This window comes from Leuciscus leuciscus (assembly GCF_965113295.1).
Source record: "Leuciscus leuciscus genome assembly, chromosome: 10".
NCBI lineage: Eukaryota > Metazoa > Chordata > Actinopteri > Cypriniformes > Leuciscidae > Leuciscus > Leuciscus leuciscus.
In genome coordinates this window covers 33932268-34054658 of record NC_138734.1, presented here as the reverse complement: position 1 = coordinate 34054658, position 122391 = coordinate 33932268, and the positions used below count along the sequence as shown (strand labels likewise).

Below are 122391 nucleotides of genomic sequence, written 5' to 3'. Positions count from 1 at the left end.
GAATTTTGAATGTATTTTTGTTAAGGTGGTTTTCCATTTAAATAAATGTATAATCATCGGGAGCATATAGACCACCCTCTTCACCAGTGGAGTCCTTTAATTGCCTGATATCTACCATTAATTCTGTTTTTGGTAGAAATGAATTAATCTTATAGGCGACTTCAATAAGAATTGGTTGGATAAGTCATATGATAAAGAGAAAAATGTATTTAATAGTTTAAATCTTACCCAATTAATTACTGAGCCTACTAGAATTACTTCTTGAACACAATCTCTTATTTATTGGATACTTGTTTCACACCCAAATAGATTTTTAAGGGCAGGTGTTATGTCTGATTGCTTTAGTTATCATTCTATTATATTTTGTGTATGGAAAATTAAAATACTTAAATTGCCACCAAGATTAATTAAAATCAGACAATATAAAAATTTAATTTAGATTTATTTATTCATGATCTGATTTCTATTAATTGGAATATATATCATTTAATTCCTAATATATTTTTTTTATACTGAGTTTATAAATGTTGTGGACAAGCATGCACCTTAGAAAACTGTTAGGGTTAAGGCAATCATCTTCCTTGGATTAATTCGGAACTTATTAGTCTCTTTTGGCAAAGGGACAAAGCATGGACAACATTTCGTCAGACAAGAAGTAATGCTGATTAGGAAGTCTATAGGCATTTGAGAAATTTGAGCAAGACAAAAACTCGAAATGCAAAGTCTAATTATTATAAAGAATGTCTTTATTTCATTATAAAAATCCTAAACAATTCTGGAATAAAATTAAAAACATTATTAGTAGCACATCAAATAAACATTCAATTAATCAAATTAGAGTTGATAATGACTCCCTATCTATTGCGCACGAATTTAATCAGCATTTTTCTTCAATCTGGTCTACTTTAGTATCTGCTTCTTACTTGAATACTGATACTTTTAATGAGACTGCATCTTGTAATAGTTCATTTTCATTTGAGAAGATTGCACCAATTGATATTCAGAATGCCATTGATGAATTAAAAGTGACTGTGCTGGATTATATGGAATTGAAAATAGGTAGCCTATCTTAAATTATCTTCTCATTTTCATATGTATCCACTTGCTGATTTATTTAATCTTTCTTTGTCTACATGTGAGTTGCCGGTGATCTGGAAATGTGCACGCATTACTCCACTTCATAAGGGAGGTGATGTACTTGATCTCAATAATTATAGACCAATATCTATCAGATGTTCTATATCTAAAGTTTTTGAAGAATTAATTTATAAACAACTTTCAAATTATTTATGTATTAATGATATTCTATCATCATCTCAATCTGGTTTTAGGTCTAATCATTCTACAACTACTGCATTACTTACAGTAAGTTTACTAATGATGTGTTTTCAGCTTTAGATAATGGTAAGCTCACGGGTGCTATTTTTCTTGATTTAACCAAAACTTTTGATTTGGTTGATCGTTTTTTGCTTTTAGATAAACTTCATGCTATTGGTTTTTCTAAAAATACAGTTTTGTGGTTTAATTCATATCTGCATAACAGAAAACAATGTGTTGTCCTAAATGGGAATAAATCTGATCTTCTGATTCATCAAAAAGGTGTGCCTCAAGGTTCAGTTTTGGGACCACTTCTTTTTTATATTTATGTAAATAATCTACCATTACTTCTCAAAAACTGTCAGGTTCAACTTTATGCGGATGATACTGTCATATATAAGTCTAATTCTGCTTCTATACAAATTCAATTATCTCTTCAATCGGATTTTAATACTTTAAAAGATTGGCCTTTGTCTAATAAATTAGTGCTTAATAAAACCAAGTCATATACTATGATCTTTAGTTCTAGACATAAACTTAATTCCAAAAACTGTTCTTGTGTTGTATCATGTAAAGACGGTACTCCTTTGCATAGAGTTGATACTATTAAATATCTTGGTGTATGGCTTGATTCTTAACTTTCTTTTAAACCACACATTAATCATGTTTTATGCAAAGTCAATGTTGGAATGAGTATTTTGCATCGATCTCGAAATTGCTTTTCTTATAGAGTTCGTAAGAAACTTGTTTCTCAGTTAATATTTCCGTCCTTTGATTACTGTGATGTGGTTTATCATACGGCATCAAAAGCTGATCTTGCCTCGCTTAATACAGCATATAATAGAATTTGCAGATTTGTTTTAGGATGTTCTTTTTACACTCATCACCGTACTACAATGTATGATGCACTTTGTCTGTGAGAAAGCAGATTCATTGGTTTCAATTTATATTTAAATGTATTTATTTTGATTATCCTAATTATCTACAACAATACTTTATACCCTTTTCTTCAAACCACCAAGTTAGGCATTCTGTCCAGACTTATTTTCTTGTTCTTCGTGCAAAAAAAAACAAAAAACAATTGGCAAAAGAGCATTTATGTTTAAAGCACCAATAGACTGGAATAATTTACCTGCAGACATTAGATCCATACATCATTTCGGTTGTTCAAACAATCTTTATTATCTTACTTTAAAGTGGACTGCACATGTTATATACTGTTAATTGTAATCTTGTTATGTTTTTTAAGTTGTAATTGTGTTACATTGTAAGGACCCCCTCGAAAACAAGATGATACATCTCAAGGGGTTAATCATAATAAATTCTATTATTGTCACATTTTAGTCAAAATCAAGTACATAGTAAAATAAATAACATTACTATAAAATTTTAAATCTATAAAGTATCACAAAACTTTGTAAAGAGATTTTTCAACATTATTTTACATGTGAATTTCAACTTCCAGACAAGTTTATAAAACTAAAAAGATAAAACGTGCTTATTTAATATATTAATTGATATTTTAATAATCATAAACAAAGTTTATTAATAGGATGCAGAGAACAAACAGTGGTTGATGGAAGGGTGAATGTGAAGTTCAAGCAGTTGCACTGTGACTTAGCTGGGTGGAATATGATGATCACAGGTGCAGGTGGTTGAAGGATGGTACAGACTGAACACACACAACGGCTCGGGATCAGAAGACAGAAGACAGAAGACAGACGGGAGTTGCAGCAAGAGATGAGTTTATACGTGGTTAGACAAGACCAGACAATGGTGTGCAGGCTGTGTGAGGTATATAGTGCAGGTTGATCAGGAGGTGCATGTGCATTGAATCAGTAATCCGGGGAGAGTGAACGAGTGGGTGGAGCGTGCTGATCTGGTGACGATGGGCTGACAGATGGTTGTGTCACCGTGACAGTATCACTGTATTAGAGTGCAAGTCTGTGTTTGTCCCTTTTCATGTATGTTTGTTCTTTAACTCTTTTTTCAAGACATAGTGACAGGAATGCTAATAGTTATGTAACACTGCTAATTTCAGTTGTTCTTAACTTTCATTTCAGGAAAAATGTGAATGCATCACACAGTATACGTGTCATATTAATACCGATGTTATTTGAGGACAATATCAAAAGTAAACAAAATGAACCTAGCCTAAATTTCCATTTAGAGAGTCTTGAGGCACTGCAAAGTTCATAAATTTACTTGAATCCTGAACATGAGAAGTATCAAGGAGGACACTATGTCATAATACATTGTCAAACTGTCTGGGTGGAAGTGCAAATCTGTGGAAGTATTTCAAGAGCAGCCGCAAGATTTTTGTACTACAGTAAATGTAGTTGCTGGTTATGCTACATGTTTGTCACTAAATTGCAGACTATCTTCTGCAGGACTTCGGTTCGCATACGGGTGGTTTCCAGGACCTCTTCATGATTAGCCCTTTCCTTGCTGTCATAGTCAGTCACTACCTTGTTGGTAATTAGGGAGAGTCCAAACACACGCATCCCACAGTGCCGAGCGATCACCACCTCTGGAACGGTACTCATACCTAATTACAGAGAAACACAACACTCACCAAGGCTGCATTTTTTTGACGAAAATACAGCAAAAATAGTAGAAATATTATTATAATTTAAACCATTATTTTCTATTTTAAATTGTAATTTATTACTGTGAATTTTCAGCATCATTACTCCAGTCTTCAGTGCCACATGATGCTTCAAAAATCATTCTAATATACTGATTTGGTGCTCAAGCAACATTACAATATCAATGTTGAAAAAAGTTGTGCTGCTTAATATTTTTGTGGAAACCATGATACATATTTGGAATAAAAAGAGATAGAATAGGAAGTTCAAAAGAAAAGCATTTATTTAAAATAGAAATCTTTTATAACATTAGAAATGTCTTTGCTGTCACTTTTGACCAATTTAACACATCCTTGCTGAAAAAATTCTTAGTGACCCTTTCATCTAGTTTATTTCATTTTAAAATTACTTTAAGGTCAAACAATAATTTGCAGCAGAAGAGGAATATAAAGAAAAATAATATATATATTTAAAGTAAAAACTACAATATATATATTATTCATTTTCAAGTAATTTATCATTTATAATAATTAATTCATTTATATAATATAATGAATATAATATATACAATTTATAATAATTAATAAATTACATGAGATGCAGGAAAAATATGTTTATCGTGGCCACAAATTAACAATTCATTCCAATGACTGACGACTTAAAACAAGGGAACTAATTAGTAAAACGTGCTGATGTAATACTTTACTAATTCGTTCTCTTGTTTTAAGTAAATTGTGTGCACGATTGAACAATTCATTCCCTTTTTTACTTCATTTACTAAATCATGGCCCTGTTGTACAAATTTGTTCCCTTAGTTAAATCAAAACGAGGGAACGAATTAGTTCAACGTGGCCATAATTTACTTATTTAAATTGAGAAAACTCATTAGAGAGAACGAATTAAGAAATGTATGGCCCCTATATATTTTTATCGGCCTGTCATCGGGGCTTCATTAATAAGTAATTTTTGTGAAAAACAATATAATAATAGGTTCCTGCTCTGTCCCTCAAAGGGGGTCCTTGCTCGAAATGATGATATATGGTTATGGTTTTCATCTTCAAGCGATAATACGTCTTGCCCACTCATGACATTTTTGATAAAAGTGATATGTACAGTACGTACCCACAGCATCCGCCCCAAGCAGCTGTAAAGCCCTGCATTCTGCAATTGTCTCATAGGACGGTCCAGCCAACATGCAGTAAACACCCTCCTGAAGGAAAGAGGCACAGCCCAATTCTTGGGCAGTTTTCCTGGCCAACTGTGCCAATTCTCTATCATAAGCATCAGACATGCAGGGAAAGCGCACTCCAAATCTACAGGGACGTAACACAAATGTCAGTGATCATTAGACTGGTTGCATAAATCCTTAGAGACATGCAAGTAAGATTATATTGCAAAGCCAATAGCAAAACCAAAGCTGAACTCTTAAAAACAAAGACAAAAAATAAATAAAAAAATATTGGTGTTAGGTAGAATTAGCCATCTTTAAACATAATTATAAAAAAGGATCTCAAATCGGTTTGTTTGTTTGAATAAAACGTATCTCAATTTAGTAAATAGCAATTCACCTTTCCTCATTGCGTCCACACAGGGGATTTTGGCCAGCAAATCCAGGCATATTGATATGGTCTCTGATAAGCATGATGTCACCCACTTTAAATTTAGAATTGAGCCCTCCAGCAGCATTGGTCACAATCAGAGTCTCAATCCCGAGAAGGAAAAACACTCTTACTGGATATGTGACCTAAAACAGAAGGAGAAAACCCTGAGATATAGAGCTGCTTTGACAAACTGTCCTCATCTTTATGAAACAGGAAATTAAAGACTGAAATCTGAATTGATATATGTGGTTAATATGCAGTTATCAAAACTATATAGTTTAACTGTCCCCCAGCTTTGTCTAAATTGTCCATTTTAAAATAAATATTTTCACTAAACAATTGTGATTTGAAACTACATTTTAATTGATTCCCTCATGTGCATTGAATTAAGAAATAAGAAACAAACATATGACTGCTTTTCTACAACCCAGGCAAGAATATTTACAACTATTTAATCACTTTTTTAATAAAAAAACATACCGAAGAATCATAAATCATAATGCCATACAGTATTTCACTTGGCTCCTGCAATAAAGAGTAAGCACTGTTTGATTTTGATTTTTTTTACTTGATCACAGATGTTGGAATGTTGTATGTTGTAAAAGTTTATAGGAGGCGATTGAGTCAGTTGTCAAATGTTAACTATTCTCTGTTATACTTAAATTGCTGATAGCAGCAATGAGAAGTCAATGGTTAAGTACAGAATAACCTCTGTGTTAGTGCTGTGGTATATTATTGCTAAAGGAAAATAAAAACTGAGATCACTCTTGACTTATGAGATGATTCTTTTAATTATCAACTAACAATGTGTTTTCATTCCAAACGCATGTGATTTTGCATGTGCTGGTTTTGTTTAATGCTCATACTTTTAAGATTTTAAAAATGAAACTTACCGTGGCAACGTTATAGCCCTCGTAGAAATGGAAACGGCCTTGCATGCAAACACACTGCTTCCCATTCAGCTCTCCGAACACCAGCTGACCTTTATGTCCTTGCACTGAAGAGACATGAGGGTGTGTATTTTTAATGTTTGTTAATGCAAATAATAATCAAATAATGACAGTGAGCGATAAACATCAGCACTTTCTTTTATATATTTTTTTTTTTTTTGCGTAGACAATTAATAGAATATGAAACAATACTCCCTGAATGGGTTATGAATGATACACCAAAGGTTTATGTGAATTTAGCAATCTGTCTCCTACCTGTGCTGTGGGGAAAGCGCGGGATTTTGTTGTAAGGAAACACATTCTTGTTGTCCAGCAGGTCAGCCAATCCACCGAGTCCTGAACCACAGATAATTGCCACTTTGGGTCTGATGTCTGTGTTAGCGAGCAGCCAGTCTGCTGTTTCTTTGTACTCCTCATAGCTGTAGCTAGATAGAAACAAAACATTGTTTTTTTTGCTTAATATTTTTTGGTGGGGCTGGCATGCATTCAAATCACACGTGTCCCAATAAAGTACTGTTGGATAACGTCTGACTAACCTACCTACGTTCCTACGCAACATAACTTGGTTATGAAATATGAAGGTGTAAGAAGTGCAATGACCCTGTCAAGTTGCTTTGAGAATGAGGACAGAGTGACAGAGCTGACAGCAGCATTCAGAATAGATAAAGAAAAGTACCCATATACTACAGTAAAAAAGTTTTTTTTTTTTATATTGTATTTATTTTATTGTATTTTTTATCCTTGTCATTTGTTATGCTATTGTGTTGAAGTATGTTGAATGATCTCTTCTCTTTGACAGTCATTTAGCTGAACAATCACTGTAGTAAATAGTCATGTTTCTTACCATATAAAGCTAATGGACGGTCAGTTGAGAGAAAATCCATTTCTGAGTTTTAACTATATGCAAATCAAATATATTCTCTGGTCTATGCTCATCATGTTTTTTTTTAGCTGGATACTTAACTATCAAAGCTGGCCATGGTATTTTTAATTGTAGCAAAATTATAAAGAGCATCTGTTAATGTTCAAGAATACTTAGGCCAAATAACTTAGTAGGCGGTTAAATATTCACTTGCTGTCTTTATGCAGTTACTCAATATGACAATGCAAGTTACTAAAGGAAGCAACCGCAGAATGCTTTCTGGTTCTCAAGAAGTGTCTGTCATTATTTAACTATACTTTCACTATAATCTGAATTATTTTATAGTCTTTTAAAACTGAAACAAACTGTACAAAAAAAAAAAGACAAACAGTAGGCCCATCCTTACTAAATTGCTTGCATGGTTGGACTGCCCACATTTATGATCAGAAAGCCTTTCATAGCTGTAGGGCACGTAACAAGAATCATATTGAGTAGGAACTAGGAAGAGCTGAATGGCCGAGCTGTAAGCATGCGCTGTCCGTGGTGCTGCAGGGCGTTGCGGGATCAGCACTTTCCATTCAGAGAGCTGAGTTTCAAACACAGGCTACGACTCAACGCTCAGTGAGAATGCACAATAGACCTCTTATTTTACAATCACAGCTCTGCCTTTTTTTTCTTTTCTTTTTTCTTTTTTGAAAAGGCCTGCCAACTGAACAGCCATGTCCTCATTTGGGACTGTTTCCATAGCTGTTTTTTTCTCAGGTTTAACAGCGCAGCCTGTCTCTTTAAGAGCCTGCGTATTATTCTGAGCGCATCCACCAAAGCTGAATAGGAGGATTCTGGTTACGTAACCATAATCACAAGTAGATGATTTTATAGATAGCTTATGTTATTTGAAATGCTGAATTTCATTCAAGCATCAAATCGACAACAAATTATTTATTTTTTACAGTGGAGGGCGCATAGTGGAAGAAATATGATAGGCTAAATAAACTATCGCCGTCCAAACAGTCAGGACAGAGACTGCCTGAATGTAAATCATGCAGGTTTATTTAAAATGATCTACCATTTACTTCAGGTTGATCTATGATATAAAGCCTTGTTTGATGGGATAGAAATTGAAAGCGACAGTTGTCATGGTGGCGACTTCTCACGAATGTAATAACATATTTTTCTTCTCACTAAGATTTCATAAAAGCATTCTGATATGATGTAGGAGATTAATTTGGCAGGTCTGGCGTTCATTCGTTTTTCCCCTTACCTGCATTCGCTGGATGTTGACATGTCCGCAGCGGTGTCGAGTTACTGAGCGGGATGTTGTTGGCACGAGCAATAATACAGAACAACCTGAGCGAGAGGTCAAACACCCGACGTTCTCGTGGGAAGGGTGGCGTGACGAAGGAGGAGTCGTTTCTTAAACAGGGCTAGTTGTACTAATCCAATTTTCTGTCAGAATGGGCCGCTCACTGACCCGCAGTTAAAGAGCCTTGAGAACTGTCATCCTGCCAGGACCAGCACAGCGGTGTAGCCTAGTGGTGCATCACAGCAGGGGAAATAACGTGCTTTGTAGTTTAACTTAAGTGTCCAGGGAAACGGTTAAAGTGCAGTTTGTCACGCGCAGAGATTATGCATGTAAAAAAGAGTTTGCCACAGCCTCATCTGCACATAAAAATAAAGGTTCTAATTCACAATGATGCCTTTAACATTCATTGAACATTCCAAGTTCTTCACTGGTTCTTTGAAGCCACTTAGGTTAAACAAATGTAATGGTTTTGAGTTGGTTATGGTTCTTTGGAGATTAGAAGAAGCTCTTGATGTTTTATTATACGTTCTTCAGATAAGTGTATTGGTTGCTAGGCTGTAGCGCTGTACACATTGATTGAGGGGACATTGATCGGTCAAATTAGCTATGACCAATTTGGGTGTTTCAGTGGTTAATTCTTGAATTGTTGCCCATCCAATTCAGAATATGTGATGCTTTAAAACTCTTTTTGGATTTGTTTTAAATAAGAGTGTATGTGGATTATAAAGCGGAGCTTCAGTCAAAATTAAAATAAATATAAAATAAAGAATATTTAAATTATAACATTCATGAAAAAGAGAAAGAAATGTAATAATTACTTTGCTTGTTCAGTCATGCATTATGCTATTGATCATATGATCAACACTTGATCAACACTTGAACTCTAGCAATGGGTGGACAAAGGCACAATGAATGGATAATGGGTGAGTGGGTAATGGGTAATGGGTAAAATTAGGTCCTGCATTTGATTTGGTAGGAATGAAAATGAGTGAATTGATTTTGAATGATAACTTATAAATCTTTAAAGACTGACCTTCTGTGAGCTACGAGATTGTTAATCGATGGTATTTGCTTCTGCTGATGCTGTCAGCCTGCATTATTTCAGCTTATTAAAAAAAAAAAATGGTTTAATAGTGGAATTCCTGGTGAAAAACTACATTACCCATGATGCTGTACAGAAAATTAAATGCTCTAAAATAGCTCTTTAAAATAGCCCACTCCCATTAATTACATGACGTAATCAAGTCCATCTCCCTACACTCTCAAAATTATGCAATGTTTGTATATACATATGCATATGTTGATTCACCTCATAGCTGATTGGCTTGGTTCATGGCTTATAACTCTTTAACAAAGACTTTTTTCTAAATCCCTATGGCAAAAATGAATGAAAGAAAAAGAAAGAAAAAAATCCGGAACCAGCGCCGCTGAAAAACTATTGCAGTCTATTGTGACTGAAATTCAAGTGATATTCGAACAAGAATAACAATGTTGATATTGATTATTGAGAATTTATTGGATGCTTGTGGTTTGCTATAGATAGATCTTATTCACAGCATCTTTTATTTTTAACGGGAATTAAAATCTCTTCAAGCGGGTTGAACTGTTATTTAATGTGCTTTTGGATTGTTCTGCTGACGAAACACTGCAAAAATATCTTTCAGAGAAATTTCAGTAGACAAAAACCCCCAGACAACTGTAGAAAATCATGAGTGATCTAGGAGCTTTTACAGTTTTTTACAGGGGATGCCAATCATGCCATTGAAAACATGATAAGTCTATCCCTCACAGCCTCGCTTTCATACATGTCATAATGCTGCTCTGAATGAGGAGACTATTTCTGCGATGTCATGTGAGTGACAAGTTGTCCCGCCCTCACACCAGTAAACACGTCATCAGAGAAGAGAAGTTGCTACAATATTCCATTAAAAACAAGAATTGTCCATTTTGATTTCATGGTGACTTTAATTTAGTAGAAATTACATGGGGACACGCCTGTTTGCCTAATGTTACACTGAACAGTCAGGAAAAATACTAAATACTACATGATTTTAGGCAGTTTTCATTCTTGATGTGGTGTATCTACTGCTGAGCACCTCAATATGAATGTAAGGTGTAAAATAAAATGTTGTTCAAGTAAGTTTGGCCTAAATTTTCTCTGCCATTGTTCCATGACATTCCATTATGCTGTCTCATACAGTCTACACTTTGCAGTTCTTTCAGATTTTAATCAAAATAAATACGAGCACAAGGGAAAGGTACACTTTGTTTGTGGTTTTGAAGTTGCTATGGTACAGATATATTCAGCTACTGCTGCTCGGGCCCAAAACTCACAGCGAATCCCAGGGCTTCTTTACACATGCGCACCAATCAGAGATCTGTTTACTGAGAACGTTCAGTACCCCGGTGCCATAGTAACCACCAAGCTCAAAGTGGAGAAGCTGGCGGAAGAGCCTTCACAAGAAATTACCTGGGATTTTAAATAATTTCTTTATAATTTAAACACTTAGTTTGTAATGTCGCTATGTTTTTATTTTACAAATATATTTTTTAAAACGTCCTGGACGTGTAATAACAGATAATAATAAACAGAACTTTACCAAATAATCGACCTAGCGTGCGAATGGCGTCTAGCCATCTGCTTCTCGGTTAAACATTTCTCGTATGTTTCGCTTGTCATCGACAATCAAGAAAGAAACCAGATATGTCTGCCATTAACATTTGATTTCAACTTTCTACATAAAGCGCGAGTAAGTTACGTTTGTTTCACAATGCCAGGCTCAAATGTCCAAGCATCTCAGTCAAACCTCCGCAGTTCACGCGAGAAGATGCCAGTGGGATTCAAAACAAAAGTAGTGGCTCCCCGAAATCCCAAGCTGGTAAAACGGGAGACGAATTCCGCAAAGGTGAGCACTTTAATATATCTTAATACTTTGTTTTTTTCACGTTGATTGTAAAGCATCAGGTCACCCTTATCATGCATTAAATCTCTGCCTCCAAACGGAGCACTAACTATTAGTACCTTAAACTATTTAAGCTTTTAAACTACTCACAAAACTTACATTAACATACTAGACTTGCGGTTCTTTTGCTAGGACACCTAAAAGGCTGTATGTTTTAAATAACAAAACTAGTTATTAAAAGTGAACCATATCCTACTCAACATTTTTGATGTAACGTTTGTGTAGGATGAGTAGCCTAAGTGCATTTTGATGTTCCTTTTTGATTGACAGATGGTTGACAAACACAAAAATGGAAGAATCTGTAAAACCTGTTCATTGTCACTGGCCACTTTATTAGGTCCACCTTGCTAGTATTGAGTTGGACCCCCTTTTGCCTTGACTTGATTCTTGGTTGTATAGATTCAACAAGGTGCTAGAAACATTCCTCAGAGATTTTGGTCCATATTGACATGATAGCATCACGCAGTTGCTACAGATTTGTCGGCTGCACATCCATAATGCAAATCTCCGATTCCACCACATCCCAAAGCTCTATTGCTCGTCTGGATTGAGATCTGGCGACTGTTGAGGCCATTTGAGTAAACTCATTGTCATGTTCAAGAAAATACTTTGAGATGATCTGAGCTTTGTGACAAGTAGCCATCAGAAGATGATACACTGTGTTCATAAAGGGATTGACATGGTCAGCAACAATACTCAGGTAGGCTGTGGCGTTTAAACGATGCTCAATTGGTACTAAGGGTCCCAGTGTGTGCCAGGAAAATATCCTCCACACCATTACACCACAAGCAGCCTGAACCGTTGATACAAGGCAGGATGGACTTATGATTTCATGTTGTTTACACCAAATTCTGACCCTACCATCTGAATTTCGCAGCAGAAGTCAATACTCATCAGACCAGGCTACGTTTTTCCAATCTTCTACGGTCCAATTTTGGTGAGCTCGTGTGAATTGTAGCCTCAGTTTCCTGTTCTTAGCTGACAGGATTGGTCACTACGAGTTACGTCAGTGATGACGAATGGGGTTTCGCTTAGAAAGCCTGTCATCTTCGAGTATATAAAACGAGGCAATGGCAATGAAATGCGATGGGTCTGCGGAATTTGCATAGCGTAACTCCGCCCCACCTCATGGGTATATAAGGAAGTACGCCGGCAACATGCAGATATGTTTTCGCTTCGGAGCCGAGTTATTCACTTCACTCCACAAGCCAATTCTGAGTATTATCTCTATCCACTTCGAGACGAGCCTCTCTCCAGGTGTTGGTGTGACAGCGAGTTCCAGCGAGTGCACTTTCCCTGCTTATCTGTGCAGTGATTTGCCAGTGTTTGTGTGTTCATCTCCCTGGTTGCTTCAACACTCTGCGGAGAAATCTCCTTTCACAAAAGAGCATTGCACGTGGCACGTCTTTTTAAAGATGCCTCGCCCGTGCACTTCTGGTTGCGGTCGTGTTATATCTGACTCTGATAGGCACAATCGCTGTCTTGCGTGTCTGGGCGTTGACCACGCTTAGGCAGCGTTTGTGGATGAGTCATGTTCTCATTGCTGGAACATGACCATTGCGCTGTTGCGTTCGAGACTCAATGACCTCGTTCGAGGGAGAGTCCCCTCATCCGCCCCCCGATCTACGAGCTCCGCGAGAGCTGGTACTGCGGCTGGCGGCCAGGGTGAACTGAGGGTGATGGTGTGGAACAAAGCGCCGACTATTCCACGCTCCACACCCCCCTCTTGCACAGCGCAACCCGAGAGCGTCCCGATTGAGCCCGCGGCATCATCTCTCGGCATGCCGCGGGTCTCTTTCGGTGCTCCAAAGGAAGATGTAATGTCAATCGCTGCATCACAAGGTGGGCAGGAGTCCTCGAAGATGAAGATTTCGTGCCAGCATTGCCCGAGTCTGATCCCGAGCTGACGGCCATGCTTTCCCGGGCAGCCGGGGCCATTGGGCTCGAGTGGTCCCTGCCACCCGGCCCTGTGCACTCGCGGCTGGACGATTGGTTTTTGGGTGCGGCCGCTGACGTGCATGAGGAGGTCACGAGGTCCTGGAAGGCACCCTTGTCTTCCTGTGATCGCTCGGCGACCTCCTCCGCCTTGCCTCCCCTCGATCAGGTGGCCGCCAAAGGGTACACTGGGGTTCCCCAGGTTGAACGCTCTGTTGCGATGCAACTGTGTCCGCAGAGTGCTTCTTCCCGCGGTGACCCAAAGCACCCCTCCAAGGCCTGTAGGTTCTCTTCCACCCTTGTGGCGAAGGCCTACAGAGCTGCGGGGCAGGCGGCCTCCTCACTGCATGCCATGGCCACTCTGCAGGTCTACCAGGCCCAGATGCTCAGGGACATGCACGAGGGGAGGTCTGACCCAGGGCTCTTTGATGAGCTGCGTGCCACCACCGACCTTGCTTTCCGAGCGACGAAGGTGACTGCATGCTCCCTGGGTCAGGTGATGTCCACGTGTGGTCCAGGGGCGACACCTGTGGCTAAACCTGGCCGATATGCGGGAGGCCGAGCGAACCCGTTTCCTCGACACCCCCATATCCCTGGCTGGCCTCTTCGGCGGAGCAGTCGAGGACTTTGCCCAGCAGTTCTCGACTGCCCAGAAGCAGACTGAGGCTCTCAAACATGTCCTGCCCCGACGGCCCGCTGCTGCCTCCACCCAGCCGTCGGCACAGGCGCTTCAGTCTGCTTGCCGCCGAGGGCGCCCTCCCGCGGCAGCCTTCACCCGGGCCTTCACCCGGGCCACGTCGTGGAGGAAGCCGCAGGAAGGCGCCACAGCCCTCTCCCGTCCTGCGCCCGCTAAACGCCAGGCTAAGCGGCGCTCCTGAGACGGGCTGCTCAGAGATAGCGATCAGTTCTTTTCAGGAGACGGTAGCAGGGCCGCTCCTTCCACCGGTGGAGGGCCGGGGGAGAATCCTTGGTTTTCCGAATCCCGCTGCTCGTCCCACGACGGCCAGCACCCTGTTTCGGTTAAAGAAAGAACTGGCACACTCATCTCTGAGCACACAGAGTTCTCGGATGACAGTGCGCGCCGCTCATGAGCCTCGCCACTCTCATCCCCCTCTGTCGCCAGACCCCTGCCAGAGCATGCCCCCGTGGGACGCTGGTCCTCCCCTGGCCTCCTCTGGCAGGACGCAGCTAATGACCATGCCCCCGCACCGGGCCGCTATGCCACCCACGCCTGGGCCGGTCATTTCGCCCCTACTTCATTGTACCGAAGAAATCCGGCGGGTTACGACCGATCCTGGACCTGCGCGTCTTGAACCGCTCCCTTCACAGGATGCCGTTCAAGATGCTCACGGCCAAACGCATTTTCGAATGTGTGCGGCCGCAGGTTTGGTTTGCAGCGATCGACCTGAAGGACGCCTACTTCCATGTCTCCATTCTTCCTCGACACAGACCGTTCCTACGGTTTGCTTTCGAGGGGCAGGCATACCAGTAGGCGGTTCTCCCTTTCGGGCTAGCCCTGTCTCCTCGCGTCTTCACGAAGGTCGTCGAGGCAGCCCTTGTTCCTCTACGGGAACACGGGGTTCGCATCCTGAACTATCTCGACGACTGGCTGATCCTAGCTCGCCCTCGAGACCAGGTTTGCGAACACAGGGACCTAGTGCTCCGGAACCTAGCTCCTGGGGCATCCGCAGCCGCAGTGACGCCACCCGGATTGCTTCATATGAGACCGCTTCAGCTTTAGCTTCGCGATCGAGTCCCGAGGTGGGCATGGCAACACGGCACGCTCCGAGTCCCAGTGACTCCGACCTTCACTCCGTGGACGATCCTCTGTTTTCTACGGGCCGGAGTGCCCTTAGAACGAGTTTCCAGGCATGTTGTTGTATCGACAGATGCCTCCACCATGGGCTGGGGCGCCATGTGCAATGGACATGCTGCCGCGGGCTCCTGGACAGGACCCCAGCGCCTTTGGCATGTCAATTGCCTCGAGTTGCTGCCTGTACATCTCGCCCTGCACTGCTTCCGTGCGTTGCTCAGGGGTCAGCATGTACTAGTCCAATCAAACAATACCGCGACAGTAGCGTACATCAACCGACAAGGTGGTCTGCGCTCCCGCCGTATGTCGCAACTCGCCCGCCACCTCCTCATATGGAGTCAGAAGCATCTGAGGTCGCTTCGAGCCATTTATATCCCGGGAGACCTGAACCATGCGGCCGACGAGCTGTCTCGGCTTCGGCCTCTCCCTGGAGAATGGAGACTCCATCCCCAGACGGTTCAGCTGATTTGGGATCAGTTCTGGGACGCACAGGTAGATCTGTTTGCCTCCCACGACTCGTACCACTGCGACCTGTTTTATTCCCTGACCGAGGGCACGCTCGTCACGGATGCACTGGCACACAGCTGGCTGCGGGGCCTCCGCAAATATGCGTTTCCCCCAGTGAGCCTTCTTGCGCAGACCTTGTGCAAGATCAGGGAGGACGAGGAGCAGGTCATTTTGGTTGCCCCGTATTGGCACAACTGCACCTGGTTGCCAGAACTAGTACTCCTCGCAACAGCACCTCCCTGGCCCATCCCTCTGAGGAAGGACCTGCTTTCTCAGGGACGGGGCACCCTATGGCACCCTCGTGGAACCCACCTCCATGTGTGGCTCCTGGACGGGACGAGGCAGGTTTGAGTACCCTACCACCAGCGGTGGTGGCTACCATCACTTCCGCTAGAGCATCGTCCACTCGACATGTCTATGCGTATCAGTGTCGTGTTTTCCTTCCTGCAAAAAGGGTTGAAGCGAAGGCTCTCTCCCTCCACCCTGAAAGTGTATATTGCCGACATTGCCGCACATCACAACGCAGTTGAAGGTAAGTCCGTTGGAAAGCACGACCTGATCATCAGGTTCCTGAGAGGAGCGATGAGACTGAATCCTCCTCGCCCTCCTCTCGTTCCCTCTTGGGACCTCTCAGTGGTACTAACTGCCCTGCAGAGTGCTCCCTTTGGGCCTCTGCAATCAGTGGAGCTTAACCCTCTGAGGTCTGAGCTGTTTTCTGGCCCTGGAGGTGTTCTGACATGCTCTGACATTTGTGCTTATTTCTGTTACTTGTGACATTGTCATGGCTAAAGTCTTATTACACTGTATTTAGCACAAACTCTGCTACAATAATATATCAGCAGCATGTATGTAAAAGTTTGTAGTTTTGAGATAATGACATTTATGCGTGGTTTGTGAAAATACCAAAAAAAATTGTCACTGAAATAAGGCCATGAAACCCATACTGATTATTTCTTCACAAGACTTTTGAAAATTGTATCACGTAGCCTAGAATATTTGCTCCAAAACTATGTGAAAATCACCCTGACTGCTCATTCAGATAAGACAATATATTGATTTAAAATTTCTAAGACGTGTTTTGTGTGAGATCGCGCTCCAAAATATGATACATTCAAACGGGATCGCGCTCCAAAATATGATACATTCAAACGCGATCGCGCTCCAAAATATGATACATGTCTTGTCTTCAAATCGCGTTCTTCTTCTTCTGAGTTAAATCCAATGTAAGCTCAGACGTGTCTTCCAAACTCGACGAAAAGCAGACTTGTGAAGTTTTTTGGTGTTTTGTGTTTGAGGTAACGAGGGCGTTCGCGTCCCATGTGGACGATTTGCATGTGAATCACTTTTGCGCGAGTGGGCGTGGTCGAATTAAAAGTAATTAGCAAGCGTTTGAGATACTGGACATCCTGTTGGTTTTATACAAATTACTTAAACAGAGAATATTTGTTTTCAGTTTGAATCCGATCATTTAAAAGTACACACTTAAATGTGTATAAAGGTATATGGCTCATAAATGTGTGACAAGTATTCGCTGAGTTTTGTTTCAGTTTATAGACGTGCTCAAGAAAAAAAAGTTCACCGCGACGGAGAGGCAGAATGCACACCGTGTTTATTTTCTTTATTTTACAAAAGCACAATGTTTTGATTTGATTGTAAGTGGACACATACAAAAGTAGAAATATCACAGATTCTTTTTTTATATATCTTTTTTCTGTATAACCATAAATGACGGAGTAATGTGAAGAACTACAATGTGAAGAAAATCCAGCAAAACGCGGGGGCGCGTTTGCCGACCTCAGAGGGTTAAGTTCCTGTCAATTAAGACAGCGCTCCTGGTTGCATTGGCCTCCATCAAGAGGGTAGGGGATCTGCAGGCATTTTCGGTTGACGAAGCATGCCTGGAATTCGGGCGGGCTAACTCTCACGTGATCCTGAGACCCCGGCCTGGATATGTGCCCAAGGTTCCCACCACACCCTTTCGAGACCAGGTGGTGAACCTGCAAGCGCTGCCCTCGGAGGAGGCAGATCCAGCCTTGGCACTGCTCTGTCCAGTACGCGCCCTCCGTGCTTACGTAGACAGAACGCAGTGTTTCAGGACCTCAGACCAGCTCTTTGTCTGTTATGGTGGGAAGCTGAAGGGAAAGGCTCTCTAAGCAAAGGTTGTCTCACTGGATAGTGGACGCCATTGCTTTGGCATACCAGCAGCAAGGTCGACAATACCCCCTTGGTGTGACGGCCCACTCCATCCGGAGTGTGGCATCCTCTTAGGCTCTAGCGCATGTCGCCTCGCTAACAGACATCTGCAGAGCTGCAGGCTGGGCGACACCTAACACATTCGCGAGATTCTACAATCTCTGAGTGGAGCCAGTTTCTTCTCATGTACTCGCTTCAACTAGCCGGTACTAGATTCTGCTCAGGTGTCTTCGCTTGCTCGCCATTCCTCTCCACGGACGGGATACGTACGATATTTTCCTCAGGTAAGCCTAATAAGCCCTGAGTTTCTTCCAGCACTGTTGACGTCAACGCCAGAGTTATGCCACCGGCAGCTTTCGCGCTTGGCTAGGTGCCTCCATGTGCATGGTTCCCCCTCTGGGCGACCCCCACATGTGTATTTCCATTGTAAGCCTCTCTGAGCATGTGTCTTTCCCTCGGCAAGCCACCTTGCCACCCCTGGGGTTGAAATATTCCACCTGCGGCCTGACACCCCAGTGATTCTCCATATGCAGCCCCTCGGGGTCATATGTGTATTCCAAGTCCCCCCCTTCGGGTTGGGCATGATTGCATATTTCCACTGAGATATGCTTCCCAGTGTACCTTGGTATTCCTGTGTTAAGTAGGAGTCCTTCGTCTGTGCCAGTCTCATGACAGGGAGCTCAGACTTACGCAGGGCACTGGAAGACAGCCGAGGTGGCGTGATTAGACTGGGAACCCCATTCGTCGTCACTGACGTAACTCGTAGTGACCACAAAAGGGAACGTCTCGGTTACGTACAGTACTGTGCAAAAAGTAATAGGCATGTTTTAAGTCAGTTATTTATATCTTTTGCTGTAGTGTGTCAGTAGGAAATATCAGTTTAAATTTCCAAATGTAATTAATTGTAATAATCCAGTGAGATTTCTGTATGCACAAGGAGTCTGACAACAGCCGGTATGATCTGATCTCACCATCATCGAGTCCGTCTGTGATTACATGAAGAAACAGAAAAAACTGAGACAGACTAAATCCAGAAGAACTGCGGGAACATCTCCAAGATGCTTGAAGAAACCTTCCTGCAAAGCTACCTGAAAAACTATGCGCAAGTGTACCTGGACAAAAGCCGTTTCAAACGCAAAGGGTCGTTACACCATATATTGATTTGAATTAGTTAATAGAAGTTAAATCATAAATAAATTAAATTTGTGATTTTATTTTTGAAAGCATTCTCACTTTACAGCATTTTAACACAAGTGCCAGTACTTTTCACAGTACTGTAGCTTTGCAGGAAGGTTTCTTCAAGCATCTTGGTGACGTTCCCGCAGTTCTTCTGGATTTAGTTTGTCTCAGTTTTTTTCTGTTTCTTCATGTAATCACAGACGGACTCGATGATGGTGAGATCAGATCATCCTGGCTGTTGTCAGATTCCCTGTGCATACAGAAATCTCACTGGATTATTACAATTAATGGCAAAAAGAATATTTGGAAATGTAAACTGATATTTCCTACTGACACACTACAGCAAAATATATAAATAACTGACTTAAAACCATTTTTTGTGTGTGTGTATGTGTGTGTGTGTGTGTGTGGGGGGGTGGGGGAATATGTCTTCCTCAGCGAAGACATATCTGCATGTTGCCGGCGTACTTCCTTATATACCCACGAGGTGGGGCGGAGTTACGCTATGCAAATTCCGCAGACCCATGGCATTTCATTGCCATTGGCTTGTTTTATATACTCGAAGATGACAGGCTTTCTAAGCGAAACCCCATTCGTCTTCACTGACATAACGAGGGTTACATACGTAACCGAGACATTCTTCTGCTGCTGTAGCGCATCTGTTTCAAGGTTCGATATGTTGTTGAGTTTAGAGACGCTCTTCTGCAGACCTCGGTTGTCTGTTGCCTTTCTATCAGCTCGAACCAGTCATTCTCTTCTGATCTCTGGCATTAATCAGGCATTTTTGCCCACAGAACTGCCGCTCACTGGATATTTTCTCTTTTTTCGGCCCATTCTCTGTAAACCCTAGAGATTGTTGTGCGTGAAAATCCTAGTAGATCTGCAGTTTCTGAAATACTCATTCAGTCCAGCCCAGGCACCAACAACCATGCCACATTCAAGGTCATTTAAATCACCTTTCTTCCCCATTCTGATGCCCAGTTTGAACTTCAGCAGATTATCTTGACCATGTCTATCTACATGTCTAAATGCATTGAGTTGCTGACGTGATTGGCTAATTAAATATTTGCGTTAATGAGCAGTCGAACAGATATATCTAATAAAGTACCCGGTGAGTGTATATCTGCTGTACCATGTATGTTTAATCACTTTTGGGGATTTTACTTATGTCTCTCTTTTATCTTTGTTTGTCACTTAGACCCTATCAGTGTATTTGTGAATAAAGTATGATATAATAATTTATACTACATGGACAATTGCTGCAGAATATAGGAAAATAAATAAAATACATAAAAAAATCCTATACAAACACACACAAACACACACACACACACACACACACACACACACACACACACACACACACACACACACACACACACACACACACACACACACACACACACACACACACACACACACACACACACACACACACACACACATATATATTTAAGTAGGAAATAATGCCATTGAATTCTCACTTGTTATTATCTATGAATTTAAAAACAGGGACAATAAATGTTTCTAAAAATTATTATTATATATATATATACAGTGTATATACAGTGAGGAAAATAAGTATTTGAACACCCTGCTATTTTGCAAGTTCTCCCACTTGGAAATCATGGAGGGGTCTGAAATTGTCATCGTAGGTGCATGTCCACTGTGAGAGACATAATCTAAAAAAAAAATCCAGAAATCAAAATATATGATTATGACTATTTATTTGTATGATACAGCTGCAAATAAGTATTTGAACACCTGTCTATCAGCTAGAATTCTGACCCTCAAAAACCTGTTAGTCTGCCTTTAAAATGTCCACCTCCACTCCATTTATTATCCTAAATTAGATGCACCTGTTTGAGGTCGTTAGCTGCATAAAGACACCTGTCCACCCCATACAATCAGTAAGAATCCAACTACTAACATGGCCAAGACCAAAGAGCTGTCCAAAGACACTAGAGACAAAATTGTACACCTTCACAAGGCTGGAAAGGGCTACGTGGAAATTGCCAAGCAGCTTGGTGAAAAAAGGTCCACTGTTGGAGCAATCATTAGAAAATAGAAGAAGCTAAACATTTACATTTACATTTAGTCATTTAGCAGACGCTTTTGTCCAAAGCGACTTACAAATTGGGACTAAATTAAGCAAGTCATCGTGAAGAGGCAAAAACAACGCAAGAAGTGCTCAAAATACGAAGTTCAGGCATTTTTCAGAGTAGCATGAGCCCGATAAGCGAGAATTTTTTTATTTTTTTTATGAGGTTAAGTGCTCACGGAAGAGAAGAGTTTTCAGCTCTTTTTTGAATGTTGTCATGGATTCTGCATTCCGGATGCGGGTGGGGAGATCATTCCATCAGCATGTAACTGTGAATGAGAATGTTCTGGAAAGTGATTTTTTGGCTCTCTGTGATGGAACCACGAGACGTCGCTCGTTGACCGATCGAAGGCTTCTGGTAGGGATGTAGATTTGTAGGAGTGAGTGAAAGTAGGAGGGAGCTGAGCCTGTGACAGATCTGTAAGCAAGCGTCAATGCCTTGAACTTGATGCGAGCAGAGAGATGTAGCCAGTGCAGTGTGTGCATGACTGACTGTCAATCTCCCTCGGACTGGGGCTCCATGCAAGATCTCACCTCGTGGGGTCTCAGTGATCCTAAGAAAGGTGAGAAATCAGCCCAGAACTACACGGGAGGAGCTGGTCAATGACCTGAAAAGAGCTGGGACCACCGTTTCCAAGATTACTGTTGGTAATACACTAAGACGTCATGGTTTGAAATCATGCATGGCACGGAAGGTTCCCCTGCTTAAACCAGCACATGTCAAGGCCCGTCTTAAGTTTGCCAATGACCATTTGGATGATCCAGAGGAGTCATGGGAGAAAGTCATGTGGTCAGATGAGACCAAAATAGAACTTTTTGGTCATAATTCCACTAAACGTGTTTGGAGGAAGAAGAATGATGAGTGCCATCCCAAGAACACCATCCCTACTGTGAAGCATGGGGGTGGTAGCATCATGCTTTGGGGGTGTTTTTCTGCACATGGGACAGGGCGACTGCACTGTATTAAGGAGAGGATGACCGGGGCCATGTATTGCGAGATTTTGGGGAACAACCTCCTTCCCTCAGTTAGAGCATTGAAGATGGGTAGAGGCTAGGTCTTCCAGCATGACAATGACCCGAAGCACACAGCCAGGATAACCAAGGAGTGGCTCTGTAAGAAGCATATCAAGGTTCTGGCGTGGCCTAGCCAGTCTCCAGACCTAAACCCAATAGAGAATATTTGGAGGGAGCTCAAACTCCGTGTTTCTCAGCGACAGCTCAGAAACCTGACTGATCTAGAGAAGATCTGTGTGGAGGAGTGGGCCAAAATCCCTCCTGCAGTGTGTGCAAACCTGGTGAAAAACTATAGGAAACGTTTGACCTCTGTAATTGCAAACAAAGGCTACTGTACCAAATATTAACATTGATATTCTCAGGTGTTCAAATACTTATTTGCAGCTGTATCATACAAATAAATAGGTAAAAAATGATACATTGTGATTTCTGGATTTTTTTTTTTTTTAGATTATGGCCCTGTCCACACGGAGACGCGTTTCGCTGTATACGTATACATTTTTTATCGTATTGGTGTTTCGTCCACACGGATCCGGCGTTTTCGGAGACTGAAACCGCTATTTTTTGAAACCGGGTCCCAAGGTGGATAAATCTGAAAACGCCGCCCTTGCGTTTTCGTGTGTACGGCCAATCCGTATATTTTGCGAAACGATGATGTCATCACACCAAGTGTCAACTAGTCAGACACCGTTAAGTCACAGCAACTACATTTATGGTTTTTCATATTGTTCAACAAAGTTCTTGATTAAAAAAGAAAAAAGAAAAAAAGAAGCTACTGTGCCTAATATTATTGTTGTATACAGCGCGCAAGGTTTATGCGCGAGCTCCAAGTCTTCTTCTCCGTTTTTAGTGTATGTCTGAGGCAGAATTACAGCGCCACATACTGGTCTGGCATGTATACTACATCGTTTTGAGTCGGTTTCAGTGGTTTCGTGTGTACGCAGATATTTCTGGGAACGGGAAAAAAAAATATCGGATAGGGAAAGCTCTGGCTTCGTGTGGATGTGGCCTATGTCTCTCACAGTGGACATGCACCTACGATGACAATTTCAGACCCCTCCATGATTTCTAAGTGGGAGAACTTGCAAAATAGCAGGGTGTTCAAATACTTATTTTCCTCACTGTATATATATATTTTTTTTTTTTTATATAGGAAATACACACACACACACACACACACACACACACACACACACACACACACACACACACACACACACACACACACACACACACACACACACACACACTGTGTGTAAATGCACTCATAACAGTCTGCAAATGTCTTTCCAGCTGATTCCATCAGTATATGCTCGAGAAATGTGCCAGACTACAGAGGAGCGATTATCAAACACTTACGAGGTGCATCCGCCCCGCATCCTGGAACTCTTAGACATGAGTGAGGCCACACATCACAAGGTAAAATACCATAATTTTAGCATGCTCAGCTCCAGCACTTAATTAATTAGTTTGCTCTTCTACATCACTGGTTCCAAGTATCTAAGTAGCAACATTTTCAAAGTTGATTAAGGACATCATTATAATAGTTTCTCTCTGGGGAGATACTAGAGGCTTTTTATTTGTATATGATAGCAAATAGACCTTATTCAGAGCAACGCCATGACAGGTATGAAAGCGAGGCTGTGAGGGACAGACTTAACGTGTTTTCAATGACATCCTGTCACGATTCTGCCATCTAGTCTTTAATTTTCCCTGGTCTTGAGGCAGGATCATGACAGACCCATGTTTTATGTGTAAGCACATGGCCATTTATTTGTGCTTTGTGCTTGCTTGTCACGTAACCCCGCCCACTTGTTACCCTCGTTTAGTCATCATTGCTTTACCCTTGTCACCTGTTTCCCTCATTAGTTTCTCCCTATTTAATCCCCTTGTGTTTGCTGTCCTGTGCCGGTTCATTGTCAATCAATGTGAAACTGACTGTGAGTAACCTGTTGAAAGTCTTGTGAAGAGTTTGATCCCGTCTTAGCTGTTAGTTTTTTGTTCAGTTTTCTGTCAGTCTAAAGGCCAATTTATACTTCTGCGTCGAGTGTACGCCATAGTGTACGTTAGAGCTGTAATCGGGCCTTAAAAGTTCGGCCCGAAAAGGCCCGAGCCCGACAGAGTTTGGCCCGAGCCCGACAAGTACATTTTGATTGACAGCTTTTTAAAAGCCCGAACCCGTTTACAGCCCGACTGTCCAAAAGGCCGTCTATCAGCAGTGATAAGAGTGTCGGAGAATAGCGCGGACACGCGCTTCACACCGCGAGCCGGCACACGCACCACTCGGCGGAAAAGGGAGAGAAAGGAAAAAAGAGACTGCGCCGCACGCACACAGCTTTGTCTTTCGTAAAAAAAAGGAGTAATTTATACATTTTTTAACATCATTTATTCATGACTAACGGAGGCTAGAGGCCACTTGGAAGTTGGAACAAAGAAATAAAATAAGTCCTCCAGAGACCAGCCTCCATTTCACCTCCTCAAGATCCATTTTCACGCTAATCTAAACACATCACCTGACCGCTCATTTACCACGCAACCCGAAGCGCGAGCCCGAGCCCGGCCCGAGCCCGTGTAAAATAATAGAAATTAAGACCGAACCCGACCAAACCCGTCGGGTCCCGTCGGGTCCCGTCGGGTTCGGGCAAAGATCTTCAGCTCTAGTGTACGTCGTTGGCTACGCACGTAGGCGACGCCGTCGTGAGCATTTATACTTCTGCGAATGTCTGTGTTGCTCTGCAGTTACACTGCCGAAACGCTAGTTGGCGCGGGTGGGTTTTAATGTTCCAGTTCCACTGTGTTTACATTCCTCGCGGCTATTTTGAGTTTAGGTTTCTACGAGCAATGGCGACTGAAGGAGTCATACAGATGGCTGTATTTCCGCACTTCTTCAAGCAATCTCTCGGTCACTTGGTCTATTTCCATGGCTCTTCACTGATCTTCGGAATTTAAAAATGGCGGGCGGGCGGTGCAGAGTGCAGAAGATCATTCCGGAAATGCGTAGGAGGAAACGCGATGCTATCCAGCCGACCAATCACAGATCTTGCGGTCCGCGTCGCCGCGACGCGTAGTTACATTTTTGAGGAGGTGCACGTCAGGGTACGGCGAAGGGTACGACGTATGGTACACGTCAATGCGTATGCTACGCCGTACCTTCTACGCGCACCCGACGCAGAAGTATAAATTGGCCTTTAGGCTACGTTCACACTGCAGGCTGAAACGACCCAATTCCGATTTTTTTGCCCCTATGCGACCTGTATCTGATCTTTTCATGACAGTCTGAACGACACAGATCCGATCTTTTCAAATGCGACCCAGGCCACTTGGGTATGTGGTCCCAAATCCGATACATATCCGATCTTTTGAAATGCGACTTCAGTCTGAACGGCCAGGTTGCATGTATCCGACCCGCACGTCATTGATACGCGAAAAACGTCATAATTCTGCGTTGAAGTAGTCGTCGGTTTGAAAACAGCATATTCGTCGAGCTGAGGTAAATCTGCCGAACGGGTCGACCTCGACGAGCCCGTTAATTAAAAAAATACAAATAAAAGCCCACGGCCATTATATATACGTTATGTTAACTTATTTGTGCTGAATCTGATATTAGATAGGTCAGCGGCTGCTGTCTGGCTCTTGTGTAACGGTCGCTGCGCGCGCTCGTGTGTGTGTGAGAGAGAATCACGGAGAATCACAGTTAAAGTTTAGCTACTTCCGCAAACAACAAGTGACGTCGTTGACCGTTGAGTACTCTTCTGCGCATGCGGGTCACTTCTGGGTCATTTCACGTTCACACAGGAGATCACAAAAGGTCGCATTTAATTGGAAATGTGAACGGCCTTGCAAAAAAATCAAATTTTTTCAAAAAATCGGAATTGAGCATTAAGCCCTGCAGTGTGAACGTAGCCTTAGTGTAGTCTTGTTAGTCTTATATAGTCGATCCTGTCTTGTTTTGCCCCCTCGTGGGTTTTGTTTTCCCTGTTTTTCTGTAATAAATGTGGTTCACTTGAATACTGTCTGCATTTGGGTTCATCTCCTTGCATCACCATAACACATCCGCTGTAAAAAGCTTTTTTTCATCATTATTTTATCTTTGTGCTTTTGGAAATGGATCTTTACCATCCCTCATTATTAGGCTTATTATTTAGCATTTTTGGCTCATTTTGAGCAGAATGTATGTGGTTTCTGCAAATGTAATTGTTGCAAGTGTAAATGTTTAGTTGATTGTTGTTTTATTACTCATACATATTGGTAATTTATTCAAAATAATTCATACTTTCACCCATGTGGTATAGTTAAGATGTGTGTGTGGGAATTGCTGCATTGTGACACAATAGAATGTGAGATAAACTAGATGTGACAGATGTAATTATACATGAACATCTTCTCAATAACGAATACAAGATATATAAAGAATATTGTTTTTCTCCCTTAACACACCCCTGTTTTAAATTAGCTTATTTTAAAGTTTAAATAAGGAAGCCATTTCCAAAATTTTACATTGAATCAGTATCTTCTAAGAGTTTGATTTTGACTTGATTTGCTTTGTATAGTTTTCCTCATTAGATTTGGACCAGGCCATGTTTCAGCCGTACCCCTCTGAGATTGTGTTCCAAAACTACTCACCATTTAAGACGTACAAGGTGCACTTAGAGCTGCGGAACAGTGACAAGGTGACTTTCATGCATCTGAATTGATCATACAGTGTCTTATATAACCACACACTAAATGTATTAATATAAATCTATCTTAACAGAAATCTGATAAATCACATTATGCAATTTTGTTAACACTTGGTAGTTTGTAGTTCGTGCCATTCTAATTTACACCATTCAACATCTTGCACTATTCCTTTAAGACAAATAGAGATTATCTTGTTCATTTTCATGTGTAATGATCACTGGCTTGACATGGACATGCTGCTGACTATTGCAGGTTCCTCGACTGGTAAAGGTGATCGAAGAAGACTCACTTTATTTTAAAGTGGTCAGCCCATTAGATGCTAGTAAGAAAGTGGCTCCAGGCATGGCATCTACATTCACCATTTTATTTACTCCACAAGAGAACAAGGTAAAATTTATACGCAACATCTGCAACTGTCTCTCACATATTGCCATTTGTAGTGTACTAATGGGCATATTTGATTGTAAATCAATGAACGGACCAAAGAAATGTTAGGAAACATGCAAAAACTGCCACACAGTGATTTTGAAGGATCCCAGAGGTCTTTAATTGTGTCTCTCCAACACAACGTGGGAAATAAACTTCAATGTCAAGTTTTATTTGAATGTTTAACATATCTTTTAGAAATCTGAGAGAGTGCTTTGGTAAGCACAGGGCACTGGAGGCTTAGTGTTTCCACCACAGCCACTCATCGGTCCATTAGTGGCTTTTTTGCAGTCTCTAATGTGACCTGCTAATCTATTTTGGTTTGGAAAAACATTAACACAGATTTCTTAATACTGTCATTCCAATTAAGTCAGTTCAAATTGAGCTGTGGTGGCCCAGTCAGAGAAAGACAGTATTATTTCCTCTCTTGCTTGTATTTTCTGTCAGGTTCAGATCCAAGGGTCTTTTTGCATGTAATTATTATGGATTAACTCCTCATTGCAATAATTCCTAAATCCTGGGGTTTATTTAAATTAGGATTGATTAAAGAAACCATATGTACCAGATATATAGTAACATATTATATTTAGTTTTTTTTTAAGCCTTGTCTTCTTCAAAGGCTTTATCTTCCTCTATATGTCACCACTGACTTTCAGATGCTTGTAATTGTAGGATTACATTCACAGACTCCTCTGTGTGACTGAACGTGAGAAGTTTGAAGTACCCATCCGCGCAATTGGGCCCCGTGCCATCTTGGACTTCCCAGATAGTCTGCATTTCCAAGTTTGTCCAGTCAAGTGCTTGTCCCAGAGAACACTGCTTGTGCGGAACATAGGAAATTGTGAAGCAAAATTCCAGCTCAGCACACGCAGGTAAAAGAGGAGTGACATTGTGGTGTGTAGATGATTTAATTTTTTGATTTATGACTGACACTTTCTTTTTATGATTGCATCTATATGTTCCCCCACAGCCCATTTTCCGTAGAACCATCTGTAGGTACTCTTGATGTTGGTCAAAGCATGCAAGTTACCGTTGAGTTCTTGCCAAAAACCACTGGGGATCACAGCCAGGTTTTGCTGCTGCATTACCATTCAGGTACTTACTGCTAATTACATCACCACAATCTGCTCTTCCTACAAACTCCTCCTCTGCAACACACTGCTGTATGTCACTGTGACACAGGCACTGATTTCCACATGCACCCACCTGCGTCCTACTCAAGAGGTGTAAATGATCTTAATATTAGCCATCATCGTTAATGTCTGTTCATCTTTATATTTTCGAATTATTTTCTACTGAGAATAGCTTTAATATACTGTGCTCTTTTTACTACCCACAGAGCACCATAATGCACAGAAAATAATGTAGATGGCATTTTAAAGTAAATTTAGGCTGAAAAACATCACATTGACTCATTGACTAGCCAAATTGCATTGTTCTTTTTGAGGCAGAATATATTTACATGACTTTCCTCAAGGTTTTGTGAAATTGAATATATTATTCTTTAGGTGTTGATTACCCTGAGGTTATTATGATTAAAAAGCATCAGTTATTTTTGTTCTATTTGAGCTTGAATATTTTATTTTTGTTCTTTCAAAGGGCCCTTTAGGCAAATAGCTTTATTAATAAATCCTATTAACAGATTTTATTTAGCCTGAAATGGTGCGGGTGCCTGGTTAATCTTATAATATATCGTATATCAGGATGGACTGGTTACACCTCCAAAAATGGTCATTTTGTAATCTAATTCAAAATCCAATAGTTGATTTGTTGTTAGGATTCATTTGATTACATCTTAATGCTGAATCACTGTTTTACCTGAATCAGCTGTAGGTGGATAGGCAGTATTTATAGACAAGATGGTGCTAAGAAATTTTTAATTAAAGATCATGTGCATTGGTAAGAGGGTGTGTTTAAACCGACATACTAGTGTGAATTATTGTCTGTGTGAATGTGCTTGTATATTTCAACATGTAGTTCAGCATGTGGTTTAGGTATATATGTATGTGTGTGTGTGTGGTTTGTGCAGGTGCTCTGCCTGTCTCACTGAATAAACACACAGGTCTGCTGAAGGCCATCGGCATTAACTTTTTAATATGCATTCTGTTCTAAAAATACCACTTTGTGCCCATCAGGGGAGTATCATTTTTAATTTAGCGCCTTTTCCTGTCTCCTCCTCATTTATGTTTAACGCGAAGCTGCTTTGGAGCATGTCTTCATTGGTTTGGTTCTGGGATTGGCAGAAACATCTCCCTGCAGTCCCAGTTTCATCTCAGATAAGCACAGAGACCTCTCTTAAGTCTCTAAAGGTGCTCTCTCTGTGCGGCGTATTTCACAGGGCTGAAGTTTGAGAGTAATTTTTCTTTTCAGTAAAAGCCAAACCTGATTGTGTTTATTGTTCAGATATGATGGGCATTTTAAAAGAGTTTCTGTTGTTGATTTTTTTGTGGTTGCTAATGTGCTATAGAGTATCTTGTGGTTAGGTTATAGGATTTGTTAATTTCATCGTTCAATGACCGTAGCTGTGCAAATGTCAGTGCAGTAAAAAAAAAAAGTATGTCTAAAATTAAGAAATATGTATTTTGTGTAAACACCACAAAGTTAAGTAAAACATACAAAAAGTATGTTCCTATTTATTTAGTTAATTTTACCTAAAGGTACACTATGTAACTTTTGGCCCTTTAGCCAAAAAAAACTGCACGTGTTTTGTGGAAGAACATTGTTTTGGTTGTGCTTAGGCTCTGCGTGACTGCAGATCAATTTGTTTATCATACTGCTCATAAAACATTCACTAGCCTACTAGGCTTAAGAGATATAAGCAGTTTAGATGGAAAGGATCTGAAGCTGAGTAGCTGAAGACGTTACTGTAGCTCTACCCATTAATTGACATGGTACTACCTTGAAAATAAATTTCAGCACAGCGCCACAACAACCATGATGAGATGACACTTCACAATAGATAATGCTTTACAATGAACTCTGTTTGAGGCAATTTATCTGTTCAATAAAATACCTTACTCACCTGGTGTGAAATAAAAAAAAGGCATCTCTGCATCACTTCTTCAACATTTGAAATCTCTCAGTTCTTAACATCTCTTGAAAGCCAAGCCAATGTTGATTCTCGTTTTATTACGAGCTCTGTGGTGTTCTCTTTTTTCCAGTAGACTCTCCTCTTTTCAGCTTCCCCAGAGGTTCAAGATTAAGCGTGCTCCATGTCAACCTTTCTCACTCGTTGTGACAACTAACCCAGGCCACTCCCACAACATACATGCGTCAAAGTAGACAGAGCACCTTCTCTCTATTTACAGATATGACAAGACACTCACGGGTGAGTGACGTATGTACGCAATTTCCCATGAAAACCATCCCGTCAGTTTTAAAATATAAACACTTATAATAGCCTTACCATGGGTTTGATTATATATTCTTCTTCCTCTAGCGTGTTTTCCACAAGTGTGGAGTCCGCTCTCGGATCTTGGTATACTATTTTGCACGGTCAAGTGCCCCGATTGTGTATAATTTGGTGATCCTTAACTGCTTCGATTGTATCCTGCCATCTTTGCTTTGGCCGTCAACCTGGCCGCTTCCCATCCACCACTTCATGGTAGGCGGTGTCAGCGACAGTGCCTGGTGTAGGTCGTAGAACGTGCCAATACCATTAAAGCTTTGCTGCATTTTCTCCGTAATTGGTGCAACACCCATTTGCCCCGGATTGTATCATTACAGCAGTGGTTAAGGAGAGACACACCAGTAATCCAGTAACCAGTAACATCTCCATAACGTGGAGAGAGTGCCAAGTGCTTTTGGTAACTGGCCAGCTTTCGGCTCAATACAGCTCAACTGTACGTACCACTGTACTGTACCACGTACTGGACTTGAGATGGATTGGTATGCGTTTATCTCATAGAACTCCAGTGACTTCTTTCCAGCGCATCCAGTTCACCCTCCCACGCACTTCATTATTGATATCACAGTCACTTTGCAGGCGCAATCCTAGGTACTTAAAGCTGGTTGTCTTCATCAGGGCTTCGCCACTAACCAGGATGTTGCCATCAGAAGGATTGATTTCCAAATATTCAGTTTTCTTGATGTTGAGGCGTAAGCCATATTGGCTGACGCGGTCATTCAATGCCTGGACTCTGTGTTCCAGCTCTTCCCGGTTGGGTGGCAGCCAGGTTAATGTCCTTTGCATAGAGCAGGGCCCATGGGACACCCTGTTGCAGGTCTCAAATGATGGTGACCAAGACCAGGATGAAGAGTAGCGGCCACAATGCTGAGCTTTGGTGTACACTAACCTTCACAGGAAATCTAGCAGAAATGCCAGCTGCGCATCTTCCATGACTACTGGTGTTTTCATAGAGCAGTTGAACCCAGTTGCAGCACGTGGTCGAAAGCCTTTTCAAGATCAAGAAAGGCCATATGCAGTGGCTTTTTTTTCTTCCGGTGCTTTTCCTCGCATCACTGGTGCTCATTGTGTGTGATAGGAGGCAGATAGGGTGGTAATTTAAACATTCCGCTGGGTTGCCTTTATTCTTGAAAATAGGGACTGTAATTATTGTGGTCCAGTTGGTTGGTACATGGCCAAAGTCGACATTGACATTGAAGAAAGTTGCTAGCCATTCAATCGTGGTGACACGCAGCTCCTTCAACTTCCAAATATCCACTGGCAGATTGTTAAAGCCTGGTCCTTCATGCTGTCAATGGCTTTGGCAACTTCATCAGTTGTAATACGAGGGATTGAGCCGACATTTGGGATGCCTTCAGGAACCGGCGAATTTGGGAATTCGATGTTGGATATCTCCTTGAAATAGTGTTGTCAGTGTTACAAGATCTCACGCCTGTCCTGTAGTCATCGACCATCCTTGTCTTTTACGCACGTATAGTGTTCAATATCTTGTGCCCTTTGGTGCTCGCTTTCGCTAGTCGGTAGATGATATATTGACTCATTATTTACATTTTGTTAATTTGAAACAAACAAAATATTATAAAGTGTACCTTTAACTTGTTTAAGTGGATTTACTGAATTCCATGTGTTAAATAAAATTTTTCATTTAAACTTGCAAAATATATATTTTTTAAATGTGGCTTTTTTCCCCAGTGTTGTAGAGCTTCAGGGAATGTCCCTGGATTTTGTTTTAATTCTCTTTGACAAAAGAGAGCTCTGGATGAAGGAATCAAAAAATAGTATTATAATAGACTAATAATATTAGTCTTATTTAAATCTTTGATCTCAAGGTTGTAGCTTTTCAGTCAGTCACCAAACAATTGCCTGTACACATGATGTGTTCAGATCTAAAGGTTAATGTCCATGTTACTTATTGACAACCAGCCGACATGTTTAATATAAACATCTAAGGTGCAATCTGGGGCTGTCTTTAACTGCACTGTTCTGTCTTTCCATTAATAATGGACTACAAAGCTAAAGAGATATTGATGCTCATGTAGTCCCTCTGAAACCATAATGTTTAATTACCAATAGCTGGAAGTAAGTAGAGACACTATCTCCTCTAAGCAACACCGTAAAGGATGAGTTACTTAATCTGTCCTACATTTTCAAATGCCTCCCAGCTGTTTTGCTTCATATCATCTGCCTTATCTAGGCTGCAGAGTTTGCCCATTGACTCTAAAATATGTATAAGGAGCCAAAAAGCCCCGGGTAGCAGCTGAAGCAGTGGGAGAGAGGGGATCCCACCCACTAGTACACACTCACTGTGACTTCTTCTTACACACTATTTCCTTTCAAGGGACACTTGGGTTTCTTCAAAGGATATACCTCCTATCATTTCTGTCTGTAAATAGGGAATGCATGCATGGAACTTCAGCATGACAAATAGTTTGTTTCATATGTGGTAAAGTGTGTATCTCATTTCTTATATTTCCTGTTACAAATGGCAGTGCAACGCATTACCCATGGCTTGTTTGCTATTAACGGCATTCATATAGAAACAAAATCTCATTATCGTGGCATTCAGAGACAAGAGATACAGAGGGAGTTGTAAGCATCTAGGTCTGTTTAAATGGCAATATCGAGGCTAATGGAAAAAACTGTATTATATTCGCGAATGAAAACATGGAGCACCAAAGCAAAACAAACACATCAGCTTCGTTGCATGGTTCACAGGTCACGTTTTCCATTCTGTCTATAGTATATCAATCTCTCTCTTTTACTCCCCTATTCAGTAGTCTGTCTTCTGCTCAGACTGCATAACACGATGCATACAAAACATGTCATGAAAATAAATAAGATAATTACTGCTGTTTGTTGAATGAATTGCTAAAATGCGTTGTGCTACTGTAAGAATAAAATACATGAACTGCCTCCTTAGAAATGCCAAAGGATCGGTGGCTATTGTTTAGATAATGTTTTTCCTTATTTATGAGTATTGTTCAGTGTATAGTCTAATCAAGGTTTGACATAGGTTAATTTCAGTAGGAATGGATGATATTTTTCATACAAGACTTCCAAAAAGAACTCTGTGTTTCTTAGGGTGTTTTCAGACCTGTAGATATTTGCTTTGTTCCAGAACAGGGATTAAAATTTTCGCAATATTGCAATTTCATCTGGGTTCGGTTTGCTTTCACAAGTCACTTGTGAGTAAACTGTGCACCCTTAGAGTGCACCCTGTTTATGTTCCTGGATTCCGCACATCAATCATATTATTTTAAGTGTTTTGTACAGTTGTTCTAAAATATGTTTGTTCGACCAAATTTCATTTAGGCATGTCAATTCATATTGAGACAACAAACACTGCTATTTTTCACACAACGTACGTAATTACCCATTATACATTGTGATACAGCTTGGTTTGTTGGTCCATTGGGTTGGATTGCTTTCTCACCACAAGCGAACCACTCCATCGTTCGGTTTTAAGCGGGCCAAGACCACCTTGTTCAGATGTGTTCCGTTTTTTTTTTCTTTGTGCAGATTTGAGCGCGATTACCATGTTCATATAGGCCTAAACGAACTGAACTAAGGGACAAAACACATTAGGTTCCGAAACAAACGCTCCAATTAAGCCAGATGTGAAAAACGCCCTTATTGTAGGTTTGTGTCATCTCAGATTTATTTTCCTTTGGTTAGGAGGGCCAAATGTGTATCTATATTATACTCTATGATACAAGCAGACCACTTTCCTCGTCAAGAAGGAGAACTATCTTGGCAGGCTTTTTAGGGTGCACTTAAGAGTGAGCTGATGAAGACATCTCACACACACACAATCTGCAGCTCTATGAAAGCTTTCCTCATTTCCCATTCTTCTCCCCTCCCCTCTCTTCTGAACAGCTCCCACAATCCTTCAGCCTGCTGGCAGATGCAGTGTCCCATCAAAGACACAATTTCCTTTGCTCTTTTTCTCTCTCTTTTTAAGCTTCATGCATAGAGACAGAGGTTAAATGTCTCTGGCTCATTTGTGAAAAGTGATTTCTACAGCAAATGAATCAGTGGAGAGAGTAAAAAAGATGAAAGGGTAAGACTGGGAGTGAAGAAAAGAAAGAAGCCACAGGACCTGCCTTCTGCCATATCATCTTCAGGATGTCATTATGGCAGTTTCATTTCTTCTACCAATATTGTTATTCTCTCTGTCTGTCTGTCAGTTTGTTATCGTTCTCCCTCTCTCTTACACTGTCTATGTTTGTCTTTTCCTTTCATAAAGTCTAGTTTTCCCCCCATACAGCTTCTTTGCTCTCCTTCCAAGGCTGTTGTAGCTTAAACATAAATGCAAATTCTTCTGCTCCAAGTACATCAGATGTGCGGCAATTACATTTGCTTGTTTAAAATGTGCACTGAATAACAGCAGTCCTTCTGCTAGGAGACATGCTTGCATAACTGGATCAGCCCCTACAGAGAAAATGCTTCAGGCTCCCGTCTCCTCTTTCTCACACTCTTTAGTCTCTACTGTACAGCACAGAAAAACGTTTGGTGAAAGCATGGTATTATGTATTGTTTTTTTCATTGATCTAGTTCATTTTGCTTGACAGTGTTTTTATTTGATTTTTAAATGATTGTATTGTGAAAACTTTGTGTGTGTGTGTCAACTAAAATTACCTGTCATCCTCTGTTTGAAAAACTACAATGATCTCATTTATCGATGAACATGCACTGCCTAAAGGGATAGTTCACCCACAAATTTTGTCATCACTTATTCACCCTAAAGTTGTTCCAAACCTGTATGAGTTTTTTTCTTCCGTTGAACTCAAAAGAAGATAATAATAATAAATGGTGGTAATCGAACAGTTGACGGTAGCCATTGACTTCCATTGTAGGAAAAATATACTATGGAAGTCAATGACTACCGTCAACTGTCTTGTATCCAAAATTCTTTAAAATATGAAAGAAACTCATACAGGTTTGGAACAACTTGGTTTGGAACAACGTGAATAAGTGATGACAACATTTTCATTTTTGGATGAACTATCCCTTTAAAATCTGTCTATAATGCTAATGACCATATATAAGAATTATGTGTTAATTTGTCTAAATAAATGTAACAAATAAAACTCTAAAAACTAAAATCAATTGTTATGTGAAATTTGATAAAGAATACATTTAACAGTGTTATCACATTTATTAGTGTTTTAAAAAAATAAGTGAGCTTTAGATGATGGGAAAGGTAATCTAAATGTAAAAATAAAGGAAATGAACATCTCAATTAAATAAATTAAACTAACCCAACATTGACTGAAATATAGCCTATATCCAATATCAACCAATACTGATAATCAAAGCAAAGAATTTCTATTATCGTCCAATAACCATTATGGTATTGATTTGTTTTCCTTATTCATCAACATATTTGCTTTACTTTATTGTAAAGTTATTGTAAACGTATTGTCTTCCCAACATCCTTAGCAGCCACATTAGGCAGTGTACTGAATTATTTTGCATTGAAGACAGTCAGTGTATTTTTAAGACCTCAGTGTACAAAAATACAAACAGGTGAGGGGTTAATTATATCCAGTACACCTGATACCATAAAGGTCTCTATGGGATGAGATGAAGGAGGGTGGGGAATGTCTTAACAATCTAAAATGCCTCTGGTGACCTGTCTGTTTGTGTCCAAGAGCTAGAGCCCCTTCAGAATAGAGTCACCAGAGAGAGACACATGCTGAGAAAAATAAAAGTATTCTCTCTAGAATGTGTGCAAGAGTTGCAAACGTTGTACATATACGTACAGACAAAAACATGTGATGCATATGTTCATACATGCAATATGTGAAGTGAAAAGTGCATGTGCTTGTGATGTTTGGGCTTTGAAGCGTGCTGAAACAGCCAATAAATGTAACAGCTAAAATTTGTTCCACCAGTTTACCTCTGATGGATTTCTTTGCTGTCGATTTGTTTACTTGGTCTTGAGGAATTGTCTCATATATTTGCGCCCATCCTCCTCAGCATTGTGTTTGTCAGTCAGCACAATCATATTACATATTCCAAATGCAATTCAGTATATCCAGAGCAGAAGATTTATAGTCCAAGATCAATGTTTACCTGGTATATATCATTTTATAGTGAAAACAATTGCTGTTTTATGTTTCGTTTGAATACTTTTTTCAACTTTGTGTGGGTGCATGAGTAAGTGCGCTGACATTATGGACAAGGCAGGGCTGTGATAGTCCACTAAGCATGAAGCTCCTGCTTTGAATGTAGCCAAACTAGTAAAACAAATCAAAATGCAGGTAAATATATGTAAGCCAGCAGCACTTCTGATTTGAGCTTTTGTTTTGAATTTTATGTGTGTTTTGTTCGCTTCTGATTGGTTTTGGCGAGGTCATGTGACCACATTTCATTGGGGAACTCTTGTCCTGATGGACCAGGTTCACAATCATTGCAGCACACAGCTCCACCATGGTAACAAATGCAGAATACAGACCTCTATTTGTTTACATGTAGCGCCACCACCATGGTGACTAAAAAAGATCACACAGCTCCAGTCGTACAATTACCTAGTTGTAAATCTTTTATGCTTGCTAGGGAATAAGACGATTCTATTTCTAAAAACGTGCCATTGATGCCCCATTTGTGCCCCCATTCAAAATACTGAACTAAGGCACATTATTTTGTTGATTTAACTCCGTTTAGTCTGTAATGCAAACAATTATGCAGTTTTTTTCCCATAAATTATACATTTTGCTTTCATTGTTAATGTAGACGATGTAGACCTAATATTTATGAAAAAACGCACATTTTGTCTTTGTCCTTTTTTTGGCTGTCATTCAGTTAAATGACCATCATTGTTTAAATTGTTTTATTGGCCTTATTAAGCTGAATAAAATCATGTTTTTATATTTTGAATTTTAAATAATGTTGTGTGCCACAATGATATTTGCTAGTTACGCTTGTTATTAGCCCTTTTTGCTCTCAACTTCATAACATTCAACCCTACAACATTTTAAATGTAACAGGGTTGGCACAAATGAATGGATGGTTTAATGAGAATGACCCATCAATACTCATTCTTTGATTGATATTGTAAGTCTTGTGTTAACAGTAGACTGTCTTCATACAAACCTTTTACTTTGATATATCTGTCAACCTTGTGACTCCTTTTTTTAGGAGAAGACATCCAAATCACCCTCTATGGAGATTCCACAGATATAAATGTCGGATTGGACAAGAACTGTGTGATGCTGGAGAAAACCTACATCTCTTTAGCTACCTACCAGAAAGTGGCAATAATGAACAGGAGTGATTCCATTGTGCAATACCAGTGGAAGAACTTTGCCACTGAGGAGGAAGAGGAACGGGACAAATTAAGGTTTGACTAGTAAACCTCTATTAGCTTTAAGTGTTTTTATTGTAGCTATAATTTAAGTTTTTCTAACTATACTTTTGGAAAGATCAAATCTTTATAGTTTATCCTAAATTCAAGTGAGGTGACATGCTCACGTCTTAATGAAAAATTCTGTTGACAGCATCTGAGGTGCATTTTGTTTGTTTTTCAAACCGAGAGACAAGTGAATCTCATTTTCAGTGGTAATGAATAATGACGGAAGTTTCTTTTTTTTTTTTAAATGAGCTATTCTCTTAATGTGTCAAGCTGTGTTTGTCCATTTTTCTCTTATTCTCTGTTGTTTTCGTTCTTCTTTTGTAGGCTTTCTTCAGAGCTGCATCAAGAAGTGGATGATGAGATGGAGCAGTTTCTGACAGAAAACACTGATCCTTCTTTGCGAGCTTGTCTTTCGCAGTTTTCCAATACCCTCCAGGAGGGGCTTGTGCAAACCCAGCAGCAGCTTTTGTCTCTGGATGACCAGGACATCATCATGAGACCCCTGGTGTGTTACTTACAACTAGACACATGACAAGCTTCAGCATTTTAGATTTCAGTTTACCCTGATGCAATATTGCATAACCAGCAATTAAATCTAAAACCTAGAATGTCCTTGTACCGTATAACCATATGCCTAAACATATGGTGGAAACCAAACTTAGACATCACTTCACTCAGCCAAGCAATTTAAAAAATACTGAGCTTGTTTCTAATTAGACACGAGGATTTGTTATGTGGGTGAGAGTTAAATGTGATTTACTTAACTAAATGGTAATTCTAATTGTGAATGGGCAGTTTTACATTTTTTACTTATAACACTTTGTGCATGCAATCCCTAAATTCTATTAATCCTAAATTCTGCATTGGTTATGTACCTAGTGATTGGTCTTCTGCTACAGTTGAGTCTTTGTAAGTTTGTGCATGTCTGCAGTTGAGGCAGAATGTATGCAACAGTGCCAGTTGATTATAACACGATCTATAGGAAGTCCAGCTCAGCACTTTGTTTTTCCAAATGACTAATCACATACCCTTCAAAAGACATCCAACACTGTTTTGTGTTAATTCTGTCACCTTGCTGTGACTTTCAGCCTCTTAGAGGCACATACAGACATACTGCAGTGATTCCATTTCCTCTGCACCTCACATTTTCCTTCATCTAATGTACATTTTATGTTTAAGACAAGAAGAAGATGCAGCTATAAGGATGGCTATAAATGAAAATGTTTCCCATTCATTTCTGCTCTGATTTTACTCTCACCTTAAGATTTTTCGAACCAGGTTTATGCAGGCTTAGACAAGAAAACAAAGCAAAACAAAACAGATCAGTATCCCCTCTGCTTGGATGTGAGCATCTGTTTACATGCAGTAGAGCTTGATCGCACCTGCTCCGTCAACTCTCTGTCAAGCACTGCCTGGTGACTCAACATGCTGTTTGTTCACTAGTGATTTAGCAAACATTTTTATCCAATGCAGTTGTGGCCAACCCCCCTAGAGCACCCTAATTGTAAGTGACTTGCTGAAGAGTGCAGTGGTGATAAGGGACCTTGATATCTCCCAAGTATTGATGCATCACCTGCTGGGATCATACCTGTGAAGTTTGTGTTACCAGCTCTGATTGTTAGGCTTTCACCACTTTCTATGTGTCACTGCTTCAGGGAGTAGTGTTGCATGCAAACACATTTTGGTCTTTTTTTCAGATCACTCCTGTCATAATAATAATAGTAATAATAATGACTTTACCATGAATTACTGGTAAATAATATGACATTGATGTAATTTATTATCTAGTTTCATATACACTATCATTCAAAAGTTGGGCCAGTAAGATTGTTTCTTAAAGTAATGAATACTTTTATAATGCAATGATGCATTCAATTGTTCAAAAGTGACAGTAAAGGCTTTTTTTTTTGCTTGTGTCATGGTTTACACAAGAATATTAGGCAGTACAACCATTTTTGACATTGATAATAAAAAGCATAATAGAATGATTTCCGAAGGATTGTGTGACACTGAAGACATTACTTGGCTTCTGACAATTTTTTTATATTCTTTAATAGAAAAAGTCTCATTTTAAATTATAATAATATTTAAAAACTTCTCTTTCACACTAGTGACTTTGCATTATGCTTATATAGCTAATAACTTATGTGGAAATTAATCAAAAAAAATTTTTTGTGTGTGTTCTCTCTTTTGACTTTCTGTTGTTTTACAGAAGGGAGAAATTTGGCCCAACAGCACTGCAGAGGTGAACATCATCTTTAAACCTCAGGAAGCCAGGATCTACCAGCAGACTGTTTACTGTGAAATCACTGGTAGTTACTCCATGATAACAGATGTTGTGTTAAAAACAATCACTTTCCACTGTCCCAGCTTTGCTGCTCATGCACACTTGCATTGTTTTCTAACAATGCATTGGTATATTTGCATGTTGCGCTTAGGAACATCTGCAGGCCTGGAGATCAGGTTTGCATTTATTTGCATGTTTGAGTAAGGTCTGACAATATTCTGGTTGCTTGGATTAGTAGTGACCTAGAAAGACAGACTGTTGATATTGTAGCAAGTGAAATTTAATAGCCTGTTTCATTATGCTAACCTGTGCTTTTTTTTGGTTTCTTATTTGAATGCTCTGTACTTACACAGGTCGTGAATCTCGGTTGCCACTCGGCATTCAAGGAGAGGGTGTAGGCCCAAAACTGCAGTTCAGCTTTGACTTTCTAGACATGGGAAACATTGTCATTGGCTCCAAACAAAGCTATAAGGTACAATTGTAGAAACCTCATGTAGTGTCTTTGTTTTAATCTCAATGGTAAAAGCAATTTGAGCTTAAGTAACATTGTATCCCATTAAATCCTGTAATAATTATTATTCAGTTGTTCACATTTAAGCAGCTGCATAACAAACTAAAGGTGCAAAATGCGTCCATATTGACATAAAATTTTACTAATTAAACATTTTATATTGGAGTGCTGCAATGATTGCAGTTTGTTAGTGTTATTGTCCCCTTCTTAACCCTCAACGCTGTCTAAAAGACAAAACCACTTAGCGTTACCTCCTCCAAATCATTACACAGACTAAAGCATGTACTGTAGTAGTGGTGGGAAGAAACTATTGATGTAACAGAAGAACCCTTCACAGAATTGATTACTGTGAAGCCATAACAAGCAGGATCTCACATCAAATTTAATCAGGATGTTGCTCACAATCTGCCAAATGTAGCATGGACTCAACAGCAGTTTTAATTGAATAATAAATCCCCTTATTATTACTGAGTCTTGAAATAGACTAATGTTTGGCTCAGTTTGAATACACTCCATGCTGAATTATGCAAACATTGTGGCTTTCCAATTCCTTTTGTTATTTGAGCTTTTGGATGATCCCAATAATATAATTGTCCTGAAAGTTTTGGATTGTTTGTTTGAGTCTGATTTGTCCCTATGGGCCTCTTTTTGAGGTAGTATCCAAGTGTATGATTAAACAACGTAAACTGATCCCACCGGTGAAAGAATGAAACAATTGACGTTCAGTCTGTGCAAGCATAAACCTGGAGAGATATACAGACCCTCTTTCTTTTGTGTTCCTTCTCTCTGTCTGTTTTGTCTTATTCTTAGCTGCTTCTAAGCAACAAGGGACTGATAAATGGTGCGTATAAACTAGTGCAACCCAGTACAGTGCTGGGGCTTTGCTTTTCCTTCAACCCCTCTGAAGGCATGATCCCACCCGGAGTCTCCAAAACACTGGAGGTCCACTTCTCTTCTGACAAACTGGGTGTTATCTCTGAAGAGTTACACTTCAGTGTGGTGGGAAACCCTGAGCCCGTCATTGTCACATTCAGGTAAACCTCACAGATGAACCCTTTATTATATAATAACTCTTTATTTATTTATTTTCAGTTTTCAATTATGTCATTTCTGTATGCGTTGCCTTTTGTGTCCATGAGGAAAATCATTTCACATTGCATTTAAAAACTAGATGAAATCACTCCCAAAAGGATTTCATTTTAGGTTTAGCTGGTCATAGTATGATAGAAATGTTTGAGTGTATGTTGTTTAAGGCATTTAATCATGTTCTTATCTGAAGAGACTCTGGTTTTCTCTCATGCTAGACACAATTTATCACCTTATCAAATTCTGTCATAAATGAAATATCATCTAAACATATGAAAAAGTCAAATGTCTTGCTTGGTATCTGTTATAGAAAATGAACCTCTTTTGTCTTGAATTGCTAATTTTCCACAACACTAGAACAGGTTTCTATCCAGTCCCCATTGCTTTCCACCGTTATGTACTAATGGCAGTTTTAAAACATTAACCCAACCGTGTCCTATGATAGATTGCCTGTCCTATTCATACACATTCCACCCTGGTAGGCAACATACTAAAACCTTTTTATAGTTTTTTTTTACAATTTTATTTATACATATATAGCCAATTTTTTTTTATTATGCTCTGAGTAGGTACTTCTTTTGAATAAGTAATTATTTTGTGATCGTAAAAAAGTATACTCTATATATAGTATGAATCTGTGTAGTGGGAATTTATTCCGGACATACTACTGTACATTGCATTTTCATTGTAATGTGATCTACCACCTGCATGAGCTGTGTCGCTTCACTGCCATTTACAAATCTTCTCCTGTGGCCTCATGGGAAAAATAAAGTGTCCAGTGGATGCCCACTTCAAAATCGCCCCTGAAGTAGTATGTCCTCTGTCTACCGTTTTATGAATACTGTGAATTCCGGACTTACTCTTTTCATATACAATACTATATAGTAGGGAGGTCTGATTGACCCGAATTGTACATCCTTCCCTTTAATCAATCCCCTCTTATGACCATTAGCAAAAAACATCAATGTTTCTCCTTCACTCTTTGTTTTTTTTAATCATTAGCTTATGGCTGATTAAATGAACCTGTACAGGCTGAACCTTAATTAAACGAGTGAAGCAGAGCTCTACTGAAATCTTTCAAACAAACTAGCACAAGCCTCGTCCCCTTTGATTAAGATGGATTACCACTGAAAGTGCTGAATGTATACATTCCACAACTACCACTGCCTTGTCATCTAAAAACAATGCCACTCATTCCTCGTTCCACTGGACTTCACCTCAACAGCCTTTTAGTTTTGTATAATTACTTGTGGTGCAGCATTTTCATTGCCCTTTTCTTGTTGAGTTGTTTTTTTGAAAGTTTCCTTGCCCCTTCATCTCTTGCAGGGGATGTTTAATTGGGCCTACATTCCACTTCAGTGTCCCAGAGCTCAACTTTGGGGAGGTGTCCTTTGGTAAATGAACTTGCACTCTCCACTTCATCAATCAGGATCAATGTTAGTGTTTAATCCTTGTTTTGCATATTAGTTGTGTAATCAGGAATCTTCTATCACTCACCCAAGGGTTTCCGCAAACGCTGACATGTCGCCTTAGCAACACTTCAGTGGTGCCCATGAGCTTTGGACTGCGGATCCCCGGAGATGGCACGGGACTGGCGAGCAGTACCAGCACGGACCAGGTCACTCAGCTGAACAGAAGTGAATGGGGACTGGGAGACAAAACCAAAAGAAGACCGAAAGAGTTTATCTTATCACCCAGCACAGGCACAGTTCGTGCTATGGCTGAGGTGAATATCCAGGTATGTTTGCTCTTTCTGATTCTAAGCCGACCCGTCAACGTATTATCTCGCTGAATACCTCAAAGCGATTTGAATCAATTTCCCTATGCAAAAGCAGAAGTGTCCTGTCAAGATGTTCCCTATGACCTGTCCGTGCCACAAACATCAACAGTCTCTCTAGAGACGAGAAACTTTGGTCTTTAAAACTAAGTGCAGCCTTAAACGTGCGTTCAGAGCAGACCTTTAATCCCTGTTAAACCTCAGACAGCTTGGACTTTAAAAAAAAGGGCTGTTGTATTCCATTAATAGAAAAACGGGAGGTGGAATATATTGGAAAAGGTGATAAATGAGAACAGTATCTCCAGCCTCTCTCTCTCTCTCTCTATAGGGCTGTGAATATCTCACCCATGCTCCTTTGGTTGCCAGGTACCTTGCGTACCTGTCATGTGCTGGTCTTTTCCCATCAATGGGAGCTGTCAGCACTTTGGAGGGCTAATCTGTTGGATGTGTCCGCCTGTCTTTGTGCTTCCTGTGGATGTGGGTGTCTCCTGTCAGTGTGCAAATGTGCCTCTCCCAGTCTGTGACAAGAGTGTGGCTCACTGTGCTCTAATGAGACCCCAGCACAAGAATACATATTAGGGGGTTGTGGTTAGTCGTATTAGTGTAATGGGACAATATTCCCAGATGCATCACACAGCTGGCCGGCAGCCTCCCAGACATGTTAGAATAATAAAAGAAACGCACCTGGAGAGTACTTTTCCGTTCTTCTCAGGCGGTTACATTTCGTGGTGACAGTTGTCTGTGATCCCATATGTGAGGTTTCAGAGCACTTAAAGCACTGCAAGGAGAGGAATACTGCAGTCTGAACAGTTTGGAATTACGTGAGCACTATATTTAGACATGCAGCTGTTAAATCTGTTCAAAGCTTTTATAATAGTGATTTAAACAATGATATATTTAAGTGGGGTTGTTTTATAAATTAAATACGGAGATATAAAATCTTATGAAGAATATACAGTAAACTACCGTTCAAAAGATTTGGGTCAGTAAGATTGTTTTTTTGTTGTTGTTGAAAGAAATTAATACTTTTTAATATTTATTTAGAAAGGATGCATTAAATTAGTAAATACTAAAACAATAAAGTCTTTAACATTGTTACATACAAATTTTAATTGAAATAAATGTTTATTTATTTATTTTCTATTCATCACAGAATCCTTGGAAAAAATAACACTGTTTCCACAAAAATATGAATTAGCACAACATTCTACATTGATAATAAAAAGAAATTGAGCACCAAATCATGATATTTAAGCGGTTTCTGAAGGATCACGTAACACTGAAGACTGGATTAATGGCTACTGAAAATTTTGCTTTGCCTTCTCAGAAATAAATTACATTTTAAAATATATTTCGCAATGATTTACTGTATTTTTGATCAAATAAATGCAGACTTGGTGAGCATAAGATACTTTTTTCAAAAACATAAATAAATGTTAAACGTTTGAACAGTAGTGTATGTGTGTTTGTTTTTCAGTTAACCTTTTGCTCCAACACGGTGCAAGACTACAATCTGGCTTTAGTGCTGGATGTTCAAAGTGTTGGAGAGGAGGTTTTAGCTCTCCCAATCAAAGCTAGGTAATACAATTTCATCGGGGAAATAAAGTGGTCTTGCTGTTTTCCCTGCACAAAACTTATCTCTTGATTGTTCCGGTAGATGTGTTGTGCCTGATGTGGTCCTCAAGAACCCAGATCTTCAGTTCCAGCACTGTTTCCTGGGTCATCCCTATGAGCAATCATTTGAGCTCATTAATGATAGTGACCTTCCTGCGTGCTATGGACTTCTGCCTCAGGTGATTCCTCCCAATCAAGTAAAATTTATTGCGTTTTCTATTGCATCCCTTTCCAATTTTCTAGGTCAGACATTAGAGATATGTATTTTGGTTTTCAAGCATATGACACACGTTTCTGTTTGCAGCCATATGAGGAAGACCCTGCTCTTCTTTATTCCAGTCCTCACGCACGAGGGGTCATCCAACCGTATAGCACAGAACAGATTCCAATAGTTCTTCAGGCCAAGACAGTGGGCAGCCTACAGGAAACAGCTCACATTGCTATACTAGGCTGTCAAGACCCACCATTGGTGAGTATTTGTCTACGTATGACATTACGGCAAGTGCATATTTTACACTAGCACTCAAAAGTTTGGGGTCGGTAAGATTTTTTTATGTTTTTGAAAGAAGTCTTATATGCTCACCAAGACTGCATTTATGTAAAAAAAAATAAAGAAATAAAAAAATTTACTCATGTTCAATTGAACCAAAGTCAATGGTTTGATTCCCAGGGAGTGCATGAACTGATAAAATGTATTACTTAAATGCAATATACAGTTTTTTCGCTTTGGATAAAGCATTTTCCAAATGCATAAATTACATGTATGTGACAGCAAAAATGTACTGTAATTAGACTATGTTCTTCCTGCAGTTGGTTGCTCCAACAATTTTTAAGATATCGTTTAATTAAAACAGCTAGTGTATTGAATAAAAAAGAAAAATTACCCATGTGTCAATGATTAATGCAATATTTGCAAACAACCTGTATTAGAAACAGAGTTCCAGAATGTGTCAAAGACTCTTTAGAATCAGAATCCTTGCTGCATTTTCACATAAGAGATGGTTCCTCTCTTCAGCTATTACGTGAGATGCTGCGCTAAACAGCCTCCCTTTTTCTGTACTAACACTATCATCAATCATCAGCCACTGTTTACATTAAAATGATTGAAATGGATCATTTCGTTTGTACATTGCCTTTTCTCTTTGTCAGAGTTTATATCTTGGCTGGTAATAGATCTGTTATCAAAGCGGTTTCTCTCACAGTCTTCGGTTTACTTTCTTTCGGTGGAACATCACAACATTTTCGCTAAAAATCTTTGATATGTGTAATCCTTTTCTCCATAGGAGCTCCTCCTGTCCTGTGTTGGCCAGGGACCTTCCGTCTCTGTCACTGCTGCCAAGCTGAACTTTGGCTGCATTCCCGTGCTGACTGATGTCACAAGGACTTTGCAGCTGTCAAACGACTCCCCAATTCCAGCCAGATTCTTTGCTCAAATGGTGGGTTCTAATGCAACAGAAGGGACGAAAAGCTTTGGTACTGTTTCCCTTTGCCCTTGTAATGTCAGTTTCCTCACCTGATGCCTATTCTACTGTTTTCTTACTCTGGGTCCAATATCATGGTCTTGTCTCCATGCCTTGTGAATGTTCTTTTAGATTAGATTAGAGTAATACCCTCATACTGTATGCCTTTTATAAATCCTAATTTCTCCTAATTTCCATTTTTCGTTTTGGTCGCTCTTTACATTAAATAAGCTCCTTGATTCTCAGCACTGATAAATAAGCATTAGGCTTTGTTTAATTAGTCCATGGAAGGATTGCATGCAACCACACACACATACACCAAGAGACTTGGACACATATATAGACAAACTCATTCAGATATTTTATGGGCATCCTAGATTATGTGTCGACACTCATTGGTAAACTGATCCTGTCTTCTCCTCCAAGGCTGAGGACTTTTATAAGCCCAGAGTTTTTACTAAACATTTTCCAGCTTTAGTCGATCCTGAATTTCATTACAGGCGCTCGATAGCGTGGCTGAGTGCCAGGCAGATGCTGACAGCAGTGCGTCGTGAATTGAAAATACTCACAACGCAGTCTTTCGCTTTTATGCGTCCATCTGTTCATGTAGTTTCTGATAAACAAGTATTGTGAGTTTTTCGGAAAGATATGTCTCTCCTGAGACTGACTTTTGGTTCCATTGTAAAGCTCTACAGCACGATGAAGTTTAAAGCAATCAATGGTGTTAAACCTTCTAATGCAGGTCTGATCTGATTATTGAAATTTCAGCTGGCTTGTTCTTTACTTGATTCCTCTCTCAAGGGGAAATCGCCCCAACCTCGATCTAGCTCCCTATCGACCGGCTCGTCTCTCTGTCTTCCCCTCCTTTATCTCTCTCCCACTTGCTTTGCCACTTCTCTTTCATATGAAGACTTACGGAGTGATCTATGTCTCCCTGCTGACCTCCTTTTGTCCGGCGCAGTTCAAATGATAGGGCCCTCTCTCTAACCTCTACCTGCTCAAAGGCGTTTCCTCCTTGCTGAATACTGAATTTGTAATTTTCTTCCTCCAAGGGCAGCCTACTGCTGGTGATGACTGTGTTGAAGCATAAGCCATTGGCAAACTTCTTTTGTAAATTTAAAGACATACTATTGCATTCTAAAGGATCATGGTTATGCAACAATATGTTATGAATTTCTTTGGAATTACAACATATTTAAAAGGGAACCTTATATAAAGTTTTACCAAAACCCTTTACTACCTCTGATGATCAGATTCAGTGTATTTCTCCAGAATTATTCATGTGGCTCTGCTATGGCTCACAGTTGAGTGAATATGAGATATGAGCGTGGCTCCCCCTGATTGGCCTCTAACACACCGTCTGCCTCACAAACACACTTTGCCACACACAAATATATAGCTCCTGCGTGACTCAGAGGTCATATCAGTTTGAGGAGTTGGTAATGAAAAAGTCAGCTACCAATTCACTCATGAGGTGTTTGCATGATTTTCTGGAATACTTGATTCTGATTGGACAGTTCAAAATAAACTGTAAAATAATAATAAAATAATACAGTACGTAAAAAAAAAAAAGTCTATCTAATGACTACTGAATTGCAGCCATGTATTAAGTGGGATAATGTACATTCTGATGATCTTAATGTCTTAGATTGTGCACACTGAAATGGGAAATACTTATCCTTCAATTTCCTCTCTACAGTCTGCTCACTTAGTTTTTGCCTATGAAGACTGTAAAAGGAGAGCATAATGGAAATGATGATAAATGTGCCAAAAGCTATACTCGGCCATCAGGATGAGCCACACTCTTAAGATAAATAAAACACTATTAATCAGAATCCCTTAACACACCAACACCAGTTCTCTTTACTCAGTCAGAAAATCCCAATTAAAAGTTAATGTGCAGGACATCAATCATTTGGCCGCATTATGAAAATTGATTTGAATCCTCCGCCAACAGTTATGGAAAGCAGTGGTACAAATTAAGCAGCTGGTGGGTTTCACTTTTGCATGCAAAGACAAGCTTTCACTTTTTTCACATTGGTTTATTTCTCGTTATGAGGAAATAAAAGGAAATAATGAAAGTAGGGAGAAAAAGTAGGACAGAGAGGAGGCGCTTAACATATGGGGTTTGAAAGAGGAAAAAACTGCTTATGCATATCCTATATCCCAATACCCCATTGTATAAGCATATTGTCTGAGAAGGTACTACAGTACATTGGAATTAGAATTTACCTCACGACTGATGAAGTTTGTTCTTGTATGTACTATACATATTGATGTACTACGTACATTCACCATATTGTTACTGTCATGTGGACTACAGTTGAGTCTGCCATTCATAAATCCTCTCCCGTGGCCTCATGGGATTGATTGAATGCACACTCCTGAATCTTGGTGGAAGTAGTAGGTTATATGGGTACTTTTCACCTACTGTTTTTACGAATAGTTACTATGTATTCAAACATACTACTCTTTTTCCGTACTGTATATTTGCATAGAATTCGATTTCCGACGCAGTGGAAGTATTAGCCAGATTTCAGACTCTTGGGTCAGTTAAAGTACAAACAGTACTGTTCTTCTATCAGCCATTCAGTACTCATTATAAAACGGATACATAATTCCAATTCCTTTATACTTTCGCCAGTCTTTTCTACTCCCTTCAGATAAAGAGAATCCTGCTGGCAGCACAAGGCATATAGACACACAAACTGTATGTTTACATGTTATCACTACATAGCTTCTCATTTTAAACCTTGTTCAATTACAGGACTGAGATAAGATGTTGCTTAATGGTTGGCTTTTGAGTGGCAGTTACTTGTGTTGGAGCCAACCGGGAGGGAATGATCATTAATATTTCTCATTACCCACTAGAAAACGTACCCACTGTGGGATAATTTCCCCTGGACATTACATAAGACAGAAGAATCAGTCCACACACATAAGGGAGTTTACCATTGTTTTTTGCTTGTGATTTTTTTTTTTTTTTATGTGACTTGGACTATACAGTATATTGTATGAAGTTGATGTATGAAGAATGCTTTAGGTTGTCACTTCTGTATATTAACCCATTTGATCCCAAAGTATTCCTAGCTAGGTGAGCATTTGTATTTTACTCATGGCCAGTAAAATAAACACTTAAGAAAAATTAGTGAAAGTAAGTGGTTATTATTGGTCACAATTGTAACTGATAGAAGAGTATACTTCAAATTAGCTTAGTTGCTCATTAAGACCAAAGTTGCTAAATAATTAACACTACCGTTCAAAAATTTGGGGTAAGATTAACTGAAGAATAAAAAAATAAAAAATTGTTTCCACAAAAATATTAAGCAGCCCAACTTTTCAACATTGATAATAATAAGAAATGTTTCTTGATTTTGATAGGGTCATGTGATACTGAAGACTGGAGTAACAGTGCTAAAATTCAACTTTGCCATCACAGGAATAAATTACATTTTTAATATTCAAACAGAATATATGAAAATATTACTAGCCCCAAACTTTTGGATGGTAGTGCATTTATTTATTTATATATATATATAGCAAGATTTAAATGGGTGAGAGCATTGTGATTAATATGTCGTTTAAACATTATATGTATGGAATTATTAGAATGTTATTATCCTTTTTGGCTATTGTATGTTTAAACTACACAATGGAATTAGTGATTTTGTGCTATATTGTGTATGTGAATGTTGATAGGTGAGGAACAGGTCTCACTGGCGTGTGGATCACAGTGAAGGGGAAATTCCTCCAAAGGAAAGTCTGGAATTGAAGTTGATAGCCCATCTGAATGACACCATGCCCTTCCAGGATGAACTGTTTCTGGAAATCCAGGACAGCCAAAATTTTTACATTCCTGTGTCGGCCAAAGGAAAGGGCACCACCATAGTCTCTGACCGTCCATTGGCTCCTAGCCTGGATTTGGGAACCCACTTCAGGTAAAACAACGCCAATGTCTGTCCTTGAATTCTGCCATTTACAATACCGCTTTTCACAAAACTTCATGTTCAGTTAAATTATTAAATCTTCTGGTCTTCTAGTTCCGGCCCATGTCGGTATGCCTTCAGAATTACTAATCGAGGACGTCGCACTCACCAACTATTATGGACCACAGAGGGGTTTCCACAGTTTCACAACAGAGACATTCTGTCACCTAACAAGTCTAGGAACAAAAAAAGCAAGAGCCTTCAAACTTCAGATCAAGGAGGCCCTGTCTTCAGCTTATCACCTGCACGTTTATTACTTCCTCCTGGCCACTCGGCTGACATGCTGCTAGAGGGCTCCTCTGATGTCCCCAAGGTACCGATATCAGAACTTTTTCTTATGTGCATCAGCAATGAATCGTCTCTAACTGATAACTAGACTGCTTTCCTTGCAACAATTTCAAATATGTTGGCCAACAGCGGTTCCGGCACAACCTGCTAAAGTTTGAATACTATGGTGATGAAGGTCCTGAAAGCCACACTTAATCCTCTTTTAGTGGAGACGCATGGAGCTATGCATTGACTTCTCTCTAGAGCATTACAGAGATGCATGCCTCCTTGAGTCCTTATTGATTTAATGGTAAATTAGAGATGAGAGAAGGTGAGAAGTGAATATAGGCCTGCCCTGCTGCGTCCCACGCTGGGCTGCTGCATTGCATAGCCATCAGTCGGTGTGCCGGCTCTCAAGCATCATAGAGAACGGCTCTGTTTTATTGCATTTCTGAGTTTTAGTGCAAAGCTGAGCTGGGTTTCTTAAAAATTTAACTTTCAAAGATGATTCACATCCATTCATAAATTGAGAATATGAAAAAAGTTATATGTATAAATGTGTTTTTTAAATGTGTGTTTATAAATTGCAGGTGGTTACGGAAAAACTTGTATGCTATGCTGTTGTCGGGCGTCAGTATGTGAGAGAGTGCATCATTACTACTGACGTCACATGCCAATTCGTCTCCCCAGCAGTAGACATCTCCTCCAAAGAAATCAGCTTCAATGTGGAAAAGGTTTGCAAAAATCTCTCTACCATCAAGGACTATGATAGTCAGTGTTGGGTGTAATTCATCACGAAGTTATTAATTACTGTAATTTAATTACTTTTCCCTTGAAAAAGGAAAGGAAAGGTACTTCTGATGTGATTGTATTAAATAGTGACTATAGAACGATTCTATATGGAACAATAGTAGATTACCACCGAAATGTAACATCTAATGTTAAAAATATGTTTTTAATGTATCCTTTTCTCTTTAAATACTTTGGTCAGTTTAAGAATAATTTATGCAATTTTATATTATTTATTTGAAAGAATCAAAATAGCAGTTTTATGTCTATCCTTGTATTGTTCAAGTGGTCGTGGTTGATATGAAATTTAGAAAGTAGAGAGAGTAATTAGTACAGTAAACGGATTACACTGTTGAAGATGTAATTAGTTACTAGTAATTCGTTACTTTTTAGAGTGACTTATCCAACTCTTACAGTTTATAATTTTTTATTTAGTTGTTATTTCTGCTTTGTTTTCAATTTTGTAATTTTTTTGTTATTTTTTGAGGGGTGCCAAAGTTAATGCATTAACTGGTGTCATAAATGCATACGTCTAGTGTTATTTTGTCGCATTTTCATGTTTAATACAGGTGAGTTGTAAAGGTTTAAACTTTTATATTAAATGAGTTTGGCTCTCATTTCCTCATCCTTGCAAAACCGCAACCACATTAACCCATTTCATAATATTAAAGGGATATTTAATATTAAGAAATATTTTCATTTTTCACCCATAAATTAAAATACTGTAATCATTTATTCACCCTCATGTCGTTCCAGACCTGTGTGACTTTCTTTTTTCAGGGGAACATAAAAGAAGATATTCAGATTTTTTTTTTCATACAGTGGAACCTAAACCATTTCCAAAATTCTTCACAGTATCTTCTTTTGTGTTCTGGACTGACATGAGTGTGAGTAAAATGATAATAGAATGATCATTTTTGGGTGAAATATCCCTTTAATTACTCATATTGTCAATATTGTATTGTGTGTGTATGTTAAATGTCAGGTCCATTATCTCTGCTGTAACTCAGTGGCTGAACATGTACCCTTTTATCAAATGTCCTTTCACTTTTTATGAAGCACAGAAAAAATTTGTCTGCAGTGTGTGGTTAGATTGAGGCAATTATCTGTTCTCTTGTAAAGGAATTAAGCCTAATTTATGAAAAGTACAGAAGAGATATATATTGTCTGTTCATCCAATCAATCAATTTCAATCCATTTGTAAGTCACTTGACTGCATAAATACAAGATTGAGGACAAATGGACAAATGTTATGGTCTATTGAAATTAAAAATAGATTGCCGCCTCAAGTATTGACAGTAAAACCATGCAGCTGTTATGTCCAACTCATTCAAATGAGCCGTCCAAATGTACTTCTCTTTCGCAAAATGATTGTAAGTGAGATGAGATGGCAAATTCATTTGAACCCCAGCTCACAGCTCAGCACTGATGCCCTGGCATCTCTGGTCCTCTTCTGTTTTTAAAAAAAAGCTGTAGAATAAGCACAGTGAGCTCAGGAGGAACCATCATTATAATGAAAATTTCACTTTCAATATCTCTCTTTCAACACACACACATTTGCACACACAACACCACCCGCCTTGTCAGATTCCTGTTCTCTCACATTTTTGCTGCAGCTATACATATTTTCATAAACTTCTTCACACACATCTTCTGGCAGCTGTTTTCAGGCACCTTGTATGTCTGCATCTTAGAACTAAAAATGCAAATTTATTTCTGTGGCATTCTTTTTATCTGACTCTGTCCCATTCGTCTGTGTTTTGACAGCCCATGCTGCTAGATTTACTGAATGCTCCCTTAGTAGAGCTTGGAGGAATAAAGCAATTAAAGAGAGCGAGTAGGGAATGGGGGAGAAAGAGAGATGATGAGGGAAAACTCAGACTGCGATAAAAGAGTGAATTTTGCCTTTTAAGTATTGGCAATAACATGCAAAAATAACTGATATTTGTCCTTGCAAGTTATATTGTGTCTAATAGCATTAATAATAACAACTGGTCTCAATATCACATCCTCACTACATATTACTAAAGTTTCAGAACTATTCTGTCTCAGTCCCTGTGCAAGTTTGTACTTTGCATGGTCACAGTAGATTTTGTGTATTGCCATTTTAAATATAAAGTACCGTTTAAAAGTTTGTGGTTGGTAAGATATTTGGTAAGAAATAAATGTTTTAGAAAAAATCTCTTATGCACACCAAGGCTGCATTCATTTGATTATAAAATACAGTAATATTGTGAAATGTTACAATTCAAAATTTTTGTATTTCATAAATGTAATTTATTCCTGTAAATATTCAAAGCTGAATTTTCAGCATCATTACTCCAGTCTTCAGTGTCACATGATTCTTCAGAAATCATTCTAAAATGCTTATTTGGTCCTCAAGAAACATTTCTTATTATTATCAATGTTGAAAACAGTTGTGCAGCTTAATATAAAAATAACAGAATTTATTTGAAGTAGAAATCCTTTGTAACATTATAAATATCTTAACTGTCATATTTTATAAATGTGTCCATGCTGAGTAAATGTATTAATTCTTTAAAAAAAAGTTTTACTGACCCCAAACTGAACGGTTGTATTTTGTGTTTTATTGCTTTTGTTTTATCTAACCCCTACAACCCCCCCCCCCCCCCCCCCCTCCCCCTTTTTGTCTGACTCACAGGCTCCAGATATGTCTCTGGTTCCACTGTATCAGAGGCTGGTTCTAAAGAGTGTGTCCTCCTTGAACCTCTCTATGGAACTGACCCTGTGTGAGCCCTTTGGATTGTGTGATTATGACGGAGATGAACTGTTTACAACCTCAAAGGTAAACAGGTTAAGTATAGTTGCTGTTTGTTTACCAGTAATGGCAAGTGTAACTGCATTGTAGTGGGAGTCATTAATTATTGCTTCCAAAAGCAAAATAAAAAACTTAAAATGGCATTTATTTTATTTTATCCTATTGTTGCACATGCATGCAAGTGTGCAGGTAAGATTTTAATGCTTTCCATTACTTGACCCGTGCATCTGAAGTTTTGGTCTTTCAGGCGGAGTCTAATAGTTCTACTCTTTCTGTAGAGTCTGGTGCTGGCAGTTGGAGCTCAGAAAGAGCTGTGGGTGCGTTTCAACCCCATGTATCGAAAGGACCGTCTCACCCGTGTGGTTGAGGACGTGCTGGAGTTCTGCTACCATGGCCACCCTCAGCAGGATCAGGTGGTGCTGAGGGGTGAGGTTCACTTCCCTAATCTCAAGTTCTCCAGCACCACATTGGACTTTGGCTGCATTCTCAACAACACAAAATCCCGTCTCAAGCTCACCATGACCAACTGCAGCCCACTCTGTGTTTCCTACCATTGGGCCTTCCTGGTAGACCGACAGCAATGCCATATTGGGTAGGAACAACACAAACATGAGTATCAAATAATAAATCTAAACTTAAAACCAAAATTGAAATATCTGGCATTTTTTACTCTCCCTCATGAACCACAAAAGAGGATATTTTGAAGAATGTTTGAAGTAGAGTTTATGTCCATAAAATGTGATTTGTAGTCCTTTGGCATTGATTAAAATGGTTAGGAGCACAGGGACACCTCTCCAAAGAATGAATTTGGCTGTGCTGTGCTTTAATTCCAAGCCAGTGCATTTTAATGTAGTCCACTGCAGAAACAGGGATAGACTGTATGGACTTAAGCTGATATTTAGCAATTCAGAGGCTGCATAAGCGAATTCTTGAGAGAAATGTTCAAGGAGTATTGATTTTCTGTTGACAAAAAAAACAACAACATAAAAATAAATAAATAAATTGGAGGGAATTAAACAAAAAGCCTCTAAAGATTAAGCAATCGATGCTTTATTTCAGCACTCAGATGTTAAAGACAGACAGATGTCCAGTGAAGCCTTCCAAGCCCTGAGAGGAAATGCAATAGCTTGCTATAACTGAATAAACGGGTGATGATGTATGACAGACTGATGCAGCTGACATCTCACACTTTGCTGATTGGAGTGAATAGTGGAGAAGCATGTGATTAAATAATGGGTCATCAGCATTTACAGTCTCTAAGGTGTTCAAATGGAGCAACTTAGAACATTTGATCTCAAACATTTGGAGCAACTTAGAACATTTGATCTCAAACATTTGATCTCTGTGTTTTAAAACAGAGCATTCAGTGCCCTATAGTGGAACCATTGTAGAAACTGAGTTAGTCTTTAGAGTCGAACCAGTGTTTAATTTCAATTAAAATGAAAATATTTAAATGAAGTGTTAGTCGTTATAGTCATAGTTTTTGTCTTTTAATGAAGACATAATTTAAATTAAGTCATATTCTGTAATTATAGATGTCATTTTAATCCATTTTACTCTGACTAAAATACCATAACATTTTAGTTATTGAAAATAATCTTTTATTTAAAAAAGCGCTAGACCAATTATTCAAACATTTTATATATTAAACATTTATCAACATTTAGCACAAACATGTTAAAAAAACATTTTTGATGTAAAACCTGATCTCCTAAAATAACATTGAGTTTACAATTTAAAAACAATGTTGTGAATGTTTTTTAGTAATTCATCATCAGTGTGTTGTGAAGAGACTTACATTCTGACTAGCCAACTCATTCTCTCATGAGAAAACTTAACTATTTTACAAGGTGATGATTTCCCATGAATTTTTACAATGTGGTTCGTATGGAAATATATGATTTTTTAGAAAAGTAACAAAGGTCCTCCCCTAAACCTAGCAATCAGTGGGGCATAAACAGATCACTCGAAAACAAATGAATGAGCTACAAATTCTCACAAATTATCCACCGATTCTCCAAAATGTAAACGGTTTGGATGACTTGTGCATTATCCATTATTTTGTACAGATACGGTTGTAATATTATGGGCCCTATTTTAACGATCTGAAACGCAAGTATCAAGCGCGAAACACAAGTAACTTTGTGGGCGGGTCTTGGGCGCTGTTGCTATTATACCGGCGGGATAAATGACTCTTGCGCCCGACGCAAATCTAAAATGGGTTGGTCTGAAGTAGCTTCATTATTCATAGGTGGGGTTTGGGCGTAACGTGAAATAAACCAATCAGAGCGTCATCTCACATTCCCTTTAAGAGAAGACGCGCTTATTCTATAGCGGATTCCTATTATAACGGCGGATTTGCCAGACGCACGCCAGGAGCGGTTCACAGCCTAGGAGACCGACGTTCTCGTCAGGGCCGTAAAACACAGAGAAGTGACATTGGGGATGGAGAAACACCCAAATTAACTTCGGTTAAACAGGCGTATGATAATTTGGGTAAATGTGTAAGCTAGATGTATGCTTTTATAATAAACTATCTATCTATCTATCTATCTATCTATCTATCTATCTATCTATCTATCTATCTATCTATCTATCTATCTATCTATCTATCTATCTATCTATCTATCTATCTATATTTCTTATTGAGAGAATCAAAGTGTATGCGCGTTGTGCACACGCTACATTGATTATGGCCAAGCATGCGCCCTTAAAATAGCATATGAATAACATGCGCAAGGCGCCACTGACTTTAAACTAGATTTTTCCGGTTAGTGGTGGAATTGTTTTCTAAACGTGCAAAATAGCATGAGGGAACGTTTGCGCCGGAACACGCCTCCTCTTTGCGCTGAACCACCCCCGCGAGCACAAGTGTATTTCTTAGTTAACCGACGTGCGTCTGTGGAGGGAAAAGTCCGCTGTGCGCGGGTGCAAAATAGGAATGATACATGCGTCGCTGTACAAAGTCAATTGCGCTGGGTGCAAGATAGGGCCCTATATATTTATGTTGTATATACAGTATTTATCTGATTAATCTCAAATATATAGGATGCGTTAGGTCGAATTAATTCAATTTACCAGTTATCCTTCACTGTTCAGATTCAGCTGTACAAGCGGGACAATTCTTGACATTGTTGTGTCATTGTATGATTAAATTATTTGAAATAAGCCAATAATAAATAAACATAGTAGTGAATTGTTAATATCTTGCGAAAAAAATTAATTCTCATTGTATTTTTGCTATACTTGACAGCATGTTTTAATGAACATTTAATTATTGCAACAATGTGCGTTTTTCATCTCGTCTTATAGGTCCGTATATTTAAAGGGTAACTCTCGCCAAAATGCAACCTAGGGTCTTTTTGTTAATCTACCCGAGGCAAACTTTCGTTTAAAAGCATAATTAGAATGGAAACGCCACTTTTAAGTTTTACCGTATTTTCGTTTTCGGTCAAATTGCCTTTTGAATGGGAGTGCTTGGGGCACTTCTATGATAGCATCAAAAATCGCTATTTTTAAAACACTAAGAAGGCTCGACACAACATGAAACTTTGCTCGAAGTATCACCAGGGGCTATTATATATAGACTATTTTTGACTGTCAAAATGCCGGCGGACAGAAACAACAACAGCTACATTGAGTTGTTCAAAATCTTTCTTTTTAGTAAACTCTGTGTACACAAACAATGTTCTCATTGCTCGAGTTCATGTGTAGAGCCCCTGGTGATACTTTGAGCAAAGTTTCATGTTGTGTCGAGCCTTCTTAGTGTTTTAAAAATAGCGATTTTTGATGCTATCATAGAAGTGCCCTATTTACTCCCATTCAAAAGGCAATTTGACCAAAAACGATTGACCATCTAATTATGCTTTTAAATGAAAGTTTGCCTGTGGTAGATTAACAAAAAGACCCTAGGTTGCATTTTGGTGAGAGTTACCCTTTAACACACTTCCAGCTTTACAGACACACTCATGGTCTCCTGGTTGGAAAATAAAATAGTTTACACAACGCTTCATTTTAAATCTCAGCTGTTGATAGCTTTGGGTTGAGTTTTTATAGTTTTAAATTGTTGTAGTGGCTGCCATGTCCTGCGTCGGATTAATCGATATATCCTCCGTGGGCTGCAGTGCAAGCCAGTGAAGATTAATCACTTTCCACACTACTATTTGCTTCCCACCTCGTGCATGATCCAATAAGACTATGACCTTTCCTATCATTATCGCAGGGTTTTTACATGCATTGTCCAGCCTGCTAATTAAAAGCCTATCAGTAATTAAACCAAGAGCGAAGCCGCTATTATTGGACCACTTGGTTGATCCATTCGGGCTCCCGGCACATGGCGGATTTCCTGCTGATGGACAGTTTCTTGTGGTGTCTGCGGCTGATATAAGACTGATTACTTTTTTCCCTCTTTTCTGGTAGGTTTTTTAACGAGACGAGCCAGGGGACTGAAGGAGACGCTGGGGGGAAAAGAAAGGAGAGTGGGGAGGCGCAGAGGGAGCTGTTAGAGCAGAGAGAAGCTGACGGCAAGATGGACCCAAACAGGTCTGAGAACAGCTTCTGTGTGATACTAGAGGCTGACAACTCCCTGAAGCCTCTCCTATAATAAGCAGGAATTATGAGGATACATATAAAGGGGGATGTTTACCCGAATCTCATCATGTTAGCAGACCTTTGAGTATTACCTCAGCTCCTCACTGGTTCTCCAAGTTGATAATGAGAGAACGAAGCGTAGCCTCCTACAGAATAATTTGATTGCTCAAGAGCACCCATCACGTACGCACTCATATCGAGAAGGGCAGGTAAAAGTGAGGCGCTATCTGTGCGTTTGTTTAGCGTAGCGAGCGTTTCTGGCAGCACATGTCTCTTGAGAGACTTCAGCCTTTGAGAACACCTGCACCAGACTTCCCTTCACAGCGTTGGTATCTGAAACGCTCTCAGCACTGTCATTTGTTCTATGCCCTCAACCTGGTTCTAGAGATGTTGTTGAACACGCACACATTTTAAAACAAATACCATTCAAGCACAAAAGTTGTACATTTTCAGATGGATTTTAGAAGGATTTTTTTTTCTAGATATGACTGGTGTTTTTAATTTCCAGGGGTCCTGTGGAGCTTATTCATTATCTGTACTAAGCAATCGCCTCCTGGTTTATCAAAAAATGAAGTTACATCTTTTGATTAACAGTGCCCCCTGCTGACTCCATTTATAATGACACCCACTGTCCCAGCCTGCTCAGCTTCAATACAACCTTCCATCTGAAGAGTTTTTACAACATTTTTGATTTGCTTTATTTCTGAAAGCAAAATATGATGACACATTGATTCCATCAACACCTATTCTGAATGAGGCACTTAGTCTTTTCTTTTCCCTTTCTTCAGAGCCTGAGATTTTCTGTGTTAACTTTTCTTCTGATAAATTACACCTGTTCAATTATTTAATGCTTTCTGTAATTAACGGCCATCTTGACTCAATTTAGTTTCCGCCTGACCCTTAAGGCGGAACAAGAACGTGAAGTTAGAGAGATGGAGATCTAATGATTGGTGAAAACTACTAATAATGTGTCATTGTTTATATTTTTGCAGGGAGACTGATGTAATCATGCCTCAATTGGAAGAGGATGAATTGCATCATGGTAGTGGACAAGAGCAGAATAGGACCTACTCAACACGGCCAGTGAGCACAGAGCTCAAACCCATCAATCTCACAGCCAATGGGCATCCAAGTGTGAGTGTGAAAGAGGTCCGTATAACCTTGCGTTCATCCCAATATGTTGATATATTCTCTAAAAGTATTATACATTTTGAAGCTGCTCTTTTTCATTCTCATCTATTTCATAGGTGTTTGATATCTCCTCACTGTATGGGGAACTACAGCCTGGTGACACCAAGCTGGTGACCTTCTCATTTCTTGGTCACGCTGACATCAGCACGCATGTGTTGGCATTGTGTGAGGTGGAAGGAGGGCCCACCTATGAGATCACACTCAAGGGTCAGGCTTCTTTTGTTTCATATACACTGGACACAAATTACATTGACTTTGGTTTACAGGTAACTTCACACTTTCAACAAAATAGCAATATGATTAATTCAGCAGCAATCTGTATAAATGAAATGTTTTGTTCTGTTTTTCCCCCCTATAATCATAGTTGTTTGACCATGTAGCTGAAGCAGAGCTCATTTTGAAGAACACAGGGAAAGTTGGATTTGATTTCTCTTCTCTAACTGAAGAACCAGGAGTCTTTCTTGAGCAACTGTTACCTGGTCAGCCTCTCATCATTCCCAGCAAGGTGAGATGTTCTTCATGTTTTAAAACACTGATTACTTTTCTTCCTATCAAATTTGTGGCCCAAGTGCATCATGTGTCATGGTTGTGTTTCTTCTGAAGGGTCACCTAGAGCCGTATGCAGAAATGAGGCTCAGTGTATACTACCTTCCAGGAATTCCAGAAGTGTTTCACAAGACCTTTCAGTTGCAAGTGGCCTTTTATGAGACTGAAGTCATTACTGTAAGAGGAGAGGGTATTTTCCCTCGACTGCGTCTGGACCTTCCTAGAGACCTGAGTAAGTTGCTGTCGGTCATTCACTTCTTTTCAAAAGTTTGGGGTCAGTACGATTTTTCTTTTTAAAGGAAATTAATACTTTTATTTAGGAAAGATACATTAAAGCTGCCGTCGGCAAGTCTGGCAGATTGGGTCGATTAGCCAAAATTTTGAATGTTTACAACTCTCATGCCCCTCCCCACTACCAGCGAGCACCCTCCCATCGAGGTCGTGCTCGTCAGTGCGTCACTGTGCGTGTGTACCTGATTTTCTGTGAACGCGTCCGTCTCTTCAGCATCTATCAACACCATGGAATCGGAGGTAGGCTGCCCTGGCTAATCTATCCATAGATAGCAATAACCGAGGAATTGGAAGCTTGTTAGTAGATTTTCTCTCTGCCATCACGCTTCATGCAATCTCCAGGCGAACTTCAGGCGTGGCGTGTGCATGTGATATTAACGTGCGCGAGTGAGGGGGGATCTGTGGCGTGTGCACGACCTGTGATTGACAGTCAGATCTCACACCCCCCTGCGCTGATTGGACCTGATGAAGCGGGAGCGCTGGATTTTTGCAAAACAAATAACACGCTCCAGGTGGAGTTAGAAGCTCGGGTTTTTTTCTAAAACCAACTTATTTATGTTGTTCTGTCGGATTATAGTGTCGATTACACTGAATATGATCAAAAAAATGTTGCCAACGGCAGCTTTAAATTAAACACAAGTCACTGTGAATAAATTTTATAATTTTACAAAAGTTTTCTATTTCAAATAAATTCTGTTCTTCTGTTCTTTTCAACTTTTTAGAATCCTAAAAAAGTATCATTGTTTCCACAAAATGATTATCAGCACAATGTTTTCAACATAGACAACAATAAAAAAAAAAATCTTGAGCACCAAATCAGCATATTAGGATGATTTCTAAAGGATCATGTGACACTGAAGACTGAAGTAATGATGCTGAAAATTCAGCTTTGCTGTCACAAGAATAAATAGCATTTAAATTATGTAAAAATAGATAAGTTTTACTTTGTTTTTGATCAAATAAATGCAGCATTGGTGAGCATAAGGGACTTAAAAGATAAATTAAAAAAGCATTAAAAAAAATCGTATTGACCCCAAACTTCTGGTAGTGCACGTAGAGATCTGAACAAACCTTTAACCAACACAAAGTATTCAAACAGCTCAAATGATGTGGCTTGTTGAGGACAAGTGTGCTCTCAGGAAAGTTTCACATAAAACGTGTTATTGGCCAAGTCAGACACCACGTCTTCATGTGATCTAATTAATCGAACCGTATAAATGAATTAGCCATTCTTAGGCCAACAGAGCATCACAAAATTGTCGGACACATTGCGAATTTCTGACAGGATGTTTTAAATTCCTGAATATGGTCCAACTTTCACTCTCATCAAATACAGTTGAAAGGAGGCCAGCCCTGCGTCCTGGCTCGCCTAACCTTTAATCAAACACACAGTCGCACCATGCCAGCTTGCAGACTGACATAATGGTCTTGACCTTGGACTCTGCGCTAGAACTGTTCAAACCCTTTTTTTTGCCTGATATGCAGCCAGCCAGAAGGAATGCTATTTATCTTAGAAACAAGCAGTTTTGCTTTCAGTGGGAACTGAGCTCTTGTGGTTATAGAGCAAATAGTGCAACTATTATTGAGGAAGGAGTGCTGTGTTGCTCTCTGATTACCTATTGATCGGATTCTTCGTTTTACTAACACAGGCAGTTTGTGCTAAAGAGAGAAGAAATAGCAGACTTTGTTGCTCAAGAGATATTTTTACATCATAAGGTCAATACTTCGACATTAAGTCACACTATAAGGCCTATAATAAGAGATTGTTGAATTTGTAATAGCAGTTCGTAAGATGATTTGATTTTGAACTAAACCATTTGAATGTTTTACTGTTGCTTTTTCTTTAAAGGTGCCTAAATCATAGGTGCTAATGATTGACTGTACTAAATCATAAAAATACCATGATTTGTTTGCAGAGATTTAGGAAACATGCTTGCTCAAACACTTGTTTCTCTGAAAAACAGTAGTGCTACAGCCAGTTAATCTACCTGACCTAAAAGCCGATATTATCCATATTCTACCTGACCTAGCAGATTCTACCTGACCTAAAAAGCCTCTGTATCCATTTAAAAAGCTCTAAGACCTTAGACGCATCAAAAAGCAGATAAATCAACACATCAACTTACAGTGTAAGGCTCGTCACCTTCCATTGTCACTCGTGCTCGTTCCTGTTGCGTGTCCTCAATCTGGCTAGTGCCAAGTTTGAGGAAGAAGGAGAAACAACTCTCTAAACAAAATTGGTAATAGGTAATAGGTCAATTATGTGTGAAAGCAATTCAGCATTTGCATTACCTATATTTGAAATTCCTGCAAACATTGTGCATCCTGTACAAATTGACAAAATTACAGACATTCAAACTAATACATTTGTGTACACATATGTTCTGAAATGAAATCTCATTTGAATAGGGCTTTCGGAAGAGGCTATGAAACCTTATTAAGGTGTTTTCTGTTCTCTGGCTAGATGCAGAGATATATGGTTCTTTGCTAAAGGAGGCAAAAGACTCAGTGGAGAATGAGAAATTAAGGGAAGGGGTGTTGAGCAGGCCTGTCACAGTAAAGGAGGAGGTGCCACCTGAAGACGACTACATTCCCACTGTGAGTGTCTGTGATAATTGGACATTCCTCTTCCTAGCTTATCCATAAATTACTTGTGTAATCCATTAAACTCCTGTGAGAATAGCCATCATTACAACTTTGTATGTATATATTTGTGTGTGGTACTATAAATAGTGTCCTTATACGTGTGCCGTAGTATGATGCCCTGCTGCAGATGGAGTTAGAACGACTCCTTGTGAAGGAAAATGCCGTGGCTGTTCAGAAACAGCACCAAGTCACTGATCTAAGAGCAACTGGGTCCCCGAACAACTGGCTCAATAAGCTGTGCAAGTAAGTCTATTCATGTAGAAACCTTTCATTTTTTACAAGCGATCAATGCGTGTGTCTGATAGACCTTCTCTTTAGGTTAATCTTGCCTGAGTACACACTGGACTTTGGGTATGTCATCAATGGCAGCATCGTGACCCACATTGTCAAAATAACCAACACTTGTCCAGTGGCTGTATCTTTCAGAGCTGACAAGAACTCATTGGCTGGCACAGGTTGGTCCAAACCGCAGAATGTTCAATAGATTTAAAATAGCCAGAGATTATTGTTCTGGACATCATCCATTTCAGCGAAACAGATGTTTGAGTAGGTGTCAATCTGATGTGTTTAGATTGTTCATGAAGCTTGTGGCTTGATTAAAATTGAGCTTTTTCTATGAGTGTTATTATTCCAGTATGTTAGTATCGGCAAAGCCTAAAACAGAATTGTTCATTATAGCTTTATTGAGGATCCACTGCATTATATTCATAATTTTTTTCTCTCACAGGGTTTAGTACAGAATTGGACAGGGTGCAGAATTTGCCCTTCTGTGAGACAGAGACGTTTGAAGTGAAGTTTGATACCCGTGAGGCCAATCTGGGAAAGATCAATGCAGTTATGCCCATACAGGTTTGATGAAAGCAACATTAAATATCTGAGACAAAAAAGTACAGGATGAAGATAAAATATTGACTTTTCATGCCTTTCGAGATTACAAACATTCATCATCATAATCATTCACTCATACAGACTTAGCATAAATGCTATGACAAAATTAATAAGAAATATTAATTTTCATTTAACAAATGGAAGCAAAATTGTGACATCTTAAAATTTGTTACCTTTTTTTATTCAACTTCTCACGCATTATTATGCTGATAATATAATTAGCTACAATTTATTAGTGAATTTGATCAATTTTGCATATTGTTTGTACAGTACACACCGCTATGTTTATTGTATTATAGCCCCTTTGTTGATTGTCTGTGTCACTAAATCCTGTGTGTTTGACAGGTGACTAAGGGACCCAAAGTGCAGGTGTGTTTATGTGCAGAGGTCACCATGCCCTCCCTCACAGTGTCAACAGACACACTGCAGTTCGACACCATCCAGTGTGGCCTGTGCCAGGTGATCACGGTCCAGCTGTACAATGACGGGCCAGTGCCCTGTGAGTGGAGTATCAGACAGGAGGAACGGCCAAAGAAGGTACAAGCTTTTTACACAAGCAAAGGGCCAAAGTAATTTTTTTCTTTTGAATAATATGCACTATTTATTCACAGAATGAATATGATCATGTATTGCAAAAGTAAATAGAGTCCGTTTTGATTTAATGTTGGGTCTGAGGTTCATTTCCATCATTATTAGCTGGTTTAGTAATGAATTATATATATCTACTGAATATTAAAGCATGTTGGCCGTAGGGCTGAGATTCATTTTTCTTTATGGCATGTTTGCTACTTCTAGTTCTAGTTCTAGTATCAGGCTGCAGTATGAGGTTTACTTCAGTGCTCTTACCATTTGTTGTTATAATGTTTTTTCCTCTGATAACATATCTAGTTTTTGTTGTGATTAAATAAGTGGAAATTTATCCCAGATGTTTTGTTTTCTGTTTTGGTTTTGTGATTAGATTGACAAGCACATCCCTCTGTACCTCAGACGGCAGGCTCTGCTGAAACAGCGACCTCTTCCTGTTGTCTTTGAGTTATTGCCCTCCGATGGCACACTCTATCCTGGTGACAGAACCAACATGCAGATCAAATTCAGTCCAGCAGAGGGGGTAAAGTCAACCACAGACACTAGATACTGTATGATTACACAATTATTCGTTTTTCATATACACTACTGGTCAAAATTTTGGGAACAGTAAGATTTTTTTGTAAAGATATTGATACATTTATTCAGCAAGTGTGCTATAAATTGGTCAAAAGTTACAGTGAAGCAAAATGTTATAAGAATAATGATAGAATGTTACAAAAGATTTCAAATTGATGCTGTTCTTTAGAAATTTCTATTCATTAAGCAGCACAACATGGATAACAACAATAAATGTTTCTGAAGGATTTCTGAAGGATCATGTGACACTGAAGACTGGAGTAATGGCTGTCTGAAAATTTAGCTTGGCAATCACAAGAAAAAAAAAATACAATTAAAATAACAACCAGTTGTTTTAAATGATATCAATATTTCACAGCATTGCTGTTTTTTTACTGTATTTTTGATCAAATAAATGCAGCCTTGGTGGTCATTTTTCAAAAACATCAACTGTTGAACAGTAGTATAAATAGTGATGAATGGGACTTTCTAATGTTTTCTTCAGTTTAAGATTCAATCTAACTACATTTTAGCCGAAAACACTTTATATTTTATATTTAAAATACTTAAATAAAAGTGACAAAGAACATTATCATATTTTTTAACACAAATAAGTTTACCATGTTGAATTTTATTCCATAAATCAGGATGAAGGCACCTCTATTGAGTGCCGTAATATCATGACTTAGTTATGAATAATTCCAATATATTGTTGTGTTGCCTGCAGTTGATATGCAGGCCAGCTGTTTGTTTTTATTTATAAGCTTGATTGCTTCCTCTTTTCTTATGTGTTCCCTTCAGAGGACGTACAGTCAGAGACTAGTGATAACAGTGGCTCAGAGCACTCAGAAGATCCCCCTGCTGGCCCAAGGACAAGGAGAAGAGCCTCAGCTGGAGTTTTCCTCAGAACTAGATATGGCATCCATCCTACCCTATAGTGGAGGAAAGGTTTCTGAAGTGATTGTCCGCAACCCTTGCCCGTTCCCTGTTGAGTTTTACTCTCTGGACTTCGACAAACAGTACCTAGAAGAGGAAGAGGTGAGCTTAATTGGTTCCAAATGGGATTTTTGTCAGGATATGTATTTTTAGATGTCTTTATCTCAATATTTCTGTAAAAAAAATCCAGTTCAGTCATGAAACTAGATGGTGCAAGCTGATTGGTCTTTTAAATGCAGTCTGCAAGCAATCACATTATTACCACATGGCACAAGCTGATTGGCCTCTGCTGATCCTGCAGCCAATGAGATTGCTTGCTCAGCATTAAAATAGTCTGATTCATTGTTTGCTGTGTTTGCATTGTTTGTTTCCTCTGAAATCCTCCACCTGTCCAGATCTGCTACAGGATTTATGTCTATTTATGCAGCAGCATATCTTACATGCTCACAGAAGCGTCTGTGTATCTATTAGTAGTAGCAAGTCCATACTTGTTCCGCAGCAGCAGCAATAATCAACAGCAGCAGCAGCAGCGTAAAATATAAGACCAAATAAATGAATATTGGCATATTCAAAAACATGCTAAAACTATTCAGAGAGTTGTCGTGATTTAAATATTTATATTAAAAGTAATGTGATGACATACTGTCATTATGAATATTAACATGAACATTTAGAATATGAAAAAAGAATTGTATAAATTTTTCCAAGGATACAATATCTGAGCTATATTATTCATTGTTTCATTTATATATGAGATCTAAATATTTATATATTTATTTTTCCCACGGAATCTTATTTCTCAACAATGACTTTAGATTCTCACAGATGTGTTTGGTTTAATGTAGCCCTGGACACTGTCTGGACGATCCCATTATATATTTCTTTTCTTTTCCCATTGTTTCTTTATGTTCTGCTCCTCAGATCTTGCGGATGATAAAAGGATATGATGCTCAAAATGTGTTACTTCTACCTCCCCGTTCTCCTGGCGAGACTCTGCCCCCAGAACTGTTGGACTACTACAAAGAGTACAGCTCACAAACCAACCAGGGTACTGCATACTGCAGCAGAGATGGTCTATATTAGGGGGTTTTAATCTTTTAAATGTCACCAACTCCCAAATCTGAAATTTACATTTATTTAAATGTATTTATTATTTATTTAATATTTATTTATTTTTACACAATGTCTTTCTAAACCTTTCCATGGACTCAGTTTGAAAACCCCTGGTCTATATGATAATAACTGTACCGTAACTGACAATGGAAAGCGAGGAGCCTTACAGTATAAGTTGATCAGCTAATGTTTATGCTTGCAATTTTTTTATTGCAGAGGCTTTTTTTTTTTTTTTTGATCTCTGAACCAGTTCGTTTGCTGGCTTCCATCTCTGTGTTTTCTGCCAACTGACTTACTATTCCTAAATACTGCTACCGGTATACCGAAATATTATTGGGTAAATTGGCTGTGGGCGGGATCACACAGACTAGTAGATGTAGAATTACTAGTACAGTAAACAAACAAATATTTGAACTTAGCATGTTTCCTACATCTCTGCAAACATATGGTATTTTTATGCTTTAGTACAATCAAAATAATTACATGGAGCACCTTTAAATGCACATTTTCGAAAATGAGTTAAAGTGCATCTTTTTATGCTGTGTTTGTAATAAACAAAGGATATTTGCTTGTGTTTTGTCAGACTGCCTTTTTAGCCATTACTTTTTAGCTACAAATTTTGAAATGAGGTTTTAATTTATAATTGATGTAGAATTTTATACAAGACTAACACAAATCGGACATCTGAGTGCATGATCACAGATTTTTCCTTTTGGCATAATTTCAAATGAATCTAATAGATCTCGCCTGTTTTTAAGAATCTGAGGAAGGTCTTGCAGAAGATGACAAGGAGGAGACAGCTGAACCATCTGAGGGTGAAACACTCGGTGGTAAAGGTATGGTTCAACTGTGGGCAATAGTAATTTAAATGCATTTGCATTCTTTATGAGATTTGTATTATAATACAGTACATTATTGCAGGCACAAAAATGAGAATACATGTGTCTCCTCTTCAAAGGCATGACTAAAGACAACATCAGTGCTGAAACTGCAGTGGGGGATCTGGAATACGACCCTGTGTCCAGAGCTATCGCACGTCACATGGGCATTGATCTTTCACCAGAGGGCAAGGCTGCCCTAAATCGCCGGGGCATTGCCATCATAGTGCATGGCGCTCCTCTGTCATGTAAGATGTCAGGGAAAATGATAAATAATTAAAAAAATATTTTTTATTTTTTCCAAGCACAAAATTATCGCATCTCAGCGTGTTTGCGCTGATGTAAATGTAAGCATCTGTGTGCAGGTAAAACAAGGACAGCAGTTACTCTGGCTAAGCACTATGGGGCGGCTTGTCTCAGTGTAGATGAGGTGGTGCAGGAGGCCGTGTCATCAGGGAACGGCTCTGCAGCCCTGAGGGCAAGAGAACTATGTGCCAAGGTTGCTATGGTGTATGCTCAGAAGGAAGTGGAGGAGGCAGCGACAGATATGATGGCCCCTCCTGGTCAGGGTACTGGTGCTCTTAGTGTTGAAGCAGTTGCCAAACACACGGCAGAGGGCAGCCAGACCAGTGATCCTAAAGTCCCGCCATCTTCTGCCTCAACCCGCAACAAAACAAACATCACAGGGTATTCACAGAAGAATGACAGCTATGGTCCTGCTGCTTCAGTGGTACACACATTTTTTGGTCTTTTCACTTAGTCACATATATATCAGATGAAATTGAATAAGAAGAAAATAAGAAATAAGAAAATAATAATTAAAGCAAGATTTCTTTTTTGATAAAACATTTTATTTTGATAAAACATTTTTCTAAAAAGATATTGCGATATATACAGTGTATATAGAAATATATTTATAGTTCAAATAAAAATGAAAAATAAATGAAAAATGAAATTCTGTTCATCAAAGAATTGTTTTTGCACAAATGTTTTCACCATTGGTCACCAATAAGAAATGTTTCTTGAGCAACAAATCATATCATAGAATGATTTTGGAAGGATCATGTGACTCTGAATATTGAGCTTTGCCATCACAGGAATAAATTACAATATATACATGAAAATACATTGAAATAGAAATCAGTTATTTTAAATTGTAACAATCTTTCACAATATTACTGACTTTACTGTTTAAAAAATAAATACAAATAAAATAAATGCAGTGTTGGTGAGGATAAGAGACTTTCCCTACATAGTATAGTAAGATACTGTAGTAAAACATATGCTGTAATATGTGGATCTGTTGTGTACTGGATCATGTATGAATGGATATAAATAAAAATGTGTATGTTTGTGTTTGTGTTACAGACAGATGGTCAGGCATCCAGGCATCTGAGTGTCAGTCAGAATGAAGAGCTGGCGCTGATTAACTGCCTCCTGCCTGATGATGTGTTGGAAGAGATCCTGTCAGAAAGACTGCAGGTGAGAGGCTTCTACGTTGTGTACATTTTATCGTATACCCTATGCCTGGTATCTGATATATGGATGATAGTTTATGTCAATCACAGCATGTGTAGACAGCACATAGTGATTTTTGTCTTCCTTTCTCCCATGCCATAGCTTAGCGACTGTCAACGTGGTGTTGTGATTGACGGATTGGAGACACTGTACAGCAGCTCTCTAAGTAACACACTCCAGATCATCCTGAAAGCATTCAACAACCGTCGCCATATTTATGTTATGGACCTCTTTAACAGCTACAGTGCCTTCAAGCTCAGGTGCTCTACACCCTTCTGGCACTAATTCAACATAAGATTATTTTTGTTTTTGAAGTACACTGGAAAAATTGTCTTATATTCCAAAACGGGGATTCCCAAACTTTTTTTGTCAGCCGAACCCCTCTGACATAAAATATTTATTTGAAGTACTGTACCCCTTGAGATTTTAAGTTAATATTTCAATAATTTATTAACACTGTCGCATGTTCACAGTTCTCTGATGTCTGTTAATGGTCATATGACATGCGGTTAAACAAATAAACAATTAAATTTGTAGTAAGTGTTCAAGTTAGAGTCATAACACTAATATTTTATGCCTTACATTTTTCACCTTTTAAATGTTAATCCATCAACAAATACATTTAATTCAGGATGTATACTGTAAACAAGTCTTTTTAGGTCAATTTTAATTACAGGTTTTACAAAAGAAGTAAATACATTCTAAATGATTAGTGATAGCAAATATTCAAAGAATTCTTCACACTCAATAAAAAACTAAAAAAATTATAAAAAAAACTGCACATACAACCAAATTGTGTATTACTTTAGAGAACTGGAAAAGTTTGAGCAAGAACAAGTTGAGAGAAGACAACAGGAGCTTGAGAGTTTAAGAGCAGAGGAGATGACACCTAGTGAAGACTCTGATACCAGACCTCGAGAGGAAGACACTCCGCCACCTTCTGAGGACCTACAACAAGAGATGGTTTGTTTGAGAGTAGAATTGACAATATGCTTACCTTCAAAAGACTATTCTTGTGAAGCCTGAAGATTAAAAATTTAGTAACATGAGTAGATGAAATGTATTAAGTATTTGACTTCCAATCAAGATAAAATGTATAATTTCTGTACCACAAGCAGCACCAATTGTAATAGCTGTACAAAAGATTGGCTGGTTAACATTGTCCAGTTATGTTTAAAAATCTAGTTTTACATTTTTTGCTGTATTTTGTTGTTCTCCGTCAACAGTCCAGTGAGAGTGACAGACAACTACTGGCCCGATTCCAACTGTATGAACAGAGCCAGACAGAACTCCAACAGGTTCTTCAGTTCTGGGACCGAACGCAGAGTCTTTTATTACAGCCCGAAGGCCAAGAGACCCGAGACATGGATGGTCCTCCTCCCTCTGCCAAAAAGAGCAAGAAGGAACGAGAGAAGGAGACAGCTGAGAAGGAAAAGCTGAAGGTGGAGCGTGCAGATATGAAGTCACCAGCTCCTCGTCAGACCCAAGTGTCAACTGATGGTGCCGAAGACTCAGAAAAGATGGTGGTGCCAGAACCCATCCCACACATATGGCTTTTTATGAGAGAGAAGGAAAAACTGAGTGCATTGGAGATCATCAGTAGCATGAAACTACCCTCCCATGAAGAGGTAGAATACTTCAATTTCTCTTTATGTTGGAATTATTTTCTTTGTGCAAAGTTTGTATCCGTAGTGTATGAACTTGAAGTCATTTTTTAAATCGATTTTCTCACAGATTTTGGATGGGCTAGGGTTAGGACCTGAAGGTCCACCCATCCCACCACCTATAATATTCTCCATAGTCCCATACCCTAAGATGAGATCAGTGCCCAACACAGAGCTGTCCAGCAGCTGTTTTACCTTTTTGATGCCCATGTCTTGTGACGACGTGTCAGAGAAGAAAGAAGCAGACCTGAGATCAGAAGCTGCTCAGGTACTAAAGTCTCGAAGAAACTCTCTTTTACATATCTAAAGCCTTGTCATTTAAATGTAACATTAAGTTGAACAAAGAAAAAGACTTGTCTGATCTAAATTAAAAGCAATATACTTGTCGTCTTGCAGGAAGGCATGGCAATTACTAACACATCTAAACCTGGCCAGATTATACCTTCTGAAGAACCCAACTCCGAATACAACAAAGGGTACAGGAGGTCCTTCACACATGTTAACCACATATACAATCACAAATAAATAGAACAATTTCATTCTGAATTCTTGAAATCTTTCGTTGTTTTACAGACTCAATGATTTCCGCTGGATTGTACCACCAAATGGAGCAGTTACCCTAAGGATAAGGTTTTACTCTTCTGTTCTTGGAAAATTTGATCAGACTTTCAGCTTTGAGGTGATGGGGACCAAGCGATGTTATCAGCTACACTGTAGAGGAATTTGTGCTTACCCATCTATAAGCAAAGACCCCAAGTGAGTGACATTTCAGTAGGGAAAATTAAGTTATCATTGAACTTAGACATGAATGAATTAGCGCCTATGTGTTTATTTAATAGGATTGTGTTTGCACACTGCAAAAAGATCCTGCGGCCTGAGAGTGGACTCCAAAAGACTTACATTATCCAGTCGAAGCTGTATGAGTTTGGACCTCTACTGTGTGGAAAGACCAGGGACAGGTGCTGGCATTTAGTGCCAAACTAACCCTTTTGCATTATTGGTTGTCTTAACAGTACTTTTCTGTTAAAGCTCTTCCATAATAAATGCTTATCTATATTAGGTATTTATTAATATAAATGATGTTATCCTGACCCAGGTTTAAAGAAGGAAAATATCCTGAGAACATGGATAAGTTTGTAATTCACAACAATTCTACAATGAAGGCGGAGATCCATTTTTGCTTCAAACATGATACCAAGGCCACCACTTTCCTTCTTGACCCTCCAGATATGACACTGGAACCCAATGAGCGAAAAGTATGCACATTTTATATTTCTTATTGCTCAAATTCTGTGTTTGTTTGAGCTGTAAAACATTTTTAAATATGTAAAATATTTTAAATGAGCTGTAAATGCTCCAAATATACTTTACAGTCTATTTCTTATGTTTATTAAAAGTGTTTTGGAGCTTTAATTTCAGTGTGCGGACACATTCCTCCTTTGTTTTTGTTTTTTTGTTGTTGATTTTTTTGTCCATCACCTGAAGCCCAAATTAGGTTTTGAATGTGCACACCTTGATACTCACTGCTACAGTATCTGTACAATAACATTAGCCTTCAGTTTAACACCAGGCTTTTACTCAAACTCTCCTGTCATTATTGTCATTAATATTCCCCTGGCAGGTACTAATGGTCTGGGCATATCCAAATACCCCCAAACATATAGAGGACAGTGTGGTGTGCTGTATCAAGGGGAACCCAGAGCCTGTTGTTTTCCATCTCTCCTGTGTAGGAGTCAGGCCTGAATTGGAGCTGGACCGCAAACTGTTCCAGTTTGACAAAACTCCACCATACAGGTCTACTACATTTACTTTAGCTAGGAATGTGATTATTGCTTGAAACACTTTTATTTAACTAATAACTGACTTTTTGTTAATTGTTATTAATCAGAAATACTTCAGATGACAATATCCTTTTCATTAATTTTCACACTTTTCCTACAGGAAAGAAACCCGGAGTTTGCGTTTAAGCAATAACACCCTTATGCCAGCTGCTTGGAGGCTGAGGGGTCTGGAGATGCTTGGGGATGAATTCAGCGTGTCTCAGAACCAGGGCATCATCATGCCTCATTCTGACTTCAACCTACACATGCATTTTATAGCGAAGAACCCCATCAAATTGAAGAGATCCATTTGTTTAGAGGTACTGCAGCAATGTTTACAAATGTGAAGATTTCCTGGAGATAAAGACTTAGTACTTATTGCGCATTGTACTTAGTATGCATTGGTTTGTGTTCATTTGCCTGATAAGGCATGTTTGTTTACCAGGTGACAGATGTGGAGAACATTCTTGGCATCGTTCAACATTCAGAGAACATTCCGATTATTGCAGAGGCCTATGATATTGCGTTGGACATAACCATTCCAGAAGGTACTTAACTAACAGTTAGCTCATTGGTTCATCACATCATAACATTTTCCAGCTGCAAATGATATGTGGGATGGTTAACACTAAAATCATAATTCTGTCATCATTTAAATGTGATTTAAATGTATATATGTTAGGGGTTAAACGACTTCAGATTGTTTTAAGTCGACATTTATGTGTTTAAAGTTGAGTCGACGTCGACTAGTCGCTAATGATGTAAATAATGAACAAATAAGCCTGAATCTTGAGCTGAGACTCGAATGCTTGTTCTAAATCAGATACAGATAAAGTAACACGGTAAAGATTACATATATGAATGCATTAGTAATTCTACCTGGCAGTCTCTTTCTACTAATAGTGAAGCTGTGGGTTTTAGTTACTAAGAAAGTATGCTAGAACATTTCAGTTTCTAAGCTATTTTTGTTGATAAATCACATAACAGTGTTGACAAGACATTTCTGTGGTGCTGAATGTTTCTCTGTGCGCGATCTGCACGTGATGTACGAGCTACTGTCTGTACTATATGTGTGTGTGTATGTGTAATGCAGTAGCGCATTAGTTTAGAACGGCAATTAACTTACGTGTACAATAATAAGCTGTTTAAAACGTGCGTTCACCAGATCAATATTGAGGATCCAGATGGTATAATCAAATATATCTTGTGGAATGCTCTTGGATTATGCATTTATTTGCCATTATTTTTTATTTGTCAGAGCGTAAAAGTGGACTTCGTACTTTTCACTGTTCCACTTAAAGTGAACAGATTTCTTATCATGTTGAGCCTTCTATAGGCCACGATCAGCAACTAGTCAACGTTAAGCTTAGAGCGTCAAGGCAGAGCATTAAAGTCTATGTATGTATGTTATGTATGTATTTAAAGAAAGAAACTTCTGTCTACATTCATTTTTAATTGAACTATTATTTTATTCATTTCATGCTTTTTTTTTGTATTTGCTGTAGATTCTGATGGTTCATTAGATTTTGGAACAATCAAAGTATCAGAAGAGGTCAAGCGGTCAATTAAGTTGGAAAACAAAGGCAAATATGACATAGCCTTTAAGTAAGTTACTATATAGATATTTAATCATATGTTTCTATTTTAATAAAAATAATAACATCACATATCTCTGTAATGTTTCTTTTGTCTCTTTTTAAAAATGATTTTCTTTCCAATATCAACTTGCAGATTTACACTGGGGGCCACAGAGCCAGGAATGCCAGATCTGAACTCAATATTCTCCATCACTCCTCAGAAGGGCTCTCTACGCCCCAACAATAAACCCAGCAATGTCCAGATTATTTACCACCACAACAAGGAGATGTCCATCAGAGATAGCCCAATACTTTGCTGTCAGGTCTTTAATCTTAACACTTAATTTATTCTTTACCATGCAGTGTTTTTTCATTTAAGCTCTGCTGTCATCAAAAACTAAACTAATGTATTTTATTGAATTTTCTGAATAGGTTATTGAGCCCAATTTGGAGGGTGGCGAGACCATTAATACTATACCAATCAAAGTGTCAGTCCAGGCACTTTTCTCCAAATATAGTATCAGTCCCACTAATTATATCAACTTGGGCCCACTTGTGTACGGCTCACGTAAAAAACAGACTCTCACTCTGGAGAATAAAGGCAACTTTGAGATGCGTTTCTACATTAGGATGTGTAAAAACGCCCCAGTTCCTTCACAGAGGAGAGGGTATGGCTATTGTTTATAATTAAATAAAATAAAATTTAATTATGTTAAATATTAAATGTTCTGGTTCCTGTTTTGTTTTTTTAAGCTTGGGAAGTAAGAAACCAACAAAAGACAATTATGCTGCAAAACCATCCAGTGCCAATGAATCACGAAACACTATGCAGAATGAGTTTGGCACGACTTCACAGGTAAGAAACAATATTTCTTTTTTTTACAGTTTTAATGGAGTGTACATTACATGTAATATATGACAAATTCTGTTTTATATGCATGTTGTTGTTTTTTTACAGATACATTTGACATGTGGTGTTTTCTCATTGTCTCCATGCTTTGGGATTCTGGCACCTGGAGCCCAACAAGTAGTTACTGTGGATTGCAAGGCAGAGCATGTAGGTAGTTGGGAGGAATGTCTAGCAATAGACATCACTGATAGAGACCTCTCTGACAACCCAGACGGAATTCCATACAAGCTAGTAACAGAAGTTTGTATGCCAGGTTTGTTACAATGAATGAGTAGATATAAAGTTCTGTGAAGTATGTTCTCTGATTATGATTTTTTTCTTTCTTTGATGGTAGATTTTGATGAAGTAATCTAATCACTTTATTTACTATAAATCACCCAAAGGACTGCCAAATGACTTAAATTGTCCTGATAAGTATAGAGAGGAACTTTAATTTTAATTAACTAATTTAATTTATAAAATATATACTCGCTTGTTTAAATTCATAACAGTCGTAACCTTGTCTTGAAATACTCAATTTTATATTAGCCACCCATTATTTTGATTACATTGAATCTACCCACAAATATCTTCCTATGGTGCATGTCATTGGGCTCAATGGGCCCCATGGTGCAGGTGCACCCCAGTGCTCAGAGGGTCCTGTGGTGCAGCTCCACCTCTGGGCTCAGTGGGCCTCATGGTGTAGCTCTGCCTATTGGCTTAGTGTCTCATGAATAATGTGTGAATGAATTGAGAAATACATATGAAATATGAAAAACAAATATTGCTGTTAAAAAAAAGAAAGGATCTTAAAGTTCTTCAAATAATTTTTGGTGACAGTCTTCATTTAGATTTCAATACTGTTTACAGGAATAGCAAGTACAGACATAGCTTCTATCTTTGAGGAGCACCGCATCTGTAAGAACAGTTGCATGCTGCAGTGTGAGCAATACCGGGACAGTATGGGTGTCTATGTACAGGACGAGAACAAGTTTGTCTTCAACAATGTACTGGTGGGTCAGTCAGCCAAAGCCAAGTTTCGGCTAACCAATCCAGGAAAAGTGTCTTGTGAACTCAGCCTGGCGATCAAAACAGTCAAGGTGTGTTTGTGAGAGGTGGTTCTGCCAAAATTTACGTTATTCTGCAGAATATGTAAGAATTTTATAGCGTTTTTATGTTTTGAAAAATGTTAACTGTTTATGGGCTAATTTTTGCTCAACCTGTTTTTGATCATTCTAGATGACAATACACAATGCAGAGGTTTTTGAGTTGACCCCTGCAAAGATGTGTATCCCCAGCCACTCTTATGCTTTTGCCACAGTCACTTTTTCTCCTTTGACTATGAACGCATATCACGCAGTGTTTGAGGCAGTTCTGAAAGTGAACACAAGGTAACTGCTCGCAGTGCAGGTTGAACTGTTTAGATGGTTGTTTAGAGTATGTTGAAGCTTTACTCGTTCTGTTTTGTATCACAATCAAACATCTGCCCACAGACCCAAAGCTCTTGTGTTTGATCTAATGGGTGAAGGCAACTTGCCCAGCATCACTGTTCTGAGACCTGTTCAGAGGACCAATCGAGGTCAGCCAGTGCTACAGTTTAAGCGCTTATTGGTGGGACGAGGGCAGACTCTTCCATTAGTGATTAAGAACAATGGCAATGTGCCAGCACAGGTAAGATCAGAATTAGTTTATGACTGAATTGCTATTTCTCTAACTTGAATATTCATTGGAATAATCCATTCTCCCATTGTATTTGCAGGTTAGCCTTGTTCTACAGTGTCACCTGGAAGTTTTCACTCTAAAAGCTGCTCCTGGCACTGTGTGCAGACTGGCCTCCTCGCACACGGAAAGCAATCCCGGAAAAGGCAAGCCTTAAACACAAATGAAATGTGTTCCCACTGTAATTTCTGCACAATGCTGTTATGTCTTGCTCTCCAAATAACAGCTATGAAACTATCAACACAAACAGTAGCAGATTTTGTTGGACCTTGTTCCATTTCATTAAATTGTTTATAGGTTATGTAAGGGATCATTTAGAGACTGGTTTATCACAAAATACAGAATAATCAGTACCCTGATGTCAAGCAGGCATGTTTGACCAAACAATGCACCATTGACCAATCAGAATCATGTATTCTAGAGAGCTGTGTAATAAACTTGAAGAATATTTTAAAATTTAATTAAGTCATTTCAAGCATTATGATTATTACTTTTACTTTATGATTTATTATTACTTTATGGAGTGCTGTACGAGAAGGAACACAATGTTATTTCTTCCATGAAACATTTAGCTGGAGACAGGAAATGATACATTGAAGCAAAGAGAACATTAGAATGAGATATGCAAACAAAAAATATTTTAAAATCAAATGTATGTATGCATTTTTGTTCCTCTTCAGAGGCACAGCTAGCTCATGTAGCCTCTCTGATCCTCATGACTGGACAACAAGCAGAATTCCAAGTCGGCTTTCATCCAAAGGTGGCTCAGAAGTTTGAGGCCAGCATGAAGTTAATGTTAAAGGATAACCAGTATGATCAGACAGTGGTGCAGCTTGTGGGTGAGGGTTACCATGACATCATCATCCTGGACAACATTGGCAGCAAGGTTCAGCAGGACAGTATTGAAAGTAAGTAATGCATAGGACAGACATTTTTATATTTATACTGGATATTCTGTCATTGTTACTAACTTTTAGAATATTTGAATATTTCAAACATTCCTAAGCATGATTAAAATAAAAATTGTGCTATTTATTTTATAGATATTTTTGGTTTCAATACCCATGTAGTATTATACGGTAATTATCCCTTCTGATTGCTCCTCTCAGGTCCGTCTGACCTTATGGATTTCGGAGATTGTCACGTGGGCCACACTTATCAAGAAACTTTGACCATGACAAACCCAAGCAGCTCCAAGGTGCTACGCTTTGAATGGCTGCCCAATGGCCCACAGCTGAGTTTTTCTCCACAAGTTGGCCACCTGCATGCCGAGTGCTCCAAAGTTGTGACTGTGACCTTCTGCTCAGAGCAGCCAATTGTGCTGAATGCACAAACTATAAAATGTAAACTCAGCAGTATTACCTTTCAGCAGCCTGTAGACCAGGTCCCAGACTGGGATGATTGTCACAGGACTGTTAAATGGGTGGATGCAGACAAGTCGTCACAACAGCCAAACAAACGGAAGGTGGGTTTTGTAGTATCAGTTATAGAGATGACAATAGCACAAATTATAATAAAGCAAATGCAGTAGTTCATCTAGAAAAAGATTGCACATTTTATCTGCACATTTGATAAAGTTCATTAAATGCCAGCATTTTGACTAAGTTTAAAATAAGAAATAGCCACATTGTGAGAAATAAAGTCACAATTATGAAATAGGAAGTTGCAATTGTGATATAAAATGGCAATTAATAAATAAAAGTCACAATTGCAATACATGAAGTGACAATTACAATGAAACAATTGTTTAAATAGTTGGGGTTTTACTATGGAAGCCTGTGATGTCCATCTATCTTAAATGTCTTAAATTAGAACTGACTTTACAGTGAAGATATAATTCTTATAATCTAATCCCTGTTCTGTGATCAGATTTTTGCGACAGACCCTGAGCCTCCTCACTCTGTGGTGGAGAACTCCTCTAGAGAGATGGAGCTCATGGTTAGTGCCTCTTGTGATTACGTCAAATACCAATGTGATACTGGGCCCATCCGCTTCAAAGACACAATGCTGTACCAGACCAGAGTCTTTCAGTAAGTTTAAATGCACTCATACGATAGCTTGGAAATTCATTTGGACAGATGAATGTTTTCATAAGTGATGATATGTTTGTTAGGCTCCAGATGGAGAACAAAGGTAGTGTTAAGATGGAGTATTCCTGGCAGGTTCTAATGGAGACATATGGGAAGACTTCATGCTTTGAAAATAGAGGTAAACCTTCAGCCTTAAAAATGTTTGATGCATTTTGTTACATGTTACTGAATTGTATGTTTTTACATATTCAGTTGATGCAAGTAAAAAAAACTGTATTAATGTAATAGTAATATATCTGATGGATCAGGTAGGAGTTCTCGCTCGGCTCAAGGCAGTAGGACACCAGAGAGACCAGCAAGCTCTCTGCAGAGTGTGTCCTCTCTACTGCTTGGAGACCCAGAGCTTTCTCCCTTCAGTGTTGATCCTGGTATAGGGGTTATCAATCCAGGAGCGAGTCAAACGTTCCACATCCGATTCTCCCCTCTGGAAGTGGCTGAGTTTGAGGCCAGTTTGATCTGCAGGTCAGACACTCAGACAGACTCCTCGTATTTATGAATTATTCGCCTGTCAGATTTAATGAATTACTAACACTCTCTGAAATTTGCTGATTATGATTTACTGCTCAGTTACAAACTGTTTTTAAATTGTAGCATCCCTAATCTAAAGGACGAGCAGAGTCCAGTAATCGCCGTAAGTGGGCGCAGTTTGCTGCCATACTGTCATTTCCACCTTAAGGATTCAGACTACCTGACTGGAAACAGGCGGATCCCTGAGCCCCACAGCTCGCTCACTGTGGACCCCAATACCAGGGTTATTGAGTTCACCTCAGTGGGTGTTGGCACTTCTGTCCGCAGGTGAGACATTTTATAAAATGGATAGTTCTGAGTTTGATTAATAAACCATAAACTGTTATATAATATGTATTATTTTAATGGAAACCATGATACAGTTATTTCAGGATTCTTTGATGAATAGTTTGTTCATAAGAGCAGCATCTATTTGAAATAGAAATCTTTTGCAAATCTATACATGTCTTGACTGTCAGTTTTGTTCAATTTAATGCATCCTTTCCCAAACTGGGGTGCATTTCCCAAAAGCAGTCTTGTCCCTGATTTAATAAATTGGTGAGTGATATTGTACAGAAATAATGAATAGATTATTTTCTCTCAGGGAATTTGGTATTATTAATCCCACGAACAAGCCATACTCTTTCATCTGGAGATGCGACGACTCAGGCAAATCTCCTTTCAACTGCCTTACACCAAACAAGTCCATTCAGCCGGGAAAAGAAGCGAAGGTGTTTCGTTTATTCTAACAAATCATGGTGCAAATATTTTGCTGGTCAGATGCATCAATATCAAAGTTTCATCTCTGTTATTTTCAGGCCTCATTTGAGTACCAGGTTCTCAACCTGGATTTAGTGGAATCCTTCTGGACCTTCTTAATTCCTGAACTCAACTTGTCTTTGCCCTTTCTGCTGGTGGGCTCTGCTAATGAGCCTATAGTCTATATTGATCGAGCCCACCTCAATCTGGGCAGCTTGCTACTAGGTGAGGTTAAAAAAAGTTGTTGTTAAATTCGGACATGTTAAAGGATAGTTCAGCCAAACATTTTTATTCTGTTATCATTTACTAACCCTCACGATGTCCTATATTCTTCAACAGAATATTTAGAAGAATGTTTTTACTGTTTTTGTCCATGCAATGAATGTTAATGGAGTCCAAAACAACATTGGAACATTGGAAAATCAATACTGAGATATTCTTGTAAATGATAACAGCTACTGATCTAGATAGTTACTGATGTGATTATTTTACTCTGAAGTTATGGGTAACACATGCTAGTCTTTTCACCAGGGGCATCCATGTGCCTTTATGTGCAGGTTTTGAAGCTCATCAGACTGTTTTTGTGGTTAATGGAGATGATCAACCATTCCATTTTATGGTCCAAGAGTCCTCATGCCACTCTGAAGGCTACCAGGACAGCTTAGTGGTAGAGCCTATGGAGGGAACAGTTCCACCCAAAGATAAGTATGTTATTGTATTTGTATAAAGTCTGAGACATAACATTTATTATTTTATTTAGTCAAAACGGTTTACACCGTTTGATCTTATGCACTGGTTTTGTTTACACCCCTTAACATCTGTCTCTGACAGGATCCCGATGGTCATACGGATCACTCCCACTCGTGAGGGACATGTGGCTTTTAATCTAGTGGTGACAGTGCGGAGGAAGTTCCAGTCGCTGACCATGAATGTGAAGGGAGAGTGTTGCAGCATGAATGCTCATGTGCGATATGAGAGCCCTGAGGGATCCATCACAGAGCTCTCATCACACCAGATCCATCCGGTTGACTTCACACAGGTAAAAATTTATGTGAAGTCAGTTATGAATGCAAAGTGTGTGTGTGTGGCGGTATGTTGTGTGAAAGATTCGTCTTTGGCAGATTTCTAGCCAAAAAATTTTGATTAAGCTTTTTGCCAATTCCTGTCATCTGTTCCCTGAATAGGTGGAGCTAAACGATAAATCCACATGTACGTTTGTGGTGTCTAATCCTGGGAAGTTTAGTTTAGATGTTAAGTATGATCTATCTGGGCCTGCAACGCTGCAGCCCCACCTGCAAGTGGAACCTACATTGGACACAGTGGCTGTAGGTGGACAGAGTTGCTGCACCGTGACCTTCTGCCCTCAGCGAAAATGTGTGCTCAAAGATCTGACTTTTTCCATTAAGGTAGACCTTGTCCTTTTTATCGTTCTTATTGTCCCCCATCTCATTTACATAATTTGTTTTATTTTCCATTTTATAATTTGTTGTCTTTCTTTCCTCTGTTTGTAGATAAAAAATGGACCGACATTCTGTTGTTCCCTGATGGGTTCAGCTATGACTCCAGACCTGGAATTTTCTTTCCTCAAGCACCACTTTGGAATGCATTTCATATACTGTGTTGGTATGGTACCTGCTACACACACATTGGTGATTAGCAATAGAAGCAGCAAAGGAATAAGGTAGAAACTATTTTTGTTTTGCATGATAATGTTCAAGTTCTAAAATGTGTAAAGTGAAATTTTATGGTTTGCTTTTATAATATGATGTTATTTATTCAGTCTAGACTGTTTGTTCTCCAACACACCCGTCCTGGAGGTCACTTTCACCCCTCAAGTCCTTCCTCCAGGCGGCTCTGTAGAAGTTTTCTTTTCATTCTACCCACGCAAAGCAGTTCGTTACCACGAAAAGGTGGTTTTTGAGATGAATAAGTGTGCCAAACAAGTAGTGGAGATCCTGGGACAGGGCACTGAAATGAAGGTGACAAAGAGGGTGTCGTAGATTTGAATGATCCTACTTTTCTGCATCCTGATGTACCGATATTCATCTTTCACTGTTTTTCGTCTTAGATTAATTTAGAGGACTCAGCACATAAGGTGGTCAATTTTGGAGCTCTGCAGATTGGGCAGCAAAGTCAGAAATTGGTCCCTCTGGTGAACAACAGCCACTCTTCCCTGACTTTTTGTCTTTGCAGACACTCTGATAACTCTCTCCAGGACTCAAGGGTAACACGTGCACTCTTATACACTACTTTTTAAAAGTTTGGGGTCAGGAAGATTTTCTAATGTTTTTGAGTAAAACATTAATATTGTGAAATATTACAATTTAAAATAAATGTTCTATTATAATAAGGGCTGTCAAAATTAATGCGTTAACGCATGAAATAATTTTTTCCAGTTTAACGCGTTAGAAATATTTAACGCAATTAACTCAGCATCCGTTTTTTTTTCTTTCATCCTTTTGCGGCGTTACAGTATATGATCACGCTATCATTCATTCAAGTGCTATTAAACCATTCAAGTGCGATAAGACACAAAAAAATTACAAAAATGTGTACTGGCACGCTGTTTGTGAAGAGGTTCTCTGTGAATAAACACCCGAAAGGCCTGCACAGAATGCCACCTCTTTCGTGCTTGAACGGACGAAAACACACAATTCTCGTTTTGTAAATTAGTTAAATGAACGTAAAGTTGTGAGAAAATTGGATGTGTGTCTTAAAGTGACAGCAGCCTAAAAAACCTGCTGCTGTCTCTGTCATTAAGGTTAATCAAAGAACAAAAGACAAAGAGAAAATCACTCACTGCTCTTGACTGAATAACTTTTGTAGCTTTAATAAGGATTAAACTATATTCATATTTAAATGTATGCAGTGAAGACTATGCAGTGTTTGATTTAGCGCAGGGCAGGTACAAATCTGAACTGTCCCATCTGTGATAGTAGAAAAAAAAACCTTTTTCAATATAAGTATTGCAATATAAACATATATTAAAAACGTTAATGTTAGGTGCGATTAATCACAATTAATTAAAGACAAATGTGCGATTAATTAGTAAACTAAATAAATAATTGACAGCACTAATTTTAATGTATTTAAAATGTTTATTTATTCCTATGATGGCAAAGCTGAATTTTCAGCATCATTGCTCCAGTCTTCACTGTCACATGATCCTTCAGAAATCATTCTAATGTGCTGATTTGCTGCTCAAGAAACGTTCTTATTATAAATGTTGAAAACGGTTATGCTGCTTAATATTTTTATGATTCTTTGATGTATAGAAAGTTCAAAAGAACAGCATTTATTTAAAATAGAAATCTATTGTAACATTGCAAATGTCTGTACTGTCACTTTTGATCAATATAATGCATCCTTGCTGAATAAATAATTTTGTAAAATCTCATAGACTTGTTCAGTAGTGTACAGTAGACTAGAACGGCAGTGAAAGAGCTCAAAAGAGCTCATAGATCTTAAATCTTGGTCACATGGTCAATGTTACAATGTAGTACCAGACATGTGGACCTGAGTGTATATGAAAATATGCACACATTCCACTGCACTCTATACATTAAAAAGAATCATTGTGCTTTTTCAGATCTTGTCTGTTCGTCCAGAGGGGGAGGTGACACTTAAAGAGGGGGGCGGCCGCTGTGTGGTGGAGCTTCTCTTTTCTCCTGAACAGCGCATGCCTCCCTTCATAGAGGAGCTGCATCTGGAGTGTCTAGGTGCTATTCGCCCTCTGCTGGTCATGAAGGGCAGCTGCCAGGGGGTGGAGGTCAGACTGGACACAGACTACCTGCATTTTGGAGCTGTGGTCCAGCGCTGCCAAGCCACCCGTCGTATTATCATGCAGAACACAGGAGACATTGGTGCGAGGTACACATTCATGCGTAATCACAATTCAGTGACTGGTTGCATCTAAAATGTGTAGCTGAATCTGTAAATGAATAAATCTGAGTAACAAAATATGAAATGGACTCAAATAGAAATATATATTTGTATTTCTGCATCTTCAGCTTTTCCTTGTTCTCTTCAGATTTAAGTGGGATGTAAAGGGTTTTGCTCCCGATTTCACAATTTTCCCTGCTGAGGGCTACATGACCCCAGGGACGGAAGTATCTCTTGAAGTGACCTATGCCCCTACGGAGCTGAGTCAAGATTTGCGCTATGATGGTCTCTGCTGTGCTGTAGAGGGGGGCAAACCGTTAAAACTCACCCTCACTGGCTCCTGCATTGTCCCGCAGGTCGCAGCAGAGGTAAGTGGCTTAGTCCGAACGTGACTGTGGAACCATTTTCTTTAATGAGTTCTGCAACCTTGTATATTTACTAATAATAGATGGCCTTTAACTTTAACATTTTTATCAGCACAAGACTATTCATTGTGTCACTTTTCTTGCTTTCTTTCTGTTTTGTGTGAGCAGGTGGCGAATTTCGTATGTCAGGTGCGCAGTCAGTGTACTCAGTCTCTGGTTCTGCCCAGCCGCATTAACCAGCGCTGGACTCTGAAATGTGTCATAGAGGGAGAGCACTGGAGTGGGCCGCCCACTCTCCTCATTGAGCCTTCACAGCAGAACACCTATGAGATCACATACAAGCCTCTGGTCATGACTGCAGACGGGGAGAGGCATGAGGTATGGCACTCTCGACACAAGATGAAGGCTCTTTCCATTCATTATTCTTGAAACAGCTATTCAACTATACAATTCAAAACAAATTTCCAAATAGTCATTAGAAACATCCCATAGCGACTGGCAAAGTTACTGTATGCCCAACGATACAAAAAATTTTGATGTTTTCCACTGTTAAGGATTTCACTTTCCTCTGCTTTATTAAAAGTCGGCATGAAATAAGTTTAGTTAAGTGAATTATATTTTATGAAACGGCTTCTCGACCAAGAAAATATCACTGCATGAGGAAGAGGGAGGATGTTTTGATTAAAGATTATGAGGGCACATTAATAAAAAAATAATAATGATGCACAGTCAAATCATTTATTGCAGTATTCCATTAAAATAAGAACTGTCAATTTTGATTTCATGGTGACTTGTTTCTGGTGCAGGGCTCTGTGTTCTTCTCCTTTCCTGACGGCAGTGGAATACTGTACATATTGCAAGGCACAGCTGAGCCACCAAAGGCTGAAGGCACAGTAACCGAAGAGATCAAATGCAAAACCTACCACACACAGACATTACCTGTCCACAACTGGCTGCCCAGACCTCAGAGGTACCTCATCCACACTGAAACATATACATATTTGTATTTCACAATCATGAAATAAGTCATTTATTTCTTATTTTTCAATTAATTAAATACAAGTTTATTGCAAAGACTTCCAAATAAAGGGATAAAGATGCTAGAATTAACCTACAGAGATTATATTTGCCGCAAAATGCCATATTATCCTAAACATTTCTTGGATGCATTGCACATAAACATGCTCATTGCACATGGATAAACATTGTTAATCCTGAAAATACCCATAAAACAGCCACACAATACAGTGCCTCTTGAGATATGCTTTGTAATGATCATAAAACCTTCCATTGACCATAAATTCTGAAGCTACGGTTGCAAATTCAATTCCTCTACTTAGCTACATTGTATAATTTATGTTTGATCATTGTGTATTTTTTATCCTGCTGTGCAGGTTCCGTTCTGTGATGGAGCTCATCAAACCAGATCGTTCAGACGGCATCGTTTCCCTGAAGGGCCTGGAATACATTGATGTGCCTGCACTGGATACGAAGAACTACAAACTCTCCTTCTTCACTTATAAAGAGGGCCAGTACAGTGCTAAAGCAAGTGCCATCATACACCCATACAAATGCTAATACAGAGTACTTTGGTTATAAAACAGATTTATGCCCTATGAAATATCATATTCCTGGCTTACACAGGTGACATTCAATAATGAGGCAACTGGCGAGTTCCTATTCTACAATGTCAACTTTAAAGCGACGGCTCCGGGACTGATTGACACTATAGAAATGGCGACCCGGGTGAGGCAGATGACATCAGAGTTCACGGAGGTGGAGAACCCTCTTCTTGTGGACGTGTCGTTCTCTGCAGAGTGCCAGAATTCAGACATCAGTTTTCCGCCACAGTTTCTTGTGCCTGCTCAGTCTAAGGTAGGTATACTTTCAGAAACACAAAGTTAAAGGGATAGTTCACCCAGAAATGAAATTTCTGTCATCATTTACTCACCCTCAAGTCATTCCAAACCTGTATGAAATTCTTTCTTCTACTGAACACAAAGGAAGATATTTTAAAGAATGTTGATAACCAAACAGTTTCAGTTTCCATGGAATTCCATTGTATTTTTTGGTTTGTACAATGCAAGTCAATGGTCACTGAAAACTGTTTAGATACTAACATACTTCAAAATGTCTTCATTTGTGTTCCACAGAAGAAAGAAAGTCATACAGGTTAGGAACGACATGAGGGGTGACAGGATTTACATTTTTGGGTGGACTATCCCTTTAAGATGTGCACCATCGTGGGCCATTAAAAAAATAATTCAAAAATTCAAATGAAATGCAAACAAAGAAAAAACCAAGGGGATTTTGCTGTGGTGACCCTAGTATTTAATGGCTGTTTTTTTAAGAGTCTTGTTTTTTGTTTTTCATTACTTAGGTTAGATTTACATTTGAATATCTACCTCTGTGTGAGGGAGAGTCCACAGCCCGGCTGGTGTTGTACGCTGCTGAACTCGGACACTTCTTTTATGAGCTTCAGCTGAAGGCCCTGCCTGCACCCCTTGAGAAGCCTTTATATTTCAGAGCACCACTTGGCAGCAAACACAGTGTCATAGCTAAGTTCACCAACTTCTCTCGTGTCAAGACCGAATATATCTGCAAGGTAAGAGACCCTAATTTCCCATTATTATCTAGCAGATTTTATCTTCGTGATAATAGGATTTAAAGAGACCATTCACCCAAAAATTTAAATTCTGCCATCATTTACTCAACCTCATGTCATTCCAAACCTGTATGAACCTGTGGAACACAAAAGAAGATATTTTGAAGGATGTTTGAATTGTTTTTGTCCATACCATGCAGGTCAATGGTGTCTAAAACAGTCTAAAAACTAAAACTAAAACTTGCACCACTCCTGTTCAACCTCTATATATGCTCCCAATGAGCCAAGTAATGAAAAGAACCAAATTGCTTACCACAGCTATGCAGACGACACACAGCTGTACTTCGCACTATCGCCTAACGATTACAGCCCCGTTGACTCTCTGTGCCAATGCATTGATGAAGTCAACAGTTGAATGTGCCAAAACTTTCTTCAGTTAAACAAAGACAAAACTGAAGTCATTGCGTTTGGAAACAAAGATGAAGTTCTCAAGGTGAACGCATACCTTCACTCCAGGGGTCAAACAACTAAAAATCAAGTCAGGAATCTTGGTGTGTCACTAGAGTCCGACCTTAGTTTCAGTAGTCATGTCAAAGCAATAACTAAATCAACATACTATCATCTGAAAAATATTGCAAGAATTAGATGCGTTGTTTAGAGACTTAGAGAAACTTGTTCATGCTTTCATCACCAGCAGGGTGGATTATTGTAATGGACTCCTCACTGGCCTTCCCAAAAAGTCCATAAGACAGTTGCAGCTCATACAGTCATGGCCTAGTGGTTAGGGAGTTGAACTGGTAACCCAAAGGTTGCTGGTTCGATTCCAGAACCGGTGGGAAATGACTGAAGTGCCCTTGAGCAAGGCACCTAACCCCTAATCGCTCCCCGGGCGCCACACAAAGGCTGCCCGCTGCTCTGGGTGTGTGTATCCACGTTTGCAGTGTGTGTGTGTTAACTACTCACTACTCTGCTCCTAATGTGTGTGCATTAACTTGGATGGGTTAAATGCAGTGGTCAAATTCCAAGTATGGGTTACCATACTTGGCCGTCACGTGTCCCTTTCACTTTCACTTTCACTTTTACAGAACGCTGCCGCCAGGATTCTGAGCAGAACCAGAAAATATGAACGTATCACACCAGTCCTCAGGTCTTTACACTGGCTCCCAGTTAGATTTAGGATTAATTTTAAAGTATTATTACTGGTATATAAATCATTCAATGGCATAGGACCTCAATACATTGCAGATATGCTCACTGAATATAAACCCAACAGATCACTCAGATCATTAGGATCATATCAGCTAGAAATACCAAGGGTTCACTCTAAGCATGGCGAGTCCGCTTTTAGCTATTATGCCAGCCGCAGCTGGAACCAGCTTCCAGAAGAGATCAGATGTGCTCCTACAGTGGTCACATTCAAATCCAGACTCAAAACACTTCTGTTTAGCTGGGCATTTAATGAATGAGCACTGTGCCACTGTTCGTCCAACTGTTTGTGCTGTACTGTATTTACATTTACATTTATTCATTTAGCTGACGCTTTTATCCAAAGCGACTTACAATTGCTATATATGTCAGAGGTCGCACGCCTCTGGAGCAACTAGGGGTTAAGTGTCTTGCTCAGGGACACATTGGTGTCTCACAGTGGATTCGAACCCGGCTCACACCAAAGGCATGTGTCTTATCCATTGCGCTACCACCACCCATTTAATTTAATTTTTTATTCTAAACTGTTTTAATCATTCTTATTTATTTTTATTATTTTTATTTCTTCTATGTAAAGCACTTTGAATTGCCATTGTGTATGAAATGTGCTATATAAATAGACTTGCCTTGCCTTGCCTTGCCAAAAGAAAGTCATACAGGTTTGCAACAACATTAGCAACATAAATTCTAATATCTTTGCTAAAATAATTCCTCTCAAATCTGGTTTCTGACACAGATGAACAACCCAAACTTCACTGTAGAAAAGAACATTAAAGCAGCAGCTGGGAACCAGACTGGCACAGATATCAGCGTGCCAGTTCATTTCGAACCTTGCCAGGTGGGAGACATCCAAAGCCAGCTCACCATCTCCTCAGACGTCGGAGGGGAGTATGTCTTCCCTCTGTTTGGCACCTGCACCCCACCTAAACCTCAGGGTCCCCTCGCCATCAGCTTAGGATCCAGTGTCTCTATCTCCTTTAAGAATGTCTTTCAACAGGCCACCACCTTCTCCTTTCAGGTAGACAACCCTGCCTTCACTATCAAGGGTGCAGAGACTATTGCACCTCAAAAAACTCAGCACATACAGGTTACATTTGACGGCCCTCCTACGAGCTCCAGAGGCCCATGTCACGGAAAGCTGACCATTTCCTGCCCACGTATGGAGGGCCATGGACAGGGCATCTTCTGGGTTTACTACTTGAAAGGTTACTGTCCAGAGCTTCCTTCAGAGAAAAAAACAGCATGAAGAAAGGAGGTCTGCTATTCTTTGGATAAAATGATTCATGGTAGTGGTTAGAAAATTCAATATTCATTTTTTTATATACATGTTTCTTGGGGCCGTTAAAGGTGCTCTAAGCGATGTCACACGTTTTTTAGGGCAAAACGTTTTTTTGTCACATACAGCAAACATCTCCTCACTATCCGTTAGCTGCCTGTCCCCTGAACACACTATAAAAAAAAACAACATCACTTAGAGCACCTTTAAGTTTTAAATTTGTTCTTTTCACATAAAGATGATTTTATTTATTTTTAATCCATCTTTCAGTTTGAAGAAATATGCTTCTTTAAACAAATCACAAATGTATTGTAAAGACTCAAAATGAACAGAAAAATAAACATTTCTGTAGCACTCAGGTTTGCTGTTTGAATCACACCAGTCAAGTATCAAGTGAACTGCTGTAGCTTCAGGCGCTCCTCTTTAGTCCACCAGGAGGTGCACTTGTTGCTCTTACATCACCTTTAACATGTCCTATCTACTGAGGCATGATGGGAGGTATATTCCCTCTAGGTTTATGTGTGTGTGCATATAGTGTATATGTTTCATACTCATATGCAGTGCATATGTGTGGGTTCATCTCTCATTTTCCCAGCCAAGCCTTCCTGCATGCTTTTTGGAAATAATTTCAAAAGTTATAATTAAAAGTTAAAAGTTACTCATTATATCTGTGCTCTTATTGTTAGCTATATATATATATATATATATATATATATATATATATATATATATATATATATATATATATATGTATATATATATATATATATATATATAATGAAAATGAAAAATGTATCCTTGGCAAAAATAAATAGCTACTAAGTACCAGAACAACTAAAACTGAATTCAAATTAAATTAAAGATAAATAGAAATATATAAAAAAAAAAACTTATAAAAAATGTCAAAAGCTCATAAAAAAGTTACTAAAACTTAAACTAAAATTAAATCTAAAAATATTAAACTAAAAGCTAATTTAAAATATTAATAAAAAATATAATAGTATATAATAAATTATACTAAAATAACACTGCTCATATGAAGTGTCATTAATAATTTAAGTGTTCCAAATACTCTTGAGGGTGTGTGTGTGTGTGTGTGTGTGATCAAAAATACTAAGCTTTATAGTATTTTAAAAATGTAATATTCTATAAAGCTTAGTATTTTTGATCACACACACACACACACATTTTCTTTTCCTTTATTATGGTTTTATTCAGCTTATATTTTTCTACCTGTTTATATAAGTGGTTATATTCACCTTAACAATCTAACAACTGCTGCTAGCTGAGACATTTATGCAGTCTAAAAAAATATAATATATAAATGAACAAAACATATATTATCAGTCTGCCTCAGTGTGTCCAATCTCATGTGAAAGGCACATCCCCAATGTCTCTGCATCTGGTTTGTCAGCCTCAAACTGAAAAAGGAGCCAGACTAACCATTCACTAGTGTCATTTTGCCCCCTGCACGTGCCACAATATACCACTGAGTTTGTTTACGTGTGGTAAAGAGAGGCCTGTCACCGCCACACACAAACTGGCTGCAAGGGGTGTTGATCTGAGCATGTCCAAAGACAAGGGATTACTGCTTGTTGTAACTATCTGAGCACCCTCGGTGGTGAAGAAGGAGTAACAGGTTGCTGCGAGTTGCTCTACATTAAAGTGATGCATCCAATAACTTTTTTCTGTTTGGCTAAATGCCTCACTATAGGATCGCAAACTGCAGGGGGGGTTGTATAGTGCCAATTAAATAAAGGCCCTTTTAGCTGGAATGACTTAATCACCCCTCGTAAAGGGCAGGACCGGGGAGCCTTTCAACAGTCTTTCCAGTCACAAAGGTCAGACTCATTTCAGACCATTATAGAGACTGTAAGGTAATGAGGGATTTTCTAAGGAGGAGTACCCACCCCAAAAATTGCAAGCTGTTTTGCAATTTTTACAAATGATACAAATAATTCGGGATGTTGATTAAACAACAGATGGCACTCGGACTTATACCACCTGCTGCAGTTTCATTTTGCCGTTGATAGTGTTGACATAGAAACATAAATCCGAGTCTGGGGACGTGAACAACTCCGAGCAGAACGTCACGGGTTGCCGTCTCTAAAATACGGTTATGACATGGCGTGAACGCAACATAAGCTCATTGTTTTGGTTCAGTAGTAAATGTAAATACTGTACATACGCTGACAGGCAAGGTGACATTGGACCGAATGCAATGATTGGACAAACATTTTTTGGTTCTGAGACTTCAAGAGATGATATTTGCACATTTTGTAATATTTAGGCCACTTCTATTATCGATTGCTATCAGGATGTTAAAGGACTAGTTCACTTAAAAATGAAAATTCTGTCATCATTAGCCTACTCACCATTAAGTTGTTTCAAACCTGTATGAATATATATTTTTTTCCTACTATGGAAGTCAATGGGGAGCATCTACTGTCTGGTTACTGACATTCTTCAAAATATCTTCTTTTGTGTTTAGCAGAAGAAAGAAACTCATACAGGTTTGAAACAACTTGAGGGTGAGTAAATGATGACAGAATTTTCATTTTAAAGTTAACTATTCCTTCAAGAGAGTTTCAACAAGAATAACAAAAGTGTTTATGAAAATATTGCCTACCCTACCTTTAACTGCATCTAGCCTATAATAGGCCTAAATATCGTTATTTCTGTGGGATAATGACTTAAAAGCATGCAATTAGGTGTATTTATTGTGTCTTTTTAAGTAGATAGTCATGTAGAGGAAAGAGGAAATCATATGTTTCCACGAATGGAAAAGATCTAAAACTGAGAGTTACTGCAGTAAACTAAGCCAAAAATGGACTTTTAACAACATTACCGCAGTTTATTTAAAAGCTGTCTGGGATCAATGGGCATTACAGTATATTCCCTATTTAATAGTAGGCCTAGCTACTCTCTAAAGTGCTAATAATGCTTTTTCTCGCATTTTCTGCATCTTGACTAAATGGATGGCACTTATTGAACTGCTCCGGTTAGGTGAGACAGGAGGGCTGAGTTTTGGGATGTGTGCCGCCGCTGATGTCATAGAGGAGGAGGGATCACCCCCCCATAGCGCGCAGCATGAACGCTCCGCGGCAAAAGGATGTGTGAACCAGCAGCGCGCTACTGCAGGGACGGTGTCCAAAAACTGCTCCACAAAGAACAAGCTAAACTCCGGACACAGGACAGCAAAGACCAGCGCAAACCCGGGGCTCAGGACAGCGAGACAGCGACGGCTGCACAGTCCGGAAACAGCGGTTCTCAGCCCGGTGGAATTGACGGACTCATCCGCTGGATAATCACCAAGATGACCGACAATAAAAGCATCTCTACTCGGGAATATGTGAAAGAGGAGGCGGCGGCGGCTCAGGAGCAGTTCTTTGCACCGGAGCCCCGAAAGGGCATCTCTGTCATTTTGGACGTAGGTTTTTAATATTTTATCATTGTATGTATAAAGAAACACGAAATGCATGCACTCGTTCAACTTTATTCAATCGCCATAATAAATAAATAAATTAAACAATTAACCACGTTTTGAACAGTTAAAAAAATATCTCGCCAACCTTTGATAAGCCTACTCAAGCAATTACAGCAAGGCAAATACACTTTATGAATTTTAATCTATTTAACTTTTTCATCCAATCCACCCATTTTGCAGAACAGTTATGAATTTGACACTTTGCATGTCAATGTTAAAATTTTTGATTAGCCTATTATACGTTTTTCTTACTACACGTTAGTACAAAATTCTGATTGTTTAATCGCGTGCAATCAATTTTTGTATAATAGCTAATAATCTAAATTAGATATTTCGCGTTGAACTTGACGATGGTAAAATACCATAGTTAAATCACTCCGCGCACTTAGGCTACTCTTTATGACGCAAAGTAACCTGGCGCCATCGTGCGCCTAAAAATGGTTACATACTACGATAAAAATGGTTTGTTTTAATTTTAGTATAGGCCTACATTGTGTTGTGAGCATAAAACTTTTGATAAAAGCTCAAGAGTTCCCAAGCAAGAAAACAAAAAACAAAGCAATGAACCGAAAAGAAATACTGATGAGAGATAGCCTACTTACAAATAAGTTACGGTTCTAAATCCCAGATAACTAGAAAGAGAAGTTATTTTAATTTACAGCAATTTAATTTATAATATTTAAATTGATGATGTAATATTGTTGAAGTGTTAATGTATGAAGGAGTCTATGGTATGAAGTAATGGACTATTTTTCTTAGCGGAAGCTAAGATAATCTACTAGTAGGCTACGATGATAAAGATAATTTCTCAACTCAATCAATATTTCATGTACAAGACAAGTAGTTATTTATTTACTAAGTAGTCACGTAATAAGTTAGATAATATACTGTCAGATGGTCATTGTTGCTAAATAAAGCCCGTTCAGGGTGACAGTCCTCCTCACCCCCCTAATGTGACTCTTGAATGTGCACAGTCTGCACTCGCATTCACAGTTGAATGGAAATACCGTTGAGCTTTTAGTATGTGCAATGAAATAATCCTCCTAATTGTAAAATATGAACACACATTCTAGTACAAAACAGCAGTGATACATCCAGCTGTAGCTTTCTGCATTTTTAGGTTATAGCCTACAACAGTTTTTTTATACTGTGTGGTTAGCTGCTGTGGCAAGGTCTCAGGAGTATTGATATAGGTCAAATTATTGCCTCAGTATTGTTCATTGCTGCTTGATAATTATATGTATTTGATGGTCATACCTCTTGAGATTTCTACGTTACTTTTTGGGGAGAAGTTAAAACATTTAAGAGAGTGATAAGTAGTTCAGTCCCAGATCCAGATAGCCTACAGTCTCAGGTAACCACACTAGAAAGGAAAGGGGACAAAAACTAATTAAAAACCTCAGAAAAAGACCAGAGGCACCGATGCACCCTAGTATAAATACAATAGTGAAGGTGGAGGAAATTAATAAGGGAGGGGTTAAGCAGATAATGAGGTGCTGTAGATAGTTTGTCTTTGGATAGTGAGCGCTTGTACATGATTTCTCGTGGAGACTTCGGTAGGGAGTGCAGGTGCTTGTAGGGGAATTGATTTTCCCCTATGCTTTGTGAGAGAATTCCATTACTTAACGCAATCTATCTCTACCAAATGACATGTCTGCTGCCACCTCTGTTCCAGGATCAGCCTGACTGAGCCTTAACACTGTATTGGTAAACAACTGCCACAGAGCATCATTTATCGTTACTTTTCAATTTAAAAGTGTCTAAAGCAGCATGCAGTTGTAAAGACCACTGTTTCCATTTCAGAAAGCTTTCGATTCACCGGCTAGACAAGTTATGAATTCAAGGTGAGTTGAATTCTCTCAGCACGGCTTCCCCAAACCAGACAGTAACAAGCTGTCATAAAGAAGGCTACGTGTGTTTCACAGTATTCATGTCTCAGGTCCCAGACCTCATCTGACTTAAGGAAGTAATTAAGTCAATTTCATGTTTTTTGAACACTTCTTTTCCACTGGGGTTGAATGCTGTGCACTAAATTACAGTAGCGCTCTCGTTTATGCTTTAAAAGCGAGGACGTTAGGCATAGAAGTCGGCATGAAACGGAAGTTGCGAGAGTCTTTTCTTTCCTATTGTGACGTATATCCGAATGAAACGGCTTCTCGAACAATAAAAAATGTCAGGCGGGACTTGATTTTGTCCGTCGGGATTGGATGGTTGTGGTTTGCTATTACTGTGATTTCATGTGAGTGACAGGTTGTCCCATCCTCACACCAGTAAACACGTCATCAGAGAAGAGAAGAGATGTCGCTGCAAAAGGGAGGGGAAGATATTTTTATTAAAGATTAGGAGGGCACATGAATTAAAAAAAATAATGATCTGCACGGACGTATAACTCATTTATAATAAATACTGCAATATTCCATAAAAACAGGAATTGTCAAGTTTGATTCATGGTGACTTTAATGTACATGTGTGAGAACAGATAGATGATCAAATGGTGACTGCACTTGACATTTACTAAAGACTTCATCGCACTATGGACTTGAACTTTAAAATACAAATATACTTGGCATTTGTTCAGTGAATGGGATTTGATCCAAAGCACAGAGAATCAATCCAACTGACTTAGTAAGTCTAAATGTGGGTCCACATATTAAACAAGTCCATTCATTGAGCAACACTCTCTCCATTCAAACACTCTTTATCAATCTTTATCATTCTTTGCCTAATACCTCACTCTCTTTCACTCATCGTTATATCTCCTCTGGTCAACACAAAGAATCAGAGTTATAAAGAGTCTTTTAGCCATAAAGAGAAACTTGGAAACAAGCGTCAGTACGTTTACATGGACAACAATATTCCGATATTAAGCCGATTAAGACAATACTCTGATTAAGAAACTACAATGTAAACAGGGATTTCTGATTACCTTAATCCGGCTAAAGTCATACTCGAAGTAAACACAAATCGAATTAAGACATGTGGAGTATTCCTATTTCAGTCGCATTATCGAAGTGCATTATAGACATGTAGGCTACTACACATCTTAAAGGTGCAGTACTATTATAGTCGTGTGGGAATTCTCGCCGCATTTTGTGACAGGACACATACACACACGGCAGTGGTCAACCGTTTGACGGCAAACAAGAGAGCATGGCTTCAGAATTTGTATCCTCCCCAGCGGGCACCTTGACGTCAATTTAACATCAATATGACATCAACATTGATGTTAAAATTACGTCACGAAATAGGTCAAAAATTAAAGTCATACTGACGTCAAAGTGTCAATGTCAATTTGATGTCAAGATTTTGACCTCTGCTGATGTCATTTTGATATCATGCTTTGTTGGTATTTGATGTCAATTCAACATTTATTTGACGTCAAGATGTCATGATGTTGATCCCAGCAGGCACAGGATATAGACTACAACGTCAGTCAGACGTTGGATTTTGGTTGAAAATGAAAGTCGGGTTGATGTCTAAATCCAATGTTTGTTTGACGTCCAGCTCCAACGTTGGGCAGTCGTTGAATTTTGGTTGGAATAAACCAAACAAAAAGGTGAAATGCATGGCTGTACACTTATTACCAGCTTCACTTAAAACCAACCAGATTTACTTTATTTAATTACCGGTTTAATTAAATCATATTTTGCATTTTAAAGTCACCATGATGGTGGTTAGCGTTTTCTTTAGTTGTGCTCTTGACCCTTGACTCTTTAATATAAACTTTTCTCTGGCTGCTATAATTGTGTGTTTATAAAGCACAATTGTTGTAGCTAAAAAAGCCATGAGAAAATGAGATCAGGTGATGTTGGTGTTTATTGATGATGACGACGATATCATCATGTAATTGCCTGAATCCCTGATCTTATTCAGTGTCTAATGCTTTGATTATATACTGTAGGACTTGTAGTTTTAATGTTGTTTTATAATAGAAGCCATTTAATTTTACAGCATGAGAGCAATGTTGTTTATCAAATAATATAAAGGATTTTAAAAACATTTAAAACCTTGAATTTATCAATGCTTTATTTTTATAGGCTATAACCTAACCTTTTACAGTTTTGGATAAAATAGGCCTAAATTTTTGGCATAATTTTTGCTTAAAGGGATACTCTTTAAAATTCTGTCATCATATACTCACCCTCATGTTGTTTCAAACCTGTATGAATTTCTTTCTTTTGCTGAACAGAAAGGAAGATATTTAGAAGAATGTCAGTAACCAGACAGTTTTAGATACCATTGACTCTATAGTATATTTTTTTCCTACTATGGAAGTCAATGGTATCTAAAACTGTCTGGTTACTGACATTCTTCTAGATATCTTCCTTTCTGTTCAGCAAAAGAAAGAAATTCATACAGGTTTGAATCAACATGACGGTGAGTAACTGAGTATATGATGACAGAATTTTCATTTTTCGGTGGAGTATCCCTTTAAAAATAAAGCATTCATAGATGATTTCATGATAAACATATTACTGTCTTAAGTGAACTCATTTATAACTCAAATAATAATAATAAGACAAAAGCGTCTTCTAAATAACTTATGTAGCCTAAAATGTAATAATAATAATATTATTATTATTACATTTTAGGCTACATATTTAGAAGACGCTTTTGTCCGAAACTTACAAAAAAGGAACAAAGCAATTCGTCAAATATCAGTCATAAGGTTAGACAATAATAATAAAGTGTTAAGATTATCACAAAAAAACAAAAGATGCACGTCATTCATAATCGTATATTCCACCCCAGAGAATCACTTCCAGTCAGCAAACACAGAACGTTGGCACAACGTACTTCTAACAACGTTTTATCAACATGGCCAAAAGGTTGATATAAATACGTTGAGTGGTGAAGGTTGTTACAGGGTTGTCACAATGTTGACATTAAAGTTAAACCACCGTTTACTGGACCACTGGACTACATATGTAGGCCTATCGTCACTGCCCTGAAGCGCGAAAATCAACCGCCCGTTGGGCTCATTATGTTGTCTCGTTCTTCATATCGAGCAAGGATACGAGAGTATTGCGTTTTATTTACCTCAGCTAAATAAGATACGTAATTATTCAAACACAACCTACAACTTCATTTTCTAATGTGACTAATGTAGCCTCGATTGCACTGTTTAGTTTTTCATTTAATTTGTCTGCTATTTAGTCTCATTCGTTTCTTTGCTCCTCTGGATTTGTGGATGTTTCCTGGACTGATTCCGTTTACCGAACTTTATCGTCCGGCTTTCGACTACTGTCTGCCATGTACAGAACCGGTTTTGTTCATTAAATGTTATTTGTATATTCTTTTTTTTTCGTTTTTTTTCTTCTTTTTTTCACAAATGACTTTTGGAAGTGCAATTTGATTACCATATATGCAGTTATTTTTAATAAAGTTGAATTAACGTAACCTTCTGTAATTTTTACTCCTCAAAGTGTACACTTGCAGGTGTTGATTATAATTAGGCTAATTTACTGATAGCCCCATTAAATAATAATAAAGGATAACAATATTTTAAAAAACCGATATAATTATCTGACTAATTAAAAATTAACCTCAAAACATAAAATGCTAAAATGGGGGATATCTATAGGCCTATCTAGCATAAAAACAAAAAATTGTCAGAACGTCATCTCTCGTTGCTGAATGTCGCGCAACAACGTTGCTACAGCCCTATCAAGTCTCTATGTTGTTACAATGTTGCGAGCACGTAGACAGCGACGTTGCCACAGAAGAAATGCAACGTGCCACAGACGTTGCCATAACATAAATGTGTTTGCTGGGTTTAAGCATGCAGACGCAGTTTAGACAATTTGATGTATTCCACTTAATATTCAATAAAACAATATACAATAAGATTCGTTAACAACGTACCTCCTGGTGTTCTTCTAAAATGAGGGCGAGCCACAAATCCGTGAGTACAGTTTACAAACCCGTGGGAACGGATTGCGAAAGTGTGGGCACGGTTTATGAATTTGTGGGTAAAGTTACAGATTGCAAAAACTGAAGGCACGGTTTACAGATCTGAGAGCGCAGATTAGAAACTCGTGGGTATGGTTTATTAATCCGTGGGCACGATTTGTTAAACCGAGGGAACAGTTTGAGAATATGTGAGTACGGTTTATAAACTGAGCGGACGGATTGCAAAACCGTCGCCACGGATTGTTTTGTTTTTTCTCCCACAGGTGACTTCTCGGGCTCCGTACTACGGTAACCGTAATCGCGATTAGAAATTTGATTAATTGTGCAGCCCTAATTGATCGAACATGGCTAATGTTGCTGTTCCTACAATCACTCTCCTCTTTTAATGGCCAAGAATATGCTTCTAGTTCAAAAGAAGGAATTATGCTGTAAAATTAGCCCGTAGTGAGTAACGCTTCCCAGCACATTCTATTGACTGTGATTTTTCTTTGTTACAAGAGAGTCTTAAGTGGTCCATTTCACATCTGACTGGACAGTGTTATCAGGTTCCTCTTACAGGTATAAGCAACACCGCTCAATCTCTCACAAGTTCAATCAAACACATCGGCAATAGACAAACTAGCTTAGTCTTGATTACAAAACAAAAATAAACTTAAAGGTTATAATGTCATTTGTGCTGGTGGTTTTCTAAATGCAATGGAAGGATTCATTGCACCATGTTAAGGACTGAGGTATCATGCAATTGCAAACAGCCTATCTATAGAACCACCTCCTCCAAAGGTTGACTGACATTGAACTCTACAGAGAGACATTTTTTAATTACTTTTATCAGTCTTTTTTTCTAATACATACAGTACTTTACTTTTCTTAAGCCACTATCTTAAAATATTTCTGTTACTGTATTTCTGTCATGACAACTCTCGGAGAGATTGACATGGTAATAGAGATGAGCATGGTAATGGCTATGGCAATGTTAATGTATTTGGTCTTGGCAGAATAGCCTAGATCTGCTACGCTGCTGCAGAGCAAGGACCGAGACTTCTTCTGCCAATACATTCACAGACATTGCTGTGAGCATGTAAGACATGCTGCTGCTGCTGCACAAGTAACACATGAAATAACCCCGTAGCAGATCTATACAGGTGGAGCTGGGGAAGGTGGGGGGGTTTCTGAAAGCGCGCTACAAGACTGCTTATAGCAACACTACCAGTATTTGAATGTGGCTAAATAATTCGCAAGTTTAGGTGAATTGAATTCAAATGATAATGTGAATTAAAATGATTAATACTTTGTATTAATATTCTGTATTTCTCTCTCTCTCGGTTTTACGGAGAGCTGATAAGGATGGTGAGTGTAATCTGCTTCATATCATGTCATGTTAAATCATTAATGTGAATGTGATTCTTAGACTCTGTTCTATTCTTAACATGAAATCAGACTCGACCCTGTTTACTTTAATACACAATTCCCATCTCTTCAATGTACACTGCTGTTCAACAGTTTCATCTCAATAAGATTTATTTTAATCTCTTATGCTCACCAAGGCTGCATTTATTTAAGAATAAACACAGTATACATACAGTATATGCTGTACAGTATTTATAGTAATGCAGTAAAAATAGTAAAATTGTAAAATAATCTTACAATTTAAAATAGCTTTTTTCTGTTTTAATATATTTTAAAATGTAATTTATTCCTGTAATACAAAACTGAATTTTCAGCATCATTACTTCAGTCTTCAGTGTCACATGATCCTTCAGAAATCATACTAATATGCTGATCTGATGCTCAGGAAACATTTCTTATTATTATTGTGGAAATAAACATAATTTATTTGAAATGGAAAACTTTTGTAAAATTATAAATGTCTTTACTGTCACTTTTGATAAAATTTGTTTCTTTGCTGAATAAAAGTGGTAATTCAAAAGTAAAAAAAAAAAAACGTACTGACTCCAGACTTATGGATGGTGGTGTATGATCCACAGAATAAAATACAGCTATTATAGCTTTACACAACACTGAAGATCTTGACCATCTGTCCGCATGGTACTGACAGCTGAAAAGACAGAACTTGAAGAAACATTCCAGAAAACAATGGAAATGTGCTGCGTTACGCATAATCTTTTAAATAATTCCCATTTGCGGGGCTTATTAAAAGTTCAGTTGTTTTTGTTCTCAGATGCCTGACCAGTATTATTTCTGCACAGTATTATAACATCATTTCAATGAGATATCATCTGCTAGGAAAATCAATACGTAATGCACCAACTAGTGATTGCATTTGCTAGATGTTCTAAACTAAGTTTTCTTATATTACAATGCTAATTAAATAGCTGCAAAAATTCCAGATGTATTTACTAATTGATTTTAGATTAGTCTCATTATGCAGATTCGCCTCTTTATCCATATTCATACCCTGTGTCCACAAAACAATTATGATTGTGAAGAGAGGCCCCGTTACATATTTTGCAATGCTACAATTCATGTACTGTATGAGAAGATTCATATTACGTTTCATCCAGTTGTATTGTAATGCAGTTTTCTATATGATTCCTGATTCCCAATTAGCCTTGAGCTCTTGTCCGTCATTATGGGCTCAGACCAGGTCACATCTGGTCTCAACTTTTGGTATGAGATTAAATAAATACTGTATATACAAAATATTTTTTCTTTGTTTTAGCTTTCTTGAAAAAGGAAAACCCCATGCTGTGAAACTAGTCATTGCACCAGGGCTTAAAAGAGGGTTGATACAAATAACAGAGAGAGAAAACCTGCAACAAACCTTGTTAAAAGGAGTAGTGGCTATTTGATGTGTGTTGCTTGTGCCGTTTGTGTTATTTTTAAACCAGCTTGGTGACAGTTATAATGAGAGAGAGAGAGAGAGAGAGAGAGAGATAGAGTGAGAGCGAGAGGGTGGGGGAGAAAGAAAAAACAAGAATCAGGACCACAGGAGATGGGTGCCATGTTTTGCTACACTTTGGTTCCCTTTCGAGGGAACTCGCGATGCGTCGATGACGCTTTGGGAACGCCCCCAGCGTGATTGTGTCTGAAGCATCTATGTCAACTAGTCCAATGGAAAGAATGAACATCACGGGCGGGTGACGTCATGATCAAGAAGAGATAAAAGTGCATCCGGTGCAACCGGCATTAGCTTCTGTTGCCTCAGCAAGCGATCTGTGTCTATACTGTCTGTTATATTTACTGTTGTCTGTCACGTTCTATCAGAAAAACACTATGGCGAAACAATTATAAAAACTGTGATTCTCCCTGCCCACGCTATTTAACGGGTCGGGATACACACAAGCTTTGTGTGATGTGTTTGGGAGTGGAGCATGCGGTATCAGCCTTCGAGGGGGCTGATTGCCAGCATTGTGAGAAGCTTCCGCTTGGCATGCTCCGCTTCCGCCTGTCACTTTTTGATGAAAGTGGCCAGGCTCGCGATCCTCAGGGTGCTGGACCCGCTGCTGCCGAGGCAGCATGGAGAAAGCATTCCTGGGGATCGCAAATAGATCTCTCAGCGGGGTTGGAGAAGGGTCCGAGGGCCTTATCTCCTTCCTTACCTGTAGTCCAGTCATTTTAAGCCAAAATGGGGGTCAACCTTGAACAAATTGCAACAGAAGCAAACTCAACTGATTTTGTATCCTCAATATGTCCTGAGTAAGGAAAAAAAAGCCCTGAAGAATCCCATTAGGGGAAAGTATTGAAAAAGACCGAAATACCGGTATAGCCTATTCATACGCCTATTCATTCTTTTTCTTACGTGAATAGGGTAAAAAATTTGACCTTTAGATATCACCATGAAAATTACTGAGTTGATTACTTGCATCAAGACAAACAAAAAATGTATTACAAGTTTTTTGAAATGGTTTGTTAACATGGACAAACAGTGCATAATCTAATTACGTATGTGTTAATTTGCATAAATACCACAACAGATCTAAACATTGGGTATAGCCAGGTGAAAATGTCTTGTTGAATCTTGTTGACACATAACAGTAAAATACTTAATGTTAAGGTCTGAATGGAACCCATTTAGGCTACCCATGAGCATTAATACATAGAGGCAGGAAGAAGTACTTTAGAAACGCTTCCTCGCATCTAAAGTTTCACCTCCATCACGGGGCCTTCCATTTTTCCCCGATCTGCACAGTGAGCTGTCTAGATCGTGGAATAAGCCATACTCGTCCTGTCTTTTTTTAGCCCCCAAGTTCACGTATATTCAGACATAAGGGGGATGAAAGAGTAAGGCTATGGGGCGATGCCCCGGGCAGAACAGATGCTTGCGAGCTATCTGTCTCCCGGTTCAGCATCGTCCCTGAAGGCCTCGGCTTTGCCCACTAAGCCAATGAAAACAACATCTAATCTAGTGGGCAAAGCATATACGGCAGCAGGTCAAGCCGGAGCCTGCCTTCACACTATGGTAGTTCTTCAAGCATATCAGGCTGACCTGCTGGGGTATCTGGACAGAAGTGAGGGGGTGGGGCCTGATGAGGTTGAGAACTTTGTCGGGCCACAGATTTATCTCTCAGGGCTACTAAGGAGACCGCCAGAGCAATTGGGCGGTCTATGGCAGCCCTTGTAGCCACTGAGAGACACCTCTGGCTCAATCTAGCAGAAATTAAAGAGAAAGAGAAACTTTTCTGTTAGATGCTCCTGTTGATCCTTCTGGCCTCTTCGGTGACGCTGTTAATTCGGTCGTCGAGAGGTTCCAGGAGGCTAAGAAGCAGGCAGAGGTTTTAAAAAAAAATCTCCCTCGCCGTGTCCAATCCCCTGGGGCTGCTGGGCGTGACCAGCCCCAGCCGTCTAGCTCCTCATATCGAGCACAACAAAAAGAGTATTGCCTCTCGTGCCCCTCCGCAAAAATATTGGAAACAGACTCAACACCCTCAGCCGAAGCCTTCGAAGCAGAAGCCGGATCTGAGTACTGTTCTTCAGGCTAAGAAGGCTTCGGCTCAAAAGAAAAGGTCCTGATGCCACCAGCGTCAGACTAGTGAGGGCAGCCCCAACCAGGATGGAGCGGTGTAAACCTCAGTATACGGTGCCCGTTCCATCTCGGTGCCCTCAGGGGGCCGTTCTGCCAACCTCACCACCCTTGGTGCCTCGGGGCGTAGCGGCCTCCAGCGAGCTTCTGTTGCAGTGTCAACTCGACATTGCGTCAGACTCGCGCCCTCTGAGGGGGGTTCAAAAACAGTGGCTGTCTCAATTACACCAGAGGCCAGCCTCGAGAGGCTTGGTTCCCTTAGTAGATTTTCTGACAGAATGGAAGAATCTGCCAAACATATCTTGATGGGTCCTGCAGATAGTAGAAAGAGGTTACAGAATGCAGTTTGGTTCTCGTCCACCACGCTACAACGGGGTGTTGCTCAAGGTCCCGAGCAAGCTCTGGTAATGGAGCAAGAGGTGAAAGCTCTGTTAGCAGAGGAGGCTATAGAGCAGTGTATTCACCCGACAAGAGAATCGGGTTTTTACAGTCGTTATTTCATTGTTCCAAAAAAGGATGGAAGGTTGCGTTCCATACTAGATCTTCGTCGTTTGAATCGTACAGTTCAGAAACTCAAGTTGCTGACACTCAAACAGATCGTGACTCAAATCAGATCCGAGGACTGGTTTGTCACGATAGATCTGAAAGACGCATACTTCCATGCCTGACGCCATACTGGAGACTCCATTGGAGTTCCATTGGAGACTCCACCTCGAGGCGGTGGAGCAAATTTGGGAGTTTTACGGCCAAGCAGAAGTGGATCTGTTTGCGTCTCAGTACATGACGCACTGTCCACTTTGGTTCTCCCTCACTCACCCAGCCCCCTGGGGCTGGATGCTATGGTGCAGACGTGGCCGAGGCTACGTATGTATGCATTTCCCCCTGTTGCTCTGCTCCCAGGAGTTCTGGAGAGAGTCCGCCAGGATGGAATAAGCCTACTGCTAGTAGCACCACGCTGGCCGAGTCGAATTTGGTTTGCGGACCTAATTCATCTCGACAGCCCTCCCTTGGAGATCCCGATCAGGAGAGACCTTCTGTCTCAGGCAGGGGGAACAATAGTTCACCCCCGGCCAGAGATTTGAAAACTATGGGTTTGGCCTCTGAGGGGGTCCAACTTATAGAGAGTGGTCTCTCAACCGAGGTTGTTAAGACCATTTTAAGCTCCAGAGCTCCCACTACGAGGAAACTATATGCACTGAAATGGAGAGTTTTCACTTCTTGGTGTCACCAGCGTCAGTGGCATCCGGTTAACTGTTCAGTTAATACAGTTCTTGAGTTTCTGCAAGATCGCTTTGCATCAGGTTTATGTCCATCCACCCTAAAGGTCTATGTGGCGCCCATTGCGGCTTTCCATGCCCCGGTGGGTAGTACATCTTTGGATCGAGACCCCCTGATCACACGTTTCCTTTGTGACACCTTGAGGCTGAGGCCTACAACTCGCACTAGGGTGCCTGCTTGGGACCTTTCAATCGTTCTAGAAGGCCTGTCTGGGGCTCCCTTTGAGCCCTTAGATTCGGTTTCAGAGAAATTTCTTACATTTAAGACCATCTTTCTGCTAGCTATTTCGTCCCTCAAGAGAGTCGGAGACCTTCAGGCCCTTTCGGTTTCTCCCACCTGCCTTGAGTTTGCACCCGGGATGGTCAAGGCTTTCTTATACCCTAAACAGGGATACGTCCCTAAAGTGCAGACCAATATTCCAAGGCCTATTGTGCTGCAGGCTTTCTGTCCTCCTCCGTCTACTTCTTCAGACCAGGAAAAGCTGAACCTCTTGTGTCCAGTGCGAGCATTTCTCCATGGAGAAAATCCGATTAGTTATTTGTCTGCTTTGGATCACCCAAGAAAGGTCTTCCAGCCACTAAGCAGACAGTTAGCAAGTGGATAGTTGAGGCTATTTCTCTTGCTTATGAGTCCTCTGACCAGCCGTGCGTGCCTTTTGGTGGTCAGAGAGGGAACGTCTCAAGGTTACGACTGTAACCCTAGTTCCCTGAGTAGGGAATGAGACGATGCGTCGCCCTGCCATACTTCCTGCATCCCTGTGATCGACTTGCTTCTGCAATTTCGAAGCTAATGTGTCACGGAATGTAATTTTAAGAGTTTTAAGTGAGAATGTAGTTATTTAGAACTCAGATATGGGACTATATAAACATAGTGCACATTTGACAATTTGTCCAGAATTCAGACGCTTTCGAAGATGTGAGCTCCAGACCGTCAGTGGCCGTTCATTACTCATATACCCGCAGAGAACAGCGTTATCTCGGCCAGTCCTTCGGGAATTTGCTGCTGGCTCTTATGTAGATAGTGTTTATACATGAGGCAAAGTTTAGTTTCATAACTTTATATTTTTATTTGTGCTGTCAAAACGATTAATCGTGTTTAACCGATTCTAAAAATAAAAGTTTGTGTATATATAATATGTGTATGTATATTTGTACTTTTTTATACTTTTATAATGGCTAATATTGTTCATTTAAATATTATTTTTCAATAAGAAATATTTTATATAAATAACATGCCATATTCGGTATTGAGAAAGTTAGTGATTGTGATTTATTTTTGATCAGAAGGCAGCCTTGGTGAAGCTTGGATAAGCTTTTGACCTGTAGTGTAAATGCATAAATAAATGCATAATATAAAATCAAAATATAAATAAAACTACATTTCAAAGTTTGCATAAATAAGGTATTTTTGCATAAAATACATTGTTTAAGGATTCATTTATCTTACAGAATAAACCTCAATCATATTTTCGAGCAAACAACACACAGTGTCTTGTCCCACCGCCGCATGTCTCTTACTGCAGGAGTGATTGGTTTCATCATGCATGTGGAGCAGGCAGAGAGAATCATTAACCTCTGTTGTATAGAGAAAATGACATGCTCTTTTGGCCTGAGAGTTTTTATGCAAGCTTGGTCTGGAAAGGTCAGCCTCCTGCTTTTTGTATACCTGGTCTGTGACCATAAATCTGCAAGGGCTGTTGACATGAGAGCAGACATGGCAGAGACCTGCATGACCCATTGCCTTATCTGCATCTGCAGTTCGCCCACCCTAAATAAATCACTCATTTTAAGGGAGAGAAAGAGCGGTACGGGTACCTTTAATGAAAATTTAATTGGTTCTTTCAGCTGTTTTAAATTCTGTACTGTTTCTCTGTGCAATGCTTTTCACATTAAAAAGATCTCGCATGGTCAGAGAGAGCAGAAGTGCTACAGATAAAAAGGGAGCCATTGTCAGATAAAGGAAACATTTAGGAACCAAATTAATTTTTTCCTCATTTACAAATTACAGAATCACTGTGTGCTGTGATAAAGGGAAGTTTAGCCCTTAAAGGGATGGTTCACACAAAAATTACTCACCCTCATGTCGTTCCAAAACCGGAAGGTTACGTGCTTGGCTTGCACTGTAACGAAAGGATACATTGTATGACGAAACCGATTTCCGACTCATTTTAAATGTTTTTGTCGCAGCTAATCTACATTTACATTTACATTTATTCATTTAGCAGACGCTTTTATCCAAAGCGACTTACAAATGAGAACAATAGAAGTAGTTAAACTAACAGTAGGACAACAATATGCAAGTGCTATGACCCTTCTCAGTTTAATCTAACGCATCTGTGCGTTAGAACGTATAATGGGCGCTTCTCTCCTCTCTAGTACTCTCTCCTTCTCTGCTCTAGATTTGCAGGTTATCACTGGCAGTAAATTAGTGTTTACGTGTGTGCTCACTGAAAATAAACATGCTGACAGCAACCTAGATTGGTTTTTACTTCAGATGAATGCGTACTTTGTGTACCTTCAGTTTAGTCCTGCATAGTCTCATTAATAGTGGAGCTTTTGGACACCACATGTCTATATCCTCCCGATATCCTCCAAATAATATTATCCCATACTAACTTCTAAATACATGCATCTTTTAAACTGGATTTGGGCCTTACATCCCAGTCTGTAACAGATAAGTAGGAAAAGTTAATGTGCCAAAGTCTATATAGCATAATTATTCTGCTGTAAGACACAGGCAGGTGTAAGCATGGCTAATGCTCTTCAGAGTGGGCACCGTCCTAACACAACTCATTTATGAATGCATTTACAGAACACTAGGAGAACGCCGGTTCTCACATCTTCCTCGGGATGAGCCCTGCTTTGATGGAAGCTGGCCTGAGATCTGAAACCCCTACTATCCCCACTAATTAAAGCCTTACTGGGGCTTCTGGACAGATATCCGCTCTCTGAACTGCAAAAAACAGTCTGATGCCAGCTAACTGCTGCCTTAAAAATGGATCTGGAAGATAAATGAATATCCCGAGCCCATATGCTTCTCTGTGTCAGTCCTCACAGTGGTCAAAAAGGGCTCCTGAGAGGCAGCAGTTGGAGAAAGTTTAATTAAAGCACAGAGGAGTATACAAAGCGTCTCCAAACCAAACCAAAGTTGGTTATAAAGATAGTGCTTTGTACTCTTTGTTTTTAGGTGAATTTTTCAAGATCTGTTTTTGTAATGCATCAAATACTGGCTTTCTCACAAACTACTCGAGCACAAAGCACTGTTGTTAGCGCATTTAAAAGTTTTTCGGAAAAGTTCTTGCCTTTTTCGCACATCTGAACGGTGTTGCTAAAGGTTTGCTGTGATGCAATGAGGTCTTTTTAGAGAAGCTTTAAACATACATCAGACTGCATTCATAGAAGAACTTTATTTGCTAAGATTATGCTGTTGCAAAGTGCAACATTAAGTGAAGTCAGCAGGGAATCTTTTTTAAAGTATTTGAAAATGGTTTGGGATCCCGCAGGTCTGTTCAAATCACACTGTTCCGTCCCAAGAGACTTTGCCTAATTAAAAATACTTCAGGCCTCCAGCTAAGAGGTGTGGGCTTGTTCCCATTCTTCCATTGTTTTGCCTTCCACCTCCACCCCACGCTCGCTCTTTTTTCCGACCCGCTAATGCCAAATTAATGTTTGACTAATTAAGTTTGGCTAAAACTTTTTTAAAAAGGTATCTGATTAGTTTACACTCTTCCACGTGAAAATAGAATTAAAAAAACATTGAATATGTGGTAGTGCTTTATTTAAAGCAACACTATGTAACTTTTCAACCTTCATAATATATTTCCAAGATCCTTGTGATCAGGGCTCGAGACTAACGGCGTCCTATCGTCCTGGGGACGATAGAAAATGTGTTTAGGACGAACAGAAATATTCTCCAGGACGCCTACAGGACGAAAGACATTTTTGTATGCGTGTTCATTTATTACTAGCCTATTAGGGTAACTTACTTAGAAAATGCCAAAATTAACTGACCAAGCGCTGACTACAACGGAGCGCGTCTTCTCATGCTGTTACTATAGTTACTATCACTGGCCGGCTACTCACCCGGAGACTTGTTTCGCGGTACATCTATCACATGGCTTATTTTCACAGACAAAAACGAGACTATAACTAAATAAAACTAGTTTTGAATGACAAAAACCATGACGAAAATATATTGACATTTTCGTCAACGAATAAAAACTAGACAAAAATGTTAGATAGTGCCGATTTGGGAAGCGATCCAGTCAGAACTGATGTCCTGCGTTTGTGGTAGATGCGCACATTTGTACTGTGACGTGCTGATCTAACGTTACCCAGCGGCACACGGGTTGACATGCGCTGAATCCTGCATGTCTCATAAAACGTTAAAAAAACTTAAACGTCTGGGAGAATGAGTAGAGCAGAATAAGAGAGACGACGCAAAAAAAGAGCTCTATTCGGTACGGTTTTCTGTGCGCACACACCCGACCCGAAGCGTGCAGCCATGCACAGAGACACCTATACAGCGCGCTAGGGTGACCAGACGTCCCGAAAAATTCGGGACAGTCCCGAAATCTAAACTGTTGTCCCGAATCCCGAATCTGGCCCTAATTGTCCCGAAAATTATGCTAAAGCAAAATCTTGAGTAGTTATTGTCTTATAAACATTAAAAACTGTCTGCGGAGGTTGAGGCCGGCGACACACTGGCTGCGTGACGTGTCCGTTTTTATTTCGGCTCCCCTGTTAACAGGCACACTGCCTGCGTGAGACCGGAAAACGCGTGCATGCTAGAAACAGAACCGACGCCTATTTTTCACGCGACACGCAAGCCTGCAAAATAGCAAGCAAAATAGAATAGGAAAAGATGTTTGTATGTCATTTTGACATGAAAACATATTAATAAATGACATTTTGATGTTTGAAAGTTTAAGTTTTTACATAAATGCAGATATAAATGTAATAAAAAAAAATATATGATCGATTTTCAAATATTGCACCTGTCAATACAGAATAATGACAGACTGTTGATCTTTGAATAAAAATATGTTTGGTTCAGGTTTGAAATTCATTATCTTTTATAGGCTACGCAGTCTGATATCATAGAAGCCCCCCATCCCGTCACCCCAGACCCATAGACCCTGCTTGTGATGGTACATCGACTTACAATAGGTTGAATAACATGTCTGCCATAGCCTGACGGGGTCTGTATCGCTTTTACTGGCACTATGTAACTTCGGGGTTCGGGTAGTAACCAGAGCACAAAAAGAACTACAAAATTCGACTGCTTTACGGCATACGTCACTTCCCCCACCACTTCGTCAAATTTGGACGTGAGAGGCCAACCAGCGTTTGTTTTCGGCTTTCGTGCGTATGTTTTGTCATGGGGGTTGTTTACACCTGGCCACTTCATGCATTTTCTCAGATCGGATAGCTATCCGATCGTGAGAATTCCAGGTTTAAATGCCCTCCGAAACGCATTTGAGACGGATTTGAATCCGATCGCTCAAACCACTTCAGGAGGAGATCTGAGACGCATTCCAGACGAAACTGGACAAGTGTAAATGCATATGGTTTTTGAAACCACATATGTAAATTGTACTCCTCCCAAAAATGCTAAAAAAACAATTTAAAAAAACGTGTGAAAGCGTTGTATAGGCTATATGTTATATCCAGATATGACGACGCGCTGGAACACGCATCACCGCAGATGAGCAACTGCATCAAGCCAACGTGCAAACTATCGCAAATCAAAGTGAAAGTAAGTCGCAGACGCTTAACACACAATCTTCATCATTAAAAGTAAAGAAACGAAATGATCTTACCAGGGCTGTTACTGCTCTCTCTTATTGCGGTCTTTGATTTAGAAATTTTAGCTGATGATCTATAAAATGCAGCTCATATCTGTTGCTTTCGGTGACGTGCACTCCATTAAATCTGCATATAGCGTAGAATTGAAGATCGAATTTAAATCCGTTTCGCAAAAATACATTTATGTGACCAGGTGTAAATGGAATCGTTTTGATAAATCAGATAGCTATGCCTCACGAATTAGTTTGCCAGCTGAACTCAGGTGTTGTGAGGTGTATTTATCACGTAGTCCTGAGGGATATCAGACGACGCTGTTGACGTTGATTCCTGCGATTATCATGAGAACAGCTTTCAATATCTCACATAATTATCATAAATAAGCCTAACGTAGAGGTTGTAAATAGTGTAAACGAGCACAATTTGCAAACTATTATGATAAATTGCAATAATCATGTCCAATGACATCATAACGGCCAATGTTATGAAATAATGCGACGTACATTTAACTTAATTGATGTTATCTGGCATTTTGTAATGTTTACATTCCAATAAAAACAACACAAATTAAATTATACAGTAGGCCTAGACTATAGACTATTTACTTGTGATTTAGCTGCAATCATGTAAAAACGTTATAATATAATATATTTACGACAGTGCAAGTATTCCACAGCGACTCTAGGGGTCGCTGTTTGACAACACAATTTCTACTTAGTGTGGCTTTAAAGTAGATAAGCACATACTGTGTTCTCTGAGTTATTGATAAGCTGTTGAGGAGGCGGTTGCAGTACTTGTTTCTGTGTGCACTGAGGGTATTTCCCCACATTTCTCCATCTACCCGACTGCGCACTGCCACATCAAAGGAAACACTCTCTTTAATGTGCATGTCACAGGACTGCACTGCAGATATGGAAGTAGCATGCCAAAATTGTTTTTTAAGGGAATCCTAGTGCTTTCAGAGGATGTCCCCAGGCATTATGGGAGAAGGTTGATTGGATCCGAGGCAGTGGAGATTGGTTGATTTTTTTTTTATGTTAGCGGAGACTCGTGGGAGTTCACCTGGCTGACCTGGCGGCCCACGCTTTGTGCTAAACTTGGCTGCTTTGAATTGATGTGGCATGTCAGTGTTTCTCTTCAAAAGATGTCTTTGGCTTTTGTTTTGCTGAGCATTAATGGAATATATATACAGTATATATATATATATATATACTAGGGTAGAGGTCAACCAATAGTGAATTTTACCAATAGCAATAACTAGGTTGGCTCACGCTGGCCGAAAACCGATTAATCAACCGATAGTTTTTAAAATGGATACTTAACTGAATGAACTCGTACTGTATAATGACATTCTTAGCCGATCCAGCAACGGACACAACCCAGATTTGTCGGTATGGATTTTTGCCGTTAACGATTGTTCCAGCAGTTGGTTTTTGGAGCCGATTAATCGGCTAAACCGATCGATCGGTCGACCTCTATTCTCAAAGGCATATCTTTGAAACACTGTCCTGTAGAGGATTGCTTCTTGAAATGCAGATACAAAATGTTTCACTATATGTTGTCTTGACCTATAGCTTCTAAGTTTTAAATTTGTGATATTCATTTTGAGATTTGTTAAATTATCATTTTTAAAGATGAACCTTTTAAAGATAGCAGAGGTAATCAAAATGTTAAAATAGGGGAAATGAGCTTGTCGAAATAAATATGATACCCATAAACCTATACGTATGTATAAGGTTTTACCTTTTAGATGCTGTCAAAATGTGGTGATATTGTTTCAGTGTCCATACAATCATACTGTATGTCTGCTAGAATCACAAAGAAGCCTTTTTAGGTGCTTTTTTAATTGATAGTGTAGGCTAACCACTGGTTTAGTGAGATGGAGATCCAGTGGGACTCAGATGAACAGAGATGGTGCTCCATAAGACTTGTGTGCTATCATATGCAATGGTATATTGCACAAAGGGGGCATGTCTTAATTGTTTGTGTGCTCCGGGTTCAGAGAGGTATTTGTGGTGCATGGGCATGATGGGAGAGCTTTGTTTCTGATGTCTGGCAGTGGGCTGTGTTGTTGTGGATCTTGCCAAAATTATTTGTGTTTTTGACAGGTCAAGATTGGGTGAGGGTAAAACCAGGTGCCACCATACAAAGATTGTCATAAACCAGCCTGAATCAACATGGAAATTTTAGCGTCAGGTGAAATTCCTGGTGAAAAACTAGATTACCCATGATTCTGTACAGAAAATTACACCAATCAGAGTAAAAAAAAGTAATACTGTAAAATAGCTCTTTAAAATAGCCCACTCCCATGAATCACATGAGGAAATCAAGTCTATCTCTGTTATGAACCGCTCCGAGACACGAAGGTTGAGATCCAAATGCAGCTTTATTGTATGGGGCAATCCAGAATCGTAATCAGATGTACAGGCAAGAGTCATACACAGACAGGCAGTCAAAACAAAGAAACAAACAAAGAAACAAAACAGGCAGGGACCAGAGGCAAGAGAGTAATCCAGGGACCAGAGGCAAGAGAGTAATCCAGGGACCAGAGGCAAGAGAGTAATCCAGGGACCAGAGGCAAGATATCCAAAACCAAGAGACAAGAAAACCAGGAGAATTCTCAGAAATGCAGTGTAACACAAACAAGACTTCGCGGGGAATGAATGAATGTACAAGGTATAAATAGGCTGAGACTAACAGGGTAATAAGATACAGGTGAATGCAATCAATGATAATGAGTCCGGGCAGTGAGTTCTGGGAAATGTAGTGTGAGTGAAATATGATAGTCTGGTGTGGAGTGCCAGCTGGTGACCGTTATTCCAGACATCTGGAGAGTGCCTCTCTCCAATCCAGACCGGAAAGATCGGGGAGCTCCCTCGGGTCGACCTCCTTAGCCCCCAGCCGGTAACACAACTTAATTGCCTCGTCGCCCAGAGAGCAAGAGGGAGCGAGAGGAACAAACCCCCAGGTGTACTGGAACAGATCAAGGCTATCCAGGGCCAAGGCCCCGATCTGTCCAGCGAACTCCCGGCTCATGCTGGGAAGATCAGGCGAGATCCATACTGCTGGATTCCTGGAGGTCATAGCTGCTGGATCTGGGTGTGGCGAAGTCTTCTGTTACGAACCGCTCCGAGACACGAAGGTTGAGATCCAAATGCATTTATTGTATGGGGGAATCCAGAATCTAGTGATGTTACGTATGACACTGAAGCTTCGATGCGCGTATCACACAAGCGACACAATTTCTAGTGAAGCCCCGTATCGGAGTGTGTATTGGTTTACTAGAGTCACGTGATCGATGACAAACGAAGCCTCACTTTCTGTCAAATCACGTGCGCGTTTCGCTTTGGGTGTCAGAAGGCTCGAGCTCCAGATCGTATTTAACAAGTCATTGCTGGCTCAGTCTGGTTGATGTGTTTGTGAGGAGAGTGCTGTACTTTGAAAGTTATTCAATATTACATTTAAATAACCAACATTTATTTTTCACTACTTAGGCTATAATTTGTTCGTTGTTTTTGTGTCTTTTTGTTTTTGTAAAATCTTTGCACTTTTTGGTGATTTCAGGTAATTTGGTGTTGGTATTTGGGTTTAGGGTGGGTTTAGGGGGGAAGGGATAGGGTGTTGGTGTTTGGTGAAGGGTTTGTATTTAGAGCAATGGCAACAGCCAAAAATAATAAATATAATTAAAAACTTTATCACCTTTCTGTCATTCCTACAGTTAAGCACATTTAATAACAGATGAACCTATCAGACAATGTCCTTATTCATTTTGTGTGTGTGTGTAGAGAGAGAGAGAGAGAGAGAGAGAGAGAGAGAGAGAGAGAGAGAGAGAGAGAGAGAGAGGGCGAGAGAGCCTACATTAAATCTTGTTGAATCATATAAGCTTATATTATATTTTATTGTCACACTTTGATTTGTTCATTAAATAAATTCATTTTCCCATTAAACACAAACATGTAAGGCTTTTATTTGTACACATAACATTGAAACTATGGAGTGTGTTGTGGTTGCTTCATCTGCCAGAGCTTCTAACACAGGCTTCTGGCTGCTTTATTTTAAATAATCACCAGATGGCGCTGCTCTCTGCGCTGTTCTCGACACTCTCGAAGCTTTGAATCTTTTCCCGGAACAGTCAGGAGAAAGCCTCAGTGATTCATGAGGCTTCATTTCCCCATCCCTAGCAGAATTGTAATCAGATGTACAGGCAAGAGTCATACACAGACAGGCAGTCAAAACAAAGAAACAAACAAAGAAACAAAACAGGCAGGGACCAGAGGCAAGAGAGTAATCCAGGGACCAGAGGCAAGAGAGTAATCCAGGGAACAGGGCAAGATATCCAAAACCAATAGACAAGAAAACCAAGAGAATGCTCAGAAATGCAGTGTAACACAAACAAGACTTCGCAGGGAATGAATGAATGTACAAGGTATAAATAGGCTGAGACTAACAGGGTAATACGATACAGGTGAATATGATAATGAGTCCGGGCAGTGAGTTCTGGGAAATGTAGTGTGAGTGAAATATGATAGTCTGGTGTGGAGTGCCCTCTGGTGGCACTCAAGGGCACTCCAGCTGGTGACTGTTACAATCTCCCTACACTCAAAATTCTGCAATGTTTGTATATATATTAGTGGTGGGCCGTTATCGGCGTTAACGTGCTGCGTTAGCGAGACTCTTATCGCGCGACAAAAAAAATATCGCCGTTAATCTATTCTCCAAGTTGGGTTGGGAGATGGCTCTATACTACACAAGCTATGATGACGCAATCTACCCGCGGCCGCGAGGTAAACCCGGCTGCAACGCATATTCGTCGTCATCTTAAGTAAACACGGCTGAAAGTGAAAGCTGGTGAAAAAGATCGGTGCAACATCCATTATTTGGACTTGGTTCGGGTTTAAACCGTCAGACGAGCAGCAGCAAACTATATACAGAGTGTGTGGGGAAACAGTTCGGTAAGTTAACACACGACTAATCCGTTCTACCACCTCAAATTCAAAACGAAACATGATATCACTGAATACCAGCGCGCGCGTATTATTCCCATTCCAATATATCTTAGTGGTGTAGCACATAATCTCGATTTTAAGAATCGTTGTTGTGTTTCTTTTTAACTGAAAAGACATCAGTTAGACAATATTCTAATTGTAAATTTGGGGTTTCATAAGCTCCAAGCCATAATAAACATTAGACCTACTTAAGTCTCTGCAGATAGTGTACTTACATTTTATTTATCTGCAAAATTATGTTGTATACTTACAGTTTTGCACAATATATGTTCTCAAAACTACATACACCCTTTAAAAAAAAATACATTTAGCAGTTGTTTAGCATGGGTCTGTGTAATCTGTCCTGAAATGGTTTTATTATAATATACTGTATATCGTTATCACAAGAGGCTGCAATGTATATCACAATATAGATTTTAGGCCATATCGCCCATCCCTAATTGATAGCCTATAGTAGTTGATAATAACATAGGCCTACCTAATGTTGCCTACGGACGGTAACAGTACAGTAGTAACTTTTTACAGTCTATGAGTAGAACAGCTTTCTCAAGCAGTTTGTGATGCATTTTGGAAACAGGAGATGAGCCCCTGGTCTAATGCGCCACCTGGCTTGAGAAACCCGTTCTCAAAGACTTACTTTTATAGTCATTATTTGGGTAGCACACATATTCTGAATGCCTTCGGCAGAATTCAAATGAGCCATTTTAATCTAGATTAATCTAGATTAATTTCAAAATTAATCTAGATTAATCTAGATTAAAAAAATTAATCTATGCCCACCTCTAATATATATATATATGTGACCAGTCACGGAAAGTAGGGACACAAGTCGGTTCTGGGGCATTTTGAGTTAATCACATATTCTGAAAGTGTAGTATTCAAGCTTTCCAACGATGTGTAACACATGTAAATCTGATAATATTTGGAGAAGTTGTGGCCATTTGAAGGTAGGCACTCAAAAAAAACTGAAATGGTAGAAATCTGCTTCTAAAGATTGGCAAGTTCTTGCCCTTCTGGGAATGACAATAGGGCTCATTTACATCTCATTTAGATGAGTCATACCCCCTGTAAAGCTCCCCTGTCTCCCCCTCCCCCCTGAATGTACCAATTCTACAAATTCTCTAAATAAAACATCTCCAGTTAACTGGCAGAGCATTCATTTCGTTCGTTTTTTAAATAAGATACTAGCGCTGAAATGTGTTTTTTTTTTTTTTATCAAGTGATCAAAGTGCTCGTTGCCGCTGCGATCAGTGGCGCAGATAGGCTACAGTGTTTACTCGTGTGGCTCGCGCACACACTGCATTGTCTTCACTCGACGCGCGCTTCAATCCGTTGCGTTGCGGATACTCTCTATTCGTTCTGTTGAAATAACAAAATAATTCAAACGTTTGCGTGTCCCTGCTTGATATATAACCACTGATGAACATAATCGTTTTGATGAGAGAGAAAAAACTATATGAAAAAATAAATAATACATACAAGGGCGGTTTCGAACTCTCAACCTCTGACACGGCTGGCGAAAGCTCTACCACTGTACAATTCATATACACGTTAATTATATAGGCAGATCTATGTATTGGCACTGACAACATGTATTAGGCTACATCTCATTAAACGACAAATTAAACCCTATGTAACCTACTATTTAGCAATCGATTGCTGGACATCGTAATGTTATTGGCGTCCATGTTCATTGAATTTTGAAATCAGATAGAGCCGGCCAGAGCGCTGCATAATAAGTAGCCACGCTGGCTTATTCAGTATGGAAATACACACCGACAATGACACGCCCCTACTGCGTGCTAGAATCTCCGAAAAACAAGCCGATTTCAACATCAAAATGTACGCTTTTAAATATACCAATACTGCTATCTCAAACATGGAGAGGCTTCTTCGTGATCTCAACTTACAGATTCTGCAAAAAAACGAAAATCACCAATTTTGAAAAAAAACCCGCTTCTTTCTCATTTTGCTCGAAAGTTGTGCTGCCGACTTGTGTCCCTGGTTTCCATGACGGGTCACATATAACATATGATGTATCTTGTGAATCTATTGTTTTTCCTTTTCATGTTTGGTATCATTTTAAATGTCTCAGTGCGATTGGTAAAATGGTCTTAATTTCATTGCAGTCATTGGTATGAGAAAGATTGAAAACTTAGGAGAATTCTGTTCTCCTCTTTGGGTGATGCCTCTTCAAGATATCTTCCCTCTCCCCCAAAACCAGGTGTTACCCCCTGGGGTACATGAATTGACCCAAAACAACTCTAAAAAATATTGGTATAACCCTTTTGTTCTGGTCTAGGTATTTAAGGGGAAGTGGCAGAGCAGACTTGGGGAATCTGTAACCAGGAAAACCCCCACACAGTGCTGTGTCAGTGTTTTCCCAAATCTTACACTTGGAACACACTCACACAACCCTGCGTCTCTGTCAGGAATGCATTGCTTACTCTTAGAGTCATCTTTGAGTAATTGATGTCATGTATTTATTATTTCTGAATTGGCCTTTAATCATTTACTTGTGTAATTGGCATGCTACATTTTTACCTGACAAATAAAATGTTATATTTGAATTATTCTGCATTATTCTGAAATCATTATTCATAGTAGATTAATGTGTAGTCAGGTGTTTCCACAAAGATACTCCAGGATAGATCAAACCGAAGGCACTAATGAATGGAGCATTGGCTACATCATTAAGTAGACCTTCCGATTTCCGACTATCACTGACTTAGCACGTTGCATCTTGCGACTGTTACAAAAAAACTATAGGGCGATCGCTTAAGGGTAAAATAGTTTGCACTGCATCCTCTGACTATTTCAGAACTGGCTATGTTTGTGATCGTGAGCGCACATTCGCGACATGACGTTTCAAAGCGATACCGGGTCCTTAATGAATGAAAAATTTAAAATATGGGATACCCAGAATAATCAAAGATCTAAATTAATTCATAATCAATATTTATAATTATTTTCTAATAAGAAACACAATCTAAATTTGATTATCATTTGAAATTGGAGTCAGATTGAGCGTAGGGCTAAAGTAATATTGAAACTAAATTCTAATAAATTGAGTGAACTTCACTGGAGCGCTGAAAAGACATACACACACATTATTCCTTCACCCAGACCATTGGACTCCGTCTTTGGGCCAATAGGTGGTCTTTACAATTTGTTGTTAGGATTCATTTGATTACATATAAATGCTGAATCACTGTTTTACCTGAATCAGCTGTAGGTGGATAGTCAGTATTTATAGACAAGATGGTGCTAAGAATTTTTTTATTAAAGATCATGTGTGTAATAATATCTGGTTATAATTGATTATGAATATTTGGATCAGTTAATATAATTAACTTAATGTTGTAAATTAATATTACAATCAATTAACCTGTTTGGCCCGTGAACACTCAGGGCCCTATCTTGCACCCAGCGCAAGTGACTTTGTACACCGACGCATGTATCATTCCTATTTTGCACCCGCGCAAAGCGGACTTTTCCCTCCTCAGACGCACGTCGTAAGTTAGGAAATACACTTGCGCTCCCGGGGGCGGTTCAGCGCAAAGAGGAGGCTATTCCGGTGCAAACGTTCCTTCATGCTATTTTGCAGGTTTAGAAAACAATTGCGCCACTAACCAGGAAAAAATAGTTTAAAGTCAGTGGCGTGTTTCCGTATTGTACATTTCCGGGGCATGGGAAATGTCTTTCTTACTTTACAGTACTACTAAGAGCAAATAATCAAAATCGATATGATTAGAGACTCTAGATATGAGCTTGAGACACAGACAACTTTACGTGTGACATGAACAAGACTTTATTAACTAGACTAAACACTTAAATTACTCTAAAATACACATACATGCATACAGTTTACCCAGGGAAAGAGAGCTGAAGCAGAATACAGGAAAGCAAGAAGTTATAGCATTGTTTGGAATTCAGCAGATCAACAGCCTTGAGCAAACCATCAGTTTAGTTCTAACACACCCTTCTTTAAAAGGGGTAAGGATACTTAATGTATCAAATAATGAGACTAAGTTCAATACTTGCATGTCTCGCCCATTTTAATTAAACTGTCCTGATGCAATTTGTTGAGGCTCCAGTTGATCTTTGCTGATGTGGTCTTGATGAGAGAGAACCAGTGGGAGTCAGAGGATCTTTGGTGAATGGAGAGACAAGGCCGTAGCCTGGCACAAGCTTGGGGGTCCTTAGAAACTTCTAGTTCAGCATCATCTTAACGTCAGCATTTCAGAAAGGGACTAAGAGAGTAAGAGGGGCATCAATGATTTTTAAATCGTGAAGATGTCACACCCTCTGGAGGTGTGTGAGCCAATGAGAAGTTGTTCCTTTTGAGAAAGTTTTTACGACCCATTATACTCTAGCAGGGCATTTGAAAATGTAATTTCATTGGGTGTTTAAGAAAAGAATCTTCAAGATTCCTATAATACTAATGCATCACAAAGTTAACAAAATGTAATGTAAATTAAAGGTACAATATGCAAGAATTTTGCATTAAAATATCCCAAAATCTCAAGGCCAGTGTTATATATTTTGTTAAGTTGATTACTTACAATATCCCAAATGTTTCCAACTATTTTTAAATAATGAGAAAATTGCGATTTTAACCAAGGAAACGGGGCGTTAGAGCAGGGGGGAGCTGGGAGTCGCCAGTCAATTGCGTCATATCCGCGTTACCCTCGGTTTCCGCTCGTACTGCGTGGAGTCCTGGACAAATGCGGAAGTTGTAGCGTCTATCAAGCAACAAACGTTAGCTTGTTTCGTGCTGTCGTTATGGAACACAATTATTATTTACTGATTGCAGCTGGTTCTGTCGACAAAGCATGCTTAATTTTATATTTTCCAAATGTAGCATTCGGTAATAGTTATGTTTATGCAAGGAAAGTATTATTGCTTTAGGTTTGTGTTTAGTTTATTGACATTGTTTATCACGTCTGGTGTTTATGGCCATGTAAATAAATATAGCATGTGTTATACATAAAGATTAATCAGTATTTTGGCAAATGATGTGGGCATGTTCGAATGTACTTTTACAACAATTGTTTAGAACACGTAAATCT

General features: G+C 39.3%; 2 protein-coding genes across 6 annotated transcripts; one reads left to right on the top strand and one right to left on the bottom strand.

Annotated features, from left to right (window-relative positions):
* Positions 1-728: 728 nt before the first annotated feature.
* pnp6 (purine nucleoside phosphorylase 6) lies at positions 729-8837 on the bottom strand. The gene is made up of 6 exons (XM_082181860.1): positions 8580-8837; positions 6712-6881; positions 6400-6503; positions 5474-5649; positions 5028-5218; positions 729-3865 (listed from the first exon to the last, which is right to left on the bottom strand). The coding sequence occupies exons 1-6, from the start codon at positions 8600-8602 to the stop codon at positions 3669-3671; spliced, it is 861 nt and encodes a 286-aa protein (XP_082037986.1). The 5' UTR covers positions 8603-8837; the 3' UTR covers positions 729-3668.
* A 2204-nt stretch (positions 8838-11041) lies between these two features.
* Positions 11042-91476, top strand: LOC309507615 (hydrocephalus-inducing protein-like). 5 transcript variants are annotated; one of them, XR_014209202.1, is made up of 82 exons: positions 11042-11527; positions 23620-23745; positions 26877-26996; positions 27259-27393; positions 28105-28304; positions 28403-28527; positions 37982-38183; positions 38520-38700; positions 40408-40507; positions 40836-40954; positions 41804-42027; positions 43406-43473; positions 43582-43817; positions 45334-45434; positions 45514-45649; positions 45775-45939; positions 46754-46906; positions 50630-50868; positions 50971-51229; positions 51774-51917; positions 54635-54778; positions 55030-55343; positions 59171-59293; positions 60334-60490; positions 60589-60798; positions 60897-61037; positions 61136-61310; positions 63834-63967; positions 64125-64258; positions 64334-64470; positions 64743-64864; positions 65249-65440; positions 65862-66011; positions 66848-67084; positions 67904-68030; positions 68854-68931; positions 69054-69221; positions 69339-69703; positions 70342-70455; positions 70594-70751; positions 71301-71454; positions 71718-72119; positions 72226-72423; positions 72552-72640; positions 72729-72911; positions 72995-73114; positions 73252-73411; positions 73777-73949; positions 74097-74295; positions 74421-74523; positions 75481-75580; positions 75707-75875; positions 75985-76220; positions 76306-76408; positions 76511-76715; positions 77312-77541; positions 77681-77832; positions 77935-78112; positions 78201-78306; positions 78841-79068; positions 79270-79625; positions 80030-80190; positions 80274-80368; positions 80499-80712; positions 80842-81045; positions 81362-81488; positions 81576-81741; positions 82074-82221; positions 82348-82555; positions 82701-82922; positions 83028-83197; positions 83297-83495; positions 83585-83740; positions 85106-85386; positions 85547-85766; positions 85932-86141; positions 86570-86733; positions 87158-87308; positions 87408-87638; positions 88144-88368; positions 90311-90921; positions 91062-91476. XR_014209202.1 is itself a non-coding variant. In XM_082181912.1 (81 exons), exons 1-81 carry the CDS (start codon positions 11393-11395, stop codon positions 90818-90820), a joined length of 14445 nt encoding a protein of 4814 aa, XP_082038038.1. In that variant the 5' UTR covers positions 11042-11392; the 3' UTR covers positions 90821-91476. The 5 variants fall into 5 exon arrangements, 4 of the variants coding, with proteins under 4 accessions (XP_082038038.1, XP_082038037.1, XP_082038039.1 ...); XM_082181912.1 differs by having other exon boundaries at positions 72552-72631; positions 90311-91476; XM_082181911.1 differs by having other exon boundaries at positions 90311-91476.
* The last annotated feature ends 30915 nt before the right edge of the window (positions 91477-122391 follow it).

Coding starts and splice junctions, on each gene's coding strand:
- LOC309507615 (XM_082181911.1), top strand. CDS start 11,393: ATGCCAGGCTCAAATGTCCAAGCATCTCAGTCAAACCTCCGCAGTTCA. Junction 38,701..40,407: donor ACATCATCATGAGACCCCTG/GTGTGTTACTTA, acceptor GTTGTTTTACAG/AAGGGAGAAATTTGGCCCAA. Junction 43,474..43,581: donor CTTTGGGGAGGTGTCCTTTG/GTAAATGAACTT, acceptor CACTCACCCAAG/GGTTTCCGCAAACGCTGACA.
- pnp6 (XM_082181860.1), bottom strand. CDS start 8,602: ATGTCAACATCCAGCGAATGCAG. Junction 6,504..6,711: donor GCGCTTTCCCCACAGCACAG/GTAGGAGACAGA, acceptor ATGTCTCTTCAG/TGCAAGGACATAAAGGTCAG. Junction 5,219..5,473: donor TGTGGACGCAATGAGGAAAG/GTGAATTGCTAT, acceptor ACGTCCCTGTAG/ATTTGGAGTGCGCTTTCCCT.